The sequence below is a fragment of the Sarcophilus harrisii genome, chromosome 1 (genome assembly GCF_902635505.1).
Source record: "Sarcophilus harrisii chromosome 1, mSarHar1.11, whole genome shotgun sequence".
NCBI lineage: Eukaryota > Metazoa > Chordata > Mammalia > Dasyuromorphia > Dasyuridae > Sarcophilus > Sarcophilus harrisii.
In genome coordinates, this window is record NC_045426.1 from 357276945 (window position 1) to 357421123 (window position 144179).

Sequence of the window (144179 nt, forward strand, 5' to 3'; positions counted from 1 at the left end):
AAAAAAAAAAAAAAAAAAAAAAAACCAAATAAAACTTCACAATTTTTAAGGGTAAGACTATTCTTTATGAAAATTGCACTGTCTCATATCTGAAAACTTGTATGCACAAAAAAAACTCTTAAGATTTAGGGACATGCTTGGGGAATGGGAAAGTAAGGGAAAGAAGGAGAAAATTTTAGAAGAATGTTGAAAACTATCTTTACATGTATTTGGAAAATAAAATACTATTAAAAATTATAAAAAAATGATTTAGGTACATGAGCAAATCATTTAAGTAACTGCTCGGCAGGATCATAGATTCTCAGAAACCATAGTTTCAACCTATATTATATCTAAAAAGATATCCCCCCCCCCCAGGAGACAGCTAAGTGCACAACCAGTCTATATTTTTTTTATATTTTTTCTTCTATTTTTTTTATTATAGCTTTTTATTTGCAAGCTATATGCATAGGTAAATTTTCAGCATTGACAGTTGCAAATCTTTTTGTTCCAACTTTTTCCCTCCTTCCCCCTACCCCTTGCCCCAGATGGCAGGTAGACTAATACATGTTAAATATGTTAAAGTATAAGTTAAATACAACATAGGTATACATGTCCAAACAGTTATTTTGCTGTATAAAAAGAGTTAGACTTTGAAATAGTGTACAATTAGTCTGTGAAGGAAATAAAAAATGCAGGTGGAGAAAAACAAAGATATTGGGAATGATATGTAATGATTCACAGTCATCTCCCAGAGTACTTTTGCTGGATATAGCTGGTTCAATTCATCACTGCTCCATTGGAACTGATTTGGTTCATCTCATTGCTGAGGATGGCCAGGTCCATCAGAATTGATCATCATATAGTAAGTAGGCCTCCTATTTTATGCATATCTTGCTCATCATTAAGGCTGTGAATGAGGGAGCCGGAGCATAGGAAGAACATTGCTTTGAAGAAGATGTGTGCACAGATATGCAGGAATGCTAGGTGTGGTTGATTTAGGCCTATTGTTGTTGAAGTGTATAATGATCTCCTGGTCCTGCTCATTTCACTCAGCATCAGTTCATGTAAGTCTCTCTAGGCCTTTCTGAAATCAGCCTGCTCAACCAGTCTATATTTTTGAAGGCTATACTTCAAATATACTGCTGCTGTTCAATCATTTTGTTTGTGGACAATTTGTAACACTATTTGGGGTTTTCAAGCCAATGATACTATTGTTTGCCATTTCCTTCTCCAGTTCATTTTACAGTTAAGGAAACTAAACAGGATTAAGTGACTTGCCCAGGGTCACACAATAAGAATCTGAAGCTGAATTTGAACCCATGAGCATAAGTCATCCTGATTCCAAACCTAATGCTCTGTCAGTGAATATAACTTCTCCTAGATGCCCTTTATACTTCCACAGGAAAGAGGAAATCACTTTCTCAAGATAGTTCATTCTATTTCAAAATTATTCTAATGGTTAGGAAGGTTTTCTATACATTCTATGTAAAAGTTTTCTTTATATCCTTTAGCCTTTCCTCTTAGTTTTGCCTTCTGGTGGCAAGTAGAACAAGTTTAATCCTTTCACATGACAACATTTCAAATATTGAAGAGAGCTAAGAAAGCTCTAGATTTAACCAACCCCTATTGCCTGAAGGGTACTCTCCCCTCTGTTTTGTTATTTTTATTTTTTAAAAACTTTAATACATTTTGTCTTTATAACACTTATATTTCACAATACAGAAGGGAGGGGAATACTTTTACATATTTCTTCTTTTAGGTTAATCTCAGTCAATATAATTTCATGACATTCAGTTTTACTTGTTCTGTGCTTATTCCATTCCAATTCTTGTTTTTCTGGTTCTGATTATATTGCTTTGCATCACTTCATTACATCCAATCTTCCATTGCTTAACTATATCCATCATATTTGTTCCTTACAGTGTAGCAATATTCTATTCTATTAATTTAATCACAACTAAATTATTTATTTATTTCCAGCTATTCTCATTGGTCACTTCCTCAGCATTTCCTATCTCAAATGCACTTCAGTGGCTCAATGGACAAAGCATCAGGCCTGTATTCAGGAAGATCTCAAAAAAAAAAAAAAGAGTTCATGGGGGCAGATCCAAGATGGCGGAGAAGACACACGCGACTTTCTAAGCTCTTCTCTTACCCTCTTTATCAATATTATATCGAGCCTCAAAAATAGTCCTGACTGCTACAATTCGTAAAGATAAGAAGTAGAACAACTCACCGGCCGAAGAAAATCTGCAGTCTCGCCAAAAAAGGTTGGTTCCGGGGCCAGGGGGGAGATCGGCGCAGACGGGGAGAGAAATTAGGTTTGGAGGAGAGCCTCAAACCAAAAGTGAAAGCACAGATCTCAGCACAAGCTCGCAGCCCCAACCCGCAGTACGGGCTTTTCCTTGGAGCAGTTGTGATCCTGCATGGCAGGAGGTCACAGCCCGGGTTAGCCTCCAATCTGCGCAGTGGGGAGCTCGGCTTGGGGCCATAGAGCTTTTCCAGGGCCGATTTGCATCAGGCAGAGACGCTGGGCAGAGTTTGCGGCGGTCTGCGGTCTGCGGTCTGCGGTCTGCGGTCTGCGGTCTGCGGTCTGCGGTCTGCGGTCTGCGGTCAGCTGCTAATACAGTCCCACAAGAGGCTCCGGCCTGGGGCAGTGACACTTTCACCCCTTAGTCTCTACCCGAGGGCAATTGCTAAGCCACACAGCCCAACTGGGCACTTCAATAGCTCGGCCAGTGCTGAATCCACTTCCTGTTGGGGGAAGGGAAAACTCTCACTCAGAGCACTCCCATACCTCGGAGCCGGAAATCGGTTTATATCTCTCCCTGCTCTGCAGAGGAAGCTGGTAACCCCCTTGCCTAGGAGACATACCCTAAAGGCTTTAAAACATGAATAAAAAGATGAAAAGAATAATCGACAGCTTCTATAAAGAAAAAGAGCAGGTCAGCAAACCTGAAGAGACCTCAAACAGCAAAAATGCATCAGACTGTCCTCCTTTACATGATGCTCTCATAGAAGAGACCATTAAAAGTCTCAAAAGAGAGTTAGAAGATAAATGGGGAAAGGAAAGAGAAGCCTTACAAAGAGCAACAACTTCCTGAAATACAAATTGAAAAAGTTAAAAAATTCCCAGGAAGTCAGGAAACAAAATTGGTGAATGGGAAAAAATAAAGAATTCACTAGAAAGTAGGATTATGAATTGAAAAGACAAAGAACTGCAAGAAAGTAGGATCTGTGAATTGGAAAAAGAAAATAATTCACTAAAAAAAAATTAGTGAAATGGAAAAAAATTCTACAGACCAAAACAATACATTCAAAAACTCAACTGGACATATACAGAAAGAAGTAAAAAAAAGCTAATGAAGAAAATAATTCTTTAAAAATTAGAACTGAACAAATAGAAACTAATGATTCATTGAGACAGCAAGAATCAGTCAAGCAAAAACAAAAAATGACAAACTGAAAAACCATGAATTATCTACTTGCAAAAACGACAGACTTGGAAAATAGATCTAGGAGAGATAATCTGAGGATTATTGGACTTTCTGAAAACTATGATGAAAAAAAAGAGCCTAGATACTATTTTACAAGAAATCATCAAAGAGAACTGCCCAGATGTAATAGAATCAGAAGGTAAAATAGGCATTGAAAGAATTCATCGAACACCTTCTGAAAAAGACCCTAAAATAAAAACCCCAAGGAATATTGTGGCAAAATTTCAGAACTATCAGATTAAGGAAAAAATTTTACAAGCAGCCAAAAAATAACCATTTAAATACCGAGGTGCCACAATAAGGATCACCCAAGATCTGGCTGCCTCTACATTAAAGGAACGAAGGGCCTGGAATATGATATTCTGAAAGGCACAAGAACTTGGGATGCAGCCAAGAATAAACTACCCAGCTAAGCTGAGCATTTTCTTCCAGGGAAGAAGATGGACATTTAATGAAACAAATGAATTCCATTTGTTTCTGAAGAAAAAACCAGAACTAAACAAAAAAATTGATCTCCAAGCATAGAACTCAAGAGATGCAGAAAAGGTAAAAATAACTCTTGAGAATTGTATTTCTGTTGTGGATATACAAAAAGAATACATTTATAATTTGATTGTACTGATATAACATAAAAAAGGGAAGTAGATATGGAAAAGGGATGATGGCAGAATAAGGTGGGAAGGAGGGATAAAAAGAGGGAAACCACATCCCACAAAGAGGCAAAGGAAACTTATCATATCTGAGGGAATTTAGAGAGGGGGAGGAACATTGTGTGAATCTTACTCTCATCAGAGTTGGCTCAAAGAAAAAATAATTGACATTTGTTTTAGAGAAAATTCTCTCTCGTCTCAAAAAAGAGTTCAAATCAGAGTTCAGATACTTACTAGCTATATGACTTTGAGCAAATCATTTTACCTCTGCTACCTCAGTTTCCTCAATTGAAAAAGAAGGATACTAATAATAACAACAATACTTAACCCCTGCCCCCTGGGTTGTTAATTGGATTTGAAGAGATAATATTTTAAAAGTGTTCAGCCCAGTTTCTGGTATATAGGAGGCACTTAATAAAATGTATTCTTTATTCTCCTTCTTACAAGGAATAATAATCATAACAAACCTCATATTCATATAACAATAATGACTTACTGAGATCAAGATTTATAAATAATTTTCCTTATAATACACAAGTGTGAGTGTGTATACATAAAATATATACATATATATGTATATATTCCTACATATACTTTATAATATATTATAAATTTCATTTTGCAGATATAAACATTTTTATTTTATATAGGTACATATTTATGTTATATTGGACATACATATATATGCATATATATGTGTGTATGTATATACACATACACATATACAAATCTATCTATAATTGGAAGAGGATAGGACAGTAAGGCTAAGCTAGGAAACTTTTGATGAGGAAACCACCAAGGCAGCTTGGCATCTTCTGCAATGTTTGTGTTAAAGCATATAGCCAGTATTAGCAGCAAGGCTTGGATCCAGGTCTTCCTGATTTCTTGGCTAGCTCTTTAACATGGCAAGTTGCCTCTTGACAAAGTATTTTTATGCCCATTTTAACTAAGATGAAACTGAGGTCCAAGGAAGTGAAGTAACATGGATGTGATCATAAAACAATTAGATACTAGTCTCCACAGTTCAAAACAGTGCTCTTCCCTTTATGCTTGCTTACTTCTTAGCTTAAATTAATGAGTAGAATACGAAAAAAAATCAATGTAACTTGGCACAAAGAGCACTTAAAGAAACTGAAGGGGCCACACGTGACTATTTTCTAGGCATCAATAGGTAGCAGATTAGCATTTTCTCAGAAATGCTGGAATAAGATTAACTCTTTCAATCTTTAAGAAAACAACATACAATTGGGGTCCTTGGGCTACTTGGGGGGTTTCCAGCTCAATGCCTGTCACAGGTGGCTTTTGGTACTTTGGGATTCCTCATGGTCTGATATTATTATGAGGTTTCCCTGGGAATTGTCCGGCTGTATTCGATCTGATCAGGCATGGTAAGAAACCATAGCCTTTGTGATGATTATAGGCAGCAATTACAGTCAAGGTGTCTGAGATGACCATCTTTGTTGGGGGAAGCATTAGAATGTGCTTCAAATATTCCAAGCAAGGTTTTTATTCATCCTACAATTTGGCAGAGTGGACAATTTCTGCTAATGAACTGTCAACTTGGATTACGCTTAATTTCTATGTGCTTTCTTCTCATTATCATCAAATAGGTCTAAGTTTCAAATTTGTAGTTTAATGTGCTTGACATGTACAGTATACAGGGGGTTGGCAGGTTTTCCAGAATCTGACTAACAAAGGACTTTTTTTTTAAAACTTGGAAACTGAGCTAGTTAGAGCTTGAAGTGACTTAGTTTCATATCATCTAGTCCAAACCCCTTATTTTCTCATTTTACATAGGAGAAAAAAAAGGGCCAGAGACTTTCTCATTGTTTTGTTTTATATTGGCTATGGATTTGAATATGTGTGTGTGTGTGTGTGTGTGTGTGTGTGTATGTATATACACACAAGTAAGTAAAAGAGAGAAATAAACAGACACACACACACAGAGTACAATAAAAAACTGAAATTGAATGGTTGCTCTGTGTCCACTGGATACACTGAAAGTGCTCTTTTATTTTTATTTATTTATTTATTTGATATTGGGAACTGGAAGGCTTGGCTGTGCTTATGAGTTAGATATCTTAGGATCATACATTTAGGATTGGGAAGACACTTATAGATCTATTCAGTCCAATTGCCCTCTTTTTCAGATGAGGAAACTGAGACCCCTGAAGTTTCAAGATCAAGTGCTTTTCCCAAGGTCACATGATCAGTGTGTATCACTGGGATTTTAACCCAGGTCTAATGACTTCAGAGCCAATACGCTTTCTGTTATACTATGTGGAATCTAACAACAAAGCTTTTAATATTCCTAAGTGGCACTAGTACATACTATTGGGGGTATTAGCAAGCAGTGCACAAACTCTCATTGACACAAATACTCAAAAGTTCCCTTTTCCCTCAATACATCACAAATAATATTGAAGGTGACCCAAGACAAACTCTACCTTTCTCTTACTGAACTGAAATTTTTCTTCATACTGAAATTCACAACTTGCAATTATTTCTTAATATCCTAGTAGACTCTAGTATTTTTTACACTCAGACCAGCTAGAAATCTATCACCTTTTGCCATGATACCAGTATACTGCCTATTTTTGAATAGTCCCCAAATACTCTTGAATGAATTGTTCCTTTCCGCATAACAGGAAGAACATTGGAGAGAATTTGTTACTATATGGTAACCATCATATCATGGTACCATACTACCATGAACATGCCTGATCTCATTTAGTCTCAGAAACTAAGCAGAGTCAGGCCCAATTGATACTTGAATGAAGATTCCTGGAAATACTGGGTACTGTAGGCATTTGTTTTGAAAGGCAACAAGGCATTGAGGGGAAAAAAGAATGAGCCTGGAAGCATTCGATATGAATTTGAACCTTGGTTCTGCTTACTTATTACTTTTAGGAAAGTCCCTTCACATTTTTGGACCCCAGTTTCCTTTTCTGAAACATTAAATGGTTGAGACATATAGCATATGAAGTCTGTTCTAGCCTTCTAGCTATTATCTTATGAATTTTCCTGAAAGAAACAGTAATATCTATGTTCTCTCCCCAGGCCTGCAGTGTCGTTAGCAAAGCTGCTTTATGCTGTATTAATGGCTTATAGGATTTTCAAGCTGGAAGGGGCTTAGAAATCACTTAGTTCAAACAAATTATCTTATAGATGAAGATTAAAATAGACTCAACCAATCTTCCTTTTCCAAATCATCCTTCAGATTGAGACAATTAATATTCCTTATTCAGATATTTGATCATGCTATTCCTTTCTTTAGAGGCTTTCAGTTATTTCTTATTGCCCAGTGAATAAAATTTATTCTTCTTAACTTGGGATTCTGCAATTGGCGCTATCCAATTTTTCAGTCTTAAGTTACAATTTGCTGCTCCATGTGTGTACGTGCTCATAAAACTAGAGTAATCCCATTTCACTGAGAACCACTGACTTCATTCTGGTTTGGGGCTTTCCCCCATGCCATTTTCTTGTACCTGCAGCTCTTATTGCACACAATATCCTCAATATTTTTTGTTTATGTGGAAGGAAAAAACAAACCTTAAAAATTCAATCTCATTCTAGTTGATTTGTTTCTAATCCATTCCTTTCAACAAATATCTATTAAGCTCTTATTATGTATAGAACACTGGGCAAGTACTGGTAGAAACACAACAAAACAATATTGGTTCCTAAGCTTATGAAGTTTACAGTATAGTAGTGCAGTGGAATCCATATAGAAATAATGATAACAAAAAAAAATGCAACACATTACTTGTTGGCAGCATGGGGGGGGGGGAACACTGATTTTAGAATTGGAGAACTTGGATTTTTAACTTTAGCCTTGCCACTTACTAACCTGTATGTTCTTAAAAAGACAAGTCACTTAGCCTCTCTGGGTCTTTTTTATTTCTAAATTGTGAAACTATGTGGCAAAAAAATTTAAATTTAAAATTAAAGTAAAAAAAAAATTATGTGGCAGACCTACATAGTCTTTAAGGTTCTTTCAAATTTGCTGTCTATTGTTTTAAATATACAAGAACAGATACAAGAATATACAATATACAATTTATACAATTATACAAAAATATATTTATACAATTTATACAATATACAATAATATATTTATTTATATTGCATATCTTGTATATTTCTTGTATATTTTTTTTACATCTCTACTTTTACAATCTCTACTTCCTCTAGTTATATAGCATTTTGTTTATACCTGTTGTATGCATTCACCATATATTATTGTATGTTTTCTATTTGTGCACAATCTTATGCTCATATGAAATTGTAAGTTCCTTATATACATGGACTATGTCAATAACAATGTGGGTTCTGAAGAATTAAAATCTGAAGTAGATTAAAATATCTCAGGAAGAAGTAGATTTCTTATTACTAGAAATCTTTTAAAAAGAAACTAGATGATCATTTATTTTAGATATTTTAGAGAAGATTCCTATTTAAGTAGAGTTTCCACAAGGCAATACTAGAGGTCCTTTCTAAATCAGATACCAGCTTATTTTTCTGCTCCCCTTATGCTTAACACAGTGTCTTACAAGTGGTAGAATGTTTTGATTGATTGAATGAATTCTTTATCTCAAATAGTTTGAAGCAATATCAAGAGATGTTAATCACTATAGACATCCTTAGAAAAGTTTAAAAAATATTACTATGTTATATGTGCTTCTTTTGTTTCCTGGGTCATGTCTCTGGAGCTATCTTTGTCCTTTGGTTTTATTCTGCATGGATAAGGTCATCAATATCTCCCAGTCTTCCCTCTGTTTTTGTATGACAATGATAGCAGAGACAACCAATCAGGCGGTAAATTACATGGGAGATTGACATGGTGGCCCAGCTGTGCTGTGCTCACGTGCACTTAATCTCTTTAATGACATTCACAAAGACAGTCTCAGATCATTCCTCTCATCATCCTTGTAGGGCCATAAATCTTTTCCACTGTTTCAAACTACCAGTATGAGGGAAGGAGAAAGGAACCTGCTTCTCCTAATCAAACATTACAAAAATTTTGGACAGTTATCAATTTCGTATTTCCTACTTATGAGTTCTCAGTACTTAATTAGGACTCAGCTTTGACTTAAGAAAAGAGTGTAAGTAGTTTAAATTTTAAAAAATCACAAATTTTGGCATTAAAAGGGATCTACAATACCCTGTGGTCCACCCTGTGAATGAACAAGACTGTCTAGTAGAAGATACCTACAAGTAGGTTTTAGCTTATGTTTCTAATTAACAACACATAATTTTCAATTGCATAATCACACCTAAGAAACAAGTAGAAATTTGATGCTCTCTGTAGCCTTAGACATATAGATGTTTTCTTCTTCCAGAATTTTCACAATCTGATATACTATTTGAATTTCTTTATTTTCAAATTATTTTTCTTTTATGAGCTAGGATCCTTGAACATCCTTCTTTGACTCTTCCAAGAGCATTCTACAAGGTGTAGCATGAACACTGTGTTTTGTTTTACTTTTTAGTTATTTGTTGGTGTTAGTCTTTCCTCTCAAACCTAGAGAGGAAAGAGATGACATGTTCTGCTTCTTTTACATTCCCAATAATGCCAGCACGATGTCAGACACATTCATGGCATTCAACTCATTCATTGAATATAACCAAAAAAGAATACACTTTTTGAGGAACTTGCACTTTTTGTGTGATTCCCTAGATAAATCTGTGTGCTATTACTATAGAAACTTTAGAATCTCCTTGGATAAACATGTCTACTGGCTCTTCTCTAGCTCCCTACTGACTACCATGCTGCCTTCAGGAGGTATGGTTTAGGATATCCAGGGGCATCAATGAATATAAGGAACAAATTTCTTTTTTATTACATTTCAAGCTGCTTTAGCAGGATCTCAGAAAACTAGATTTCATGAGTCAGAGTCTCCTGGTTGAGAGAGAATTTTCTGAATTGAAAAAATTTTTCTTTTAGTTATACAGGATTTAGATTGTGGTAAAAGAATAGTTAGATAAAATATTTCTTGTCTTCCTGGCTGCCCATTTCTAACTCATAGTTTCTTGTTAAAAGAAATGTGCTAGGACTTGTGAATGGAAGAAAGGGAGGACAGAAAAAGCTGGTGAGTGCAATTTAGAGTAATTTTGTTTGTCTGGATTTTCTAGGTGTGGAGGGAGGACTGTGGCACTGCCTGGAGACTTAGTTATTAATTTTAAGATAAGAGAAAAAATGAGGCTAATTTTTTGAGGTAGACTATTTTAATTTCAGTATATTTTAGTAGGAAGCACAATGGACTAACGTTAAAGAACTTGGGACTGAATCATGCCTGAGCTATTGCTAACTCTATGATTTATGAGAATGTTGCTTGGTCTCTCTGAGCCCCGTGTCATATCTATAAAATGGAGATAATAATACTTGCATGTTCTATTGCCCAAGATTGATTATAGAGCAAATAAAGTAATGGATAGAAAGTCAGATAAAAGTTATACTGTGAGTATACTAGAAAATTTTCCTGGAGCAATTCAGGTTGGGGATAATGAGTCAAAAAGATAAACTTACTTTCTCTAAATGATCCCTAAGGAATGACCCAGGTCATATGAGTTTAGAGTCACTGATAGCTCAAATCCATAGATTGTAAATAAGATGATACATCAGACAACTTACAATGAAATGAGAATCCCCTCTGAAATATATTTAACAAGTATCAATGACTTTTGAATAGTTTTAATTGTGAGGAAGATCTAGCATATATATCTTTTTAACTTTCACTCACTGTTCCTTGTTTCTCCCTCTTTGGTCAAATAGAATGAGCCTTATCTCTTCCACCTACTGGTTCTGCAAATCACTAGATATATATCTCTTCTAAATCTTTCATCCAGATTTAATACTTGATTTTCTATAATAAATCTTCATGTGAGAAGATGTCAAGGGCCTGCCCTTTCCTCTTGTACTCTTTTGGAAACTCTAGTTTATCAGTATCCTTCTTGAAAATATGGATTCCAGAAGGGAACACAAAATGTTTAAAATGAAAATGTCAAGAACTCATCCTTGAGATACTTCATTAGAGAGCTTTTCTCCAAGTAGATTTGGAATCATTAGTGTTGACTACTCAAGTTTACCTTTTTATGTAGTTCACTTGAACATATTTTGTGACTTTTTGCTTCCTATCCACAACAGTGGGATGGAAGATTTCATTAAATGTTTTGTAAAAACATAGATACTTTAAACATTTTTTACAATAGATGTAGTTCAATATGTGAAACTTTTGTGTTCTTTGTCTATTGAAATGTTTTTGCTTGCTGATGACTTATAATTATACTATTAATTATAATAAACAATTATAAAATAGCCAAACTCTTTATAACATCTTCTGATGTATCATACTAATAACTCTGCCACAAAAAGGAAATGGGGTTAGACCAGTATGATCTGTTCTTAATGAAGCCATGCTGATGCTTTGTGATCACCTTTGCCTTTCTTCAATACTTGCTAAGCATTTTAAAATTAATATATTATATTTTCCCCTCAAAGGATAAAAGTTAGATTCACTGGGCTACAATATGAATAGTACAATCTCTTACTTTAAAGAAATTAAAATAGGAAGCAGAACAAAAATGGCAGAGTAAAGGTAGGAACTCTGCCAACATCTTCCTCAAAATGTTCCGAATTCTTTTAAGTAATGGCTTTAAACACATTTTAGCAGAAAACCTATAAGGATGGGGAGTCCAGCATGCAGTCCCAGTGCAGGCTGTACCAGTGCATTCCTGTCCCAAACTCAGCCCTGGTGCCAGGCCCTGCCACAACCCAAGTCCCAGCCTTGGCTTTACATCAGTAAAGCAGAAATAGGGCTAGGGACCTTTGAATCAGGGGTAGTATTGGTGGCTTCCAGACCTCTTAGTTCAGAGCCACCAAAGAGGACTTGAAAGGTCAGTAGAAAATATCTATGGCAAAAAGATGGGAGTCCAGCATACAATCCCACTGCAGCCCTAGCCCCAACCTCAGCTGCAGCCCCAGTAAAGCAGGACCTCTGAATCAGCAGCAGCACTGGAAATCTCCTCACCTCTCAAGCAAAAGACACCAAAGATGATTTGGCATGTCAGCAGAAAAGGTTTCTCAGTAATGTGAGAGGGCCTTGGAAAACCTGCAAACTAAAAATGGGTTTGGGCAGTGGTGAAGGTGGCACCTTCCTGAGGCCTGAACTCACAAGAAATCTTTTCATTAGCACTAATGAGAGACTCTGTTGCTTTAGCATACCAGATCTTACAGCTACAGTGGGATGGGGATACTACTAACAGTTCCAGGGCAGAAAAAAGTGATAGAATGTTGGAATCTTTACAAATTGTTAAGCCATTAGAGTTGATAGAGACAATAAATATCTAATTTAGCATGGTTCAATATGATTGATTTGATCTTAGAAGGAGATATTTTGGGCCAGAACTTGAAATAAGGTACTAAGTACAACTGATAGAAACGATGCTTGTGTTCACATCTTTAGAGAGCTCATAGAAGCAAGAAATATTTAAGTACTCATTGGAGTTCACATGTTTGGGAGATTTCAGGGTTTAGAAAGAGATATCTGAATTCACACCTCCCTTGAAGCTCTAGGGCCAGAGAGCATGCTGGGAGATATCCCACAATCCCACTCTCGGAGAAGCATCAGAAATACAGCTCCAGTGAGCCACTTGAGAGAGTTACTTGGAAACATTCCCAGGGGTTGGAGAGGAGCACTCTGGAAGAAAGCCTACAAGCCCTTTCTTCAAGGCAAGAGAGATTCATTGCATCTTCCACTTTGGTGCTGGCTGGAGTCTGAAGGGCAGACCTTTGCATTTGGAGACATTCGGAGGGAGCTCTTGGAACCAAGCAGAGAGATAGGCCTTAACTAACCGGGCTATTTTGAAGGACACAATAAAAGATCTGAACTTTTACCAGCTGGCTGCAATTTTGGAGTAATTATTTATTTCAACTGAAACTAAGGCTGCCTCCAGAAAACCTCCCCAAGAAACCTGCTTTCTCTCAGAGAGAAGTATTATTATTACTATATTTTAAAGAAAAAAAACACCAACATTTCTTGAAAACAACTGAACAAAACTATTGATGCCTGGGATAGTGCACCCTTCATGCTGGAAACTGAGACCTACTTTAACAAAGAATTAAAAGCCAAACAATAGGCTAGGAAAATGAGCAGACAACAGAAAAAGTTTCTGACCATAGAAAGTTACTATAGTGACAAAGAATATCAAAACACAATCAGAAGATAACAAAGTAAAAATGTTCACATCCAAAGTCTTTAAGAAAAATGAGAATTGGTCTCAGGCTATGGAACAGCTCAAGAGGGATTTTGAAAATCACGTAAGAGAGACAAATGGAAAAATAGGAAAAGAATTGAAAGTGGTACAAAAGGAAATACAAAAGGCTAGTGAGAAGAATGCTTAAAAAAACCACAGTTGGCTAAAAGGGAAAAAAGTACAAAAGCTTGCTAGGAAAAAAAGTACAAAAGCTTGCTGAGGAAAAAATTAGGATTGCACAAATGGGAGCTAATAATTTTATAAGAAATTAAGATACAATAAAGCAAAACCAAAACAAATGAAAAATGGGGGGGGGGAGTGAAATATTTTGCTAGAAAAACAGATGATTTGAAAAATAAGTCCAGGAGAGATAATTAAAAATTATTGGTCTACCTAGAAGTTCTGATAAAAAAGAGCCCAGACTTTATCTTTCAAGAAATTATCAAGGGAAAATGTTCTGATATTCTAGAAGCAGAAAGTAAAATTGAAATTGAAAAAAATCCATTGATCACTTCCTGAAAGAGATCTCCAAATGAAAGTTATAGCCAAATTCTATAACTCCCAAGCCAAAGAGAAAATATTGCAAGCACCCAGAAAGAAACAATTCGAATATAGTAGAACCATAGTCAAGATAACACAAGATTTAGCAGCTTCTACATTGAAGAATCAGAGGTTGTTCAATATAATGTTCTGGAGAGCAATGAAGTTAGGATTTTAACCAAGAATCCTGTACCCAGAAAAACTGAATATAATTCTTCAGGAGAAAATGAATATTCAATGAAATAGAGGATTTTCAAACATTCATAATGAAAAGATGAGAGCTGAATAAAAAATCTGATTTCAAATACAGGACTCAGGAGAAGCATAAGGAGATAATCAAGATAGTGATATCATAAGAGACTTAATAAGGTTTATCAGTTTACATTCCTACATAAAAGAATGATACCTGGAATGCATTAGATCTTTCTTATTATGGCAGTTAGAAGGAGTATATAGAGATAGAAGGCACATGTATGAGTTGAATATGAAGAGTTAATATCTTTTTATTTTTTCCATTCTATCTACTTCACTTTTTATTAAAGCTTTTTATTTTCAAAACATATGCATGGACAATTTTTCAACATTAACCCTTGAAAAACTTTGTGTTCCAATTTTCCCCCTTTCTCCCCACCCCTCCCCTAGATGGTAAGTAATCCAATATATGTTAAATGTGGTAAAAATATATGTTAAATGCAATATATGCATACATATTTATAGAATTATTTCATTGCACAAAAAAAATCAAAAGGAAAAATGAGCAAGAAAATAAAATGCAAGCAAACAAAATAAAGTGAAAACCCTATGCTGTGGTCCATTGTCCTCTCTGCTTGTAAATGTCTCTCTTCATCACAAAATCATTGGAACTGGCCTGAATCATCTCATTGCTGAAAAGAGCCACATTCTTCAGAATTGATTATTGTATAATCTTCTTGTTGCCATGTACAATGATCACCTGGTTCTGCCCATTAATATCTTTTTTTAAAAAATGATGAAATTAAGAAGTAAGAGAGAAATGTAGTGGGGGGAAAGGAAAGGGAGAAGCAAAATATTATAAATTATCTGCCATAAAAAAGGCAAGGAAAAGCTTTTACAGTGGAAGAGAAGAGGGGGAGAACAGGGTGAATGAATGAACCTTACTTTCATTAAAACTGACTCAAAGAGGAAATAACATATATAAGTACAGAAATCTATCTTACCTTTCAGGAAAGTAGGAGGGGAATGATATATGGAAATGGGCAAAGGTGACAAAAGACAAGGCACATAATGGAAGGGAGTGGTTAGTAAGAAAACATTTGAGGAGGGACAGAGTGAAAAAAGAGAGAAAATAAAAAATTAGGGTGGATACAGTTAATAGTAGTAATTGTAAAAAGTATTTTGAAACAAATTTCTTTAATAAAACCTCATTTTTCAAACAGATGGAACTGAGTCAAATTCGTAAAAAGTAAGAGCCATATCCCAATTGATAAATGATCAAAGTATATGATCTGTGCCCAGAAGGCTATAAGTTCATGCATATCATTTGACTTAAAAATACCATTACTTGGCATGAATCCCAAAAGAGATTTTTTTAAAAGGAAAAGGATCTATACATACAAAAATATTTATAGCAGCTCTCTTCTTATGGCAAAAAAGGGGGGTGGGTAATGGAGTGGATTCAATTGGGGAATGGCTGAATATTTGTGGTATGTGATTCTAATGGAATATTATTGTTCTATGGGAAATAATGAGAAGGGTGCTCTCTTCTCATTATTCTCAGAAAAAAAAAACTGGAAAGTACTTTGCAAACTCAAACAAAATGAAATGTACTCTATACAAAGTAATAGCAATGTTCTGGGTTGATCCACTATAAAGGACTTTGCTATTCTCAACAGTACTTTGAAGGACTTGTGATGAAAAATCCTATCCATACCCAGAAGAGGAACTAATTGTATTTGAATACAGACTGAAGCATACCCTTTCTCTCTCTAATTTTTTTTTACTTTACATTTCTTGAAGTTTTAATTTTTTAGGGTGGGAGATCTATGTTTTCTTTCACAATATGACTTTTATGGAAGTGTTTTGCATAATTTCACATGTGGTTTCTAAATGGTGGGGCTGAGGCGAGGATTAGTGAGAAAATTTGGAACGCAAATTTTTTTTTAAATGTGAAAAATTGTTTTAAAACTGAGAAAAATATTAAATAAATTAATTTAATTTCAAAAATTGAGGTGACAATCTATAATTCCCTTTCTGTTTTCTAGTCTTTCATAGACACTAAGAGTGGTTTAGCAAAAATATATGCCAGTTCTTTTAGCAACTGGAACATAATTCATCTTTATTTGTTGACTTGAATTCACAGATAGCTAAGTGCTTCTCTACTTCCTCTTTGCTCACCTTGAACTTACATGGTATTCAGTTTTGTCCCATTTTTTTCTAATCCAAAGAACATTGTCTTTGGCAAAGAAAGCAGAAGCAAATTACAAGCTAGACAACAATGTGTTCTCACTATCATTTGTTATAATGACCTCATCCATCCTAAACTGTAGTCCTCTTCTTTCTTTGGATTTCTGCTTTTTCTCAATATAACTTTTAAAAAATACAAAATCCTTTTGTTCTTCTATGGGCTTTTTTTTTTTTTTTTTTTTTTACTTTCTTGACTGTTTGTTTGGCTTTACCTCATTCCTTAGTAATTATTTCTGGTTTCTGACCATTTGTCTGATACTCTTCCTTTGCTCAGTCATTGATCACAAGAAGATCCAAATGATCCCTGTCTGCTTTCCTTCATCTTAAATTTTAGGCTTACAGCTTCTATCCCTGAATGTTGCTTATACCTCAGCCTTATGTTTAACCACAAAGTGAATTTTCCCTCACAAAGTTGTATAACAATGGAACAGCATTATGACATATTGTATGGTTCTTTTTTCCTTATTGAGTCCTAGTCTTCTGAGTTCCATGGTTCCCCCAAAGAAACTAACTTGTAACCAGGGATTCAGGGGACCTCTAGAAATCTCTAACTCAGTGATCATGACTGAGAATAAACAACCACTTTGTATAGAATATAAATTCTAACAGAGTTAGAATTTCTCTTGGTGAAATGGAAAACACTAAATGTATTTTAAAGTACATTTTATTGTTGTTCCTGTAGAATGGCTCCATTATTTCACGAACTCCCTATGGACTCCAAAAGATACTCCAGAGAAGTGAATTGTATATTTCTAATAGTAAGTATACCAATATTTGGCTGATCATTTTAAACCATTATTACACTATAACAATGTTATAATTCCAACATCTTTGCATTAGTTCTTCCCCTTTATATAATCTCTGGTATTTCTCCAATGTTACTACTGATGACTGCAAAGAGGAAGAGTTGTGTGATGGAAAAACCTACTGGATATAAAATCATGATTTGTAGCTTCAGCTCTGATGCTGACAAATACCAATGTGATCATAGTCAATTTGCTTACCCACTTTTGTCATCAGTTTTCTAATGTGTAGAATAGTAATAAGAATTCTATTTTTTACTTCATACAGTTGTCATAAAATGAATTTATAATCTTAAAATGCTATAAAAATGAGTTCTTGTGTTAGGGAGGGAAGAGAAAGGGGAAAATGGGCATTTATAAAACATCAGCAATATGTCAGACACTGTACTAAGCATTTTACATATATTATCTCATATTTGTAAATAATCAACAATCACTGAGCATCTATGATATGTCAGGCATTTTTCTAGTAGTTGTCACAGATTTCCTTCTATTTATCTTCTCTTTTGTTTTTAACCTATCCCTTCCCAAAAATCTGGCTTCTGACCACTGCTTTCCTTAATCTGCCCCTTTATATATCTTTCCCCCTTGTCTTATTCTCTTCCCTCTCACTTCTCTATTGACTAAGCTAGATTTCTATACTCAACCTTGTGTGTACACACACACACACACACACACACACACACACACACTATTTTGATGTTGATAATGTATTGTATATTGCCCCACCCATCTTCCTTTCCTTCCATGTCTGTTTTATGTAAGATAATCTGCCCTATTCTTCCCTTTTCTTTCTCATAATGCATCCCTCTTTCTCACCTCTTCATTTTTTTTGAGATCTTCACAACATAATCAACACCCACCACTGCACTCTGTCTGTGTAGACATCTAACTACTCTAATAATGATAAAGTTTTTAGGACTTAAAAGTATCATGTTTCCATATAGGAATGCAAACATTTTAACCTTATCAAGTCACTTATGTTTTCTCTTTCAAGTTTTGCTTTTCATGCTTCTGAATATTACCTTTGAAAGTCAGATTTTCTATTTAGCTCTGGCTGATCTTTTCATTAGGATTGCTGAAAGTCCCTTATTCATTAAGTGTTTACTTCCCCTGAAGGATTATATTCAGTTTTTCTGGGCAGGTTACTCTTGGTTGTAATTCTAGTGCCTTTATGTCTTTCTTAACATCATATTCCAAACTCTCCTCTGTTTTAACATGAAAGTGACTAAATCTCTTGTGATCCTGACTGTAGTGTGGCATCTGAACAATTTCTGGCTATTTGCAATATTTTATCCATAAATTGAGAGCTCTGGAATTTGGCTATAATTTTCCTGAGATTTTTCAATTTGGAATCTCAGAAAGTGATCTGTAAATTTTTGCAATTTCTATTTTACCCTCTAGATCTAAGATATCGGGGCAGTTTTCTTTCATAATCGATGAATTCATAATAGACATATTATGTCTATGTCCTATTTTTAATCATGCCTTTCAAAATTTCAAAATTTCTTAAATTCCCTCTCCTCAATCTATTTTCCAGGTCAGTTGTTTTTTCAATGAAATATTTTATATTTTCTTTTCTTTTTTATTCTTTTGATTTTGTTTTATTTTTTCTTCATATCTCATGAAGTCATTAATCTCCAGTTACCCAATTTTGTTATTATTATTATTTTTTTTTTTGTGAGGCAATTGGGTTTAAGTGACTTGCCCAGGGTCCTAGAGCTAGGAAGTATTAAGTGTCTGAGGCCAGATTTAAATTCAGATCCTCCTGACTTCAGGGCTGGGTGCTCTCCCAATTCTGATTTTTAAGGTATGATTTTCTTCAGTGAACTTTTGTAGCTCTTTTTCCATTCAGCCAATTCTATTTTTAAAGTATTCTTGGCCCCCACCACCTTAACACCATTTGTCCAGAGGCTACCTCATGGGTGCATGAAGCTAGAGCTTGGATGAGTGGTAAAATACCACTATGGCCTATGTGAACTCAACTTGCTACCTCCCCCCTCCTCAGCTTCATGGGGTTAGTTTGTCCTTCAGTACCTAGAAGAGCAATAATGACCTCTGATATAATTCACAGTGGGAATTTTGAACAAGAGTAACCTTTCTTTGACTTCAGATAGTGGAAGAAGATCTATTACTTATTATTTAGTTCTGATTCTTTGAGCCAGTGATTTATCTTATAGTCACCTTTAAGTGAATCTTTTCCTACTTCTTAAATGTATAACCTGAAGTTAAGACTAGTTATGTGCCCTTGGGGACTTGGAAGTCAGTCATTTGGACACTTCCTGAAAGGGAACATCCAACATGAATGTCATTGCTCACTTAAAAATCCACTGGAATCTAACCAAGTTACTTTAGGTAAGTTATATGCTTTGATGGACCGATATTGATATCATTATTGAAGGTAGAATTAGCAGTGGCAGTACCCATTAGACTTTACTATAAGAAACTACCCCCAATTCAGACAGAAGTCCCTACAGAGGAATAGTCTGATTCAGTGAGTTGACAAGAACCTGCAAAATCACTGTCAGTCCCAAGGTCTTGTCAATCATCCCTCCATCTATGAAGGCCAGAGACACCAACCCCATCAGTGCTCAAAACAATTTCTACTTATTTTGTAAATTTCTGGATAATTTTATTATAATGAGACTTTTTCTTTAAATGACCTTGTCACCTTTTGTAAGTTTCCATTCATAGACTTCATCAATTTTGTAAGAGGTCATTTATGTTTTCTTTAGTCATAGTAAGGTGGTGTGTTATTCATTTTTAATCTAAGGCAGCTATCTTCCATGAATCCATATCTGGCTGAAACACTCAGCCTTAAAAAGAGTGACTCCCTAACCTATAGAATAGAGATCTACTTTTGATGTCTAGAAAAAAAATCTTCTTAGATCTTTTTAATGGAGACAATATCAGACACAAGAAGTGTATATTTGCTTTAGTTACTCTGCAACAGATTGGATTAGTTTATTTTTTCATTTTTGAACTCAGAATATCTATCAATATTTTATAAGTGACTAAATCCAGGACATTTGAATTGAGTAATGTAAGGCAGATGTTCTGTGGAAAGGACATGCCAGAGCAAATGTATGAGCTCCTTCCCCAAGCTTTTAGAATCTTCAAGATGCCATTGTCTCATGACCTTTCAGTCCTCATTAAACAATCTCATTTTACTTGCCAGTGTTTGCAAACTTCCTGCAACTACATCCTGTGACTAACTCTGAAATAACGCTTGATCAATATCGTTGGACCTTGGTTGCATCTCCCTTCTTAAATAATTTTTTCTTTTTTCCTCATATATAGTCACTATTACCTAGGATTTCTGCCTTGAGCATTTCTACAATTTCCCTGCTCTTTTGTGGAAGAATTGCCATGAAACCTTGACTGTATAAAACAAACTAAAAATGCATATTGAAGTGAAATTGTTAGTAGGTTTTTACCTTTCTCAGCTTTAAATGCAAATTTTATTCTTTATCACATGTTAGCAATGGGCAATAATATCTTTATTATTAATCCAGAGGTACTTTCAGGGTCTTGTATGTTTGTCTGCTCTGTAGAGGAACTGGAGGTCCCACACAACCGATATAAGACTTTATTAGTTCACATAGACTTACTTTGATGTTTCAAAAATCGTTTGAGCCTTCCCTTGTCTATTCTTCTATTAAACATCCATTTTGTATAAGCCTTTCCTGTTTAATATAGAAAAGGAATTTCTTTAGTGAAATTCTTTATTTTGTTTATCATTCAGTAAATTCTGTTTTTTATTTTAATTTTTCTTTTGTGCCTTTTATTTTTATTCTCTTAAATTTTATCCTCTTTTCATAATTTTCTGTAGTGTTTTCTTCTCTAAAATATAATCATTCTCTGGGAATAGGATTCTTGGGGAGTTTCTGGGGGCAGCCTTAGTTTCAGTTCAGAATAATAATCATCTCAAATGTAGCTAGCTGTTAAAGTCCAAATCCTTTATTTTCTCTTCCCAAGTCTTGAATCTTTTCCTGGGGCTCAGTTAGCTTTAGCAGAGGCCTATCTCTCTCCTTGGTTCCAAGAGTTCTCTCCAAATGTCTCCAGCCAGCACAAACGTCGAATATGGACTCCTTCTCCCAGAGAGTGGGCTTGTGGATTTCTGACTTGTGAATTTCCCAAAAGTTTCTAGTTGAGGCTCCTAGCTTATATAAGCTCTCTAAAGGTGTGAACTCTAAAGTGTGAACTCTGATGTGTGAACTCTCTTAAAGGTGTGAACTCTGTGTAAACTCTCTTAGCAGTGTGAACCAAGTACATAAGCATTGTTTCTATCATTTTCCAGTGACTTAGCACCTTGTTTCAAGTTCTGGACCATAACAATTTTCTTTCACATTCTTATTTCTTTCCCCAATATTTTTCTCTACTCTTTGTTCAGATGTAATTCTTGCTGGGATAATGTCAAATTTGCACTTTTTTCTTTGAGGCTTGGCTTCATATTGTTGTTTTCTTCTAAGTTTGTGTCTTGATCATCCCTATCACCATAGAAAATTTTTGTCAGCTTCTTTTTTAAAAAAAATTTCCAATCATTTTCTTGACTTTGAACTTTAATTTTGGGCTCTATTACTGGTGTGTATTGTGGGGAGTTGATTGGGTACTGTCTCATGTTTCATTCTTTTTTTATCTGATATTTTCAGAGCTAGTTCTAGGGTTTTGTAAGTTTTTGGTGCTTCTAGAATCTGGGGAGATGTGTGGTCACTGTTTTCCTGGTCTATTCTCTGATCTAGACCTAAGAAGGATCCTTGGTGTCTCTACAGATACAAGTACTAGTGCTACCCTTGGATTTAGAACTGTGACCAGGGCTCATGCTTCCCTGTGGTTGCAACTGCAAGTGCTCTTCTCTGTCTTGGAACTGTAATCTATAGTTGCATATGGGCAATGCAACAGTGTCCTGTGCCCAGTACCAGTTCAGGATGCCTTATATTCTCTTTCTTATCAGATGTCTGACTTTCTTATTATCTCTACCCCCTAGATATCTCTAATATCTTATTCCCAGCCTTTTGTTGGCTCTGCCTCTCTAGAAATTGATTTGATATGTTATTTTAAAGTTGTTTGGAGGGGAATGCTGAGAGTTCAGTGAGTTGCTTTTTTGACTTGTTATCTTCCCAATCATCTTTTAAGTGCCAAATCTGATATTTTTTTCCCACAGTCCTCATCTTTCTTGCCTTCTCTGCATCCTTTGAAAGTGATGGTCATTTTCTTCTTTTTCATATCATCTCTTTAGGTTTTCATGAACTACTCTTTCTTGGTTTTCCTCCTACTCATCAGATTGTTGTTTCTCATTGTCCTTGCTAAATCTTTAGTCAGGACATGTATACTAATTTTGAGTATTTTTCCAGAGCTCTGTACTAGATCCTCTCCTTCTTTTATATTACCTTGTTTGGTGATCTTATTCGGTCCCATGTGTTTGTTATCTCCACTCAGATTTTCAAAATCTTGGAATCATCTAAATGGAGATAATAATTTGGAAGCATATCACCCAAATCACTTAATTGTGCAGACCCTTTGTAACAACACCCTTTTCTACTGTAGATATACATACCTGTCAGAAATCTTTCCTATTGTTTAATACTAGAGACAAACTAATGAAACTTCTTTTCATGCTCACTTAGTTCAAGATTCTAAAATGACCTTCTGATCTTTTTGCCTCCCCATTCTCTCTATGCGGATGACATCTACTCCTACTCTATTCTGAGTTCCACCCTCACATTAATCAGTTAATTAGTCAGTGAACACACATTAAGCATTTAATATATATACTACATTCACACATATGCATTGTGTTAATGCTAATCATACCCTCCAAAAAGACACACATGATCTCTTCACAATTAGCTTACAGCATAGAAATAAGTATGCACAATATGAATATAAATATCATACACATACATATGCATACATATGCATACAATGGTGCCTCAAAACTCAACTGCTTCAAAACTCATTGAATTGAGTATATGACACATTTTGATGAGAAAAAAAGCTCAGCTCTTGATGCTTGCTTAGCACTCATTGCATTTGATTGTCTTGGTTGAGCAGTTGGGATGTGAGGTTTGCTAGGCATACTATTCAGTTCCTGCTGCCACTGCTTTTGCCCTCAGCAGTAGGCAGTCTCAAAGGACTATCAGGTTGAAGCCCACAATTAAGGGGAGCAGGTTGCAGGGCAGTTCCTGAAGAGCCATGTGGCTGTAGTGTATAGCCTTCTGGTTCCCAAAACAATAGCACTGGAAGAGGCATCTAGTGAACAGCGTGCTCAGCAGGAGGAGGAAGAGCAGGAGCAGCAGTAGTGATGTGAAAAGCAAGGATAGAGCCGAGACAGAGGTGGAGGCACCAGGGGCAGAGGATCCAGGACTCCTGATAGCTCTTAGACTCAGATAGCAGTCCAAGCCCCGCCCAGCAGAAGAAGGTGTCCAATCATAATTTTGCCTCTACATCCAGGTCCTTCCCTCCCCCCATTCATTGTTGGACACTTTGGAGTGAAGGGATGATATAAAAGTCAAGATTTTTCCCACAAAGTGAGTTGGGTTAATAATGGAAGAGCTCAACTGGCCTGGGCTGGGCTGGGCTAACTTGTTTTTCAACAGCTGGAAGCCACATTTGTCTCTTTGGGGAATTGGATAGGGAGGGATAGTTAGGCTGCAGACAGGAATACTTCTTATGAGAAAAAATGTGTTTGGTACTCATCATTTTCTCTACTCATTTTGCCTTCTGGTACTAGTTAAAAACGAGCACCAAGGTAACACTGTCCAATTTATAGATAGTATGTTCAACTTACAAGCAACTGTATTCACTAAATATAGTATCTTGTCCAATTTATAGATAGTATGTTCAACTTGCAAGCAACTGTATTCACTAAATATAGTACTATATATACATACAATTGTGAATATACATATACATAAATACAGAGAATCCAAGAGGAGAGAATGAAGAAGAAAATTATTCCAAGTATGAAAGAAAATCCAGGAAGGTATAGTTGATAGTCATCAGAGGATTTATGATATGTGTTCCCAAAATTCTATTCAAATCTTAATATCTTTCATGCTTATCTTTTTTGTTATATTAGTGTAAGTTTCAATGGGGTCCATAAAGCATCTCCCAATATTATTTTCTTTTCCATTTATTTCTCTAGAGCAATGTTTTCCTTTAGATATTTAGATTTTGAGTCATTTTGTGAATTTATAGCTAGTGTTGATATTATTCCACTATCTATGCTGCCTTTAAATACAATATAGTTTTCCTGTTTATCTGTTTTAACCAGTGTTATTTCCTTGTCTGAGACCATGGTTGCTATGCTTTGTATTTTGGAATCACATTAAACATAATACATTTTATTTCAGTTCTACCCCTTAATTCTCTGCAAATCTTTGTTTTAAGTGTCCTGCTTTATAATGAATTCTGCTATTCTCCTCCATTTTATGGTGAATTCATCCATGTTATATTTATAGTTATGAGAGTTCATTCCATTTTCCCTTTCATCATGAAAACCTATTATAATGTTTTTTTTTTTTCTTTTCCCTGCTCCCACCTTTCTCCTTTTGCAAAGAAAAAGAAAATAGTAAAAGAAAGGTTTTTGGAATGATTATCTATAATTGCCATGAACTGGTACTAATCCTTTGCACTGTGTTTCTCTATGAAATTCAGGTTTAAATTACTGAATCTTACTCTTCTTTCCTTCCTTTCTACCTTCCCTCTTTTTCTCCTTTCTTTCTTTCTTTTTTCTTTCTTCCTTATTTGTTTATTTATTTATTTTTCTTTCTTTCTTTTTCTTTTCTTTATTCCTTCTTTTCTTTTCTTTCTCTCTCCCTCGCTCCCTTTCTCCCTTCCTTCCTTCATCCTCTTTCTCTCTCTTTTTCCTTTTTTTTCATTTTAATCTCCCTATATTTCTTAGTCAAAAATTAATTTTCTTGTGATTATTCCTTCCCAATTCTAATGTATATTTTAAGCCCTTTTTTCTTTCTTATTCTTCTCCCCACCAATTTCCCTGTTGATTTTAATATAATTCTATGCTATATGCAGTATGTGTGTGTGTGTGTGTTCAACCTTCCTTTTCTTAGTTAAGAATGAAATTCATGTGATTCTTTTTCTTCCATCTCTGTTTCCATATTTCTATATTTATTTTCTGGTACATCCTAATAATGAACAATAGCAAGTTCCTCTGTCTTCCACATTTCATCTCCCCCTACCCCACTTTAATTTACTATTGTAAATAAACAGCTAAAAACTCAAGCTATTCCCTGAATTTGCCTTTATTTGTTCCTTCTTTGGCTTTTGAAGACAATAGAGTTTTAAATGATTATATTCTCTTTTGATAATACTATAGCATCTGAGAATTTGAGAGTTGGAAGAGGCCTCAGCAACCATATAGTATAAGTTATACATAAAAAGAAGCCTTCCTACAGCACATATCACAAGTGATACTTCAGTCTCTGAATACTTCTAGGTAGGTAGAACTCATGACCTTTTGAGGCAGCTCATTCCACTTTTGAATTCTAATTATTGGGGGAAGGGCACAAAGCCTAAATTGGTTTTAGCATCTTCCACCTATTACTCCTGGTTCTGCCTTCTATGACCAAAAAGAACAAACCTCTCCTCCAATGGCAACCCTTCAGTTTTTTTTTTTTTAAAGATAATTCTTATCTTTCCTCTGAATTTTCTCTTCTCCAGGCTAAGCATACTCAGTTTCTTAGCCAAATCTCCAATGTCATGGATTCCTGACCTTTCAGTACAAATTGTCTTCCTATAGATCCTTTCTAGCTTATCAATGTAGTTTTAAAACTGTGCTACAACTAAACATAATATTCTAAATGAGTTTTAGCGATGTTTAGTGAGGGGGACAATGACCTTTCTATAGCTAGAAATGATTTCCCTCCTAATACAACCTATGATCCTATTAGATTTTTTGGTTACTGTAGCTGAATCATATCGAGCCTGTTGTCCACCAAAATCCTTACATCCTTTTCAGAACAATTATAAACTTTGCATACCTTTCTCATTTTGTGCTTGTGAAGTTGAATTTTTTTGTACTCAAGTATGAAAGCTTTACAATTATTGTAAATGCATGTCATCATATCATATTCATCCCAATACCCTATCCTGTCAAAAATCTTTTTGGATTCTGATTTTGCAGATCATTGGGTCAACTATGCTTCTCAGATTTTGGTCATCTGCAAGCTTGATGAGTAAGTCATTTGTTCGTTTATTCAAATCACTGACAAAAATTTTAAACAGCTTGAAGTCCAGCAGTAATCCTGGAGGTACTGTACTGTGCAGGACACCCTCTACCACACTGATACTGGAAAACTAATGCTTAAATAGATACCCAATCCATTATGAATCTGTATAATTAAAATATCATTTAATCCATATATCTATCACTTCACAAGAAGAATATGAGCCACCTCATTAAAATTTTTTTTCCAAAACCTAGATATATCATATCCACAGCATCCTCTTACTAGGTAAGTAATACTTACATGAAAGGTAATATTCACGAACCATCTCTTTAATGATCCATTTTAGAATTTCTCTAGGAATTCAGGTCAAGCTTCTTGCCTGGTATTTTGCAGACTCTATTGTCCTCACCCCACTTTTTTCTTCCTGAAAACCAGGGCATTTCCACACCCCCAATCCTGTGGAACCCCTCTTCTTTTTCCATGATCTTTCAAATTTCATCAACACTATATCAGCAATCATACTGTCAGTTCTTTCAGAACCTGAGGTTATAATCTATCTAAGTCATGTGAATTGAATTCATTAAGGGCAAACATGTTTTCTTATCATCTTATTTATTTTGACTATCAAGTCTTTGTTAATCATTTTTGTCATATTATTTCTACTGTGGTCAGTATATTTTAGACAGAAAACAGAATCAAAGTAAAAACTGAAAAGCTCTGTCAGTTATCATCATCCCATCCACTTTAAGCCAAGGTCTTATTCCTTTTTTGATCCTTATTTTTTCTCAATATAGCAACAAACATTATTAATTCACAATCAATTGATCATCATTTAACTCCTTCAAATTTCTCAAACTCTTCTTATGAAATCGCTTGTTAGAGGGCCATAGGCTTTGTCTTCTGGAGTGGTCCAGGATCTAGTGGTCCAACCTAGATTTTTCTGGTTTCAGCATTGTCTTTTAGGGGGAACTCTTCATTGTTAATAGATGTTACTCAGGAGAGGTAGATCTGCCTAGAAATGTTCATATGATATCTTAACTTGGTCTGTGACAGATTTTTAAAGACCTTATCCCCTCTGAATTACAAGATTAAAATCTAAATATATATTGTTCTTACTCCATACTGTCTCTGCCACTGCTACTGCTACTCCTCTTCCTCCTCTTCCTACTCCTACTCTTACTAGTTCTACTGACAGTAATAGCCTTTATGTAATACTTTAACATTTTTAAAGAACTTTACATATGTTATCATGTAGAACAAAGATATCAACTGCCATAACATAGTTGATAACAAATCTTGAAGCTTGGTAAGACTACCTATCCTTGTTGACCTCTATGAGCAATTATACCCACTTGAGAGTATTTATTTCCATGGCTAGGTTCTTATACCTGATAACATTTTACAATCTTGACTTCTTGTTTTCCAATCCATTTTACAGAAAAAAATATACCTCAATATATGAAGTCCTGAACAAATGCCCCAAGTGAATGCTAACTAATTTACTATAGTTATATAGATGGTCTGCTATAAAGTTTAAAGGCTGGTAAGGGAGAGTTTAGAGTCAAAACAATAAATTCATGTTATAAACAAACTTAATGGCATCTTAATTTTTTCATTTATTTAATGCAAATTGTTGCCCTCATCTCTAGTAGTAGGAAATTATGATTTCCCTTGCCAAGACTTTGAGGGAATGCTTTCATATCTATGTTGGGAATAATACATTTACAAGGTTAATCATGGGGTTATTTAGATTCACTGTCCCTTCAATCCTTCTTTACCTCCTCTACTTCTTCAGTTAATTATAATGCTCAAAGATCTCAATTCAAATATTTGGGAGAGCAAAGAACTCATAATACCTTGGCTCCCCACCAAACAATGCCCTAGAGGTTCTAGAATTTCAGTCAGTGAGTCAGTCAGCCAATAAGTATTTATTAAGTACTAATTATGTGCTAGGCATGGTACTACCAATTAAAGATACAAAGAAACAGTTGTCAAATCAAAGTTCTTACTCTCAAGGAGCTACTCATATTCTAATGGGAAGACAACATGAAAATAGCTGAATAATTTGATATATAGTATAAATGGAAAATAATCTCAGAGACAATCACTAAAAGTTGGGGGCAAAGATGAGAGGGTTCCTGGGCCTATTGAAAAAGTTAGATTTTCAGATGACTCTTGAGAAAGAAATCAGAGAAAGCAAGAGGAAGAAAATTCCAAGAATGGGGGACAGACAATAAAAATACACAGTCAGGAGTGTCCTTTATAAGAAACAAGAAAAATGCCAATGTCTCTAGACCATAGATAATGTGGAGGGGAAACTTAGTTGAGCATGTTTAAAACACAATTGATGGTGTGTGACTATCAGTCAGAAGAAAAGTTAAGGATAGATAAAGAGATCTGAGAATGAGCTGCATAAAGACTGAACCAGATAAGATCACTATGCAAGATAATATAGAGGAAAAAGCTAAAAGGACCCAGAACAGTTCATCAAAGGAGATCCATTTAGCAAATGAGACCTGGAAGAAGATTCAGCAAAGAGAGGTGCTCTTTAAGGAAATAGATAGAAGGAAATCCAGGAGCAGAAAGTTTCATGAAATCCTAAAGAGAAGAGAAGATGATAAGCTATAGCATGAACAGCTATAGAGAAGTAAAGAAGATGAGCATTGAAAAAACCCCCATCAAATTTGACAATTAAAATAACATTGGTAATTCTAAAGAGAGACGTTTCAATTGAGTAATGAAGTCAAAAGACATATTATATAGTGTTTAAAAAATGGTGAGATTCCAGGTCAGAGAGGAAAGCTTAAGTGAAGCTAGAGGCACCATCCCCCATTAGAGTTGTTTACACTAATACTATTTATTTAAAAAAAAAAATGAATTGGCAAAGAAGAAAAACTCCAGCACAGAAACTTACCATGGGAACATGGAGGACTGGTATTCATTAAGAGGAGAACAATGAAGTAAAAAGAGCTTCTTTTATCCCAAATAGTAACAGTAGATAGCACCCTGCCCAAAATTTATAGAACTCCAAAAGGAATTTTAAAAATCAAATGAGAGAGACATTGAGGGAAAACTAAAAAAAAAAAAAAAAAAAAAAAATTCAAGAAAAACAATGGAAAAAAAAAGTTAACCAATTAGGAAAAGGAAATAACGTGTCTCAAAGATGAAAATAACTCTTTGAAAATTAGAATTGGGAAGTCAGTGAAGCTATGAGAGACCAAGTAATAACAAAACAGATTCTTAAGAATGAGAAAATAGAACAGAATGTAAAATATCTTGTAAGAAAAATGAGATCTGGAGAACAAATTCAGAAGAGAAAATATAAGAATAATTGTAATGCTGAAAGTTGTGATAAAAAACCAGAACCTTGACAAAATAATGCAAGAAATAATCCAAGAAAATTGTCCTGGAGTGATAGATCATGAGGGTAAAATAGAAATAGAAAAAATAAATAGAAAAAAAAAATCCACCAGTCACCAACTCAATGAGATCCTTTGTGGAAGGCACATAGGAATATAACCAAATTTTGCCAAATAAGCCAAATTTTGAAACCCCCAGATTAAAGAGAAAATTTTGCAAGAAACAAGAAAAAACCATTCAAATACAGTAGAGCTAAAATTAGAATTGTATAGGACTTATCAGCAGACACAATTCTGGAATCTTATCTACTGACAACCAAAAGAACTAGACCTGCAGCCAAAAATATCTTAACTAGCAAAATTATCCATAATATTGAATAGGGAAAAAAAAGGACATTGAATGAACTCACAGATTTTCAGAATTTTCTTTTAACCAAACCCAAACTTAATAGAAAATTTGACATGTAAGAGCTAATATCAAAGATCAAAGGAACTCAAAAAGGACAAATTATTTATGGTTTTTTTTTTTAACATATTTAAGATAGATATCAACTGACTAAGAACCATTACATCGAATTCCCAATCCCTATACTTTTGCCTGCCTGCATTTTTGATTTCCTTTACAGGCTAACTGTACAATATCTTGTAGTCTGATTCTTGTTGTACAGCAAAATAATAGTTTGGACATGTATACTTATTTTGTATTTGATTTATACTCTAATATATTTAGCATGTATTGGTCATCCTGCCATCTAGGAGAAGGGGTGGGGGGAAAGATGGGAAAAATTGGAACAAAAGGTTTGACAATTGTCAATGCTGTAAAATTACCCATTCATATAACTTGTAAATAAAAAGCTAATAAAAAAAAGATTGATATAACAATAGGGTAGTTCAAAAGAAAGACTGGAGCAGAGTTAAGGTAAAAATAATAATGTTATACAAATGAAGTGTGGAGAAAGAATAGACACAGAGGTATTAGAGGAGGAGGAAGGTTCATAGTTCTGAAAACCTATTCACATCTGGATAGGTTAAATAGGCAACACTACATATATACTTTCTTTTGTTCTGTATTCCTTTTTTGTTTTTTTTTCTTTTTTCTTGTTCTGTTTTTTAAAATAAAATATTTTTTTTTTAAAAAAAGGAGAAGATGGTAAGACAAAATAATACAGATATCTTTTTTAAGGAAGTTGGCCATGAAAGAGAGGAAAGATAAAAAATACATCCATGGCTATGGCTTGATTGAACTCCTAATGACCTCTAAGTTTCCTTCTAGTGGTAAATCTTATTCAGTAGTCCTCAATTTTTAGGACAAAAACACACCTGTAAATATGTAAGTTATATCTGCTTGTTAAGTATTAACTAGTTGAGTAACCCCTTCAACCTCTTAGAAATGAAAATGAAAAAAAGATGTAATAGTTTTAAGTAAACTTTTAATGCTTTGGGAATAGAAAGGTACAGAGTTACAAGGGTCATTAGTAGTTATCAAATCTAACTTATTCCTGTCCAAGAATCACCTCTCCACAATACTGAACAAGTGATTATTTAGATTTTGCTTTAAAGACATCCCTAAGGAAGGCATTTCTTCCCTCCAGAGGCTGCTCAGCCTAATTGTGGATAGTATCAATTGTTAGGATATCTCTTCCTGCATTGAACCTAAATGTAATGGATTTAGGTATTTCAAAAAAAAAAAAAATTCCAAGGTTGCCTCCCACTTTACCCATAATAATTTATTCAACCAATTAATATTTATAAAGTACTTATAATGTACAAAGCACTATGTTCCTGCAAAGTCCACAAAAGCCACATGGATGCATGCAAGGAAAAGGAAAAGGAAAGCAATGAAAGTTGGAAAACACTCATCTTGGCAAGACTCTCTTTGCTTACATAATGGATCTTTCAAATTTGAACATCACATCCTATTCACAACTTAAAAGTCACATCTAAATAATTACCAACTTGCAAATAACTTTTTGTATTTAATTGTGCTTTTATTCATATGTTTTTAACTCACTGGAAATTCTGCATAGGTCTTAAAGCAAAGGCATGAAACATCAGGAGAAAGATGGGTGCTGATGATAGATGTGCGCCGATGATACATGATTTTAGGTGCCAGAATTCCAATGATGTATTTCTGAGTCAGAATGGAAGAGTGAAGTTGAAGGATGAGTCTGTGCAAAATGCATTTCAAAAGAGACCTGATGAAAATTATGATAGAATTATAATCTACACATAGTGATATCTACACATTAAGGGTGTATCTGTAGAAGAATACAGTAGAGTAGAAATAAATCACCCTATCCAAACCTATGTTCATTTTCTGGTACTAACTACAAACAAGTTTATAGCAAAAATCATATTAATCATATTGACAAAGATGAGGCCCCAATCCTACTCTCAAAAGCTCAATTTAATGTGTTAGTTAGCACAGAATCTGTATAGTAGTTGACTCATGTTAGAACATAGTAGGCTGAATTCCAGTGGGGCAAAAAGGAATCTTGGTGACAAGTAATTAAGCTGTGGGACTCTCCTGCATCATGATATTCATAATTAACTGGCATTTAACTTTCAATAATGATTTTATTAAATTTGAGGTGCCAGCCCTTCACTTGTGACATTTAATTTATTTTTCAATTTTCCTTCCCTACTTAGTGCTTTAAATGGTCCTTAAAAGGCAGATAGCTAAGGGAATAATATCAATATTAGAAAATGAAGGTGGGAACTCCTTTTCCCCCTTCTCCTTTCTTCTTTCCCTTCCTTCCTTCCTCTCTCTCTTGCTTCCTTCCTTCCTTTGTTCCTTCCCTTCCTTCATTCCTTCCTTTTTTCTTTCCTTCCTTCCTTCCTTTCTTCTTTCTTCCCTCCCTCCCTCCCTCTGTCCCTTCCTTCCTTCCTTCCCTTCCTTCTTTCCTTTCTCTCCCCCATCAAAATATATGTCCATGTATGCATATCAGATAAGGGTCTATGACAGTGATCACTAGATACTTTGAAATTACATGATATTTTAATGCAAAAGCATTATGCATAGCTATAAGAAGAATTATATTTTAATTGAGAAAAAAGTACTTAGAATGTGTCTGCTGGTAGTGAAATACATTCCAGTTTCTTAATGGTAATATCATAAAAATTAATCTTTTCAAATGAAAGTGAGATGTAGGTGTGTTTTTTTTTTTTTACATTTTCTCCCACTCAGGAGTCCTTCCTTCACTCTTCCAAACCCATTTTGATTCTTTTGCACACACTAAGGAGTCCAGAGAAAACACTATTTTCCAACTAATTAAGAAAAACATTAAACTGAAAATGTTAAACAAGAAATGATTTATGGAACTTTGGGAATTCCAAAATAGGAAGTTCTATTTGGGAATTCATTAAACATTAGACATGTGAAAACAACTATGTATAATTCTGGATTTTTATTCTTTGCAATGTGTTGTAATGGGCTGAGGTTTGAGTTGATGCACTGAGGTCCCAAGTACGTGAGGCTAAATGGTAATTGGGCTATACTCTATTAATATACATGATTGGATAAAGAATGGCCCCGCCCATTCTCCGTGCAAGTCCTGATGTGTTGTATAGGAAATGACGATTTTGGTGGGTGGAGGCAGAGAGAGACAGGAAGAGAAGGGAGAGATTGGGCCTGGGTTCCATACTCCTAGCTGCTGGTCGAGTGGCTGCTGGTCTAGCTAGCTTCTTGACTCAGCTGCACACATTGCTATCGTCGATTCCCTTCCACCTCTGATCTTTCTTCACTGAGAATAAAGACTGACGGTTTTCCCCTAACCTGAATTCCTGACTCTGGCTGATTTTAAAATACTCGATCTTCACAATGTGTCTACTGATAAATATTAATTAATGATCATTAGCCATTCTATGGAGCAACTAATAGCATTTTACACAAATTATACCCCTCCCTTCCCCTTTTCTATGCCTCTCTTTAAGAAAAAGGGTTTTTTTTGTTGTTCTTGTGAAAGCTTTTATCTCTTCAACTTGCACCATCTTTCTAATTTGCTGGATTGTTCAGTTCTTTTTTATTGTTACATTTACTTATGATGCAGAATTCTTTTTCAAGGTGATGAAAGGGGGGAAAGGATAATTGGGTCAGAATATACAAAATTCTTATTTCCTTCTGCTTGATATCATTGTCACTTGGAGTCAGAAGACTGCTTAGAATAAATTATTCCAAACTTTTACCTAAAATAAGAATCATAACTCTTGTTCTAACCATGTTACTTCCCTCCTCAAGGAGCTTCAATGCTTTCCTATTACTCCTGGAGTAGTATACAAATTCTTCTTTTAACTTTTAAATCCTTCATAGTTTGATGCAAGTCTATCTTTCCTGCCATGTTACAATTTCCCACTCTTCACACATTATATACTCTTGATAACAGAATATCACATTTCATATCTTATTTCTGGGCTAAAAGGGCTTTCTCATTTCAACTTCCTTTTCTTGCATATTTTATATCAACTTAAGGGCTATTACCTTCAAGAGGGCTTTATTATATTCTTCTAGCTTTTAATTCCTGCTAATTACTTTGTGTGTAAGTGTATCTTGTATTTCTGTATGCTATATTCCCCAGAAGAATGTAAGGTTCCTAAGCACAAAGATTGTTTCACTTTGTCTGTATAACCCTGGCATGTTTAACCAGTGCCTGGCATGTAGTAGGAACTTAATAAATGCTTGTCAAGTTGACAGAAAATTGTCCTAGAAATTATACCTTTATTAACTAGTGCAGTCTAAGATTGTATTGGTTAGATGTCCTCCAAACCTAGCAGAAAGTCAATGAATTTCTGTGGGAATACTTCTAATGGCAGAGAGTTGACCACTTCATGAAGTTGCCTCCTCCATTGCTGCACAGGTTTAATTGTCATAAAGCTCTTCCTTTTATCCAACTTTATCCAATACTTGAAGGATGATAAATAGGCATCTAACACGAAGGGAGATAAAGATGATGAATCTGACCTCTATACACCTATCAGATTGGCTAAGATGACAGGGAAAGATAGTGATGAATGTTGGAGGGTCTGCGGGAAAACTGGGACACTGATGCATTGTTGATGGAGTTGTGAATGGATCCAGCCATTCTGGAGAGCAATTTGGAACTATGCTCAAAAAGGTAGCAAATTGTGGATACCCTTTGATCCACCATTGCTACTACTGGGCTTATATCCCAAAGAGATACTAAAGAAGGGAAAGGGACCTGTATGTGCCAAAATGTTTGTGGCACCCCTTTTTGTAGTGGCTAGAAACTGGAAATTGAACGGATGCCCATCAATTGGAGAATGGTTGGGTAAATTGTAGTATATGAATGTTATGGAATATTATTGTTCTGTAAGAAATGACTAGCAGGATGAATACAGAGAGGTTTGAAGAGACTTATATGAACTGATGCTGAGTGAAATGAGAGAACCAGGAGATCATTATATACTTCAACAACAATACTATGTAATGATCAATTCTGATGGGCGTGGATTTCTTCAACAAAGAGAAGATTCAATTCAGTTCCAAATGATCAATGATGGACAGAATCAGCTACATCCAGAGAAGGAACACTGAGTAATGAATGTGGACTACTTGTATTTTTGTTTTTCTTCCCAGGTTATTTTTACCTTCTGAATCCATTTTTTCTTGTGCAACAAGAGAACTGTATGGATCTGCACACATATATTGTATCTAAGATATACTTTAACATGTTTAACATGTATGAGACTGCCTGGCATCTAAAGGGAGGGGACGGAGGGAAGAAAGGGAAAAGTTGGAACAGAAGTGAGTGCAACGGACAATGTTGTAAAAATTGCCCATGTATATGTTCTGTCAATAAAAAGCTATAATTAAAAAATAGTAATAAAACAAAAATATTTTTAAAAGATAATGAATCTGATGAAGGAGCTGGAAAGCAAACCAATTGAAATATGTTGGTCTAGACAAACACAATAGAAGATGAAAGTCATTGATATAACAGTTACTCTGGTATCTCTGACTGAGTCGTTTGCATTTTATGGGGCTCAAGGTTCTCCAGTACATTGAAGGGGTTGAGAGAAGATGATGCTCTCTTCTCTATTGTCAGCTTGAGCTCCTAGAGCTGAGTTCTCATTTTTGAAGGGTCTGCCCAATTCCCTGCTTATCTTTTACAAAGGGATATTTCCTCCAAATATAGGCAATGCTTGCTTTACTGAAATTTACAGTATGCAAATTTGATATTAAATAAAGAATTCTGAAAGAAATCTCCATTCCAAAGATCACTTATGCTTATTACCATACAGGTACTGTACATTTTCTCCATTCTTGCCCTTGGCTCAGTGCTCCAAAGCATCCCATCTCACCACCAAACTCTCAAACCAACCCTAAAAAAACCTTTCCAAGTGAAATCAAAAGAATGAAGACATAAGGTAACTACTACCTCTAGAGATCTTTGCCACTCCACCTACTCAGTCATGGATTCTGCCATTCTCAGTTATGGCCAGGGCTCATGTGATTGTTCCTGGTCCTACACTCTCTTCTCTGGCACATGATTTCTTCCCTTTCTTCCTCCTTCTCTCCCTTTCCTACTCCAGTGAGAAAATTCACAATATGTAAAAATTGTTTTATTTAGGGGTCAGCAGAACATGATGTAAAGAGAGAAGTGTCTGTAACCAACATATTCTATACACCTGAGAGCACAGACCTTTCTATACTATCTTAATCTCTGAGAAAGTGGAGTGAGAATATGGGTGGGATTAGGCTCTTTATTTAGCTCATTTCCCTCACAAAATTAGTTGTTTTAAGTTCAAATCTAAAGCTTACAGTTCTGGAGCCTGCAAATTCATGCTCTTCAGTTCGGGGTTGGTTGTAATATTAGCCTCAGTTCCTGGACTCATGGGTGGCTCATGATTTCAGGTCAAATTGAAGACTCCACACCATACAACTAGAATAAAAAGAATGAATGAGAAGGTCAGATGCAGATTTGTTTCTGGAGGTTACGTGGTCTAAAGTAAGAGAAGAAGACCACATATTATTAGTAGAGTTACCTTCATACTTATATCCCCTAGAAACACTGACAGTTCTGATAACAAAGCCAATGGAAAAAGGCTGCACCTAGCTATTGAGTTCACTTGCTATATGTGTTCTAGGTCTCCAGTCTCTTGAAAGCAGTCACCTAACATTTTCTATACTGGTAATAACATCTTAAGTGGTCCAGGCCTAGCCCCAAAGCCCATTACTTCAGAAAATGAAGTTAAACAGTACCTAAGGGAGGACTTAAAAAATCATGGTCTGAATACTACTGGAAAACCTTACTCAGAGTGACTCAAACTGTTGAAACAATTGTAGTGTCCCCTCCTTTTCTGGACTTCTATCCCTTTGTCTCTTAAAAACCATTGTAATGAAAAAAAAAAAAAGAAATTATTCTTATATTTCACATTCTTTCAAGTATCTGAACTTAATTGCCAAGATGTTCCCTAAGATTCTTCAACTATTCCTCATTGATATGATATGATTTCCAGTGACTTTGATACTCTGGTATTCACCTGATGAATGTGTTCTAATTTACTAAAATTCAATGAAAATGCCCAGAACTGAATAAAAACTCACTTTGATACATCACATAAAGGCTTCCTCATTAAGGAGCTTTCACATTAAACACTTTCCTCATAGAAGAGAGGTGACCCTTCCAGGATAGGGATATCAAGCAATTAGATTTAAACTCAGCTCTTTTTACTCTCTGTCAGTGCTTCTTTCTACTGTTCTTTCCTATTATAGCCAGGATAAGGAGCAATGGGACTACCAATTCCTTTACTCTGGACATCATGCTTCTATTGATGAGCTAAGGTTATTTTAATTACCATATAGTTAACCACCAGTTGATGCTTTCACTAATATTTTCTGCAATGAACATCTGTAGAGATTTTGTTTAAAAAAACAAAAACAAAACCAAAAACAAAATCCACCACTATAACCATTATGAAGAAGAACTAATTAATTTTGACAGATTTTCGCAAAATTATTTCAAATTTTTAAAATGTTTTTTAAAATATATTTTTTAAGTTGGGGTCAAGTCATTCCAAGAAGAATAAATAATATATATCTGAACCAAACACATGTGAGAATGGAGAATGCAAAGGTGTTTATTTTAAGCATGTTTTCTTCTGTGTGACATTTATCTCGATATTATGCTGTACTATTCATCGTTTCCTTAGGGAATTTGCAAGTAGGTGATTGAGAAAATGTAAAACCAGCAAGAAAATGAAATAAAGTAGGCCTACTTACTTATTTTATATTCATGTTGAAAAGCAGGTCAGTCAGGCTGAAGGCCTACACCAGGAAAGGAGGCCTTCTGCTGAGGAAGATGGATTTGTTTGGTAATTGTCAGGGCTGGGATTTGGGAGGGGAGAGAAGGAGCAGAAAGAGAGGGAAAGGGAGGAAGGAAAGAAAGAAGGAAGGAATAGGTTGATTGAATAAGGGTTAATCTGTGAGCCAGGGTCAGGGTGAGCACAAGGCACTGCTAGGAAGAAATCAAATGTTTAATAAGGTAATCTTTGCTAATATGAATAGTACTATTAATAATAAACTTCTAAATTATATATAACATTCAGATTTCAAAATACTTTAAAAACATTTTTTTCTTATTTTATTCCCTTGATAAATAATGCTGTAAGATAAGCAGATTGTTTTCTCAATTTTATGGATTAAAAAAAATAAAAAACTAGACTGACAAAAGTTAAATTATTTGCCTGATCCTTCAATATACTTACAAGTGACAGATGTAAGCCTAAAACCCAGATTTGCTAACTCTGCTGCTTTTCCTACCATGCACTAATTCTTTGGACATCAGCCCAACTTAATTCTGGGTTTCTTTCTTGGTTAGTAGAGGATCATAGCAAAGGCAGATTTAGAGAGCAAATGTAAGACACTCTGCAGACCTTAAAGTATTTCATAAATGTTGATTATTATTATAAACTTATAAGTAATATGTATATATAAAATAAAATTATAAAATATATAATAATTAAAAATAACTTATGGAATAAAATTCAAAAAGCCAGAAATTATGTTATAGGTCCCTAAATCTAATCCTCTTATTTAACAAAAGAAAACTCTTCTGGAAAAAGCTCTTTACTTCTGGAAAGCTCTAATTGTTAGGGAATTTTCTTTTACAGCAAGTTTAAATTTTTTTTTTTTTGTACCTTCTATCTAATACTCCTGATTCTACCTTCTATAGAAAAAGAGAGCAATTTGAATCTCTTTTCTTCATGATTTGTTTGATCTTGAGTAAATCAAATAAGGTCTCTGGGTCTTGATTTCCTTTTCTGTAAAATGAAGATATGGGATTAGATGACACTCAGTAGCTTTTCTTCATCCCTGATTAAGCCATCCATAGCTTCTCAAGAAGGGCCAGAGGCCCTTCCCTTTCTATCACATGATGTGTGAGATATTAGTGACTTTTGTGGTAAATCTAAGTGAATTTTTCATCCACTCTGTGTCACTCCCTGAAGTACTTTAATGATCTGGGTGCTGTCAGACCGGGAGAAACATGGACATTCAGAGACAAGAGAATGCTGCCCATGGCAAACACTCTCACCTTGAATGTCAAGGGGATGAGTGTGAGGTTGCCTTGCTATTTCTACCTGATCAATATATTATCAGAGGGATGTCTGGGTCATGCTGAGATATTGCCTCTCCAAGATGAGCTCACATGGAAGCTAAGCCAAGATTTGATTCAGTCTTTTGCAATATTAATGGCAACATGTTTCCTGTGATTTTCACCAACTTGATTCTGTGAGTACAGGATCCATTTCAAATTCCTTAGGCAGACTTTTCTGTACATCCATAATCCCACCCCAACTTACTTTTCTCCCCTTTTCTTCTACTATCCCTTCTACAAGGCTTCTCTTCACACTGTCCTACCCATTGCCTTAATACAGGCAATTCCCACCTGCACATTGCTGATCCCTGTGTTTCTCTGCTGCCTTGCACATATTTTGCATTGATTTGTGCATGTATTCTTTATTTCTAGTATAACTAAGCTCCTTCAAAGACAGGAGGTATTAATTTTTGTCTGTATTTCCAGGGCTTAGTTTAGTGCCTTGAACATAATAAAATACATGTTAAATTGTATTGACCAGATCTCTGTAGCTGGACTACCAACCCTCCCCCTTCTTCTATTTCTCCTTCTCTATAAGGATTTCTTTGTCTGCCCAGTCTTAAAGATTTCTGCCTCTTCTAAACTCTGTGTCATCTGTATCACTAATTTGGGATTTCCTACATTCTATCTTGTTTATACTTTTTGTATGTGTTATTTTTTTTATTTTTGTGGCAAGAATACCTACTATTGCCATTTAGAATCCAAATCAGAATTAAGTCATTTGTTCATTTGTGTATATATATATATATATATATATATATATAGTTGGGAGAAGTATCAGCTGACACATGGAGAAATGTATTTCTATGCGTGGGTTATCCTTGAAATTTCTTATAGCATACAGAAGACATTTACTCTTGAAATGGAGGCTTATTCTAAAATGGCTTTACTGCAGTTAAGTTACAATACCGTGCCCTCCTTGCTCTTCTGTCTCAACATTATGTATACCTGTATTTAAATATAGTTTCTATTATTACTTTAGGTAATTATTTCTCTCTTTGTCTCATTTTCCTCATCAATAAAATGAATAAGTTGGACTACATGACTTTTCCCAAATCTGTGATTTTATGATCCTCCTCACCCAGTCTCCCTTGGTTTCAGTTTTCTCATCTGTAAAAAAAGATAAGATAGATTAGATAATCTTTAAGGTACTTTCTAGTTTTAAGTCTGTGACCCTATGAGTGGTACAGAATTCCAGTGTAGTAGCCTTGAAAAGGAAGGACAAATTTGGAGGGTTTGATAATGAAGAGGAGGCCACTTTATAATGAACAAGAGATAATGTAAAGATAGAAGTGAAAGGAAACTGAAGGACTGGGAGAAAAGGGTAAAATAGAAGAGTTAAAAGTAGTACTAATGTTTTAAACCTGATTGACTGGGAAGTATATTGATATGTCAATTATAAGCTATTAGGAGGAATGGCATATTTCAGCAAGAAGAAAGGGATTTCAGTTTGGAGCCTGCCAAGTATGAGGTGCTAGTGGAACATTAAAGTGGGGGTATCCAGCAAGCATTAGGAAATATGGGTATGGAGATTATGAAAGATTTTGCCAGTCTTGTGTTCTTCCATCCATCCATCCCCATTCTCACAGGATAGGAGGCCTTGTGTGTGGTACCTTATGTGTTCAATAAATATTAGTTGTTGATTGATTAATTGAATGTCAATGCTGAGCTATAAAAGGATACATATGATCCAAATGAATAATGTCCAAATGGAAATCCCATCTTTCTACAGGAAATTACTGATGGTACTCACTAAAGATCGGAAATATGCTGCTAATGTTATGGTGTCATAAGTTAAACAAATCTTTCTTTCATCTGAAGTTTCAATTCACATTCCTCATATTAAGCAAGTGAGCTTCTTCCACACTCCCTCCTCCTTTCCTTTACTTTTCTTTCTTCTTCCTTCTACCCCAAATGGTCAAAATAGCCAGGCTTTGTAATGGGCTGAGGTTTGAGTTGATGCACTGAGATCCCAAGTACGTGAGGCTATATAGTACTTGGGCTATACTCTATTAATATACATGATTGGATAAAGAATGGTCCCTGCCCACTCTCTGTGCAAGTCCTGATGTGTTGTACAGGAAATGACGATTTTGGTGGGTGGAGGCAGAGAGAGAGACAGGAAGAGAAGCTGGGAGAGATTGGGCCTGGGTTCGAAACTCTGAGCTGCTGGTTGTGTGGCTGCTGGTCGAGCTAGCTTCTTGACTCAGCTGCACACATTGCTATCGCCGATTCTTTTCCACCTCCGATCCTTCTTCACTGAGAATAAAAACTGACGATTTCCCCCTAACTTGAATTCCTGACTCCTGCTGATTTAAAAATACACGATCTTCACAAGGCTTAGCTAAGCTATCAGTTTTATAGGAGATAATGGATTATTCATGTATGCATATGTATGTGTATATATATATATATATACACATATATGTTTGTGTATATAGCAATCCATGAAACAAAGAAAAAAAAAATGGTCCTCAGTCTTGTGTGTTCTCTCTCTGCTGCTTCTGCAGTGATAGTGATAGAATGTTAAGAAAAGAGACAGAAAATACTAAGAATCATATGATTTTTAGGTTGTCAACAAATTTGACTTTGTTGTTATTCTAAACATGAACTTGTAGTCAAATGGACAATGAGTTACCATATTACTAGAGAAACTACCTCACATCAATCATGACAATATTATTATAAATAAAATAAGAAGAAAGAAGGAAGTCACAGCTGAATGGAATGGAGAGTCACAGAGATGACTCTCAGATATTCCTTGGAGAACTTTTGAGTCACATGACCAAGATGAAGGGCTAACATTTTCTCCAATATCCACTAACTGTCAGAAACTCTCTCAAAGAGGAATTATGTGCCAGAATTAGAGCAATTACAGTTTTTTTTTTCCATAGGGCATGTCCAACAACAATTAATATGATTAAACAGTGGGGAATAGCCAACATCCCATACCAGCCTCTGTAACTCTAGCAGAGAGTACAAACCAATTTATCACACTTGTGCTTGGAGACTCACTTTGAAATTTCTCTAGTGCTGTAGTTTCTGCTGGCACATATCACCCTTGCTCTTACCTCATTATCCTGTTGAAACAGGTGACAAATCTCAATTTCTAGCCATGGGAGGGGAGGTCAGAACGGACACTGTACTTTTCTTCTGCCTGGGGTGATACTAGTTTAGGGAATCCCAAGGATGTAGAGAACTTCACTAGAAATAACAACCTCACTGCTTCTCAGTTCCCTAGACTTTCACTGAGTCTAGCCAGAGAATTAAAAAAATAGGAAGAACTGGGACAGAGAAGACAAAGTATGTGGATGATCTGAAAGAAAGAGGACAGAAACTCAGGAGGGAAAAGGTCTGAGGACACTTGGAAAATGCACTAAGGCCAGGGAGAAGTAAATCCTTCAATATTAGACTAACTTGATTCAATGCTAGAATTCCAGACCCAAAGAAAAACTCACCAGCAAAGTGTAAGGGAGACTAAAAAAGTAAGTGAAAAAGCCAAAACTGCCAAAAATATCGAGGAAGAAAATTTAACTAAAATTCTAGAGTATAAGCACATGTAACAACAGAGAAGATACTTAATTAGAAGGGAAATTGAATACTAAAAAATTTAAAATATTACAAAGCTCTCTAAACAAATATCATAGTTCAAAGGACAGAGAACATCTGATGAAAAAAATAAAACCTTGTGGATTACCAAAAGAATATGGGCCTTCAGCAAAATTTTCCAGAATGACTCAGATTGAAATCAGAATCTTTAGGGGAAAATGTAGAAAGAAAGGAATTGCATAATTTATGACCTGAAAAGTAGAGATAATTAACAGAATAGAAAAACTTAAATCCATCATGACATGTGAAAGAGAATAATTTATTGGGAATACAATTATACTGAATTGAAGGACAATCTGGAAAAGGAAAGAAAAAAAAAGTAATACTGATAAAAGAAGACATGATTTAACCCAGGAAGATGCAAGAAAAGGAGTTAATTTAATGGTTTTTGTAATGCACCCAGTAGAAACAGTACTTCTGGTTATTTCAGTATTAATGAGAGGTATTTGCAAAAAAGACCATCATTAAAATAATTATAGCTTATGCACCAACATTGGTTTTTGAGAATGAAGTAGTAGAGAAATTCTGTTAAGAACTAAATAAAAATCTTCAAATCTAATCAACATGTACTCTGATATTTGATCATTTCCTCAAAAGTAAGGGAAATTGAGAATGTAAAGAAATATATAGTCAAGTGTGGATCAGGGAAAAAAATGAAATGAGATAGGTCAAAGACTTGTAGATGTAAAAAGAAGCTTCATACCTTTGTATTATAAAAAACTTTCTTTAAAAGAAAGATCATCATTAAATGTGGTATGTACTAAAAAAAATATAATAAAAAAAGACTTTTATTTTACTAGACAGGAAAAGATTTGCCAGTGATGTCAGGGTTTGAGTCAGCTCTTCTGACCATAAACTCATCAGAGATAAAATCAGAATTTGGAGGGACGGGAAATAAAAAGAATAATAGTGAGGAAGATATGGATTGCCACATAAAATAAATTAGCAATGAATTATTTTAACAAGTAACTGAAAATAAAAAATATGAAATAGACAACAAAATTAACATCAACAATTTCATCCAGAAGTCTGACCAGTTTAAAGATAATTGCCACAAAATAGACCAAAACAGTCCAGAAAAATTCCTCACTCAGAGTTTGATTCACCTGCCAACATAAAAGATTACTATTTGTAATTTACCAGACTAAGGCTACCAAACAAAATATGAAGTTAGAATAGGAACTCACTGTAAAATCTCATGAAGAAAGATGGACTATTACTTAAAGTTTGAAAATATGGCAACACATCTAACTCAATAAAGTCCTTCTAAAGTTACTCATGTGTAAAAATATATGGAAGTACAAAACTGAAGAAAAATGGAAAATATTTTCAATAAATATTTTAGCCAATCTTTTTTTTCCCATTAAGAATAATGGAACTACCATACTTTGATCCTAAGACCTAAGATGCTTAGAGAGGAGGTAGAAAATGGAACAAACAGAACAAATTTGGGGGAAACAGTCAAATTGAGCCAAATATATATAGATGAGATTTATTATGGAGGCCATAAAAATTGGTATTACAGTACTCATATATAAAGTATATAAAAGGGGAAAAGGCATAGAAAAAAGTCTTGCATTCTGTTGCTATAATATTAAAAAATCAATACATTAATAACTACTGATCTAAAGAGATCAATGAACTGTTTGAATATCATTCAATTGTTATGAGATGTGAAAATGATGATGAACATGACCATTCAGCATTTTCAAACAGAATTCACTTCCCTTCCCCAAAAAACTTATTCCCCTTCCAAATTTCCCTATTTTTTACTTTTATTTTTAAATTTATTTTTAAAATTTTATTATTTTTTTGAACTTCTTTATTTCTGTCAAGTACAAAACCATCCTTTCAACCTCTCAGATTCACGACTTTGGTATTATCTTTGTTTCTTCAATCCTTCTCATTCCACATATCCAATCACTTGGAAAATTTTGTTTTATCTTGCTGTACACATCTTTTACATCTAATTTATTTACTACTCATGTAGCCACTTCTTTAATTTGGATTTTATCACCTCTTATTTATATTATAATAGTCTCCTAATTGGTTTCTCAGCTTCAAATAATTATCCCTGCCAACTTATTCTCCACACAGTTGCCAATTATATTCCTTAAGAACAAGTTTGATCAGGTCACTCTGCTACTTAATAAACTTCGATGGTTCCCTATTATCTCTTGGAGAAAATATAACATTTGGTATTCCAAGTTCCTTATAATCCGTATCTTTCCAATCTTTCCATATTTGTAATACATTATTACATTTTCAGGCACTTTATTATATGGCCAAACTGGTTTTCTTGCTCTTTCTCAGGTGACTCTTTGTCTTCTATTTCTGTGCTTTTTTTCATGGTCTATTCTTTATGCCCTGAAAGCACTCCCCATTTTCCTTACCTTATATGAATCCCTTGTTTCCTTCCCAATCCATTTTATTTTCTATTGTTACCTAATATAATTAATGACATTTCTATAATATTCATGGAATAAGAGAAATAATAAAATCCTTTTTAGCCTCTTACTATCTTTTTGCCCTTTCCTCCCCCCAGGATTTAATGGCCTATTTTTACATTATTTTTACTGTTTTGTATTTTTCCCCTCAACAGGACATTATTCAAGTGCTTAATTTTTTTAGCTCTTTGATCATAATTTCATCAGGAAATACTAAACTTCATTCTGAACTCACACTTCTATCTTAAGACTTGGATGCCAACAGATATTTTCTTTGGATTTGCAACAAGTCTGTAGTTAGAGGGTTGTTTTTTTTTTTTTTTTTAAACAACATATGGTATTTTGTGAAAAGCCTAGATATATGGAGTGAACCTCATCACAAATGGGTAATTGATATATTAAGTCCTAAAATGTTAATCTTGACTTTATTACTATTAACAAGAATGGATAAATAGCATAGAAAAGTTTTTGGTTTTGTTTTGTTTTGTTTTGTTTTTTAGTTCTTAGTCAGGATACTAGGACTTCTGATAAGGGAACATTTTATTTCTTCCTTGATTTGTATCCTCCTCCTCATCTTGATCCCTATGTCAAGGACTTAACCAAGTGTCCATGAGCTAGTTTTTTTGTTTTTTTTAAATTTTGATAGATGTTTCAATACTATTGGTTTCCTTTCTGATCCTATATGTTTTATTTTATGCACTTAAACATACTGTTCTGAAAGGGGATTAACAGGTTTTACCAGATGCCAAAGGTCTCATGGAAAAAAAAAAAAACAGGTGAAAACCTCTGTTCTAAGTCATTTCTAAATGTCAGTTTAGCTTTGATACATATTTGTCTATGAAGAGAACTGTATAGATCAATCTCAAAGAAATGGACTTAATATTCATTGATATATAGTTATATAAATATAATCAATATATATGTATCATTCAATCACTATATCTTTATCTATATAATTGAATTATACCACTTATGGAGTAGAGGATAGATGGTAGAGTCTTCTTCCTATACAGCTGAACTCTCCCAGCACTTCCTGCCAAACAATTTTAAAATAATCAATCAAAAAAAAAAAAAAAAGAATCAAACCAAAATTTTTTTCTAGTGGCAGAATGAATAACGAGTCAGCCCTAAGACAACTTAGAAAGTCTTCAGAAGTCTTTAACTTCAGGGTGGCAATTGCCTTGGAGTGGGGCAGTAGCACCATAGGTGGGTTTACAATATCTAAACATTGTATGTTATTATTGTTTTTGATTAATATTATGTCTAATCATCATTCATTGAATAACACCATTTTGGAAATAAGCACATGTCCGATGTTCATTCTCAGTTGATGTCCGGTTGAAATGTTATTGGTCTTGTTATGTTGTTGACAACAGCAGCAGCAGCTTCACTGTCAGCTCTGGAGTAGTAATGGGCTTGGACAACTCATAAGAAAGTACAGGGAATGCTTTGCTGATACCAATGGCAACTATATTGCCCGTATGCCATTCTAGATTGTAATTCCAAGGCAGAAAAGCACACTTGTGATTGATCACAAAGGACCAGGAGACCTAGTCACAGTTCCAAGGTCAATGGGATCACTAGTTCTTTTTTTTTCCTAATTATCTTATATTTAATTTTTTTTCTTAAAAGTTATTTTATTTCCCCTCAGTTATATGTAAAAACAATTTTAAACATTTGTTTTTAAAGCTTTGAGTTCCAGATTCTCTTCTTCTCCCCTACTAAGAATACAAGCAATTCAATATAGATTATATATGGGTCATTAGTTCTTACAACAACAGCAAAAAAAGACAGGGGATTTGGTCACAGTTCTAGAGCCAAGAAGAATGCCAGCACTTCTGGCTGTAGGGAAGCAGGAATTCTTTCTGTGTAAAGACAAGTGTTCAGACCAGGAAATTAAAGGCCACAGCTTTCCCCAGATCACAAGAACGGAAGAAGCATCAAAAAGTAGCAGACCTGAAAATAGCAATGTGAAAAAGCCTGAAACTTGGGTCAAGGTCTTCCTTTCCCCATGTTGAGAAGAGAGTTCAACTTTAACGTAAATTTCAAAATCAAGAACTGGGCTAGAAAAATGAGTAAACAACAAAACAATAACAACAACAACAACAACAACAAAAAAAAACAGACCACAAAATGTTATAGTAGCAAAGAAAACCAAGACATACTCAGAAGACAACAATATAACACAATATAAAATACAAGTAAAGCCTTAAATGAAAAAAAAAAAAAATGCACAGTTGAAACCATCTGAACAAAAATTCTTGGAAGAGTTTAAGAAAGAGATATGTTAGAGAAGGAAAAGAAATGAGAATGATGTAAGAAAATTATGAAAAGAAAATAACTTGGTAAAGGAGGCACACAGAAAAATACTAAAGAAAATAACAAAGAAAATACCCATCAAAATTATATAGAAGGGGGAGAAAGCATTGGAAAAAAGAATTCCTTACAATGCAGAATAGGTCAAATGGATAAGGAAGTCCAAAAACCCATTGAAGAAAAGAACGCCTTAAAAAAAGTAGAACTGACCAAATTGAAAAGGAGGTACAATATAGCACAAAAGAAAATAATTGCTCCATAATGCTAGGTATATCATTACCAATTAGATTTCTCAGAGTGAATTGAGGTTTGGGTAGCTGAGAGCATGAAGATGGGCCTTCAGGAAGTAAATTCTCCAGTGCACAAGATGAAGAAGTTTCCCTTTTGGAGTTAGAGGCTGGAGAGATCTTGGATGGCTGAAGGTCTCTTGAAATATCTTCAAATAGTGTATTTTCTAGGGAATTAGTGAAATGTAAATAGTTAAATTCCCTTATCACAATTAAATGGTTACTATGGAATGACAAGACGTACAAACCTAAAATTTATAAATATAAAATAAAATGTAAAGTATTAGACATAGGGTTTTGGGCATGGAAGTTCTGGGAAAATCAAATCCCTATTTGTATCTATATATAGGTGTAGACATAGATATATACACATACATGTATGTATATATGTAGATGTACACACACAGGTTCAATGCCATGGAGTAGGATGATTTTCTTAGGAATCCTTTTAGTGGAAAATGTATTACAAAGTTTAACATAGCAATTCATACAAATACAGATTAGGAGTATAAGAAGAGCCCATTTAATCAGAATGTAAAAATACCTTCTTCAGAAAATCAGGTTCCTATTTCATCACATGTCAGGACCAGTTACTTTCATATGACTTTTAATTACAACGTGTTGAGTATCAGTTATTATGGACATTTTAGGTATTGTGGCTATCTGTGACCATTTTGTGGTCACAAAGTCCTACTGTGGAAACAGTGGGATTAGTGAAATTGACTATAACATCACAAGTTCTTCCTTGATTAGCAGTGAGAAAGTTTAGTACCAATAAATGTTGAAAAACCATTTTTCTTAATGAGTTAACTTCTATTTGAAGAGAGGAAAGTTCGGGATGTTTCAGAAATGGTTTGTTATAACCTGGGCAAGTAATTAAATTTCTGTAGAAATGTCCCTGGTAGATTTTAGGATATAGCCTATCACATAATTCAGCTCTTCAAACTCTCGACTCCAACAGGAAAACTTCTTCATCCTTTTCTTTGGAGGTTTTGCCTCCTGAAGTCCCACCTTCAAGATACCAGCTATGCTTAATTTGTAAATACATTTCCTTTGGTCAGCATTATGGAGCAATTCCATGTAACAACTGCAAAATCATTTTTAGAACAATTAGGAGAAATCCCTTACTTTTATGTGTAAACAATATTATTCAATCAATGCAATTAGTAGGAAATGTTGTTTGGCATTGATCATCTTGAGAAATATTGTTGGGCTGAGATGACCTAAGTAAGAAAATTAGCATGGGAAGAATGATGAATAGTAAAAATGGAGACCAGTCTCCAAACTTAGGAGCTAAACATGACATCTCTGTTGCATCCTATGTAGGGAAAGTACAGAACTGACCAAAATACTTCATGAGGCAGAAGCAGCAGGACAAATTAAACCTTTGAACTTTTCACTAAATAATTTTCATCCTGGAGACAATGTCTCCATCAAGAACTTCCAGTGTACTACTGGAACTCAACCAGATTATGGAGGGAAGTGGAGGACCCATCCAAGTGCTTCTTGACCACTCTGAGTGTAGTCAAGATCAGAGGAAAAAACTCATGGAAACTCTAAACACACATTAAGCCTCTCTGCACTCAAAGACACATGTCTATTTTAATTTATTTTATAAAAACAGGTTTTATGCTTGTGATAAATAATGCTTGCTTTAATTTCTTTTATAATACTGTTCATATCTTGCTCATCTGTTTTTCTAAGAAGTTTGGGTTTCTTCTGATGAGGGAAGTAGAAATCATACACCCACAGGAGAATTGATCTTGTAGTATTTAGCAGTATAATATAAAAGATAGGCAGTGCATGATCAGGATGCCGACCTGTCTTTCCTAATATCTTATTAATACCCTATTATTTCCACTTACTGCCTTTTCTGATCTCATGGCCCTACCACAATTTAGCCAGGGGAACAAATAGGGGCACTATAGAAGGGCCACACATTTTGATGACTAGCTCTACACTTCAGATTAGTCATATGATTTCCATTCAAATTAAATGCCCAAAGCAAAAAGATAATGGTTACTGTACATTACAAATAGGAAATATAATCCTCATCTGCAAAATAGGGACACTTCTCCAAAATAAGTATAATAATACCACAAGAAACACACTATTTGAGTGGGGAGGTGGAGAGCAGTATCGTCTAGTGACTAAATTCTACAGATAAGTTGAGTAGATTTAAGGGGAATAAGTACACAAGTCAGTGGTAGTTTCACAGAGCTTGGGAAGACTAACCTTCATTTCACTATTGACATCTAAATTGAAACCACTCTCACACCTCTAGGTAGCAACAAGTTTAGAGACTCTTCATCTTTTGGGGATAGCCTCTGGTCAAAAGTCAGAAGCTGGATGCCCTTTATTATACTTGTCTTAATACTAACAATTTTATTTAGCAATATAACATTTTATTAAAATTCAAACCTCTCCCCAGTTATTTAGTAGTAATTTTAGCAATACTACCCATAGTTTTTTTCTCTCCTGTTCAGTCTTTTCTCAGTAATTGATTCTTGTACTAGCATTAATTTTCATGGTACAGTGGCACAAGTTTGTATGATGCTAAAAGCCATAAAACCCCATGAGTGTTGGGTATGACAGCATAACTGTAAGACTAACACTGATCCATGGAAGGTCATTTTTGTTCAGCCATATGAAATTATAACAGAAATTGGCTGAAGCTATAATCATACAAATATGCCCACCATTGAAGGACCATTTGCACATTTTGTCTTTGCTAACTGTAAGGTTAGCAATGAGGGTTCAATTAGCTGGATAGCACCAGTATCAATGATGGTTTGACTCCTTAAGAATACTCAAATCCAAGCGCTCAAAGTTTCTACTATGACATAGAAAACTGAATTAAATTGATAACAATGAGAATTATTCCCTAAGTGATAAATGGCCAAGGGATATAAACAGCCAAATTTCAGAAAAAGAAATCAAAGCTATTTATTTATATGAAAAAATACTGCAAATCAATATTGCTTTTAAAAAAGACAATTAAAACAAATCTAAAGTATCACTACACACTTGTTATGAATGACAAATGCTAGAGGGGATGCAGGAGAAGTAGGTACAATATAAACTCTTGGTTGAATTGCTCACTAGTCCAACCATTTAGGGGAGCAAGTTGAAACTATACCCAAAGAACTATAAAAATGTGTATATCCTCGGACCCAACAATGCCACTAACTAGCTCTATATTCCAAAGAGATCACAGGAAAAAAAAAACAAACAACCCTTTATGTTCAAAAAATATTTACAACAGCTCTTTTTGTGGAAGCAAAGAATTAGAAATTGAGGGGAGGGCAATCAGTTGGGGAGTGGCCAAATAAGTTATGGCTTATGGTTGTGATGGAATAATACTATTTTATAAGAAATGAGGAGAGGGCTACAGAGCAAAAAGCATGACAAGACCTATGTGAATTGATACAAAATAATGTTGGAAGAGATCACTCTCCATTTTAACAGTAATGTCAGCAATGATGATCAACTGTGAAAGACTTGTCTGTTCTGATCAACAAAATGTTGTAGGATAATTCCAAAGGACTCATAATGAAAAAATTTTATCCACCTCCAGAGAGAGAATTGAACAACTCTGAATGCAAATTGAAGTATAATTTTCTTACTTTTTTCTTTTCTTTTTTTTTTTTGTGATGTGGCAAATATAGAAAAATGTTTTACATCATTTCACAAGTGTAATTGACATAATTTTGCTTGTCTTCTCAGTGTCTGGGAGAAGACTGAAAGAATTTGAAACTCAAAATTTAAAAACAAAAGATGCTAAAAATAAATAATAAATTTTAAGAAGGAAAAGAAAATTATGCCACAATATTGGCCCATTTCATGGTTACTGCAGACATCTAAACAGATCAAGCCAACCATTTCTTCAAATAGATTCACTCCTTGGTATGTAATATTTCTCACTTTCATGGGGAGCCACCCTCCTATACCAACAAAATTACCTGAGAGACAATAGTGCATAATGATTAGAGCATTAAATTTGAAGAAAGTAAAAATATTGTACAAATCTTGCCTTTGATACTTACTAGCTACATGACCATGAACATGTCATTTCATGTCTCTGGGGTTCAATTTTCTTATCTATGTAATAGATATAATACCTACCTTGCAGTATTTTATTAAAGTTCAATATGTCAAATGCTTTGCAACATCTTTTTGGACTATTAGTGATATGGATAAGACCTGAACTTATAATTTCAATGAGAAAATGAACTGTCAGGTGAAGAAAATCTCTTTCCCAATGCAGACAAGGTGCTGAACTTTTTAAACCTGGAATTCATGAACTCTGTGTGTGTGTGTGTGTGTGTGTGTGTGTGTGTGTGTAGATAATTATAATGCAAAAGATTTCATTTAGAACTTTAGAATTGATTGTATGGCATGGGAGACAACGGCACAAGATTGCCCAGCATGGCGTGCCCTCATCAGAGAAGGTGTTGTCTTTATGAGTAAAGCAGAATTTAATTAGGTCAGAAGAAATGGGAGATAAACAAAATGAGAGAGTCCATCCCAAATATTCATGGGGGCTATTTGTGTCCAACCTGTGGCAGATCATTCTGAGCTTGTATTGGTCTGATCAGCCACAGTCAGACATGCTAACTTGATTCTAACATAGTAATGACATTTTGGTCCTCTTCAAGAATGAAAGAGAACCACCAATGAAAGAGCGCTAGCTTTGGAGTCAGGACCTGAGTTCAAATACTGTATCTGCTGCTCACTAGCCAAGTGACCTTGGGAAACTGCAATTCCTTCCTAGTTCTTTCTTTAATTATCTATAAATGAACTAGTCTGAGATTCATGTGATCTATGATCACATGAAATGATCTCTTCTTTTGACTGCCAGAGGGAAAGAAGCCTGAAAAAGATATTCTAGTATGAATTCAATTCAGACAGACACTTAACTGAAGAACCACCTCCAACGCATCTATTTCTATTGCTTAACATGAAAATATTATTGATTCCAGAGTGACCAGCATGGCAAGGCTAATTAGTGCTTTGTATTGCAAACAAGGTCTATTTGATACAATGGACTAAGTGAGAACTTTAAAAAAAGAGCAAAACTTGTTTCAGTTATTCATGATGCTGGACACATCTTGAAACCTCTGTTAATTTACTAGTTCCATATCCTGAATGTGACCAGCAGAGAACTTGGACTTTCACTATTACTGATTGTAATCACTGCCTACGAGGGCGATAATAACTTTATTTTTTCATGTATATTTGAGGGATGTGAAGTGTTGAAATGGTAAGAACATATATAACTTAATTTCAAAGGTAATTAATAAGACTACATTTTAATGAGCCTTTTTATAAAGTGTTGTGAACCCAGCTGTTTCAGCAAACTGCTATTCTGGTTCATCTTGCCAAGAAAAAAAAAAAAAGAAAAGCAAAATAAAATAGCACATCACATAGCAGGAACATGGAAAATTAATATCAAAGGGTAGCAAAAACAGCCTCAATATATCTCCATAAAATCACTCTCACATAGAGCCAGATATGCATTCATTTTTCTGCCTTGGAACTTTAAAGAGAAAAGAGACCATTTTTTGCAGTTCTAGGAGTGGGAGGACATTCAGGGCTTCAGCAGGCATTCTGGCTTTCATGGCCTTTTCAGAACTCTGCTAGGTTTTTCTTCCAAGCAGTCACAGAAAAGCAGATCTTAGTAGAATCAATGCCATCTCAAGTAAATCACAGCCAAGCATTATTGGCTAGATTTATCTTCCTCATCAAATGATCTGAGAATCTTAATGGCTTTTAATATCCCACTTTCAATCCTAATGCATGGCACTACCTGTTTCAGTGGGAGGTATGGGGGAACATGCCGCTTCTCTTTGAAATATGATCAGTGACTCTGGGAGCTCTACTTATTAATTGCTTCTGAGAGGGGATGTAGAATAATGAAGATGTGATTGACTACATTATTCTTTCTGTGGACAGCCCCTTGTGACTTTTGTTTCCTGTTTTTCTTCTTTTGTGATTCTTTAAAATTCGATGGGAATGATTTTTTTTTTTCTTTTTAAAAGGCTATAGTCATGTGAAACCAAAGCAACTGGCCCCTTCTGTCTAATAACTTGTCTTTTTACTGAAGAAATCAGTCAAACCAGAGAGTTGACATCGCATGGGAGAAAAAAAAAGAAAAGAAAGAAAAAGTCTTTGGTTAGTGAACTGAATCTTTTGCAAGATGAAAAATATAAGAAAATATGTGTAGTATATCACATATTTGGAGCTGAATGGGTGATGGGATATTTGCACTCAATCATAGAGAGCAAAGAACTATCCTACCACTGTTCAAATCAATAGGACTACAAATTTCCTGGTGTGCAGTTACTACAAGAAAGCTATACAGAGCTATTACAATAATATATTGCATCCCATATAATGTGGTCAATTAGAGATATTTGGGTTTGCTATTCTCATTCTGGGGTAAGACTTGGTTTAATAGTTATATTATAGTAGATAAGTTCTGGCATTCCACCAATAAGAGAGACCTTCAAGGATGAACCTCATATCAGATTACACATTTGCCATCTGAGGGGCAGCCCACATCCCTAAACTTGGAGATGTTTGGTTTGAAACTACTTATAGGGTGATGACTTTTTCAAGTCCCCATAAGTCATGAAAGTTATGGAGTTCCTATAAACTGCATTTGTGGAGGGATCCCAAATTGATAACTCTAAAGCTTGAAATGTGATGAAAGGGCACAGAATGTTGGTCTTGGGAAATCAGGAAGTTAAGATTCAAATCCTGCTTTCACCATTTAATAGCTATGGTCAAGTTATTTTAGCTTCTCTCAGTTTTAGTTTCTTCAGTCATAAAATGGGAAAAGTAATAGAGCCTACCTTATAAGGTTGTCATGAGTATCAAATGAGGTAATATTAAAAAAAAAAAAACTATTTCACAAAATTTAATGTGTTACATAAATACTTCTACCTAATATTATAGTTGTCATATTATTATTAATTCAGATAAAAGCTCAATGGCAGCAATAACATGGAGAGTGTTAAGGATTGGATAGAAGATATTGTTTTGTCTGTTTTTCAAATGCAGGCTGCTTTTCTTTCAAGAAAACAAAAATGGGTGCCTTCTTGTATAAATAGAAGAGGAAGTAGGGAATCTTATTTGAAGAGAACCATTTTTTGATGGTTTCTTGAAAATTTTCAACAAATTCATTAGAAATTGGTAGTGTATCAGAAGCATTTAACAAATTACTTCAGAGGAAAAAACAAAATAGCCTGCCCATGAGAAATAAGAAAAGTGCCCCCAGCGGGAGACCTCCATTGACATGGCTAGATGTCTTTGGAGAGATAGCATAGAAGTGAGTCATTATAAGAGCAGAAAAAAATCACAAATGGCATTTATGTAACACTTCATGGTTTACATATGTAATCTCATTTGATTCTTATATCAATTTTGTGAGCTTTATTTCTATTTGAACTTGCTTGTTTTCCTCTTGCTTGTGCTGGATACTATGAATCCTTCTTTGAAGCCCTAACCCATGGGTCTATATTCTTTCAGAATTATATAATCAGGACACACTACTTTGGGGGTAAAATTCAACAGGATAAAACTGAAGAGAGACACAATACATGAGGCTAAGTGACTTCTCAAAGGTCATTCATATAGTAGATGCCAAAGTCAAGCTCCAAATTCCAGTTTTTAGATTCTAGATCTAATATTCTTTCACAAAAAACAGTGTCTTCTTTAATAATGTAACTATTATGAGATTTTGGACAAAGAATTCCTTGTGTTCTGTAGCCTTGACTGGGCTTAATCTAAAAAACAATCACAAAGCTCTTGCTGAAATGACCTTAAAGAATATTTAGTCTCAGGATTTTCTACCTGGAGTCTATGGCTGTGTGTGCATGTGTGTTTAAAAATTATACGTTGTGATGAGCTGACTCATCTTTCAGATTTCAGAAAAGTCTTGATACTCAAATCTTGATGCATGATCTGATGCTAAGTGAAGTGAGCAGAACCAAGAGAACATTGTACACAATAATAACAAGATTATGAGATAATCAACTGTGACAAACTTGGCTCTTTTCATCAATGGGGTGATTCAGACCAATTCCTATAGACTTATGATGGAGAAAACAATTTGTATCTATAAAGAGGATCATGGGGACTGAATGTGGATCACAACATAGTATGTTTACCATTTTTGTTTGGTTCTTTTTTTTTTCCTTTCTTGTGTTTTTTTTTTCCCTTTTGATCTGATTTTTCTTGCACAACATCACAAATATGGAAATATGTTTAGAATGTTTAACCCATATCAGATTGCTTGCTGTCTAGGGGAAAGGGAGAGAGCAAGAGAGGGAGAAAAAATTGGAACACAAGGTTTTACAGAGATGAATTTTGAAAGCTATATTTGCATGTATTTGGAAAAATAAAATGCTATTAAAAATTATTATTTCAAAAAAGTAGCTAGGTGGCACAGTGGATGGAGTACCAACAGAATCAGGAGGACCTGAGTTCAAATTTGACTTCAGATTTACTTACTTCAGAGATTTACTAGCTGTGTGATTTTGGAAAAGTCATTTAACCCTAATTGCCTTTCCCAAAATAAAACTATTTCAGTATAATGGACTTCCTTTGTTTTACTACATATTTACAACCATTATTTGGAGTAGTCCATAGTCCTCCTGATTTTGGAATCTGCCTCAGGAAATTCACACACCCAATTTATCTGATTTGGATCACTCCTTAGCCAGATACCTCCTGGCCTCAGGAAACTCCCACAGATTAAATTCCTAAAACAATAGTGAATAAAACCAATCCAATTCATTGCTGACTGGTAATCCTGTCAGTAATAATCTGATCAACCAAGAACCAGAGACCACTCCTTCCTACTATGAGCCACAGATTTAGCATATCTATGATTGAAAGCTGTATAAGTGTATCTCCTTGTTTCAGTTTCTTTACCAGATTCACTTAGAAGTCAGTCCACATTGTAATGGTGTACCATTACTTTCAAAAAAACTTTGCCCCTTGACTAGGAAAAAAGAAAAGTCCATCGTCTTGCCAACTTGCCAACAGAATCTATGATACAAAAAAGGCTGATATCAGTTCAGCCCCACATTTCACAGAGAAGAAAACTGAGACACAAAGAGAACTGACTTGTCTAAAATTACATAGAAAACCAGAGGCAAGGTCTGAATTAAAACTAATGCTTTCCAAATCTCAGTCCAGGACTCCCTTCACTTTCACAATTTCCCTAAAAGGAATCCCTGACATTGAGTATCATAGGCTAATTTATAATTGCTTTCAAAAAGGAGTTATAGCTGGTGAAATGATATTCTAGGTGTGCCTTGTTAGTAATTCCTGCTATGACTGTATATTGATATTTTCTATGATTTCTCCTGAATCTGGGGCAAAATAAGTAAGGTTCATATTGATAGGAGAACAGGCACTATCCAAAATAACACTTGTGAACAGGTTGTCAATGGAGCTTTCCAAAAGGGTAGGATAAATCAGTGATATAGCTGCCTATCAGAGCTTTCAGAGCAGAGGGAGTCCACAGGACATTAGGGAGCTAAAATGCAAAGATGTGCCTAGAAGTTCTTATTTTGTGATATCTGATTTCCTTCCTAGTGCTTAAATCCTGTTATTTTGGTAACTTTTTTCCATCATCCCCAGTTAAATGTAACTTGTCCTACATCCTTCTAAGTCCCTCCCTATCAAACTGAGCTTATAAAGGCACAGCTTATGTTAAATATTACTTGAGATTCCTAATGTAGCTCTTGGCTACATTAGGTCATTTTCTTGGGTCATCTTCTAACTATACCAAATTCAAGACATCCTATGTAGCAGCATATACTCAAAAGCCCCCACCCACATATTTCTTTTGCTAGGTAGCCAGAGACACATTACTTCGAAACAACCAACATAGGCAAGAATTAGGCAAATAAAATGATAAGATAATTAAACCTAATAATAAAATGATTAAGCAAATAAAATGATAAGATAATTACATAGGATACATTATACAAAAGGCTAAAATACTACCAATGGGGGAAGGCATCCAGAAAGAAAATAGATGATCAGAAAATGTGTGAAATGTGATAGGAACATATAACCAGTTCACATTGTGAATCTGCATATCCAGGGTATTCCTGAAGATGGTACATACATAAAGATGTCTTCTAGCCAGAGAAATGTATATCAATGTTATAGACCTGTTGATATCTCTGGCAATGCTATTGCCCTATATTATTCTCTGTTCTCTGGTAGAAAATCTATCTTTTCTCACTTCTGGATACATTATCTTTATATTGAGTGCTATGTTATTTCTGCACTGGGTCTCTGTTCACCAAAATAGTCACTATTATAATCTGATGAGCTTCAGCTCCCCAAAGCTATCTGCTGACTCTTTCTCTGCTCCCATCCACTAAAGTGCAATTATAAGGAAGCCTCTTCTTGATAAGGGTAGACTAAACTATTTTAGTACTTAGCTTTAGAGGCTAAAAAAGCTTAGCCTGCCTTTATCATGAAGAGGTTTCCTTATAATAAATTATATAAACAAATATATAAATTATAATCTTTAAGAATATGAGTCACCATAACTAGCCAGGAGATCAACAAAAGACATTCACAATGTTTCAGGCTAACATTATCAGTTCTTTTAATTATTTATGTGTGGTGTTAATTTGAAACCCATGGACCAGATAGACATATGACACCATTAGGAAATTCATTTTAAGTCTTATGTCACTTCTAAAAACCCATTTCAGAGGAACTGTTATAGAAAAACTCTATAAGGGCTGTATAGAGATTAGAGCACAAGGATCCCAAGGTTCTCCTTAGTAGGCATGCAAATGAGGGTAAGGTTCAGAACAAAAATCAGTTGAAAAAGTTGCTGTCACATTCCATACCCCTGATAAAATTGCCACTCATATGACACTGGGGATAAAAGGACAAAAATGAAACTGCCCCCTTTCTCAAGGAATTTATATTCTCTAAAAGAGAAAGCATGTATATATACAAGTAAATATAAAATATTTAGAAAATAAGCATAAAGTAATTTTGAAAAGAAAGTATGAAGAACCAGGGAAAAGGGGTATAAAGAAAGGCCTGATGTTAAAGAGAAGCAGCAAGGTAGCATAGTGGGTGGAATTCCAAGACTAGAATCAGATAGGTCTGAATTTAAATCCTGGCCCCGACTCTGGGAAAGTCATTTAACCCTGTTTACCTGTTCTGTAAAATAACCTGGAAAATGAACTGACAAGCCACTTTAGTATATTTGCTGAGAAAATACAAAATGGGGTCACACAGAAGGGGCCATAAATGAAATAACTGAACAACAACAATAAAGAGGTTAAATAAAGAAATAACACAACTGAGTTATAAAGGAAATTATAGTTTGAGATGAAGAAGGGGTGCATTCCAAGCTTGGGGCAGGAGATAGACTATTCAAAAAATAGAAACAGGAAATGGAGCATTGCATGTACAAGGGTTTGCTGGACCCATTTTGAACCTGTTTGTGAGAGTTGATTGCTAAAATTTCAGGGTAAGCATTTACACCTTGGAAATTGGCAAACTCTACAAATCAGGGCTTGATTTATTGTTTTGTTGATCATGTAGACTTCAGAAGGTGATATAGAAAATGTTAATAAAGCAAGTTAAACTTAAAATTGTATCCTGTGCACATTTTTCTCCCTGCTAAACCTTTACCAGTACAGTATTGCATATGACACAAGAAAGCTATTTTCATTAGATTGTAAGGTGTGTGATAGATAGTCATGTATGATAATTCTGAAAAGGTAGGTTGGGATCTGGCTATGAAAGGCTTTAAAAAGTTCCAAACTTAAAGAGTCAGTACATGATATCCATAACAGAGCCATCAATTTCTGTACTATATTCTGACCAGCACAAAATCTTACTATTATCTATCATTTACTTTTTGAATCTATATCCCACTTTAATAGCATTTGCTTCACAAACAATAAAAGTGATGAAAAAATATGTATATATATATATATACATATATATACATATATATATATATATTATATATATATGGGAGCTGGCTGTAAGCTAAGGGGACTTATTGGCTGAGGAATTCCTAGTTCTCTTCTTAAAGGATGATGTGAAGTGGTTTTAATTCAGGTCTAATAGAGTTTTGCTATGACTTTGAAGAGAAGCTATACTTGTGCTTACCCAATTTAATGATAATCCATAATAATAGTACACTTTTCTGCAAGATCTTGGATTTAAATCCCCTTTATTATGCAGTAATATTAGGTAGCATTTACCTACAGTTTAAGGTTTGCAAGGTGCTTTACAAATTATCTTATTTAACATTCACAACAACCCTCATTTTAAAGGTAAGGAAACTGAGGATGACAAGAGTTAAGTGACTTATCCAGGATCATGCAGCTGGGTGATGTCTGAGGCAGCATATGAATTCAATTCTGACTCTAATTTCAACATTGTATCCACAGTGTCTTTTAGGGGAAATCACTTCTCTTTTCTTGGATTGAGTATCCTCATATGTTAAATGAAGGTTGGACTAGATAGCCTTTGAACCCTTTCCCATCTCTAAACTCTATTATACTACATCTCTAAAACTATTGTACTAAGATTTATTGACCAATTGGCCAAAAAGCATTTACCAAATAACTACTTTGATTCATACTCTGTGGTGATACAAAAGAAGTGCAATTTGCCTGCAACCATCTGGTCACATAGGTACTATAAATATGACTATTCCTATTATACGGATAAGGAAATTGAGGTTTGCATGAGATAAATTATTTGCCCAGGGACACAGAATTTTTCAACCCAGGTCTTCCCACTTCAATACTATACTGTTATCACTATAATATGCAGTCTTGGGCTCATGGTTTTTATTGTTGTTGTCCCACTTAATAAAAACATGTTAAGATAATGAATAGTAAATGTACTTGTAGTGATTTCTCTGTTTTCCTAACACAGAACTTATGTGGGTGGTCAGCATCAGTAATGATCACAACATGTGAAATACTGTACTTCTTTGTAGGAAAAACCCTAACAATCTATTCCTCTCTCATTCCTCAGGGTTTATTACAAATGTACCCAATAATTAAAAGAATAATATAAAAAGAATACATTTTTAAAGCCAAGGAAGTCTAGAGACTCACATTTTTTTTTTTTTTTTAATTTATTGGAAACCCTGGAGAAACAGAGTTTAGATGATGAAAAGTAGAGTATGAAGGCAGCATGGAGTACATAATATGCAAAAAAAAAAAAAAAAAAAAAAAAAAAAATGGACCAGAAGTGAGAAGAGGTTTGTTTTGAATTCTGTCTTTGGCTTTTCCCAACTGTGTGGTATGGTAAAGAACTCTGGCTTTTAAGCCGGGAAGAAGTTCAAATTCTTCCTTAGACATTCAATCTAAGCTGACACTTGGTGAGTTATTTAACTTCATACATACTCAATTGTCTCATCTTGTAAAAACAGAATGATGATGACATGCCTATAACTTGTTATGTATATAAAAAAATGTTTATTATAAAAGTTATATTATAAAAAAATATATATACAATGCTTTTCAAACCTTAAAGCTCTACATAAATTTATCATTAGATGATCTAAAGTCTCTGATTTTCAGATTCCAGATTTATTTATGAGGATCAATTTAGATGTGTGTAAAGTTGTTTAAAAATATGCTATTATTATTGTCATTTGAGCAGGACTGTACTTTAGAAGTCACCTCACCCAACCTCCTCCTCCCCCAAATCCCACAAAACCTGCATAATTCTATACAAAGACCAGACATTGAACAAAATCAGGGGTGAGGCAACATAATGTGTTAGAAACAATAATGTACATAGAATAAGAAGGTGCCAGTTTTAAACCTAGCTATGCCAGGTTTAAATATAAATGAGAGGGGAAATTTGAAGATAAAACTCACTGAGGAAATCTAAAAACATTCTGACACAAAAAGCCATTTCTCTTGAAACCTGGACTAGTACCCTCACTCTTATAGTACAGTGCCCTCGTATCTCAGCATGAAAAACCAAATGAACTCTTTATCAAATGGTCTTCTGTGGAACTGAGAGAGGGAGGAACTAGTAGCATGGACATCAGATTTGAGAGATATAATTGGATAGAATTGGATAGTATTGGGAACTAGGAACCAGAACATACTTGAAGTGTTGTCTTTAGTTTTGGGTATGTCCTTCGTATATACATACATACATTTTTATATTATCTTTTTTTTTTTCCTGAGGCACTTGGGGTTAAGTGACTTGCCCAGGGTCACACACCTAGGAAGTTTTAAGTATCTGAGGTCAAATTTGAACTCAGGTCCTTCTGACTCCAGGGCTGGTTCCCTATCTACTGGTGCCCTATCTACACCAGCTAGCTGCCCCATATATATTATTTTTTAAATAGAGTTATATTTTTCTAAATACATGCAAAGATAATTTTAACATTCATCTCTGCAAATAACAACAACAATAAAAACATGAAAATACTATGCTTTGATTCACATTCTGATTCCATAATTCTCTCTTTGGATTCAGATGGCTCTATGCATCAAGAGTCTATTGGAATTGGCCTGAATCACCTCATCGTTGAAAAGAACCAAGTCCATCACAATTGATCATCTCATAGTTGCTGTGTACAATGTTCTCTTGGCTCTGCTCATTTCACTTGGCATCAGTTCGTGTAAGTCTCCCCAGACTTTTCTGAAATCATCCTGCTGATTGTTTTTTACAGTACAGTAATATTCTATTACATTCATACACTATAACTTATTCAGCTATTCCCCAGCTGATGGACAATCATTCAGTTTCCAGTTCCTTGCCACTATAAAAGGGGCTGTCACAAACAGTTTTTACACATGTGAGTCCTTTTCTCTTTTTCATGATCTCTATGAGATACAGATTGGTTACCCCATATAACACATTGGTTAATGATTATTCTGAGGAAAGTAACCAGAATTGGTAGAATAAATTGAGATTGTTTAGAATATAGAAGAGATGATATAATAGTTGTCTTCAGGTATTTTAAAGTGGTCACATGGAAAATAGATTAAGATAGTTCTATTTGGGGTCAGAAATTACCCTGAAGAGCAATGAGCTGAAATTGCAAAGAAAGAAATCTAAGTTTGATGAAAGGCTTCTTCACACTCAGAGCTATTGAAAATCAGAATGAGCTGTCTTAGTGGGTAGTGACTCTCTCTATTTGGATGTTTTCCAACAGAGCCTGAATGACAGCTACATACATTACATTGGAGGTTCTCTTTAAGGTCTGGGTTAGACAAGCTGGCTACTGAGGGTCCCTTTTAAAATCCTTTGATCTTGTGGGTACTGGATTCTGTGGCATATTTTTGTATCCTTTTTTTAGTCTGATTGTAAAATAACTATTAGTGTAACTTGCTGAACATTGTAATTCTCACTAAATAAGAGACTGCTGGGTGGCAGAGTAGATAGCTAATTCTGGAATTCAGAAGTCCTGAGTTTAAATTTGGTATTGCTAGTTAAATGATCTTGGGTAAATTATTTAATCTCTGTTTGCCTCAGTTTTATCATTTGTAAAATGGGGATAATAAAACTTCTTGCCTCCTAGGGTTGTCATGAGTATAATATGAGATAACAATTGTAAAGTGCTTTGTAAACCTTAAAGTGCTTCATAAATTACAAAATTTATTGTTGTTTCAAACACTTCATTCCCAGGAACACAAGTGGAAACCTTTGATGACGTATCTTTCGCTGTCCTCAGAGAAATGAGTAATGATGTCTCGTCAACCTTCTGCAACCTGGACTAGTACCCTCATTCCTATCACACAGGGTTTTCATATCTCAGCAAGAAAGGGATCTTAAAAAATCATCTAGTCAATCCCTTTATTTGATAGATAAGAAAGCTAAGGGACAATGAATAGAAGAAACTTTTCAAAGTCAAGCAAAAAGTAGTGACCTTGCTAGGAAAAATCCTCAGGTTTCTGGACTCCCTCCCAGACAATTGATATTTTCACTATTCTGTGCTGCAGAGTTCTGGTGTTAGCTAAAGCCTTTCAGATGCACTGGGTACAGGGTAATCAGATCACTCTTGTAACAAGCCATTGGCTATGACTTGGAAATACTTTTAAATAAAGGCATAATTTAAAAAATTAGTAGGAACCAACTGCAAATTGGCAGCGTTTGCTACAGCACATGGTCCACACACAAGCAGGGAACTGGACATGGATATGACTTGTGCTGGGTGGGCTGACAGCCCAGATAAGGATAATGGAAAAATTATAAAATAAAAGAAGCACTCAGTAGATGATGGATGATTTTCACCAAAGGGATGTTGCTAGCAGTCTATTTCAATTTTCTTTTGTCATATCCCTGTAGCCCAAATCCCTGGCTTCTTAGAATGGCTTCATTAAGCCAGTGAAGTTCGAAGAGGGTTTTGAAGGAATGGAGACAGTTCTCTCATGGTAGATAGACAAAGGGGAAAGTACCTGGTGAAGAGGTCATGACTAAGATCATCAATCAATTCAGAAACCATAACTAAGCACTAGTTTTGCCAAAAATTCGCTTTAGATTCAGAAGAGGATAGACGAGGATGTGGAAGGATTTAAACTATTTCCCCCAAAAAGATGACCATCTAGTCATTAAGAGGAGATATAATAAAAAGATAATCTTGTAAATCAGCTTAGTGTACATGGGTTGGCACGGCAATTGGATTTTTTTTTTTTTTTTAATATGGGGACAGTTACTCCTTCTCTCCTAGAAACTACCTGCCGTTTGAGAAGAACTGGAAGAGCCAGCCATGAGCTTGGTTATTACCAAATGATATTTCATTTCTGTTTTCCCAGCAGAGGAAATGAGGTCCAGGATACTAGAACCAGTATATACACAATGTGGGAAATATACCATTATAATCCAAAGATAAAAAAGAACATTGTGAAACATAATTTTATGGAGAGATTGGGGACTCAAATTGGATTTTGTAAGTAGGATTTAAGTCAGAGAGATAAAGGAAAAAGGACCAAAAGGAGGTATTAAAAATTAGAGTACAATAAATAAATAAACACAACTGTGGTTCTGTCTATAAACCTGTCACTTTGTCATAGAATAAAAACAATATAGATTTAGAACTGGAAGGAATTTTCAATATTTTCTTGTCTAGTCACAGTTAGATGATTCAGTGGATGCAACATGGAGCTTGGAGTTAGGAAGTCTCATGTCTCTGAGTTCAAATATACCCATAGATATTTACTATCTGTGTGTTCCTGAGTAAGTTACTTAATCCTGTCTGCTTTAGTTTTCTCATCTGTAATATGAGTTGGAGAAAAAAAAGGCAAACAATTTAAGTATCTTTGCCAAGAAAACCTCTAAAATAGGGTTTTGAAGAGTTGAACATGACTCAAATCAACTGAACAAGTCCAGCCATATCACTTAATAGAGAAAAAATTTTTGCTTAGTCTAAAATCACAGAGGCAGTAAGAAGCAGAACCAGAATTTGAACTGAATCCTTTGGCTCTACATCTTGTGTTATTTCTACTATAGCATGGTGAAAACTTACAGCCTGTCACTGTAGAATGGGTCTAATGTATTTAAGAGAGCCTTGATTATAATTTACCAGGTATGTTGTGGAGGTGATTTCTTTCTAAGGATAGTTTAAACTAAATGGTTACTGAGGTCCTTTGTAAAGTGTTTTTTATGGCTATAAGTATTTCTTAGTATCAGAAAATCATGAATTCTCAAAGTTGAAAGTCCAATTTTCTGGGATCACTCTCTAGCTAAATAATTTGTCAAAGATCACAAAGCAAATTAATGACAGAGCTGAGGCTAGAATCCAAGTTTTCAGATGCCTAGTCCAAAGCTGCTTCCACCCTAATCAATGCCTCTTGGTCAAAAGCTGAGATGAAATTAAATTACATAAAGATATGTTGTAATCTAATCATCCTGCACATGCCTGGTATATAGTAAGTGCTTAATACATGTTTATTGATTGATTTGTTGATTGATGGTTCTTAATTGTTATATACAATGTTATATAAATTGTTATATATGGTGCAGATCTTACTGTAGCATTCAGTTTTTCAAACTCTACAACTATTCAAACCCACAGTTTGCAAGCGGCCATTTACTTCCCCCTTAAACTCTGAATGAAATTAGACATTAAGATAAAGTATATTTAGTCAAAACAGAATGCAAACTAAAAAACAATATTTGAATAAACAGAAAACACTTCTAGCACCATTATGCACAAATGATATCACCAATTATTCTAATCGGTCTGAACCTATTCTTCCTTGAACTTTCCCTCAGCATTTTCAGCTCAATGGAAGACAAGCAGTTTCACAGATCAGAGAATTAAGATAAAAGATTTTAAGGGATGAAAGGGACTTTTAGAGGCTATTGAACCCAACTCCTTAATTTTATAGGTGAGAAAATTGAGTTCCAGGAAAGTTAAATAACTTGTGCTAAATTACAAAGCTGATAAGTATCTGAGAAAGAATTAAAATTCAAATCTTCAGTCTCCAAGTCTAGCAGTCTATCTACTAGCTATCATATGAGGGAAATATATCAGCCAATTTTTAGAGATGGGAATAAAGATCTCTTGGAATGCTGGATTTCTCATATATATTGAAGATGATCATAAGTACATACACACACACACACACACACACACACTTATTTAGGTGTACTCCATTTCTATATAATTATATAGTTCTACAGATGTTTTCTAATGAACTGCTGGCTACCACTGCCATCTAGTGGTGATTGTCCTTGCCTCTTGGTCTCTGACCACTTTGCCTTTTACTTGCTGCCATCATTGTCCAGTTACATCCTATTTACCAAAAATCCACAAAACTGTGCTTCTCATAGCTTTTCTGCTTTCGAAACTATTTTTCTGAGTGGGTGTCTGCATGGATCTATTTGGAGTGAATTTTCCAAGAAGACCATGGCATAATGGCTGGCCAAAACCATGCTCTTTCTTTTATAAATTTCAATGCACTGCAAAACTTATTTTCAATCACTTTTCAGTGCCTTGGACAAATCTCTTTTAAAAAGATAATAAAAATGACTGATATATATATATATATATATGTACAAATATATAGGAATATGTGCATATATATGTATATAAATTTTAAGATTTAAGAAGGGCTATATAAGCATTATCTCATGTGATTGTCACAATAATTCCATGGAGTAGATGCTATTTCCCCTCCTTGATCTGCATATGATGAAATTAAAGCTCAAAATGGTTAAGTGACTTGCCTATTATCATATATCTAGTCAATTTCTAAAAAGATATTTGAACTGCTCAAATATTACTAATGCTAAATCCAGAAAGGTGCTTGTTACATAATATATTGTTTAGATGTTGCTATGTCCCTACTATTCTCTTTCCTACTTCTAACAGTCGAGTCAATGAAAGGAAACCAATCAACTTGCCTTAGTGGAGACTTGCCTCCTAAGTATATAACTTATGGGTACTGACATGTGTAGAGTGCTTTTATGCAGACCTATGTTCATAATGTTCCTGTAGACTAGAAAAGATGACAAGAATTTGAGTAAGGCTGGGTATGTAATTTGCCAAGACCAACTGAGAAACTATATGAATACAATTACAAAATACCTTTTCCACAAATAAAGTCAAATCTAAACAATTAGAAATATTAAATGCTCGTTGTTAGACTGTGCCAATATTTAAAAAAATGGACAATTCTATCAAAATTAATTCACTTATTCATATTAATCATATCTATCATATTAATCAATCTATCAAAATTATTTCATATAACTTGAAAAAATAATAAAATTTATCTGTAAGAATTAAAGATAAAGGAAATCCATCTCAACTATCTGAAAGAGTCAAAGTTATCAAAACAATCTAAGAACTAGAGTAGTGACTCAGTGCCCTAGATTAACTATACACAATACAACAGTGGTAAATGACCATAATAATTTAATGTTTGATAAAAGCAAAGATCCAAGATTTTGAGAAAATAATTCACTTTGACAAAATTTGCTATAGAAACTAAAAAGTAGTTTAATAAAAAGTAGATATAGATTAAGGTCTCACATTGTATGCCAAAATAAGCTCAAAATAGGTATGTGATTTAGAAATAACGGGTGATATCACAAGCAAACTAAGGAAGCATGGAATATTTTATCTATTATATCTATGAATAAGGGAAGGATTTATGATCAAAAAAGAGATAGAAAACATTATGGGATATAAAATGATTAATGCTGATTAAGTTAAAAAGGTTTTGCACAAACAAAACAAATGAAGTCAAAATTAGGAGGAAAGCAAGAAAATGGGGGGAAATTTATATCAAGTTTGATAATGGTCTCATTTCTCAATTAGATAGAGAATAGAGTCAAATTTATAAAAACACAGAATTCTCCACTTAATAAATGGTCAAAGAATATGAACAGGCATTTTTTAGAAGAAGTAATCAAAGCTATATACAGTTATATAAAAATTATCTAAATAACCATTTATTAAATAAATGAAAATTAAAACAACTCTGAGATATTATCTCACTCCTATGAGATTGACTAATATGACAGACAAGCAAAGTGAGAAATACTTGAAAGGACATATGACAGACAAGCAAAGTGAGAAATACTTGAAAGGACTGTGAAAAATTGTTGAACTAATGCACTGTTGGTGGAGTGGTGAACTGATCCAACTATTGTTTGACCTAACATATTACTAAGGGTGCATCCTAAAGAAAAAAAAAATGGAAAAGATCCTTTATTTATATTTATAGCAATTCTTTTTGTGATGAGAAAGAATTGGAAATTGAAGGGATATCCATTAATTGTGTGATGAATGCACAAGGTTTGGTTTATAAATTTGACATAATATCATTGTCCTATAAAAAGTGATGAACAGAATTCTTTCTGAAAAACCTAAAAAGACATATAAAGTGATGCAAAGAGAAATGAACAAGTCGAGGAGATCATCATACACTGTAACAGCAATATTATAAAATTATTCACTGCGAATGGTTTAGGTAATCTCAGCAATACAATGACACAAGACATCTGAAGGATTTAGGATGAAAATGTTATTCATCTGCAGAGAAAGAACTGATGTAGTCTAGATGTAGATTGAATCATACTTTTAAAATTTTATTTTTTACTCTTTTGGAGAGGTCTATGTTCTTTTTTTTCAACATATATAATATGGAAATATGTTTTACATGACTACATATGTATCATTTATATCAAAGTGCTTGCCTTCTCAAGGAGGGATAAAGGATGGGAGGAAAGGAATTTGGAACTCAAAAATTATAAAAAACGAATGTTAAAAACTGTTTTCATATAAATGAGAAAAATAAAATTAAAATGTTCTTTAAGTATTTGGTTTCTAAAAGAACCACAAATGAGCCCATATATTATTCCTGTTATGTCTGAGTGCCATTTTAAATGAGGATGGATGACTTTTTCCTCCAGTGACTGATACCTGGTGGTATCTTCCCTTGAATGACTGAAATTCAGTGGTAAAAATTTTTTTGCCTTTAAACTATCTTCTATTACCCTCAAACTTTCTTGCCTCTTGTCCTGGGTGTCTCAATTTAGATCCTAAATCCTCTGTTAAGTGAGTTAAAATGCATCATAATAAAGATTTCATTATCTAAAGCATTACGAGACATTGACTTTGTTAGTTTCTTTTGAAAGTCTTCTTTAAGTTCCTACAGTGGGAATAGATGAATACTGTAGGGGAAAAAAAGATCCAAAATGATTGGGTAGCTCGACAGCATAGTAAATAGAGTACTGGGCCTAGACTCTGAAAGACTTATTTGCCCGACTTTGAAATCAAGCCTCAAAGACTTACAGGACAAGTTATTTAACCTTGTTTATTTCAGTTTCCTCTTTTGTAAAATGAGCTGGAGAAGGAAATGGCAAACCATTCCAGTACCTTTGCCAAGAAAACCCCAAATGAGGAGTCATACATAACTGAAAAATGACTCAACAGCTAAGACTAAAACGCTGAGCTAAAAATCAAATAAGATGAAATTAAACATGGATAAATGTACAGTGTTATAATTGAGTTGAAAACATTAACTTCACAAGGACAGCATGTAGAAATGTATCTTAATAGTAATTTGAAAAAGTGGATTGTAAGCTCAATAGAAGTCAGCATTGGAATATCACAGAACTGCCTAAACCCAAATAAAAGGAAAACAAAACAAAACAAAACAAAGGGATCTTGCATTAAAAACTAGAAAGGTGAGAGTCTTGCTTTATTCTGGTCTGATCAGACTACACTTAAGAGTATTATGTCTAATTTTGGTCTCCATCTTTTAAGAAGAATATTAATGAACTAGAGAGCATGCAGAGAAAAACTACTAATATGATGAAAGGTCTTGAGATCATGTTATATGAGAACTAATTCAAAGAATGGCATTTTGTTTCAGCTTAGAGAAAATAAAGCTCAGAAGAGACATAGCTATGTGGAATAGAGTTTACCCTTATTCTCTTCATAATATTATTACATAAATTATTCTCCTGGTATTGTTCACTTTACTCTGCATCATTTTATAATTCTTCACAGGTTTCTCTGAAATCATCCCGTTCCTAATTTCTTATACCACAGTAGTACTCCATTGCATTCATATATCTTAATTTGGTTAGCCATTCCCCAATCAATGGATACTTCTTTAATTAGACTTGTTCTCTTTGACCTCACAAGATCTCAATCCATCTGTCAGTCACTTACAAAAAACTGATTGTCTACCAGACAGTGCTAAACACAGGAGAAAAAAAAAAAAAAAAAAGATATTTCCTGCCTTTAAGGAGCTTAATGTTTAGTGGAGGAAAAAAAAAAAAAAAAAAAAACACAGAAAATAAAGACTAATTTCAGACTGATAAAAGGGGAAAAGGAGTTGGAACACTTAAAATTATACCCCAAAATGGAATAAACTACCTCAGGAAATTGTAGATATTCCCTCATTTGAATTCTTCAAGAAAAGGCTACAGGACCACCTGTCAAGTACATTGTTAGGGGAATCTCATTTACTTATGTGCTTGTTTAGATGATCTCTGAGGGCAGCTGCTGTAAGAGTCCTTATTCTGTCAAGAATAAGACATGATACGTGTTCTCAAGAAGCTTATAGTCCAGCTCAGGAGGTGTGAGAAATGGGTTGGGATAATAATGAAGACAATAATTCACATTTCTATTGTGTTTTAGACTTTTGAAGGTTTTCAAAATTTTGTCCTCAAAACAACTCCTCAAAAATAGATGGCACAAATATTGCTCATTCCTAATTTACAAAGGAAGAATCTCAAGCACAGAGATATTAAATGACTTGCCCAAATTGATCTAGTTAGTAAATATTGAAAGGCCATAAAGAAGTAGACCATAGGGCAATGCCATAAATAAATGTTTTGTTTGCTTTCTATCAGCTTTTATCTCTCTCATGGCACCAAATGTTATGTGTGTTTCATGAATATTTCTTGTCTTGATTTTAATCATCCTCAGTAGTAATGGACTAAAGAAACTCACTGAAGAAAGAAGAATTTATATTAAATAAGTGGGGAAATGTGCTGAGAGCCAGTGAGACAGGAAAAAAAGAACTATCGAGGGAAATGATACACTGGCTTTTGGTTCCTGGATATTCTAAAATGGGTGGAAAATTATTCTTGAGTAATCAACCAGCAACTAAGTGTTTCCTGTGTTCTGAACACTGCATAAAATACTTCCCACAAGTCTTAGTCTACACAGAGTGAATTGGAAAACAAAAGCAATTATCCAGATCATTTAAGCAAAGATGCACTAGAATTTTGAATTCTGTGGGACTCTGTATATAGACAAAGAACCCAAATGATATTTGGAAATAAATGGAAAAGAACAGTTTTGGTTAAGAATATAATATTTCAACACATATTATTAAGTGTTTATTATTATTATTATCGTTGTTGTTGTAGTAGGCAATGTCCTAAATATTGTGCTAGGTGTTATGGATACAAAGACTCAGAATGAAATCAACAATTCTCATTCTCCAGGATTTTTCATTCTAATGGAAAATACAAAAGGATATCTATATTTGTATCTTTATACTCATAAATATATGTATATATGTATTATCTATGTATCTCTCTTCATCCATAGTAAAAATATAAAGTAAACAAATACAAATATAGACAATGTAATTAAATATAAGGTAATTTGAGGAGGGCACTAGCAGGTGTAAAGGATGAGTAAAGACTTCAATTAATCAATAGATATTTATTAAGTGATACTATGTGCCAGGCACTATGCTAAATGCAGGGGATTAAAAAAAAAAAAAAGACAAAAGATAGCCCCTGCCTTCAAATAGCTTACAATTTAGTGGATTGGGTAAGACAATATGCAAACAAATATATGCAAAACAAGTTACATGCATGATAAATGGAAATAATTTTTTAAATGGAAATAATTAATAGAGGAAAGATACTGGATTTGAGAGGGTGTAGAAGGTTTCCTGAAGAAGAGGAGATTTTAGTGGGATTTATAGCAAGTCAGGGAAAGCAGTAGTCTGAGTAGAAGAGGAAAAACATTTCAGGAATAAAGGATAGCCAGAGAAAATATGGAAGCTGAGAAATAGAGTGTCTTGTTTGTGGAACAGTTAGGACATCAAAGACTATGTTGAGGAGTAAGGTGTAAGTAAGTTGGAAAGGTAGGAGAGGAGTTGGTTATGAAAGGGTTTGAATTCCAAAGAGTATTTTTAATTTGTTCTTGGAGGCGATAGGGAGCCACTGGAATTTGTTGAGGTGGGGGTATGCGTGTAACATGATTGAACCTGAGCTTCAAAAAAGAATCCTTGGTCAGTGGTTTTGATTTATAGAGTCTGCAATGCCCCCCAAAGTTTTAAGTACAAGCCAAATAAGATGCATTATATTGTTGAATTTGTCTCCGAGTTCTTTGCCTTTTCCCACTTCCCACTTTTTACTGTCACACAGGTTGTATGGATTTTTGTTTGATTTGGTCTGAGATTCTCGAAGCTGGAAAAAATAGATCTTTTAGGAAACATGGAGGAAGGAGGTATATCAGTCTCCAAATCTCAGAACTGAAAAGAACCTAAGAAGTCACCCTGTCCAACTCATACCTAATCAGGAGTCTCCTATATAACTCCTTTAATAATTAGTCTCTCAATCTCTACTTGTATAGTAACTTCTCTCCTGAAGAAGTTATAGAATGAACTGTGGTTCAACAGCTCCAATTTTTAGAAAGATTTTCCTTGGATTGAAGTCTAAATTTACCTGTAGTTTCCACACCTTGCTCCTATTTTTGAAGCCAAACAGAGCAAGTGTTAACACCTCTTTCACTAGACAACGCTGGAAATACTTGAAGTCTTCCATCATGACTTCTGTACCTGTCTTTCCAGCCTCATTTCCCCAACTTTCTGATGTTTGATGACAGAGGCTATTTTGCTCTTTACAACCACATTTTTCCTGGGCACCTAAATGGTTGTTGCCAACTTATCTTTATTTTCTCATTGTATATGCTGCTCAGCTAAATATTATGCTTTTGCTCAAGTCATATTACCCACTGAAAAGGCCATCTGTTTTCTGAGCACAGGCCCCTGAGAACATGTGCTTAACAGGGGTACACAGTTTAGAAAATATTACCACAGGTGTTGTGAATTTCTTATCAGACTGTTAAGACAAGTGTGGGAACAAAATGCTTTTCAGTCAAAATGAGCATTTGAAGGGAAAAAAAAAAATAAACCACATATAATAGCCCCAGGCTATGTTTGATAAGGAAACAAATAACAACAATAACAAATTGCATTTGTTTAGCACCCCTAGCACCCAGACCTCCCTAGGCACTCTCACATGCTTGTTTATATTACAGAAAAGTTGACTGATCACTGAATATGGATTTATGTAAATCTTGGGAGGAACTCCTCAACAGCTGCTTCTAACAACTGGACTTTTTTTGATTCGCCTTTTGAAGTTGGCCATTTTGGAAGGCTGGTAATAGGACAGATTTCTCCCCAGAAGACTTCAAATTGATTATGAGTTGGGTACTATAAAAATAAACAGCCCCCAAAGTTTCAAGATGGAGAGCCAGGGTGAGAGACAGCAGGAGATTTATTGGCTCAGTAAGTCATGTTGTGAAGTACTAGAAGGATTTGGGATTTCAAAGATCCCTATTTCTCCACTTCAAACTTACCCCCTGTGTTTTATTCAGTAGTAAAATATGTGAGTTGTCTCCTTGAAAGATAAACAATTTCCCGTCCATCTGCACTGCAGCAACCAATCATCCCCCATGAGCCCCAAAGTGTGACACCCCTGAAGAAAAACGGTGTTTAATCAGAGAAAAGCTGTTTCCACATAAAGCGGCATGTGGTTATTTGAACAAGAATAGGGTGATAAAAATATAATTGGGGAAAGGAGATAGAAAGTCAGTATTTTTAAAATTATAGAAGTTGGGAACAAATAAAAAATGCCTGCAATGCCCCCCAAAGTTTTAAGTACAAGCCAAATAAGATGCATTATATTGTTGAATTTGTCTCCGAGTTCTTTGCCTTTTCCCACTTCCCACTTTTTACTGTCACACAGGTTGTATGGATTTTTGTTTGATTTGGTCTGAGATTCTCGAAGCTGGAAAAAATAGATCTTTTAGGAAACATGGAGGAAGGAGGTATATCAGTCTCCAAAAATATTAGGGAAAGTTCTATAAAGACAGAATTATAGGTTTGCTTATTCATATAAGGTATCAAATAAAAGAGATTTTAAAAGAGTAATGAAAACATGTTTGAGGCATATCAGTATAGATTTGAACAGATGATCCAGAGGTTCATACTTTCATAATAGCTGATCTGTTGACAAATACCCATTGCAGCAGTGCTGTTGTTCTTCTGTTAGAGCAAAGATTTGAAAAGTTCACTTGTTTTTAGAAGAATAAAAAATCTCCAAGCCAGAACTCTTCCCTCCAAAGGAGAGACTGGTAACACAACAGCCCACTGAGATTTTATGTGGCAAGGTATGGAGAATTGCTCCATTTGTCTAACTCCAAATGGGTTATTTTGAGGTCCATCAGGGAGCAGCTCTTAATGGGTAGAACCATAATTATCAGAACTTTTCATATGATACTCGTGTAGTAGCTGGTTCCTTTCTCTTAAAGGAAGTATAAAAATAGAAAATGTGTAGACAATATAATAACAACTAAAATAATAATGATGATGATGATGATGATGATGATGATAAGAATGAAATATCAATTAAAATGAGATAAGATAGGGATTTGATATAGGATATTTCTGAGTTAGAAAGCTCTCTCTACTAATGTACTACAAGTTCTACAAGTTAAGTTTTCAAGAATTGTCCAGAACACTAAGAATGGCTTGCCTGGAGTCACATAGTACCAAAGAGTTTCAGAGAAACAATTTGAAATCAGTTTTTTTTGGTTCCTGGACTGGCTTACATTTATTATACTAGGGTTTCTTAATTTTCTTCATATTTTGGACCCCTATGGCAGTCTGCTGAAGTCTATGTGTAGGAGAGTAATAAATTAAACAAAGAATATTATATGAAGATATCATAATAGAGATTCAGTTCATGACATGCAACAACCATGACAAGACATCCATCACAGATGACAAAGTTATGTCATTTATTATGTGAATTAACAAGGAGAAGATGAGTTTTCTAATTGAACTTATAATTAACCAGGAGGAAGAAGACATTAGGAGAGAGAAGCTATGAGATGAAGAATACCTTATCGTGGCCTTAGTTCTAGAAAGAATTCAGCAAAAATAGTCATCATATATAACTTTGGGGCTTCCTCAGGGAAAGAGCAGAAAAAAAGATGGGAACAAGGATGTATACTGAGATGCTGAGACTGCCTTGAAAATACTTAAAGATACAGATTAAGGCAGTGTGGGCTTAACTATGGTAAAAAGATAATCTGGGAAACTAAGTCCCCAGAATGAATGTTTTAGCATTTCCTGACAAGGGGAGACAAAAAATTCAAGTCTTATGAACTGACTTCTCAGAATATTTGTAAATACATAGCATAGAATATTTTTAGAAACTTATTTATAGTCATCTACCAAATAATTTTATTTATTAAAGTTTGGAAAATTGAGAAAAATACAAAGAATAACCCATTATTGTAATGATTTATGATAAGGATAGATATTGAATCTATTTTAGTGGTATACAGGAAAAAACCTCTATGAAGGTCCACATCTCAAAAATGTATAGCCTTGGGAATTTCCTAGAGGCAATTAAGCAGAGCAATGGAGAGAGCACAAGCAAGTTCATTCACTAATTTACTAGCTGACCTCAGGCTATTCATTTAACCTCTACTTTAATTTCCTCAACTGTAAAATGGTGAAAATAATCACATCCATGTCCCTAGGTTATTGGATCAAATGAGAAAATATTTGTAAATTATATAATAGCTGACATAAAATAGGCACTTTATAAATTCCTCCCAATACAGACTAAAAGAAGTTAAATGACAGCCAATCTATGTGAGAGTCAGAGTCCTCCTACTTTTAAGTCTAGCTCTTTATTCATTATACCAAAATTGTCTCTCAGAGTGATTTTAGTGCTTCTTAACACTATCCCAATGGGTTTTCCAAACTTTCTTTTCTTTCCATAAGATGCCCATATTATACCTGCCCCACTATCACTCTCAACAAACTTCTTAACTATCTTAACTTCACTGGCACCATATTTTCCTAACAAAATAGTTCTTCACAAGTTGTGTCTGTTTTCTCTTCTACACTATCTTAAAATATCTTGGCATTATTTTCTATTCCCTTCTTCTTTATTCCAATCTTTTAACTCTACAATCATCCTTCTCTCTAATCTCCAATTTTTCCTCTATCTATTGATTTCTTGCTTGCTGCCTACAAATACCCCTAAACATCCTTCATGCTTAAAACATCCTCATCTGAAGCTCACATCCTTTCAAAGTTTTTGTCCTATGTGTCTCTTTTAGAGCTAAACTCCTAAAAATTCCTAAAACTCCTCAAAAAAAGAAAGGAAAAGAAAGTTGCCTAAACACTCATTTCTATTGCCTCAAATCTGACACACTTTTTACCCTTTCTAGTCTAGTTTCTGGCATCATCACTCAAGCAAAATTTCTCCAAAGTTACCAGTGTTCTTTTAATTGCCACATTCAATAATCTTAGTTGGCACATGCTTTATATATTATTTCCGAAATGGTAGGTATATTCTAATGCTCTATTCTGGGCCCTCTTTTCTCTTTCTGCTTTCTTTATTGATAATTTTATTAGCTCCTATAGATTCAATGATCATGGTTCTGCAAAAGATTCCCTTACATATGCTTTAAGCCTAGTATCTCTCCTGTATTACAATTCTACAAAACATTAATTATGTTTTAGAAATTTTGAGTTCAAGATGCCCCTGGGCTATCTAATTGAAGATATCTAATAGTCAATGATCTTTCCCTCTCCTCTCATACAACCCTCTTCCTAACTTCCCCATTTCTTTTGGGGGCATTAAAAGAAACCATGCCAAATATGGTATATGTGATTTTTAATCTCAGCCCTGGCATTTGCAACCTATTTTGTAGAATGAGACACATTCTCTTGAGTCTTCTGTTCTTATTTATTAATTGTAGGAATTCAACTAGATGATCTCTGATGTCTCTTTCAATTCTAAATCTATGATTTTATTATATTTTTTCCTGGCTACTCAGGTTCACAACTTTGGAATCATCAATGACTCCTCATTCTCCCTTATACTACATTTCCAATCAGTTGTCAAATCTTACTGATCCATAAACTTTACAAAATTTCTTGTGGCCACTCCTTTTCTTCATTCATATGGTCAACATCTCTTTAGTTTAAGTCTTCATCATCTCTTTCCTGGCTTACTATAATAACTCTCAGATTGGTTTTCTTGCCAAAAAGTTCACTACTTTGATCTACTCTATATAACATTGTGTAGTATCAAGGAATCCTGAGTGAGAGAGAAGTATTTGTATATATCTATTATCACAAAGACCAATTCTCCTCATATCCCATTAAAAAAAATGCACATGACTCTTGTCCCAAGAATAACATAAATAAAAGCTTCTAACATAGGATCCCTATCCCCATTATTTAGAGGAGTAACTACTGTGGGTATACAACCTGGTAACTACATTCTTTAAAGGTGATTTGTCAGCTGCCATCATTACTTAAAACCTGGAAAATAAGTTTTAGCTTTTAAAGTCTTCGTTATTATGAGATGATTCAAGAGCAGAAACAGATATGGTTTTATGAAGAAAAATGACATTTAAAAAGATACATTAAAGGGGAAGTAGGCAGAGCCAAGATGATGGAATGTAGAAAGCATTAGCCAAGCTTTCCCAGCATCCCCCTCCAAACAACTATAAAATGATGCCTCAAAGTAATTTCTAGAATGACATTGTGAATAAAAGGTTAGGATTTGACATTCTTCTACCTGAAGACAACTAACAAGGTTAGAAGATATATGATATGGGAGAGGAGGCCGGCCATATACATATATATACATGTATATATATACAATAACAGTGATGGGACTTGGTGATGGCATCAGAAGTAGCAGCAATTTTGTGAGTTCTCAACCTAGATCTGTCAACTGTTCATAGGAACTGTTTAGAAAAACACTTCTGCTAATACTGGATATAAGACTGGATGAGGTTTAGCAACTCCATTACTTGAATCTACATCTGGGTCACAGTTCAAGAACAGAGAGAAGCATTTTTGGTAGAGGAAACAGGGACATAGACATAGTATCAGTTGTAATCCTAAAGGATCTGAGATCTTTTCTGACTTAAGTGCAAACCAAGAAAGTAGTAACGGTATCTCTCCCTAGATCATACCATTTTGTAAGTTTTTTAAAACTTCCAAACCCCTTGAACTATCTCTGAAAACAGAAGTGCAAAAATGACTGAAGCTGGGCACAGTGTCTCTCTCCCTTTCCCCCATCAACTCATCTATCCACTCAAACATTCCATGCTGGGAACAGAAGATAATTTTAATATAAATTTCAAAATCAAAAAATAGGCTGGAAAAACGAGCCAACAAACAAACAAAAATCTAGCCATAAAAAGTGACTATTTTTTAGTCACAGGGTGACAGGGAAGGTCAAAATACAAACTCAGAAAAAGACAATAAAATCAAAACAGTTACAAGTAAAGCATCTAAGAAATGAATATGAATTGGACACAAGGTCAACAAGATTTCTTAGAAGTGCTAACACGGTTTTCAAAATCAAACAAGAGTTGTATAGGAAAAATTAGGCAAGGAAATGAAAGTAAGGAAGAAAATATAAGGAAGAAAAAAATCAACACCTTGAAAACCAGAGTTGGTCAAATAAAGAAGTACAAAATTCAGTAATAAAAAAACTCTTTAAAAAAGTAGAATTGACCAAATGGAATAAAAAAAGAATAGGTACAAAAGCTCACTGAAGAAAATAATTCCTTTAAAATAGAATTAAAAGTTGAAGTTAATGACTCCACAAAACACCAAGAAGCAATACAACAAAATAGTCAAAAGAATGAAAAAAAATAAAAGATAATGTGAAATATATCATTAAGAAACTATTTGTAAGGGTTAAAAAGCCTCTAGAAGCAAGGAATGTGGTTCATGCCCTTATTCCTATTTCTTTGATACAGCCTTTACATGACATCTTGAAAGGATGTAAGAGAAACCCAGAGCCCATTAATATCATATCGGACAGCTTATATGCTGTCCGAGTACTGAGTGTTGAGGATACTGTCCCACAACCTTAGAATTCTTCAGTTGCTAACCATCTCGCTGACTTGCAGCTGATTTTACAGACTAGGAAACATCCCATTTACATTCTGCATGTATACTCTCACCAATGCTGTGCAGGAGGCATATTTGCTGGCAATGAGGTGGCAGGTTGTGCTTTACAATGCTCCCTTCTCACGGTCGCCACACCCCCTGAACATACCCATGAATTTCTCCACTTACCCAGCAATTCTCTACTTTGCCTTTATGGCCTCACCTGGGAACAAACCCAACAGATAGGGAAGCAGTGTGTTCAGTTTCTCCTTCTTCCACCTAATAAAGGAGTTAATCCCAAGGTTTATTTCCCCAATGATTTGTGGCAAATAGATGTGACACATGTGGGCCATGTGGCCATTCACGTTTGTATTGACACCTTTTCTAGATTCCTTTAGACCACAGTGGTCACCCATGAGAACATTCCTTCAGTCATTAAACATTTGTATAGTTGCTTCTCCTCTCACAGAGTTCCTAATACCATAAAGACCAATAATGGGCCAGCTTATACCTCTAAGCAAATGGCCATCTTCCTCATCATGTTCACTATTAAACATGTTACAGGGATTCCCTGTAATCCACAGGATCAAGCTTTAGTGGAATAGTCCCATTGCACTCTGAAGGCCACTTTTCCAAAACAGAAAGGGGGAGGAAGTAGACAGAATCCCCAATGGCCCACACAGATGGATGTGGATAAGATCTTATATGCTTATAATTTTTTATGCCTGGATAGTGATATCAGCATCTCTCCAGGAATGATACAGTTGGCACAATCTTATAGACAGGACAGAAAATGAGGTCCCATGAAAACAGTGCTTTAAGTGCTGTAGAACATTCAAAAAGTCCTTTGAAAGGATGTGGAAGGACATCGGCAAGGTCCATTCTTAGTACTTTGAAGAGGGCTTGGATATTTATGTCTTGCAGGCACTGATGAGGAAGGCTGCTGGATTACAGAAAGAACAAGGAAAGTTGTCTCTATTAAAATAGGGGCTGAAAAAGAAGAGGAGATGACCTAGGAGACACCTGAAAAAGCGCCATAGTGGAAAGATGACTACCCTTGTCAGACTGGCTTAGTGATTGGATCCAATATACTTCCCTTCCCAACCCCTTCTATTGTATCCCAAGGGCTCTATATAGCCATTTTGTATTGTTGCTTCTTTTGCTTTTGCCTATTTTCTAGGATGCTTTATACATATTCTTTAAAAAATTATATAGAGGTACTTATGGAAGAGCTTCTCATTTGTCAACATGAGAACATTCAGTCTTATTAATAAAAGAGTGGGAAATGTAAGGATTAAAAAGTCTCTAGAAGGAAGGAATGTCCCTCAAGGCATGCGGGAGGACCTGAGGGATGAGAGGTACTGAGCCATAGGCAAGTCCTATGTGGAGGTGGGGCATAGCCCCAAGAGGCAGTGTCTGACCTCAGGTACCATGGCTCCCTCCTTTGTGCTCTCAAAGCCTAGCACACCTCCCTCCTTCTTGGGCCATCCCATTATCACCTGCCCATCCTGGTTCCTAGAGGACCTCTCCTTCCCCTGGATCCTCAGCGGGGTATAAATATATGCTGTCTAAGAATAAAGTTCTCTTTCACTTCACCCCTACTTCCTAGTAGTCTGTGTCTATGTTATCCGTGTTGGTGCCCAAAGACAGGTAAGTGTGGCCTAGCCATGCCATCGACAGATGGGCATTAAGAGTAGCTCAAAGGGGAGCTACAAAGTTGGGTAGTGTTAAGATACACTACACTATTGCCATGGAAAATAGATTGAGGAGAGATAATTTAAGAATTCCTGAAAACTATGACCAAAGAAAGAGACTAAAAATATTTTAGGAAATTATCCAGGAAAATATCCTTGATATCCTAGAACTAGGAAGAAAATGAAAACTTAAAGAATCCATTAATCACCTCCTGAAAGAAATCCCAAAATAAAATCTTTCTCTAACATTATCACCAAATTCCAGAGTTTCCAGGTCAAACAGAAAATACTTTAAGCAGCCAGAAAGGAAACATTATATCATGGAATCATAGTTCAGAATCACACACCATTAATCAGCTTCTGAGCAGAGGGCTTGAAACATGATATTCCAGAAGGCAAGATTTGGGATTACAAACAAGAATAGCCTACCCATCAAAATTGAGTATAAACCCTCAAGAGAAAAACATCAATTTTTAATGAAATATACTACTCTCAGGCATTCCTGACAAAAAGTTGAGAGATGAATAGAAAATTTGACTTTCAAATATAAGACTCAAGAGAAATCTAAAAAGGTAAATATAAAAGAAAAAGCATAAGTGAATTAATAATGCTAAAATGTTTACATTCCTATAAAGGAAGATGAAAATTATAATTCCTAAGAATTTTGTCTTTTATTCTTAGGGCAGTTAGAAAGAGTATGCATGGACAGAGGGCATAGATATGAATTGACTATGATGGAATATTGGGAAAAAATGGATGGACAAGGAAGAGGAGTACCTTTGAGAGAAGGAGGAAGGGAAGGAAAAATGGAGAATATTTTCTCACTAAAGGAGTTATGGAAGAAAGAGCTTTTACAATGGAAGGGGTAATGATTTAAGTGGGAGTGGATAGGCAACATTCAAACTTCACTTTCATCTTGATTGGTTCAAAAAGAAAAAAAAAATATTCACTCATTTGGATATAGAAATCTCTCTTTTATCCATCAGGAAAGTAGGAAGAAAAGGGAATAAATGAAAAGAGGATAAAAGAGAGGATAAAGGAAGGCAGTGGTCAGAAACAAAACAGACTTTTGGCAAAGAACAGAGAGAGGAAGAGAGAGAGAGACACAAAGAGAGAGAGAGAGAGAGAGAGAGACAGAGAGATACAGAGAGACACACAAAGAGAATAAAATACACATTTAATAATCACAACTTTGAATGTCAATGGATCGAACTCATCCATAAAATGAAAGCAGATAGCAAAATTAATTAGAAACCAGAATGCAATACATTGTTGAAAACACACACACACACACACACACACACACACACACACACACTTGAAACAGAGAGATACATACAGAGTGAAAATAAAGGAGTAGAGCAGAATCTATTATGCTTCAATTAACATTTTAAAAAAAATTAGGGATAGGGATCATCATGTCAGACAAAGCAAAAGCAAAAATATACCTAATTTTAAAAGATAAGATGGGTAACTACATCTTGCTAAAAAACATCATTGGCAATGAAGTTATAGCAATACTAATTATGAAATAATATGCACTATATGGCATAGCATTCAAATTTTTAAAGGAAAAGTTAAGTAATTTACAAGAGGAAAGGAGAAAATAAATAGTAATTGGGTAATAGTGGAACAAATTGTGGTATGTGACTGTGAAGAAACACCATTGTGCTATAGGAAATGATGAGCAGGATGGTTTCAGGAAAACCTGGGATGACATACGTGAAATGATGCAAAGTAAAGGGAGTAAAACCAGGAGAATATTGTATACAATAATAGCAATGACATAAGGATAATCAGCTATGAAAGAATGAGCCATTAAGAGCAAGACAAAGATCCAAGACAATTCCAAAGAACCCATGATAAAAAAAAAAAAAAAAAAAAAAAAAGCTCCATCTACCTATCTAATTATGTACCTCCAGAGAGAACTGAACCCTTGAGTGCAGGTGGAAAAATACTTTTAGAATGCTTATATTTCTCTTGCTTTTGGGAGAGTAGGTTGGGAAATTATATATATATATATATATATATATATATATATATATATATATATAATATGTGATATGGAAATTCAATTTATTTGATTTCACATGTATAATTAATATAAAATAATTGGTTGCCTTTCCAAGAGGTGGGAGAAGGATTTGAGGGAAAGATTATTTGAAATTCAAAATTTTATAACATGAATGTCAAAAATTGTTTACATGTTATTGAGAAGTATTTAATTAATTAAATAAATTGCTTAAATAAAAGTATTTAATGAAATAAATATTTGAAAACATATATCATGATCTGCTTTGCTCCTACAACCTTAGGAATACCTGAGCCTTTCCATCTGTTTGTCTGCTAAATCCTTTGAATGTATTATTTCTCCATATTATAATGTGAATTTCTAGATAACAGGGACTTGACTCTTTTTGGTTTTCTATTTGTGCCCTAATCTCTTAATAATGCTTTACACTAATTAAGTGATTAATAAATGCTTTTTCATTCATTGCTTCTGAAATGTGACCACATCTCTGATCTCAAAAACCTCCAGTAGATCCCTAATGTCTCTAGTTGAGTTTAAAATACAATGTCTTCTGTTTGGATTTTAAAGTTCTTCAGAATAAGGCTCTACAATTTGGAACTATACCCAAAGGGCTACCACACTGAGTATATCCTTTAATCCAGCAGTGTTTTTACTGGGCTTGTATCCTAAAGAGATCATAAAGGAGGGAAAGGGACCCACATGTGCAAAAATGTTTGTGGCAGCCTTTTTTGTAGTGGCAAGAAACTGGAAACTGAAAGGATGCCCTTCAGTTAGAGAATGGCTGAATAAGTTATGGTATATGAAGGTAATATTATATTATTATTGTTCTATAAGAAATGATCAGCAGGATGATTTCAGAGAGGCCTGGAGAGACTTACATGAATAGATACTAAGTGGAATGAGAAGAACTAGTAGATCATTATATATGGTAACAGCAAGACTATACGATTATCAATTCTGATGGACATGACTCTTGTCAACAATGAGATGATTTAGACCAGTTCCAATGATCTTGTGATGAAGAAAACCATCTGCACCCAGAGAGAGGACAGTGGGAACTAGATGTGGACCACAACATAGTATTTTCACTTTTTTGTTGTTGTTTTCCTGCATTTTGTTTTCTTTCTCATTTTTCCCCCCTTTGTGCAGCACAATATTTGTGGAAATATGTATAGAGGAATTGTACATGTTTAACATATATTGGATTACTTGTGGACTGAAGGAAGCAGTGGAGAGAAAGGAGGGAAAAAATTAGAGCACATGGATTTGTAGGGGTGAATGTTGAAAATTATCCATGTATATATTTTGAAGATAAAAATCTTTAATTAAAAATAATGACCCCACCCTCTCTCAAAAAAAAGAATAAGGCTCCAGCCTAGCTTTCTAGACAAATTACTGAAATGGAGCAACATCACATATGGTTTCATTCATTCATTTCTTCAGCAAATATTTGCTGAGAACATATGTAAGCTGACCTGAAGCCCTAGAGCCAGATACACTCCCCAGAAATGCTTTTTATTAAAAGTATAATAATTCAGAATGAGTTGAAAGAAATGTTCTACTCAAGCCTGGGGGAAAAGCTAGTGTTGATGAAACCATGATTGGTAACAGTTAAATATTTCAAAGGAGGCTGATTTTATATAGCTGATTGTGTTTTTATAAATTTTACTCTGGATTATTCATCATCTTCTGAAAAATTCTGTTTAGCTTTGTCTTGGAAAATGAAAGCTATTTAACTCCACTTATTTTCTTTTTTGTCCTTAGTTGGGAGGAAACTGACCTAAATTTACTTCACAAACATCATGGGTTTATTCAAGTTGAAGTATCTAATAGTATAGATTAATTTTAGTACTTCTAGATAAACTCTGTTCTTTTAAAAAATTGTTCTTTAATATTCTATTTTATGCTCATCCCATTTCAACCTATAAGTCCTTTGAGAAATCAGCAAATTCAATATCTTAGAGAATAAATAACACAGAGGTTTCTGACCTAGCTCTGGTTCCACTTTTGCTATTCACTTTTCCCTGTCTCTTCAAGCTTTGAATTCAATTTGCTTAGGCTATACATTAATGTTCAGACTTAGTAGTTTCTGCAAAATTTTCTTTTATTAAGAAAAGAATAAGTACTCAAGTGAGTTTAAGATAATAGGTGTGAGATTTCTAAATAATTCACAAGACTTTCATCCTTGTCATTTCTTGATTTTCACCTCTTATTTTCAACTTCATTTTTTTTTCTATTGTCCCCTATGCTCACCTTCACTTCTAAGCATTGAGTATCAACTACACTTGGGTTGTAGAATTTTGTCAATTTAATTTTTTAATTAAAGCTTTTTATTTTGAAAACATATGTGTGGATAATGTTCAACATTAACCCTTGCAAAACCTTGTGTTCCAAATTTTTTTCCCTCCCTTCCTCTAACCCCTTCCCTTAGATGGCAAGTAATTCAATATATGTTAAACATATGCAATTCTTCTCTATATATATTTCCACAATTATCATCCTGCACAAGAAAAATCAGATCAAAAAGGAAAAAATGAGAAAGAAAACAAAATGCAAGCAAACAACAAAAAGACTGAAAATACTCTGTTTTTATCCACAATCAATTCCCACATTCCTCTCCCTGAATTCAGATGGATGTCTTCATCACAAGTCTATTGGAATTGGGCTCAATCATCTCATTGTTGGAAAGAGCCACATCCATCAGAATCGATATAATCTTGCTGTTGCCATGTCCAATGATCAGATTCTGTTCACTTTGCTTAACATCAGTTCATGGAAGTTTCTCCCAGCATCTCTGAAATTTGAGTCAATTCTCTATATATTTTAGAAATGAAGACTTTATAGTTTCACAGGACAAGACTTTTGTAGGCTAAGAAATAGAGTAATTGATCAGTGGAATAGGTTAGAGTCACAGGACAAAATAGTCAATGACTATATAGTGTTTGACAAACTCTAAAACCCCAGCTTTTGGGATAAAAACTCAATATTTGACTCACAGATAACACCATATACCAGGATAAGTTTGAAATGGGTTCATGATTTAGACATAAAAAGTGATATTATAAACAAATTAGAAGAATAAATATAGTTTACCTCTCAGATCTGTAAAGAAATTAATTTGTGGCCAGAGAAGAAAGGTAGCTAATTTTCATTATATTATGTTTAAAAGTTTTTGTACAAACAAAACTAATGCAGACTAGATTAGAAGGGAAACAATAAATTGGGAAAAAATTTTTACATTCAAAGATTTTGACAAATGCCTCATTTCTAAAATATATAGAGAACTGACTCAAATTTATAATAATTCAAGCCTTTCTCCAGTTAATAAATGGACAAAGGATATGAATAAATAATTTTCAGATGAAGTCATATGAAAAGGTACTCTAAATCACTATTGATCAGAGAAATGCAAATTAAGACAACTCTGAGGTACCACTACATACCTCTCAGATTGGTTAAAATGACAGGAAAAGATAATGACAGATGTTGGAGAAGATGTGGGAAAAGTGGTATACTAATACATTGTTAGTGAACTGATAGACCCGCTTTGGAGAAAAATTTGCAACTATGCCCAAAGAGCTATCAAACTGTATATACCCTTTAATACAATATTTTTTCTAATGGGATTGCATCCCAAAGAGATCATTAAGAGGAAAAGAGACCCACTTGTGCAAAAAAAAAAAAAAAAAAAAAAAAGGGCTTGGCAGCCCTTTTGGTAGTGTCAAGAAACTGGAAATTGAGTGGCTGCCCACCAGTTGAAGAATGGCTGAATAAGTTATAGTATATGAATGTTATGGAATATTATTGTTCTATAAGTATCAGCAGTATGATTTCAGAGAGGCCTGGAGAGACTTACATGAACTGACACTAAGCAAAGTTAGCAGAACCAGGAGATCATTGTACATGACAACAGCAAGATTATATGAGTTCTGATAGATATGACTCTTTTCAACAATGACATGATTCAGGTCAATTCTAATAGACTTGTGATGAAGAGATCCATCTGCACCCAGTGAGAGGACTGTGGGAACTGAAGGTAGATCATAACATAGAATTCTCACTCTTTATTGTTGTTTGCTTGCATTTTATTTTCTTTCTCATTTTTTCCCTTTCTGATTTCATTTTTGTTGTGCACCAAGATAATTGTATAAATATGTATGTATATATTGGTCTTAACATATATTTTTACCATGTTTAACATATATTAGATTACTTGCTATCTAGGGGTAGTGGTGGGGATGGGGGGGGAAAATTGAAGCACAGAATTTTGCAACGGTTGATGTTGAAAATTATACATGTATATCTTTTAAAAATTAAAAAGCTTGAATAAAAAAATTAAAAAGGAATGAAGATTTTATCACAACTGCTTGAATGTAAAAATTTCCCCCATTTTATTGCTTTCTTTCTAATCTTGTATGCATTGGTTTTGTTTGTACAAAAACTACTTAACTTAATATAATCAAAATTATTTATTTTGTATTCAAAATGTACCCAGTTCTTCTTTGGTCACAAATTTCTCCCTTCTGCACAGATCTGAGAAGTAAACTATCCTTTCTTCTTCTAAGTTGCTTTTAATATTCCTCTTTATATCTAATTCATGAACCCATTTTGACCTTATTTTGGTATATGGTGTTAGGTGTGCATCAATGCCTGGTTTCTGCCATAGTAGTTTCCAATTTTCCTAGCAGTTTTTGTCAAATTGTGAGTTCTTATCCCAAAAGCTGGGGTCTTGGGAATTGTTAAACACTAGATTATTATAGTCACTAACTATTTTGTCCTGTGAACCTTATCTACTTCACTGATTACTCTATTTCTTAGCCAAATCAAATGGTTTTGATGACTGCTGCTTTATAATATAGTTTTAGGTCTGGTACAGCTAGATCACCTTAATTTTCATTTTTTTCATTAATTTTCTCTTAAAATTCTTGAGCTTTTGTTCTTCCAGGTGATCTTTGTTATTATTTTTTTGTAGCTCTATAAAATAATTTTTGGGGAGTTTGGTTGAGATGGCACTGAATAAATAGATTAATTTAGGTAGTGTCATTTTTATTATATTAGTTTGGCCTTCCCATGAGTCCTTAATATTCTTTCAATTGATTAGATCTGACTTAATTTGTGTGGAGAGTATTTTGTAATTGTGTTCATATAGTTCTTGATTTTGCCTTTCCAGGTAAACTCCCAAATAGTTTATATTATCTACAATTAATTTAAATGGAGCCTGTTTCTTTGAATGTTCATCTTTTCCACTGAAAGATAATGCTTGATTTTTCTGTAAAATTGATTCTTGGCTGCAATGTAAATTCCTTTGCTTTTTGAAATATCAGATTCTAAGCTCTTCATTCTTTTAAAATGTAAACTGCTAAATCCTGGGTAATCCTGATTGTGGCTCCTTGATATTTGAATTGCTTCTTTCTGGTTGTTTCCAATATTTTCTCCTTGATCTGATAATTCTGAAATTTAGCTATGATGTTCCTTGGAGGTTTTATTTGGGGATCTCTTTTGGGGTGTGATTAGTGAATTCTTTCAAAGGTTATTTTACCCTCTGGTTATAAAACATCAGGATAGTTTTCGTTGATGATTTTTCCTGAAAGATGATGTGTAGGATCCTTTTTTCATCATGGTTTCCAGGTAGTCCAATCATCCTTAGATTGTCTCTCCTGGATTTATTTTGCAGGCTAATAGTTTTTCCAATGAGGTATTTTGCATTTTTTTTCATTTTTTTTTTGGAGGGGGGGAGTTGTTTCACTTATTCTTGTAAGGAGTTACATGATTTTTCTTATCACTAAATCTATATTTTAAGAAATTTTCTTCAGATCATTTCTTTTTCCTTCTCCAAAATCTCTTGCAAAATTCTCATTTCCTTTCCTCATTTTTCCTCTAACTCTCCCTTAAGATCTTTTCCGTATTCTTATAAGACAGTTTTGTGATATGGGGACCAATTTATGTCTTCCTTTGGGGCTTCATTTGGACATGACTTGCCTTTATTATCCTCAGGGTTTGAGATCTCCTTTCTGTCTCCATAAAAGCTATCTAAGGTCAGAGTTCTTTTTGCTTTTTTGCTCATTTTTTAAAAGGTTGAGGTCTGTTCTTAGGACAAAGGAGAGATTGTCCAAAGCTTCCTGTACAGACATCAGTGGCTTCACACTGCAGGGGGCCATAAAATAATAAGTCAGGACAAAGTTGGAAAAAGGTAAAATTCATAAATGGCCTGATTTGGACCTAGATTAAAGTAGAAATGAAAGAGTATTTCATAGAATTTTTGGAAAGTAGGCCAATAGAAATCAGAAACTGACTAAATCCATGAGAGAGAAAAGTCATAGAATCCACTGACATTTTGAGTCTAAATGATGAGAAAATGGAAGGTCTGATATCAGTGGGGAGATGGACTTGTTATTGCAGAAAGCACTCAATTCAGTTCATAAAGCATTTATTCAATGTCTACTATGTGGTAGGAAGTGGAATGGAATTTTCAACATATTTAGGTTCCAGTCCTGATAATGAGAATGATGCTGCCATGGACAAAATCATTTAACCTCTAAAATAAAGAGATATGCTTAATTGTTCTCGATGTACCATTTACTTGTAAAATTTAATGCTCTATCACCTTCTTTTCCCTTTACTTCCTCCTTCCATTTCTCTTTAGGAGATCTAGAATTTTGATGCCAGAAAAAGCAAGAATACAGGAACCAACTTCTAAAAATTCCAGAGAGAATCTTTGCATACAATCTAGAAGACTGAGGACAGAGGGGAGAGGGATGTCAGAAAGGTAAGGAAGAATGAAAACCACTCATGGAAGGGACAGTAGAGTTCCAAATATATCAAAGCAAGAATACAGGAACCAACTTCTAAAAATTCCAGAGAGAATCTTTGCATACAATCTAGAAGACTGAGGACAGGGGGGAGAGGGAGGACAGAAAGGTAAGGAAGAATGAAAACCACTGATGGAAGGGACAGTAGAGTTCCAAATATTTGTGTGTATGTGTGTTTACATGCACACACACATACATAAATGCACATATATGTATGTGTTCATATATACATACATATGGATAGCCATGCTGATCTTTTTACTTCTAGTATATTTTTTTCTTTGGGAATTAGAAATATAAAGAATATATAAAGAACTATATTTTTAAGTTCATAGACAAACTGTCTGCTCCTATCCTTTGACCACTTACCAAATGGGGAATGGAAATCATTTTATAAAGGTGGATTCAGTTCTTTGTATATTTAGATCTTGTGAGTTTTATCAGAAATAAAATTTTTAAAGTGTTCAAATCCCTCATCAGAGGAATATATTCATATAACTGTACTTTTCTTTAGTGTCATAAAGAAGAGAAAGATAACAAAAAGATAAGCTGCTATTAGGAATTTACTTAGAAAAATAAGTTCTGAGAGTATGTTTAGGACTAATGCATACTCACCCTAATAGTCCTGATCATGTACATTTACATCATATGAGAATGGTTAGTCATAATGATGTTTCTAAGTCAGCAAGGTTAAATTGTGTTTAATAAAGAAGAGAGATGAATAGTATATTTCATAAGGTTATTTTAAAATGCATTAAAAAGATGTTTGGCTTTTAAAGAATTAAGGACTATAATATTTATAATACTTCATTCTCCACCATGTTAAATAACAAAGATACCATTATACAAGTTATGCTCAAGATGACAGTCATTGTGCAGGATCAAATGAAAAAGGATATGTAAGGACAATTTAGGAGGTACATGTTGTAATGGTACACATTCCATAGCTTCTTAGTGAACTACATTCTCTGGGATAACATATAAGAGCATAGATGAGGAAATTTCAATTACATTAATTCTGAATTCTGAATAGAGGTCAGTGGGTCTGAGTATAGTGAAAGTCATAAGCTCATTGGACTTGGTGATCATAAGGTTATATAGATTTGTTAGCAGATCACTATAGGATTTTAGGACTGTTCAATTACTAAACAAGCTAACAATGTTACAATACTAATGGGAGATAAAGTTAGTTGTATAAATAGATTGCTTTAATATATATATATATATATATATATATATATATATATATATATATATATAAGAAATATCATATGTAATCCTGATATGTGATGCTATAATTTCTGTATAATTGTTTGTAGTCCATATATTTGGTCGATAGCATGACATTTTATTATATATGCCATTTTATGTGATTCATCTTCTATTCACTACAAATATTGATTGTGGTAGGCCTGCAAAATGGCATGGTGATAGTATTTGCTGATTGATTTACTTGTTTCTTATTTATCTTTTAGTCTGTTTTAGAATTGTCTTTAAAAAATAATATAGCGTGTTTCACTCTATATTCGTTGTTAATATTCGATGGAAATAGGGGCTTCTAAGCTGTGAACCGAGATTGGTGATTGGCCCTTTCCCTATGGATTTAGAAATGTAACAAGAGGTCATGTTAGAGATTTCACAGATGTTTTAGAAATAAACCATTTCTATCTCTAATTCTATGTTTCCAGTGATTCCTAATATAAATCAACAATTTTCTTCATGTATTGATAGATTGATTGAATGTCACTGGGAAATAGCCTATCTTAAGGAAGGAGAGGAAGGTGATTCCTGAACCTCTTGTTCTTATGAAAGCCAATAAGTTTCATTTTATGGGGGTTGGTGTGAAGATTTTCATTAAGGATTAACCTTTGAGACTGAATACCCAGAATTAGGGATCCCATGTATAATGAGTTGGAGTACTGTAACTAAACTTTTGCTACATGCTGCTTGATTATCAGTTGGAGGTGAGGGAGTATAATCTTTTCCAAGTCTTATAAGCCTTTGCCTTTCTCATGTTTTTAAAAAAACTCAAAACAAACCACATAGGCCCACTGTTGAAAAGCCAGGTGAGTATCTTATTTCATTTATTTTCATAATAAGTAAGTCCTACCACTTTACACACTGGAACAAATTACCCACTTATTGAATCAGTATAGAGCAATATTATTTACAAATGTTTCTCCACTGGCATCTGCAGCAGACTAGAAAGATTGTTCTGGTACAAAGTAATGGCATGCCAAATATGAAATCATTAGTTCAAGCAACCATACAGTAGGGACAAATTCCTGGATTTTTCCCTAAACAATGATAATATCCTGTTCCTGGGGCTGATTAGTTTGTTAAAATATTGCCCAGCACAGTGGTTCTTGGTGAGAAATGCAAATTAAGTAATAATTTGGGGAAATAATTTCTTTCTGATATACAGACTCACACTCAGAGTAAGAATTTTAGAGCTAGAAGGGACCTTAATGATCCCTGTTTGGGAAAGTGACCACATCTGGAGCAGTTTAAATTTTTATTCCAAAATGAAGATGAGTGAGGAGAAAATGGTGAGTATTTGATTTTAGGTAATAAAGTGAGAGTCCAAGAGTGATTCTTAATGACCCTGCCCAAACTGTGCTCATATTGTTGCTAGTGCCATAGGAAGAGTAAATGAATGCAAACATCTGGGCACACCCCATGTACTTGCATGCTACATGTTCATGCTATAAAGATCGCCATAAAACAAAGCAGCTTGACTATTACTCAGGCTTATTTTATATCTCTGCCTGGGCTTGAAAACTGATCAAATTTGTTATTATGTGCTCATAAATTTGGACCAATTAGGCAGAGAAACATTTCAAGCATAATGCCACATGTTCTTGCTTTCTATCACCTCCTCTAGGTGCTCTTTAGTGGGAAAAGGAATTCCCAGAAGAACTCAATGAACAGATTGCTTCTCCCCCACCCCTACTGGAAGAGAACATGTCTGAAACATTTGGGATGTTTTAAATTATCCCTGCAGCTTCCTAAGCTAGTCCTTCTTCACAAGGTTGGGTAACTATGATAACTTGGATAGAGATACAGAAAAGAGGAGATCTGGTAAAGGAAAAAGTTATCAAGTCATAGCAAAGGCTATATATTTTTTCAGTCTAGAAGGATGAAGACTGGTAGGGAAAATCATACAAGTATGTAAAAATCACAAATAATATGGTTAGTAGCAGTAACCTAGAAATATATAATCTTAGATCTCTTCAATAACATGAAGTGATATAAGAGATCCCACAATGTCCTTAGAGTTAATAATATAAGCTGAGATATTGAAAATTCCAGGAATCCAGATCTATAGAATTCTCTTAAAGTTTGAAGGGGTTTTAAATGGGGAAAAAAAAAGGTATCCTTTTCACAAAAGGTAGTAAGTTTTAATTTGTCATATGTTTATTAAGTATTCTGTTTCTAACCACTGGTCACAACCTATTTGGAGATTCACTACTAAATATAAAACCAAACAAAATAAAAGGCTATAATAAAATGCTAAAATGTGTAGATAAACAGTGCTATGGAAGGAACATCAGACTGAGAAACATGAAAACTTATTAGCCTATAAAATATAGGATAATAACATCAACAGCTAAAATAGTTTAGATTAGATACATGAATCTTATAACTATCATTGATAATTGTCAAAACCAGGTTATTTAGTGTTGATCCTTAACCTTTGAAGTTGACAACAAGGAGATTTATCCTGTCTTCTATCTACATTTACTTAGTGTCATCATCAAGACTATACTATACATAGGACAGGGAGTAAGCCAGTGCTGAACAGCTCGTATAATATTAAAATGCAATAGATAATTGAATGGTATAATGAGATTATATCAAAAGTCATATTCTGATGGTGTGGAGGTGACCCTATAGTCTTAGCATTTATGTAAGTAGAACACAAAAACTAACAATTTTCCCATCCAGGAAAAAAATGGCCCTCTGTTCCATGCTTTCACTTTTGCAGTGATGGAGGCAAAGTGGTTGGACAAGGGACATCACTGGGAGTCACAGAGTCTGCAGAATATTTTTAAAAAATAATTTTATTTGATTACTGAAACTCTAAATGCGAAATCCTTATCCAATGACCACAACTAGACATATTCTTGGAAGAGCCAAGTCATTTTGATCTTGACATTCTTTTTAGAAATAAAGTCAGAAGAAAGAAGGAAGTTGGGAAGATGGGGTAGAAGAAAATATCTATGAAAACTTGATCAGGCCCATCACATCAAATCAACAGACATTATGATATTTGGTGACTTCAATGCAAAGACTGGAAAAAGTGAAAATGGAGTAAGTATAGTTCAGGAGAAATAAATAAGAGAGGCCAAAGACTTATAGATTATACAGAAGTCTCATGCTTCTATACCATAAGCAATTTATTTTGAAAAAAGAATTGGTAGATGCCAAATAGGCAGCAAAAATCAAATCAAATCAAAACAAAACAAAACAAACAAAACAAAACCTTCTATAACAACTATTTAAAAATTTGACTAAATTTTGGCAGATTAGAAAAAATATAACTATGGGAGTTCACCCAGATGACTGGGTGAACCATCTATGAACAATTAGATTATCAATCATGCCATACATTCATCAGAACTAAAATCAGAATTTATAACAAATTAGAAGATTAATAATAAGAAAAATATGTGGCACAAAATTAAAAAGATTTAGCCTTGAATTATTTAAATAATCTATTATAAGTTTTTAAATGGGCAACTGATACTGGAAATAACATCAATAACAACTATAATAATTTCATCTGGAAATTAAATTCATGTAAATTAATTGTCACAAGAAAAAAGCCTCAAAAATTCAGAAAGAATTGCATTCATCAAAGAGTAGACTTGCTTGCCCAATGATGAAAGGTAATTGCTAAAAGAACATCAGATCAGAATATGAACAGATTGTAAAATCTTATAAAAATAATGAATAATTATGAGCAATAAAAATAAGTGGGGGACTAGAGGTAATTAAAGAAATCTGGACAAGATATCCAATTAAGCCAAGCCATATCAATGGCATTCAAGGTTAAGTATTATAAAAAGAAGAAGAATAGAAGAGATTTGCAAAAAACTTATTACAACAGTTTTCTCCATCTAGGATAATGGAACCACCACAGTCAAAACCTATCATGATACTTACAAAGACGACACTAAAAAGAGGAAAGCTAGGAAAATCAGTCAAATTAAATCAAGTATGTCAGAGTTGGCCAGTGCTAGAAGTTCAATTGCATGACTTATAAGGTGTCTAAAAGAGATGAACTACACAGAGGTCTGGAGGGGAAAAAAACCCTCAGATCTCTTTAAAAAAAAAAAAAAAGTCAATGTAGAAAATATCAAAAACTACTGACCTAAGAGCGCACTCACCTATCTTTACAAAACTTTTATGAGAGCAATCTTTATTTGAATTGAGACCATTTTCTTTCTTTCTTTATTCATCTGGCTCTTTGTATATTTATTTACCTTTGGATATTTAATTTCATAATTTTTAATATTTTTTAAAACAATTGCATTTCAAAAATTTTCCCCTCCCAATAGCCCTTCTTCCACTTATTGGGAAGGCATGCAATGTGATATAAACTATATATATGAAATAATAAAAAAAATTTACATATTATCAGTGTAGCAAGCAAAAAAGTATGCATTTACCATGAGTCATTTAGAAGTTTCTTGGATCATTGTATTAACTAAGGGTCTGAGTCTTTTAGAGTCGATCATCATTACAATATTGCTGTTGCTATGTGGTGTTCTCCTGGTTCTGCTCACTTCACTTTTCATCAATTTCTATAGGTCTTCCCAAGTTTTCTGGCAACAGCATAATAGTATCCCATCACAATCATATGCCACTTGTTCAATTGTTCCCCAAATGATGGATTTTCAAATGAAGGAAATCTCTCCCCCCACCCCATTTAATAGTGTTTTATTTTTTCAAATTACATGTTGATAGTTTTTAACATTGATGTTTGAAAGATTTTGAATCCCCAATTTTTTTCTCTCTCCCTCCCTTGCTGATCTTCCTTCTCCCGAAGAAGGAAGCAATTTGATATAGGTTATGAATATATAATAATTTCAAACATATTTCCATATTAAACATATTGTGCAAGAAAAATCAGAACAAAAAGAAAAACTACAAGAAAGAAAAAACACACAAAAAAGTGAAAATAGTTTGCTTCGATCCACATTTCATCTCCATAATTCTTTTTCTGCATGTGTATGGTATTTTCCATCCCAAGTCTATTACAATTATCTTGGATCATTTTATTGCTGAGAAGAGTTGTGTTTATAATAATTGATCATCACAAAATCTTGCTCCTGGGACCAATGTTCTCCTACTTCTGCTCACTTCACTGAGGATCAGTTCATGTAAGTTTTTCCAGGCTTCTCTGAAATCAGCCTGTTTATCATTTCTTATAGAACAATAATATTCTAATGCAATTTATATCACAAATTATTCCCCAATTGATGGGTATCCATTTAATTTTTTATTCCTTGCCACCAGAAAAAGAGTTGCTATGAACATTTTTCTACATGTGGAGCCTTTTCCCTCTTTTGTGATCTCTTCAGTATATAGGCCCAATAATGGCTCTGCTGGATGCCCTTTGGGGATAGTTCCAAATTGCTCTTTAGAATGATTGGATCAGTTCACAACTCTTGTTGATTATGAACAATGGTTGTGTTCTGATTTTTCCATATCTCCTTCAACATTTACCATTTTTTCCTGTCATTTTAGCCAATCTGATATCTGTGAAGTGGTACCACAGAATTGTTTTAATTTGCATTTTTTCTAACCAATTGTGATTTAAAATACTATATGACAATAAATAGATTGCTTTAATTTCTTCTGAAAATTGTCTGTTCATATCCTTTGACCATTTATCAATTGGGGGATGACTTGTATTCTTATAAATTTGATTCACTTATCATACTTCAAAAATGAGGCCATTATGAGAAACACTGGCTGTAAGAATTATTTTCCAATTTTCTGCTTTCCTTCTAATCTTAACTGCATTAGTTTTGTTTGTGCAAAAACTTTTTAGTTTAATATAATCAAGATTATTTTGCATTGCATAATGTTCTTTATTTCTTGTGTGATCATAAATTCCTTTCTTCTTCAAAGATCTGACAGGTAAGCTGTCCTTTACTCTCCTAATTTACTTACAGTATCACCCCTTATGTCTAATCATGACCTCATTTAACCTTATCTTAGTATATGGTGTGAGATCCTGGTCTATGCCTAGTCTCTCCCATACTATTTTTCCAGTTTTTTTTCCAGCAGTTTTTGTCAAATTGTAATTTCTAATCCTAGAAGCTTGAATCTTTGAGTTTATCAAACAATAAATTACTATAATCACTGACTATTGTGTCTTTGGTATATATCTTTTGTACCTAACTTATTCTACTGATCCACCATTCTATTTCTTAATATCAAATGTTTAGTTAACTGCCACAGATTTAAGTCTCTTATGACTAGGAACCCAGTTGAAGGTAATCTTGATGAAAATGTTTCTAGGGAACAAACAAGCTGTCATAAACAATAGGGATAGCATCTGCAAAACTACACAACTGATGAAAAGATGTATAGAACATAAAATCTCAAAATGCTTATTGTTTGTTGCTTACAAAAACAATTGATTAGGTAAAACAAAATACTGTCAATTTCTTTTATAAAAAGATGTATTTCGAGTTCATTCATGATATTTTGGAACATATGAAACCATATAAACATATAAAAACATAAACATAAATGTGGGCCCACTGATAATAAACATTAAATGAAGCATAAAACTCCTAGAAAATGTACACTTGGCAAAATTATTTACTACTGTTTTAGAGGAGGTCCATCAAAGAAGATAGATTAAGGAATGATTTCCTGTGGATAGTGAGGTGATTGTGGGCCTTGGCTCCATCTTCATGTTATCTGCTTCTCCACTCCCCCAAACCTACTATCCTTTCCTGATCTGCTTCCTGCTCGAAATTATAAGCAGCCCTAAAACAAAGTGTCAACATGTACTGTTTTGTACCCTGGTTCCAAGAATCAGCTTAATAATTAAATCCTGGGTCAAATGGACAAGTTAATGTAATTAAATTTCTGCTTTAAATCCCTAGGAACAGTGTTATTTCTATTCGGCACTATATATTCCATTCCTACTTTCTATTTCCCACCACCACCCTATTTAAAGGCTTCTTATCTCTACAGTATGACTCTATTGGTGTGTGTGTGTGTGTGTGAGAGAGAGAGAAAGAGAGAGAGAGAGAGAGAGAGAGCCACCCTTGCTGGTAAACTCAATAAACCTTGCATTGCTTTAAAATTTCTGATAAGATTAGTTGGTTATTCTTATCTTTCCATATCCTCCATATAGTCCTATTTATAGATGACATTGTATTGATTATATTTAGCCATAAGACATTGTGAAATCTCTAGGAAAAGCTCTGAAAGACCAAAGGAAATTTGGTCTCTCCATCTACATAGAAAAGAAAAAAATGATTTAGAATATTATCCAGATTTTTAATATGTACTCAAATGGGCACCTAAACTAGTTTTTCAACAGTTTGTATATCTGGGAAAGATAGTATAGATGGACAATGAGAGGCCCCAAATTGAAAAAGATTGAGATCACACTGCATTTGTTTGGAGAAATTACAAAGCTTTCTTACTAACTCAAAGCAAACAATAAAAGTAATATTTCTTTTTTAACCAGTTTTTTTCTTTTTAGATTACATGTAAAAGCAATTTTTAACATTTAGTATTTAAAATTTCCTCTTCCAAATTTTCTCTTTCCCTCTTCTTTATATGAGAAGGCAAGCAATTTGATATAAATTATACATGTGCAGTCATGCAAAACATATTTCCATATTAGAAAGACCAATGTTGCTGTGCAACAGTGAGGACTGGAATATCACTATCTTTTAATAATTAAAAATAAGCACTACACAGGGCAATGGCAAAGTGCATGTTGAGGGTGAGTAGGATGTCTCATGTAACCAGTGAAACATTTTAAAGAAGATCTGATAGAAAGAGGTGAGCTGCTTGTGTGATAGAATGACAGGAGATGACCATAGTACTCTGGGAGAAAGTGAGATAAGCCTCTAGCATGTTATGAAACTCTATGTTGAATGTTTAGGACATAGATAAGTATAGATATGGATGTATAGTGAACCATACAAGTCCAAATTCTCCATTATCAAAATATTAAAAACGCTAATCTCAGTCTCGCCTCATTTTCTCCAACATTACATTATAAACTGGCCTCTCTCTACCTACTCACACTTATTTCTTATTACACTCCAATATGCAGCTTTCTAGCTAAGCTAGTTTCCTCACTTCTCAGGAGCAGATGATTCCCATACTTATTCAGGTAATTAGACCATGCAGTGAATAGATTCTCCTTGCCTTTGCAAACTGGAAGACCTAAGTTCAAATAAAATCTCAGACATTCATTAATTATGTGACACTGGGGGAAAACTCACTTAAGCACTCAGTTCTCATATGTATAAAATGGAGATAATAATGGAGGGATGTGATGAGATGATAACTAATGATAAAGTGCTTAGCTTTGCCTGGCAAAGAGCAAGTGCTACATGGATGTTAGCTGTTATTGCTGTTATATGCTTCTGAAATAATTTTCATTCTCTTATCAAAATCATGTCATTCTTTGAGTCTCACATTGTTTAATTTCTTCATGAAACCTTACCACTTTTCCGTATCTATAAGCTAGAGGAGAAAATGATAAACCACTCCACTATCTTTGCTAGGAAAACCTCCAATGGGTCAAGAAAAAACAATTGAATAACCACCACAAAAAAACTCTTTATACACTAGATTACCTCTAATATATTTGTTAGCTCTGACCTTCTGTGGAATTCCTCATTAATGAATTAGAGTTTCTAGGAAGCAATTTTGAAATCCATGTCTTTTTTTCCTGATTTGTGACACACTAATCAGCAAGGTTTATGACAGTAGAGCCCATACATTATTCCTTCTCTGAATTCTTCTCAATGTGTAGAATGATACTTGACACACAGTAAGAATGCAATCATATAATTGTAATATTCCAAGCCTTAGAAATTTTCTATTTAAGAAGTGCCAGACTTACATAGCTAAAACTGCCAAATAATGGAGTACCAGATTAAAATGTAATTGGGAAACATTAAATAAAAATAAATAAAATACAATTCAGCATAGACAATTTTAATTTTCAGTTTTTTAAGTCAACAGGGATTCATTTCTCTGTCCATCATTGTGATTTTGGGGATGAGAAAAATGATGTCCAGAGACCTTACCCAAGATCACACAGTTAGTTTTGCTAGAACTGGGGCTGAAATCCAAATGTAAATTGTGAAATTACTGATGACTGGGGTCCCTGAGGTTTGCTTTAGTTATTGTCTTAAATATCCTTAATATTTGATTTCTCCCTTTATTGACATAACTTTCTTCCCTAGATTTCTGATTTTAAGAAAGCTAAGTTGTAGATTAAAAAGAACAATTCATTGAATCATCAAATTCCAGAATTAGAAAAGATTTTAGAATGAAGTTGTATCACTCTCTCAGGAGAGGTAGCATGGTGTAGTGAAGAGAGAACTATTCTTAATATCAGTAATACTTGCCTTCAAGGCTTTCCAGGATACCAATCATGAGAAATCATTGAACTTTTCAGTGGTTGAGGCACTGGAAAATATTTTTTTTCCTAAACAACAAACTATGGTTTCCTGTAAAAATTTCCTAGGCCCTTATAGTTCTTTAAGTTTATCTGAATCAACAAACTGTTGTGAAAAGGGGTGGTGTGGTATCTGTTTTTTCTACTTAAATCAGGAATAGGATCCATCCCAACTGAGGAACTAAAGAGGTTTAGCCTTTTCACCCATTTTGTGTCTTGCTTCCATTTTCTCTTCCTGTATAAGCTTCCCCATCTTCCCCCTGAGAAAGTGAAAAAAAAATCAGCATCATAAAGCAAATATTCAATAGACAATCCTTTTTTTTCTCTAAAAACTAAAGAAAAAAAAAACTTTATCAGTATATTACCAGGTCTAGCATTTATGGAAACACTTTCATATCTTAGTGATTCATCATTTAGTGGTTGTTTTCTCTAATTTTTACTAAATTTAAGAACATTCTGGTTTTCTCTTTCTTTCCTCAAATTGTCAAATAATTTCATCAATTTTGGAATTATTTATGAAGATTCAGATCAAAACTTACCCATTCATACTCATTCTGTGTAATTCTTATCCATGTTTTCTTGAAAATTCAACACTGACAAACCACTAAACATTCTAGAAGCCTATCTCACTTTCTCCTAACATCTTGAGGACACCAACCTTCATTGATAGACTTTCTTTACTGGGAAGCTTCTGATACCATCCCTAGAGCTAAACCATTCCTTCTATAGAAAGGGCCCTGAGGTTCAGTAAGATGAAGTCATTTGAACCAATATTAGAGAAAACACCCTGTCTTTTTTCATTGTGCTATATGCTTCTGAAAATGAGAGAAGATGAAGTTTTCCAAGACAATGAACTTCTAATGAAGGTAATAAGTGGGGGGGAAGGAAGGAATGTAAATAAAGGATAACACACTCAGTGATTTGATTATTTCAAGTTCTATTTATAAGAAAAATCAAATTTAAAATTCTGGAAACAAATGTGGTATAAGTCCACTTAATATTTGTTTAAAAAAATATACCAATAAGATACTTAGCTAATTAAACATTGCTATCTTTTGCATTTGACATTTACAACAACTTGAAACTTTGCAGGCTAAATTACTTAGTTTGAAATGAAGTTTTCCATGATTAAGCATTTAAAAAATGAATACTAATGCACTTCAAACAGGGATCCAGCCATCAGGGACATGGCAGAGCTTGGTTATAAAGTGGACAATTAACTGCTGAGAGCTGCAATTGCAACTTGTTTATTTGGCCTTAAATGACATCAGATTTCAAAAGTGGCTGAGTTGTCAGACTGAAAAACCATATGATTTTTCTATGAGACTTGAGAAACCTCATTTCTCCAGTATCCTGCTTTTGTCATTTTGATTTCTCTTTTTCTTCATCTAGTTCTATAAAGTTGGGATGAAAGTTATCCATATATTCTTGACATTTGACCAACCAGCTAAAATAGGACACTTGAAAATCAGGCAGAGGGCTAGACATGTAATGCTGAAGAAACTGAGGCAAAATAGAGATTAGAGAGTTTTTAATATTTTATTTGAATTTCTGAGAGGGAGAGATTGTCTGGGGGCAGGGCAGAATACATTTTATCCCCAGGGCTGAACTGGACATTCATCTCAAAGAATTTAGCATCAAATATGAGATTCCAATGATTTTTATAGAGCTCTAGCTCTCAGGGGAGACAAAGGCAAGTGGTGGAATCCAAACACTGGTGAGCAGGAATTTCAGGAAGGGACCATCAATCTGATTCTAACAGATTGGGGGTAGGACCATAAATTCTGATAAATTGGGAGTGAAGGAGGTACTTAGAGACAGGAAGTCTGGAGAGATAGAGGTAGAGGATGCCAATTATAGTGTCAGAAAAGGGGAAAAGGGGAGATAAAAAGAGGGAAACTACATCCCACGTGAGGCAAAGGAAACATCATATCTGAGGGAACTTAGACAGGGGGAGGAACACTGAGAATGCCAAATAGGTATCTGAGATAAGACATCTGGAGTTTTATGACTCTTTTAGAATTCCAGATTTCCATAGCCCTAATTATCTCAGTCCTAATGAACAGGAAAGGGAGTTGCAACTAGGGGGATTGAAGCAGAACAATTAAAGAAAATTGAGGCATAACAATTTAGGGAAACTGAAGCAGGATAATTTAGGGAAACTGAGGCAGAACTATAAAAGGAAACTGTGGCACAACATTCCACACTTTCTCTTCTGAATATTCAAATCATTGAATTATCTTGGAAGGTCTGAGCACCATGATTTTGACTAACCCTATCCAGTAACAGATAGATGACCAGGCTAAATACTCATTTGTCTAAGTATTTAGAATATAATGATTACATATAAACAGATTGGAATACAATAAGGTATTACATAATTGAATTGTGTTAATAGTTTCTATTGATTATTGGCTCTGATCATACAAATCAGTCACAGGAGGGAAAAAAATAACGACATAAGTATAACATAATATAATCAGTCAAAACTGATTCTTCACTATATACAGGACACAGGATAAAATAGCCTTAACTCAGTTTTACTCCAGGTAATTGTTCCAATAACTTTCAGAAGGTGGGGCTTCAAAACTCCCAAATAATATTGACTACAAATCCAAGAAATTTTACCTCCGATAACAAATCCCATTAACCAAAGCTTCAGATGAATCCTAAAGAGGCATTTTTTACCATAACTTTATATTGATAACATTAAGAAATTTGTCCCAGAAAGTTCACACAGTTATCTTTCATATATAACTAGATGTTTTATAAATGAACATTGCACAAATCATTTTGCTCTAAAATGTCCAATGCATAGAAAAATCCCAAATTGCATATTGTCCATAACAGAAACATTTTCAAAAGGACAAAGAAAAAAAAAAACAAACTATTATTCTCAGAGGCCCTTTAAATAATGGGCATAACCTCAAGATGACTCAATTCAATCAATTAAAACTCATAAAAAATATCTTAATTCCACAAAAACAATATGAAAGATTCTTTAAAACTATCAATTAAACTTTTAGAAATAACTCTACCAAAGTATAGATCATATGTATGATCATATTCCTTAAACAAGGAGATCATTATGTATCTAAAGAAACAAACAGCCAAGGAAGTGCAGTTTATTTAAAAAAAAAAAAAAAAAGCAGCTGCAACACACAATGGGGGAAGGTGAATTAAATTATCATCTGCTGCCCTTCTCCCCATTCCACATGGCATTTCTCCCAACTCCACCATGCTTCCCGACCCCCACTCAACTTTTCTCCATAATTAACTTTTAAGGTGTCAAATCCCTCTCAGGATTTAGCGAGTCAATTAATTTTCTTTCTCCAAACAAATGTTCCTTCCATTAAAAAACTTTCCTCTTTCCATCTTTTGACCTGCTTTTTTTTTCTTCTTGTCTCTCTCTCCTTCCTGAAATCATTCAAACCTTCAATTGCTCCTACAAATCAATCTTTCTTATTCCATTTCTTCACAATTATTTTCTGTTCTCCTTTTCTTTCCTTTTCCTTCAAAAACTTTTACGATCCACAATATGGTGAATAGTTAAATAACTCCATAAAACCCACACATGTCCAGCAGAGATGACAAAATTTAAAGCATAACTTATAATGTTTGCAAATTACTCAAAATATATTTCAGAAGGTAACATATTTTACCTAATTAGGAGCATGTGACCTCTTCAGGCAAGTTATCTCAACTTTATTTTAATAAGCTATTGTTAAACTGAATCAAATCAAATACAGTTAATTTTTTTTTCCTCTTTGGTAGCAAAGGGTTCAAAATTCAAACAAATTCCTAAGATTTTATACTCAGAATAATCTAGCATGCCCAAGGCAACAGTAAAATTATTTCCCACAATTTCAGAATCATAGTACCACTTAAAAATGCCCAAAAGAATATAGGTGTTTTTTTTCCTCACTTAAGTTTCTTAAAATTCCTAATCAAATGTTACAGACAAATTGAATTGCCAGTTGGTTATATATACATACATACTATATATATACATACATATATATATATGTATGTATACACACACACATTTATTGTAAACTGGCTCCCAGAGGCTTTTCTTCTTTTCTCCTGCCTGAGACTTTTCAAAGCAATTAGCATCAACTTCTTTGTTCTCCAGAGCTCTTATCTTCCTAGACAGAGCTTGAATTTGAATCAGGTAAGGTTTTTATTGCTCTCTTCTTTTACTCTAACTAACAGTCTGCTTTACAGGGAAAAACTTTTCTGCCCGAGTTTTAAAAGTAGCCAAGCTATTACTTACTGTTCCCTTTACTTTCAAATTTCTGCAAATAGGTTAAGAAGTTAAAAAACACAAGCAATTTTTTTTATGCTAAACACATTTCAACATTGAAATGACCAATTGCCAAATTTCTTAACCAATGTTCTTAAATGTTAAAGAACATTCTTTAACAGAGCTCTTAAATCAACAAAACAGACAGACAAGTCACACAGAACAAAGAACACTAATCACACAAACATTCAACATATACAAGCTAAGAGTAAGCTCCTGGAATTTCAGGAATGCCTGTGAGGGAAGTTTTTAACTTGACACTCTTCCCTCTCAGAAATTCAAACAACCTTTTTAAATAGGCTTCCAAGCTCCAGTTTTGTGTGTTCAGTAACTTCATAGAGAATGGCCAGATATAAAAAATATTCAGAACCCAGAATTGTGCCTGGAGGCACCCAGAACCAGACCCAGAACCCAGAATTGTGTTCTAGAACACCCAGCGTTGTGCCATCTGGCACCCAGAACCAGATAGTGCTTAAAAACACCCAGATTTATTATCCAGAGACATATCCAGATGAGACAAATGTCTTGAAAGATACTCAGAACAGATAAAACTCCAATGGCATCCCAAAAGTGCCTCCCAGATTATTTATGATTTGTCAATCTAATGTCTAGGGACCTGAAATGCTAATGACAGAAAAGAACAGAAAAGCACTTACCCCACACAGATTTTAGAACAGACTCTCTTTTGGCCAGGTGGAGGTGTTCTCAATGAATGTTGTCACAGGTGAAAACTGCTCTCTTCCTGGAAACTCTGGAGCCATCCAGAAGGTCAGCCTTTCCAAACAAAGAACCCAGACCTCAGCTACCCCAAGGTCCAAGGCAGAGACCGGAAAGTCTCTAGTCTCTAATCCTGTTCTCATATCTAATGCGGGCCTCCAAAATGTAATGCCAGAGAAACTGAGGCAAGATAGAGGTTAGATAATTTTTATTTGAATTTCTGAGAGGGAGAGATTGTGTGGGGGCAGAGAAGAATCCATTTTATCCCCAGGGCTGAACTGGACTTTCATCTCAAAGAATTCAGCATCAATTATGAGATTCCAATAATTTTTATAAGGCTCTAGCTATCAGGGGAGAGAAAGGCAAGTGGTGGAGTCCAAACACTGGTGAGTGGGAATTTCCTTGAAGGGATCATCATTCTGGTTCTAACAGGTTGGGGGTAGGACCATAATAAATTGAGAGTGAAGGAGGTAGTCAACTAGAGACAGGAAGTCTGGAGAGATAGAAATGAAGACCAATTAGATATCTGAGATAGGACATCTGGACTTTTATGACTCTTTTGGAATGCCAGTGACCAGATCTCCATAGTCCTAATTATCTCCATCCTAATGAATAGAAAAGGGAGGTTGCAACCAGGGAGATTGAGACAGAACAATTAAGGGAAACTGAGGTAAAATAATTTAGGGAAACTAAGGCAAGATAATTTAGGGAAATTGAGGCAGGACAATAAAAGGAAACTGACACAACAGAGCCTTAAAATCTAATAAACTAATGTTTGTTTCTTTCTCCACCTATTGCTCCATTTCTTTTCTTTATCACATTTCTCTATCTCCCCCTTCTTTCTGTGTTCCCAGAACCTCTCTCTTCCTTTAGAAACAAAATATACATTATAAGACATGAATTCCAGGGAAGTCACTGATCTGCATCAGTGGAAGGGATTTCAGTATACTGATAAAAACATAATTCTGGGAAGAGAAAAGCATGAGTATTTTTACTCCTGTTATATAGGTTAGGAAACAGGCAGAAAAGTGAAATGACTTTTTCAAGGACACATCTTTAAGAATTAGCATAACTGATACTTTAAAATGGTGCTTGTGAGTTTAAATTCTGTTCTTTTTCTTTCCTATTTCAATACTTTATCAATAATTTCATTGGAGATTTTTTGATGGGTATGAGCAGACATAGGATATATATATTTTTGCAGATGATTTTTAAAAATTAAAATTAAGAACTAAGATAGCTTGGAATGATTTACTTTTTACTTATAGAAGATCTATTGTTTGAATAAAGATTTGCAAATCATTTATTTATCTATAGAGTCAGGGATATGATGATAAATGTTTAACAACTTGCTCTTCAAATTTAGAACACAATGTTAAAATTCAATCTATGTTATTAACACTATCTTTATCAATCTCTTAGGTCTAGATAACTAACAAAACAACCAATCAAGTTCTTATTTGGAATATTTGACAATTCCTGAAGTATAAATGCTCATAATAGAAAATTAATAATCAGCATTTACAAGTTCATTTGAGCTGGCTCTAGCATATAGCATACCCATGGTCCAGTGCAAATGTATCCATCAAAAGTAACAAACTCAGAAGTTTTTTTTCTTATGGGCTCTAAAGATCTTATTGATTATGAAGTTCTAAGAACTTCAATGATGTGTCTAAGATCTTACATGTAGTAAATGGTAGAAGTAAATATTAGGCTCTTCGGATGTTTTGTGCACTGATCTTTACCAGCTGCATTTTGTAATGGCTGAATTGACTTTCTTAATTCCCTTCTGACCCAATCTCCACACAGTTGCCAAATGGATATTCTTAAAGCAGAGGTTTGGCCATGTCACTCTCAGATTCAATAAGTTCCAGTGACTCCTTATTGTTTCTAAGATAACTTACAACTTAGAAAATACACTACAAACTTAGAAATACACTACAAAGATAAAAAGTACTCAAAAGTATATGAATTGTATTCTCTTGCAAGAGTATAAATATACTTTGCAAGTAACAGGAAATTTACCTAGGGACATCAGAATCAGCCTTTTATTTCCTAATCCTCCTTGCCTCATTGGCTAGGGATGAGGAAATTAACAGACATCCTGGACTAGCCATTGCATGGTCCTCCTTGATCTAATCCCCTCCCTAATCATACAACCTATGCTCAAAAATAGGTTCAAAAATAGGCAGAAAACTCCTCCTTTAGGGAGGGGAAGTTAATATTAATTAACTCAATATGCATAAACATTCAGTGCTTGCAGTTAACTTTCACCCACTTTTTGGTTTTGGATAGGTTTTATCAGTTTATCAGTTCAGTTGCTCAACATTTTGTTTTATACAACTAATGTGGTCAGCTGTTATGATCTTTCTCTAAGCCTTTGCCCCTATATGGAAATACTATTCTACAGGTTGCTCACACAAACTTGCTGCTTTGGATTTAAAGGCCTATTTTCCCAAGTATATCACTCAATTTTATGAATGCAGTAACTGGACCATAGTTTTCCTGCTAGTTCTTACCATACTTACCACAAGAACTGATAGTTCTTGTTTTTTACATCTTTGTATATGCTGCTCTCCAGGCTTGGAATCTTGGAATTTCTCCGCTCTGCTACAAAATCCTGACTTTACTACAAAACTTAGCACAATTGCCATCTTTCACACATGACCTTTCTTGATCATTTCATCTAGTAATGTTTTCTTTCTCTCCCTCAATTACTTTGTATCATTTCATGCATATTTTGTATCTATAGGTTTGTGTATATTTTGTTTCTAAATTTATATGTATCTACATTTTTATGTTGTGGGAGAAGCTATGATTTCCTATACTCTGAGGCATGTCAGTGGTTTCAGGACTTGACTGGCTGAACTACAATAAAAGCAGGTCAAGAAAGTGACTTGCTGCTAGAAAATAGTTTCTTAAGTTGTGCTGATCATTATGGAAGAACTTCAAAGGATGGCTCCTGAATGTGCACTGAATCACTGAAGCAAGGAGACCACTGACTGATATCTCGGTATTGCTATGCTGGATGTAATTTTATTATACTTTAACTATCCCTGAAAGATTATTGTATGCATCTTTTTTTATCCTAAATGTCTCTATCAACTTCCTTTATTGTCTCTTCCTACTTCTTTAAGTACCTTCCTTTACTTTTAAATTATTCATTGTCCTAAAATTTCACTTAAACTAAATGTTAAAAGCTTTAACTTGATCCCATTTTTCAAGAAAATCCTTCTCAAATCCTGACTAGAGAATGCCTGATTGGTTAACTTTTGATAGCTTTTATTTGTCCCTTTCCAGTGCCTTTGGTCATGATTTCTCTGGAGAGAAGAAACTCTTATCTCTTAAATTTTCCTCCTTTAGAGATTGCCTTCTCTGAGCCTGTATTTTATTTATTTTATTTTTTTTGCCTGGAGCACTTGTTTATTTTTTAATGTCTTTTTTTTTCATTCAGTTGTTGTACCTGAAACTGTGAATAATCTGCTGATGATACAGACTATGAAGGTAATACTGGGAATATCTTGAGGTGTTCCATTTACTTGACTATGGAATTCACCTTGTAGGGGCTGCTGAAGGGAGGTAACATAAAGCACTGACCTATATATATCCTTTGTGCCATCCCTGGATACACACTTAGAAAGCTCTGACTGAACCACCTTTCCCCATTAAACACCTGTGCTTTTCAGTCTTTTTGGTGACATCGCTTTTTTTTTTTTTTCTCTCCCATATTAGCTGACTTTTACAATCTTGCTTTGAGTCCTTTCCTGCAATTTGTCAGGGTGTTATACTATTATGTCATTTTTAAATGCAGTGTTTTACAAATTTCCCCAGTCTTGAAGGATCTGTACATTTTAATCTGTACAAACTTTAAATGAAAACCTAGAATTTTTTGATTGTTATTTTTTATGCTTAAATGAAAGAACAGAAAGGGTTTTTTTGAATAAAGTTCTTTTTAATTCATAATTCTTCACAGACTTTGAATTAAAGGGAGACTCAGAGGCCATATAAATGTCTTCCCAGATCAAGAAACCTATTATATCCCCAGTAAATGATCATTTACCCTTTTCTCAGACCTCAAATGACAGACAACTCACTATAGCCTATTCCATTTTCATTAGGCCTCACTGTTATGAAGTTTATCCCTTATGTTGAACCAATATCTTCCTGTTAGTATAGGTTCTATCCTTAGAGCCAAGCAGAACAAACCTGCTCTCTTCTTCTGTGGGACAATTCTTCAACCATTTAAAGAGTAGCTTACTTTTGTTCCTCATCAAACTTTCTTCTCTGTAAGATAAATATTTTTCATTCTTCCCCTCTTTTAAACTTATTCTTATAAGGTATATTCTTTAGTTCCCTCACCATGCCAACAGAACATATCTAAAGATGGTCTGGCCAAATGATCTTTTTACTTTGGATACTATTAAGTTTTTTCTTGACATTATTTTGGATATACAAAATATTTTTGGACATCAACTCCGTCACTTGATATATTAGCTTCCCATTCCAACTACATGTCATCTGCAAATTTGATGTCTATGAATTATTCCCTCATCCAAGTCAATGACAAAAATAATGAGGAGAACAGAGTTAAAGACAGAGTTCTGTGACACTTCATTAGAAACAATAGGAAGCCACTAAACAGTCTTGCACTATGGGATTTATAAATTAATAAAGCAGAAAGCCATGGGTCAAGAACAAGGTACCCCCAATCAGTTCTGGAAAAGAACTGAAGCCCCAGAAAGCGGTTTAGTTTTCTGGAGGAGGCTTAGAGCATAGAAGAGAGAATATATCTATTTAGGTCAAATAGAAATGCCATGATTCTTCATATTGAAGTCTCATAAGAAAGAAATGAATGGAATTTGCTTTTATAAACACACATACATGTGTATATACACATGCACACAAATATGTGCACATATATATGTATATGTATATATATATATATATATATTTATCAGAAATTTTGCATGTACTTTTATAGTGACATATATTAATGGAGTATGGTGGGGTGGGTGAATAAGGTTGGTAATTTCTAAGCTACAAGCAAATATCTTTATCCTGAATGAAAAGATTTCTTCCATTGCTACATTCTCTGGAGTCTTCTCATCAAATCATTTTGTATTTCCTTATATGTAGAAGTGTTAAAGGCCCTAGGGGAATGGAAAGTACTTGTGGATAGGAACTGTTGCATGTCCGTCATTATAAAGCATTGAGAGACAGCCTGAGATAGTGTTTAGAAACTCCCTCGAAGCCAGCAAGAACTAGACTCAAGGTCTAAGACTGACATAATGGCTATATGTTCTTGGACAAATAGCAGGGCTCTCAGCAGCTTTCTAAGACTGTTGAATTATCTAGAAGGAACTGATTCACATTGGAAGAGGGAATTTCCCCACCTGTGAGTTCCAGTGAAATCATAGGTTCAATGTCTATTCTTAACACAGTGGCTTGAACAAAATAGGTGCTTACTAAATGATAGGTGCTTACTAAAAAAAACTTCTGTTGTTATCTTTTTAACTAAAGATTCTTCTTGGTACCTAAGCCTATTTGATTCTATGAGTTCCAAGATATGTTGCACTTGTTTTCTAATAACTTTTGCCCTTCTGATGCAGCTCCCACTGGGACTATCTTGTCTCAGCAACTTATTCCCAATCATTGCTGTCATTTAATGCATTAGCTTCCTATCCTACTCCATATCATTTGTGAATGTAGTGTCTATGAATCATTTCTTCATCTAAGTCAATGATAAAAATAGTGAAGAAAGTAGGGCTAATGACAGAGCTCTGTGATTTTAAATATGGATATTTATTAGGAGAGAAAGAGACAAGGGATTTATAATTAGAAAATATATATACACATGTATCAAAAATTCTACATATCACAGAATAAATGATACTTAAATTTAAAAGCTCTCTGATTAAATATACTATGGTTGACCTAATGTTCTAAAGACCCAATTCTTGGCCCCATGGCATCCAAGTCTCTTTGGAACCCATAAATAGAATAACATTTTAGTATTTGTTATTTCTGCTTTTTAGTTGTATGCTTCATGAGAATAGGGGTAATTCCATTCTTTGATTCTCTAATCTCTGGCTTTAGCATAGTGCTCGTAATATTATAGGTGCTAAATTTTTGTTATCTATCTTCTATCTCAGAAGATAGATACTGAAATTTGCTTGACACTGACATTTGCTCATGAAGGACTCAGTTCCCTGCTTCTCCTATTGTTTCAGGATCATTCTTGATCAGGCAAATTTTCTGGCAGGCTCTCACATTCTTATAGAATCATCTAGCTCAGAGATGTCACACATGGCCAAAACATGAAATTCATAATACTCTGAATGGCTTCTTGAACTGGATTAAAATGTAATTGGGAAATAGCTAACAAAAAAAATAGAATTATAATAAAATGTAGATAATGTGATTTTCTAAGTTAATATGTCCCCACAGTTATCCTTATATACTTAGTATTCCTTTTATTATCCAAATTTGATTCCATTAATCTAACTAAATATATATCATAAAGGGGGGAGGAGACACAGAAGGGAAAAGGGACTAAGTATCTATTAAGTGTGGATTTATATACCAACCACTGTGCCATACACAGTTAATTCTTCAACAGCCCTGTGAGATAGGAGTTATTATGATTCTCATTTTTATAGTTGAGGAAATTGAGGAAAATTGAGGTTAATTTGCTAAGTGCCACAGAATTAATAAGTGTTTGATACTGGATTTGATCAGATTTTCCTAATTCTGGATTAGCTATTCTATTCATTATACTAACCACTTTCATCATAAAATGAGTTAAGGAGAGGTTAGTCACTAATCCAAACTCTTTTTTTTTTACATATGAGTAAACTGAGACTCAGAGTTGGAAATGGTTTTCATGATCACACAGGAATCAAGAGTCAGGATTTTAAGGTAGTGGTTTTTACTCCAAATTCAGTGTATATATCACTAAAAGCTTTTCAATCACCAAGAGACAAAAATAAATTCATTTATCACCTCTAAAGATGATAGATTACAATATATTAATTTATAGCTCTAGATCAGTATCAAGGCTAAGTAAGAGAATTGATAATTCCTAATTGTTGAGATATCCTAAATAGACAACTGGAATGGCTTCCCCAATTTGATCAAAAGTTATCCTAATGTAATGTGATTAAAAAAAAAAAAGAACTAGAATAGGCCTCCCAAAAGTGGGGTATATTAGCCAATGAATGTTGGTATGACCTTGGACAATTCACTTTCCCACTTAGAGATTCATTTCTTTATTTATAAAATAAGCAGCTTGGACTCAGTGGTCTCTTTCAGTCTTGGGATTCTAAGACTTAAATGGTGACACATACATTGACAAGTGCAGCTGATGATACGGAGCAATTCTTCACCACCTTCTATTAAGGAAAACACTATTATTATTCATGCTACAAAGGACAGTGGGAAAGAATGTTATATGCTTGTAGTCTTTATTTAAATATTTGAATGTCTACTCTAATGTTGATGTATTTGATAATATATACCTGCTCTAAAGGAGAAAAAAGGATGTCAGTTTATTACTGAAAGAGGTTTTCAAACTTTCAAATTTTCTCCCTACTTCTTTGTGCCAGTGAAAAATATACATTCCATTCCTAATGAGTAAACCATATACCATGAACAAAAAACCTGGAGCAAAAATCTTCTGTCAGTCCTTGATTTTGTCTGAAAATGGCTGACTGCCCAATGATTCTTAATAGCATTATCTTCTATTTTTCATTTGAATATCCAGATGCACAGTTTCTCTGCTCAAATCAAAAAGTGAATGGACAGTAAACTGGACAGTAACTTACCTTTCTTAATTCTTTCCTTCAGACTAAACTCATTAAAAAAGGTACTTTTTTTTCAAGTTGAGACATGTTTAAATGGTTCCTTTCACCTTCATTTTCACCTATATCATTGTATTTTCATGCTAAAATGACCAATAGTTGATGTATTACTAAAATGCATAGAAGCATTTAGATAATTGTCTGTTTTCTTTCATGTCAAATATTTGGACATTTGGAAACATGTGGATTTTTGGCACCATATGGACCAAACGTCTGGGTTGTTGAGTATTTTTCTCATGTATCTTTCTCTGTATTAGACTCATTCTTTATCATTGTATCTGTTAGGTTTTCTTTGGTGAGAATATCCAAAAATTAAGTTTTCTTTGGGGAGAATATTTGAAAATATTGGCACAATTAGTCTTCAGTTTTCTGGACCAAATTGGCAAAATCAGCCTCTCAAGCTATTTGAGGAAATTATGATGGCAGCCAAAACTTGTGATTCTTAAAATTTTTAATAAGGATTATAGGATTTAAGACTAAAAAAAAAAAATATCCTGGGTTACCCACTCTGCTCTGTTCCCACACTCTTATATTAAAACAACAACAAAAACAAAAACAAAAAATAATACTCAGTATTTGTACAAAATTATAAGATTTGCAAAGTACACATTTTACACATATCTCATTTTATCCTCAAAACAACCTGGGGAGTGGTGGTGGTGGCAGGAAGTGTTATAATCATTCCCATTTTTATAGATGAGTAACCTGATACTAGGAGAGGTAAAACCAATGTCACACAGGTTAGGAAGATCTAGTACTCCATTTCCTGAAACACCTATTTGCCTTAAATAGAAGAAACTGAAGCTTAAATAAGCGAAATATTTCCTTCATTACTGTGGAATAGTGGAGTAGTGGATTGAGTTTTTGATTTGCATTGAGGAAAACTGGTACAAATCTGCTTCCAGTGATCATTATCTATGAGAAGAGTAACAAGTTACTCTGAATGTTTTCTCACTTTAAAATGAAGATAACATTACCTGAGTTACCTAACTCATATGATTTTTTTTCAATTCCAAAAAGTTATTCTATTTTGTTTTTATATTACTTCCACTTCCAAATTTGAATTACTTTCATTGTCCCTTGTAACAAAATAAAAATAAAATAAAGGGGAAAATTTTTATTAAAACTAACACATGAATTAAGTCTGACAATACACACTGTACCTGCATTGTCTTCCTCCTCCCCTGCTATTGCAAAGTAGTCTGAGAGTTGAATTTCCTCTTCTAGTTTTCAGGGTCAAGCTTTGTTATTATAATTACATGATTTCCAATTTTAATTTTTTGTTCTTTCATACATATAATCATTTACATTATTTTCTTCATTTTATGTCTTTCACTGTTTCATTTTATATGATTTCCCATGTTTCTTTAGATTCTCCAAATTCCTTGCTTCTTATACAAATCCTATTTTATTAAATTCACGTGCCATCATATATTTAGCCATAACCCAATTGATGGAAATCTTTAAAAAAATTAATAATATTTAATTTTTCTAAAACTATGCAAAGATAATTTTCTCTGGCTCCAAGCCCAAGGCTCCAACCACTGTACCATGTTGATCTTGATGCAAAGATGATTTTCAATATTTATCTTTGCAAAGCCTTGTATTCCAAATTTTTCTCTCTCATTTCTCTCTTTTCCTTTCCCCAAGATAGCAAGCAATCTGATGCAGGTTAAACATGTGCAATTCTTCTAAACATAGTTACATTTTCATCATTCTGTGCAAGAAAAATCACATCAAAAGAAAAAAAAAAACAAGCAGACAAACAACAAAAAAAAGTGAAAATACTATGTTTTGACCTACATTCAATCTCCATAGTTCTCTCTCTGGATGCGGATGGCTCTTTTTATCACAAGTCTATTGGAATTTCCTTGAATCATCTCTATTGAAAAAAGCCAAGTCTATCACAGATGATCATCAAATAATTTTGTTGTACAATGTTCTCCTAGTTCTGCTCACATCACTTAGCATCAGTTCATGTAAGTCTTTCAAGGCTTTTTCTGAAATCAGCCTGATCATCATTTCTTATAGAAGAACAATATTTCATCATATTCATATACCGTAACTTATTCAGCCATTCCCCAACTAATGGGTATTCATTCAATTTCCAGTTCCTTGCAACTACAAAAAAGAGCTGCTACAAATATATATAAATATTTTTGTACATGGGTCCCTTCTTTTTGTTTTCAATTATTTGCTACCACAAAAAATATTGTTATGAGTATTTTGTCATACATGCTTTCTGTCTTTGACTTCCTGGGTATTTCTGCTTAGCACCAGAATTGCTGGTTTAAATGACATGGGTATTTTATTCATTTTCTTAGTGTAATTGTCAATGGCTTTCCAATATCACTGAACTAACTCTCTGTTCTTTCAACAATGTATTAATGTACCTGTCTTTCCATAGCTCCTCCAACTTTGCTGATTTTCTTTTATCATCTTTTCTAACCTATTCATGGGGTTTTTACAATAATAAAATGAGATAACACATGCAAAATACTTTTCAAATCTTTATGTCATACAAATATAATTTATTCTTTTTTGCATTCCAGTTTCTTCATTCTTATCACCTATTTGTGGGAATTCTGGTATAAAGGTATCACCACAGGGGGATTTTCCACCTGCAGCATTCTTTGCTATCTGTACTCTTTCCCATTTTTGGGATTCTGCTTAAGTTTGTTTTAATTTAGAAGATGTAGGTAAGAGCTGCATTCATCTGGAAAGTAGAAATCACTGAATATAAAATCTAGTTAGCAAGAGTAATTTTTTTTCTAGAGTAATGAGAGTCCCCATGAATCCTTGTCCTACTTCTTCCATGCTCTCCTTTTTCTTAAGTTATATCCCCTCTAAAAGCAGCATATACCAATGGCAACTTTGGGTGCGCCAGCATTTTTGGATACTCTTGTCTCTCTGACATGCAGCAATGTGCACAGTATTTTCAACATTGTAACTTTGTGTCTCAAGGCATAAGGCCTTTTTCTACTACCTGACCCTTACAATAGCCTTTTCCTTTGCTATGGGTTCATTTGGTGATATTTGTCCTGAGCTCAAATATTGCTAGTGATAGCTATGAGTTTGTCTCATATTGAAAACCATCTTTCCCTTTTCTTTAACTGTTGTTTCTATACTTTGCTCAATTCTATATCCTTACTATTTCTTGAATCCAAATTTCTTTCTACTCCCCAAACCACTACCTTCATCATGTTATAATGAATAGAGAGCTGCCCTTAAAGCCAGTAAAATCTTTGGTTGAGTTTCATGACTGCATGAATTTTAACAGGTCATTTAACCACTCTGTATCTTCAGGTAATTCTTCAAAAGTAAAAACTGTGAATAATTATCCATATGCATGGTAGAAGGAATGCTCTTATCAAGAATTTCCTGTGAATTCCAAGGCCCATATGAAACTAAACCTAAGTCACTTATTACTTGCTAATTCCTGAATTGCTGAATTACAGTAAAATGTATGATCCTTGCCAGAGACTACTTTAATTGTCTTTGTATTTCTGGTGGCTAACAAAATGCTTTATGCTGAGTAGTTGATATTGCTGTTCAGTAGTTTCAATTGTGTCCAATTTTCATGTCTTTATTTGAAGTTTTCTTGTCAGAGATACTGGAATATTTTGCTATTTCCTTCTCCAGATCATTTTACAGATGAAGAAACTGAGGCAAATAGGGTTAAATGACTTGCTTAGAGTCACATAGCTAGTTAAGCATCTGACATCAAATTTAAACTCAGGAAGATGAGTTGTCTTGACTCTAGGCCTGGAATTCTGCATCCTGCCACCTAGCTACCCTAGTTACTTAATAAGTGTTTATTGAATTAAGTTTGATTTTGTATGTTATATGTATATATACATGTATGTATATACATATATTTACAAACAGAAAAACATATTATATTGTGGCATGTTATGTTGTATCATATTTTTGCATTATATACACATAAAATCAAAGGTGGCAGCCCTAATTGAAAATTCTCATAGGACAAGATTATTTCTAAAATCCTGTTACTGAAGACATGTCAAATACCAAGCAAAATAAGAAAGATGTAACTGCTCTCACTAGAGAAATTAGTTGGAAATAAGTCTTCTAGGAGGAAAATATATATTAAAAACACAGATTATTTTTGTGAGAACAAATTTCAAATATTTGCAGTAGTAACAGCAAGGGAAAGTTGTTTTGTAATTTAATTTCCACCTATGAAGGTGCAATTTAAAATCTGACAACTATCCATAAACCTCATAAAAGGACTTTTGGACAGCAAAGGGTAGTAAAGGAGAGAAAGAGGGAGAAAAATCACAGAGCTTTTCGCCTCAGTAGTGAATTAATCTCCTGAATTACTTTCTTGCAGTGGAAGGCTATAACTCTCCTCTCCAGTGGAGTTTGTGATTTGTTGTTAATCTCCCCTCCCCTCTTAAAAGTGTTGGTTTGAAAGTATTTAATTTGAAGTATTGAGGATGTCTGCCATCTTCTCATTATTAGATTGAGTTGTCTTTCTGTACAATCATTTTGTTGACAGCACAATTTACATGCCAGGGAACAGAAAGAAGACATTGATATTTCTACTTGTGGTCTTTTGCTCAAGGGATTTCCTTGTAAATGTTTTAATAATAGCTTGATTTGTCCAAGAGGCAAAGATGAGGGGTAGCCAGGTCACAAAGGTTATTTTTTTTCTCTTTAGCCAAATTTCCTTTGATGTGTTTTCTGATTAAAATTTGAGGGAAGAAATGTCACTCAGATGAGAGATTTAGAGTGATGAGGTACAGAATTTGAATAATTATTCAAACAATTTGTTTGATTATCTTTGATCATCTTTCCTCTAGTTCATCAAAATGGATAGTTTAATCATTTTGTTCCTTTTCCAACAAGACATAGTTTTGTTGAAAAACAATCATCACAAAATCAAACATCACAGAATTCACCCATAGCAAAGACAATTTTGAGAGGAGGACTATGGAGAGAAAACTTGGATATTGGAACACAGACATATAAGACAATCTTCCTGGTCAAGACAAAGTATCCTACATGTTGATAAGTAGGAGTGAGATTAGTCTGTCAATTGTTGTCTTTTATGTTCAAAGAGAACCAAAATGACTTTGTATGCCTGATTGTGCCTGATCAGAACAATATGAACTCAGAAGACTTTACCACATATTGGACACAAATAGTACATATAAACATTTGGAGTCAAGATGTTTCTACATTTATGCATCTGACATTTTTTTTTTTTTTTGAGCTACTACAACTCTGCCTTGCTCTTAGAAAATAGTGCCTTCCTGGCTATAAGTACACTATATTGGGCATTCTGGTACCTCATCTCAATATTTCATCTCAGAAATATTGTACTGATTTTCAACAATGAGGTCACCCTGATGACTCTGTAGATCTGTATGGTAGGTAGTACGATGCCTCTTCTCTCTCATACTTTTCTTTGGACCTTCCCAAACATTGAGCTAATTCTGGCATTGCATGTATGAACCTCATCTTCTATGTGGACATTGTTGGAAATTATATTGCCAATGTGACTGAACTTATTCACAGTATTCAGTATTTGTCCATTTGCTATAACTGAGTGAAAATAAGGTACCAAGACTGACAATGTAGATTTTGGAAAGCAAAATTTAAAAGAATATTATAAAAGTAGTATAATAGAAAATTGTCTTATGAAATAGAGTAACATAACATCACAGTATCCATCACAGGTTACAAAGATTTGCTATTTTATTATGTGAATAGCATATAGGCTCAAACAAATACTACTAGCTAAAACAGTCATACCAAATGAACAATTTGATTTTGGGAGGATATGATTTTTAAGGTCTTGGGGAGGAAAAGAAAATAAAGGTAGTAGTAAAGATATGTATTAGGACACTGAGACTGTCTTAAAGATAGTCTAAGAAAACTGAATTCCTATCAAGGCTGACCCAAATGTAAAGACAGTCTGGGAAAACTTGGGTTCCCCTCATGGTTGACAATAGGAAGAGGTATGCTATTTTAGCAATTATTGAGCATAAGCTGATCCAGCCTAAAAACTAGTCCAGAGTCCCCATAATAACCAATAGTTCCATGTATGATAATGGGGGGGGGGGGTGCTGGTTAGTAAAGAATTTGTGTTTTCTTGGTGTTAATTGTCAGGCCAAAATTTACACAAGCAGCAGAGAATTGATGCATATTTTGTTGCATCTCAGTCTCAGAGAATACGTTGAGTTCACAATCATCAGTGAACAAAAAAATTGTATACCGACTCTTCTTTCACTTTAATTTTGGCTTATAGCCTTTTCAAGTTAAATAAATTAATGTTAATTGCAGTAACTGACCTTGATGCCCTTTTCATCCTTGTTGAGGACATCTGACAATATTAATCTAAAGCTTGGAGAAAGAACGGATGTTCAATTTTAGGGTATCTTCTCTAATGGGCTTTCAATGGTCTTCTGCAATATTCCAAATAACATCACATTTGAGGATCACATGACTGAGCCCCTTTGGCATGTTGCCATTAACTCCTCTGTCTTCCTTGTACTTCCAAACTTTCCAAAATTTCTCTTGTTCCCTGCACACATTCAAATATGGGACCTAACACTTCATACATTATTAATATATTTGTAAAGCTTACTGCATGAATGATTGAATAAGTTAATGAAAAGAATACAGTAAGTACTTTTTCTGTGCCAGCTGCTGTACTAAATGTTGGTGTGTGGAATTAACTGAGTGAAGACACTCTCATGGGGATATAACCTTAAAGTATACCTTACTAAGACTTGAGAGTTTATAATAACAAGTATAGCTATAGCTATAATAACAACTATAGTTCATCCCTTTCTATTTCCCATCACCTTTTAATTAGCATTTAAGTACCTATTTTAAAGGCAATTTATTCTTTTGTTGCTGGGTTAGATTTCCACCTTTAGATTGTAAACCCAGACTCCTCCAAACAATGAGAGAAAATGCCAGGCAAGGGGGTGGGGACTTCTGCTTTCAGGCTATTTAATCTTGTGTTTTGCAGGTTTGACTTTGAACTCCTTTTACTGACAAACACTTTGTCAGAAGGGAGATGCCCTTTCTCATGAGATCATAATAAACCCTTTTGTTTTTTCTTACTCTGATAGTCTCTGATTGTTTTTGTGGGATTAGGGATAAAAATTCTGAATCAAGGCAGTTCCCTGACCTTAAGGAAATTGCCTTTTAATATGGGAAGATAGTATGTAGAAGAAATGATGGCCATGGAGAGATATTTTGATCTGGGAATTCACAGGGATGGTGAATAGTGCCAAAGGCTATTTCTGGTCATGTCCTTTAATTATAGATCTAACATAACAGAAATGTTTCAGAGCATGTTGTCAAATAATTAGTCTTTGACCTTAAGACAGAATTATCATTGGCCAGTCCTTTGATGGGAGCTATGTATTTTTTTAAGCTTTTCTCTGTACCTGAGCCCTTGTTGTGCCAGAGTTCCCTTTTGATGTCCTGATCTAGTGTCCCCATTGTCCTATTTAGTTATTCTGCCTCAGGTTATAACCTTTCCCTCTTAATGTTTGATGAGATAAAGGTCTACCTCAGTTGCTCTGCCCCAAAACCCCAGGCTATAATCATTTCCTCTTAAAGGGTTGATGAGATGAAGGTTTTATATCTTTGGGTTATTGACATTCCTTCTTAATGTTTGACAGGATTTTAGATGTCATTAGAATATCAGTAACCTCCCCCCACTGTGTCATCCTAGGGGCTTCCCCCCCCCATTAGATTATCCCCATCCAGGTATCTCCCCCATTATGTCATTGTTCTAGTTATCCTATAAAAAACTTGCCCTCTGATCCTTAAGGGCTGAATGAGACTACTCTTTGAGATGATAGTCTAGTCCAGCCCTGGGACCAAACATGGATCCATTGGTCCAAGTATATCTCTCCATTTAATAAACTATTGAATTGGTCTCTAATCTCTGTCTTGCTCAATTTCTCCGGCATTACACCCTCAGACAATTTGAACCTTTACAAGATTCTATCAGGCATATAGGGAAAATCACTGAGGTAACTAGAGCCCAGAACTTAACTGCTCTTCTAGGATGACAGATTACCTTTGTTACCTTTACCATCAAGAAAATTAGTTCTGTAGTCACAGGATAAGAATCCTCTCCAGAGATTCTGGCTCTTCAGTTATTTGTTGTTTCTCTTTCTCTGGAGGAAGACCATGACTTCAGGAAGGTGATACAATTGTTGTGCCAAATTTCCCTTTTAATGTTGTGACCCAGTTTCTCCAATTGTCCTATTAGTTACTCTGCCTCAGGTTATAACCTTTCCCTCTTAATGTTTGATGAGATAGAGAGGTCTACCTCAGTTGCTCTGCCCCAAAACCCCAGGCTATAATCATTCCCTCTTAAATGGTTGATGAGATGAAGGTTTTATATCTTTGGGTTATAAACACTCCTTCTTAATGTTTGACAGGATAAGGTTTATCCATTTTAGATGTCATTAGAATATCAGTAACCTCCCTCCATTGTGTCATTCTAGGGGCCACCCCCACCATTAGGTTATCCAAACCTAGGTACCTCCCCCATTATCTTACTGTTCTTGTTATCCAATAAAAAATCTTGCTGTCCCAATACTCAGGGCTGGACTCTTTGAGATGATAGTTTTGTCCAGGGCTGGACTCTTTGAGATGATAGTTTTGTCCAGCCCTGGGACCTAGATCCACTTGGTCACAGTATCTCTCTCCATTTAATAAACTATTGAATTGGTCTCTAACCTCTGTCTTGCTCAGTTTCTTTGGCTTTACATGATAATATATGCAAGTGAGTTAGATTTAAGTAAGAGATGTGCAAAATCACCACCCTCACTTTCTTCTCCAAAGCTATCTGGGTGCAATAGCAAGGTATAGAGCTGCATGATTAGAAACACTGGATGCAGTAAGAGATCTTGTTTTGTTTTGGGTTTTTTTTTTGTTTGTTTGTTTGTTTTTTTTAACTAAGGTTTTTAACAAATCTCACTCTGACTGAAGGTAGCCTCAATTAGTAAGTAAGGCTAGGTAAGAAATGAAGCAGAGAATGGCTTCTTTTACCTTGTTAAAAAAAATAATAATCTGGGAGAGAAATACCCTAAGGGTTTCTGTCCAGAAACAATTGCTGTTTAAATTCATTCTGAACCAACACAACCACAAACTATGACCAAGTAGGGTTGGTCTAGCATTTATTGTTGGTCAATGAGAGCTAGAGTGATTTGGTTTTAAGTCTTTATTTTTCAAGATTTCAGTGATCAAAATTTACATTGCTTTGGGCAGAATACCTTCAGGTAAGAGTGGAAAGAGGGAAGGGAAGAAAAGGGGAAAGGAGGGGAGAAGAGAAAAGGAGATGAGAAGAAAGGGGAAGGGAAAGGAGGGGAGGAAATCACACAGCTCAATTGTTTTGCTTCCCTTCCTCCTTCTAAATTTCTCCTGTCCTCTTACTCTGCCTAGTAAAGAAGGGAGAGGTAGATGTTGATGTTCAGAAATGAACCCCAAAAGATTGGGATTACAAACTGATAGTGTGAGGTATCACAAAAGAATTTGCAAGTTTGAACCTATCTCTAAGTCAAGGGGTAAAGTTTATTGTAGTTGTAATGCCTATTGAAGTAGGCTAAGTTCCAAAAGGAGTTGGCAAAGAACCAGGAGCAAGAAGATAAATTTACAGGAAAAGAAGAGAGACCAGAGTTTTATATTACTTATTTACTAATTTTATGATTTACAAGTAGGTTTGAGGTGTGATCTATTCACTATTGTTTTAGGAACTGAGGACAGATTATCTGTCTGACAATTGTTATGTTTGTAGGACTATCCTAAGGCAGAAGACTTTAAATCATTGACAGATAGATTGTTAGAACAACAGTACTCTAAGGTCATGTTGTGCCACAGTTCCCTTTTAATGTTCTGACCCAATTTCCCTAATTGTCCTACCTCAGTTACTCTGCCTCAGTCTATAACCCATCCCTCTTAATCATTAAAATGTTTGATAGGATAAAGGTCTTATATCTTAGACATCATTAGAATATTAGGAGCCTCTCCCTATCTCCAGGTACCTCCCTCCATTATGTCATCCCCATCCCAGATGCCTCCCCTCATTAGGTCATCATTCTTGTTACCCTATAAAATAATCTTTGTATCTGACATTCGTGGCTGGATTCTTGGAGACAATAGTCTCATTCAGCCCTGGAAACCATGGATCCATTTGATCCCAATAAATCTTTCCCTTTCAAATAAAAATATTAAAAACTCTCTAATCTCTATCTTCTCAGTTTCTCCAGCATTATAGTCAGAGGACCTCAGGATCATTGCTATATTTCCCAGTGCCTATTGTATCCCTTCTTTTTGTCTGAAACTTATTCCTCTAAATAAATCTACCTTTTGCCAAAGAGAATGACTATTGTGAATTCTTCAGGACTGAGTCCCAACGTTTGGTGTCTGCCATCATTTAGTGACAAATCCCAAATCATAGATCACATCAAAAAGGTCTTTTTCCAGCTGCCAATAGAAGGGGCAAATGCAAGTCTTATTATGAGTCCAATGGAACATTCCTTACAAATGTTTTAAGCTTTTAGTAAAGTAGTAAAGGAGGTAAACTTTCCTTCCCCCTACTCCCATGCTTATGCATTCTCCTATTAAAATTTTCTTCTTTCTTTTGCTAAGATTAATTGTCTCATATTGCTCTTATCTCTATATTCTCCATACCATGTACTTGATGTGGGAAAGATTCCTTTCTAGATTCCCACCCCCTCCTACTTAATGTAATTATCCTTTAACTCACAAATCCTGGTCCCTTTGAATTCCAATAGAAGATCCAGGCCTGTCCCAGCCCCACCCGGATCTGAGCCAACTTTAGGGCTACACCCAAAAGCCCCTGGAGCTAAATCTCCCATTATAAAAAGGACACGCTGGGTCTCCCTCTTTGCAGAGGTCCCAAACATGCTAGCTATGTGAGGACCTTCTGTCCACTGGACCCTCTGTCCGGTGCCCTCCTTATTTCTACCTTCACCTATCTCCTTACCTCCAAACCCAATAATAAACCTCTTTTATCAATCTAGCTCTTGGGCCAATAAATGCCTTTATTGGGGACTTGCACTGCTACTAGACCTCATTTACTGCCGTATCCTTACACCAAATCCAAGGGGGTTGCAGGGGAGCTCTGTTTGACTCCCTGTGCCCCAAACCTGCCACTAGACCTCAACTAAACCTAATTTCATTTAGGTACCCCAAATCTAGACCTCATCATTCTAAGTCTTTCCTAATTCTCTTTTTCTCATCATTTATAATTCCCTATTTCCTATTCTCTTTCTATAGGGTATTTGATAAACATGTTGAGGAGAAAGACACCCCAACAATATTAGGGTCCCCTTTGGTCAGTGATATGGGAATGTGAAATTAACTGAGTGAATACACTCTTATAAGAATATGGCCTTAAACTATATCTTAATGGTCCTTTGAGACTTTCTAATAACAAATAGAGCTATAGCTAAAAATGTGCTGGTATTTGTCCCTTCCTGTTTCCCACCACTTCTTAATTATCATTTAAGTACTTTTTTTAAAGGTGATAATGGCTTTGAATTCTCCTATCTGGGGATATCTGCTTGCATAGCAATTCTTTAGGGAAATTTAAATTAAAAGTTTATTATTATTGACTTGTATTCTTTTGTTTCTGGGATAGATTATCTAGTTTAGGATGTAACACTTGATTTCCCCAAACAATGGGAGAAAAGATCAAGGTGGGGGGTGGGGGGCAGGGCTTCTGTTATATTAATCTGGTGATTTTCATTTTATGCTTCACACTTCCTTTTCTGACAAACTCCTTGTCAGAAGAAAGATGCCCTTTCTTGCAAGATTGTAATGAACCCCTTTTTGCTTTTTCTTGCTCTGAAAGTCTCTGATTATTTTTGTGATCCATATTGTCCCACACATGGGTTTGGTGAAAAAATTTGCACACTCAATCTTCAAGTTACAGGGCAAAAAATTATTATGCTGCTTGACAGTGGACTAAAGTTCCAAAAGAGTTTTTAGCAAAATGGCAGAAGCCACTTGAAAGTGGGCTAAAGTTCCAAAGGAGTTTAGCAAAGGGTCAGAATTAAGGAAAGAGAAACAAAGATTAACTTGATCTGCTAACATTATGGCTTAGAGGTACAATGGAGGAGTGATAGAGATGGGGTAGTTTCCATCATTGAGTTTAAATGGAATGGAGAGGACATGAGGCCTTCTCAGAAAACTGACCCTGCCATAGTTTGGGACTACAGTTCCAGAAAAACCCCTTCTTGCTTTGCTTACTTTTGCACAAACCACTTTGGAATCTCTAGTTCCCCTGTTCTTGTACTCTGAGGGTGTGGTGGATTCTCATGACTGACTATGAGCCTTGATAAGTTAGGGAAAACTGGAGCCCAAGATGGGGCAAAAAAATTGGTTTTGGGTGTAAAAACATGCTCTTCTGCCTGTCCTTGCCTCATGCCATTAGCCTATGCTAATAGAGGTGATGTCCTTTTCTGCAGAAAATGAATAAACTGCTTTCTGCTCTGGTTCTGAGAAACTATTTGAATTATTTTGAGTTAGTGGTCTCTATCCCACACAAGTTCTATAGCTTATTGACAACAGAATCAGTATTAAATTACGGCTTTTCACCAGCATTGTTTCTGCCATTCCCAAGGCCAGTTAACTTTTAGGGTTTCTCAGGTCTTGCCACTTTCTTACACTTCTTCAAACTGATCTAAGAAATTACTTTGCCTAAAATATTAATGTTTGATATTGACTTAATTTATTTTTTTCTTCCAGAAAACACTTGTATCCCCCACGACAGTCTTCAGCATATTTAGTCTATAGGAGGGATTGATATAGAAACATGTACAAAAACAGCTAGAATGATCAATTCTGATGGATATGGATCTTTTCAACAGCAAGATTAATTAAGCTAGTTCCAATAGTTTTGTGATGCTCTCGAGAGAGCCATCTGCACTCAGAGAGAGTTCTGTGGTGACTGAGTGTGGATCACAACATAGTGTTTCTATGTTCATCTTTTTTATTGTTGTTTGCTTGCATTGTTTTCTTTCTCATTTTTTTCCTTTTTGATATGATTTTTCTTGGGTACCATAATGTTGAAATATAAATAGAATAGTTGCACATGTTTAACATATTAGATTACTTGGCATCTAGGTGAGGGGGTAGGGAGAAGGGAAGGGAAAAAACATTTTTGGGCACAAGATTTTTGCAAAGGTGAATGTTAAAAATTATCTTTGTATGTATTTTGAAATTAACAGCTTTAATTAAAAAAAAAAAAAAAAAAGAAATATGTGCAAAGTTAGCAGGAGATGGCTTTGAGGTGGATAGGTGGGGTTAATGAGCTTTTTGGAGCCCTTCAAACCACATTGTGTAAGGAAGCTGCCTTTTCAGTCTATCAGGTCCTTCCCCTGCATGACACATGCAATGAATCTTAGCCTGGTATAAGGTCAGTAGTCTGAATGAACAATTTTGATCATGACCTTTAAAGAGAGGACCCCGTGACCTTTATTAATGAAGAGAACCTAAAATATTCCAAAGTGCCTAGGGCATGAAACACATCCCTTCTCCAGGCTAGAGAAACCACTTGGATGATGACATTTAAAAACTATCTCCATGAGCTTTGTCAAGACAAAATATTGTTGTTAATTTATTAGATGCCATTATGAGTGTGGCTTATTTTCTTGTCACATTTAGAGATGGAGTAGCTGAATGTGTGTTGAATATGAATTGATTTGAATTAGTGGTTTATTAGACAATGTTGTTCAGAAGGTACCTGGACATGGGGGTTGGGAAAGGCAGAATGAAAGTGATGGAGAAGGAGGACATAGAGCATACATTGGTTTCAAAGTCAGAAAAACTGAGTTAAAACCCGCTTCTATCATCTCAGACCTTCGTGACCTCAAGCAAGTCACTTAAACTCTCTAGATCTCATTTATAAAATTGGATCAATAATCCTTAGCACTACATGCCTGAGAAGGTTGTGTTGTAACACAAATGAAATGATATATGTAAAGCCTCCCAGCATGCCAGCTATCATTCCCGTCATTTTCTGTAATACCTAAACCTCTTGGGGTTAAACAGGGAAGTAGCAAGGAGCTGGATTGAGTCATCCTTCACATCTTTGCTATGACAAAATCACCAAACAATGCTAGAATCTGTTATTCTGAAAATCAAAGTAACAACAATCCATTGGGCAAGCATCTTAGAAGCTTTCTAGGGCTAAGGGACACAAAGAAAATGACATTTGAAATTGTGAACAGCCATTAAATTAATTTCCCTTGCGATGAAATCGAATGAAAAGTCATCAAGAGTGACAAATCTTTTGGGGAGTTGAAAAGAAAAATAACTATAGTTTCTTTGGGATGTTTCCTTTGAGATTCATTTTTACACAGTTCTTCAAAAGGATGTAGGTTAGAGATATTTCAAATTATTTTATTTTCCTGGATATCACCTTTAATAGTCAGCCTGCTGAGTGACTGAAGGGTAAAAGCAGGTTCACCCGATTTCTATCAACCTAAATTCTAGACTCAGACACAGGACATACAGTTAGAGCCTTCACCTTGAGCAGGGAAATATAGTACTAGAAGTGTCTGTAATGGAATCTGGTTTCCACTTAGCTCTAGAACAAAATGCAAACTTTTCTATTTGGCAGACTAAATCCTTCAGATTTGGGTGACAGCTTTCCTTTACAGATTTTTAACAAGTCACTCTCCTTAACACATTTTAGACAAACTGACCTTACTTCTACAACATTCCCTCTTCCATCTCTGAATTTTTACAATGACTATCCACTAAGGTCTGGATTATACAATCTACTTGCCTTTTAGAACCCTGGCTTCCTTCAAAGATAAGGTTAAATTTCACCCTTTATGCAAGGTTTCTTTTTATTGTTCCTTAGTGTCTTCTTACTCCTTACCATACCAAAATTACTTTATATTAAGACTACTCTAGTCTCCCAATACCTGGAAGCCAAGAGTGTTACATTTTACACCCCACCCCCTCCCCCGCCCCTCCCCCCGCCCCCAAGGTTCTTCGTTACTTTTAAGGGAGGTATCTAGGCCTTCTATTATTCTTTCATGCATCTACTGATTATATGTCAGCAATTTAATGGGTCTTTTGTACTCCATCTCCATTTAACCTCTTAATGATCATATTTAATTTATAAAAGAATGTTTACTTCAAAGGTGAAGCAAAGACAAAACATACAAACACATGGGAGGAGGATACATAATCTAGACCACCTGAATCTCTGAGATGGGGGGAAAATTATGTTCATAATTTAACTCAGTTCTTCCTCTATAGCATAGAGCACCAAGTTCAAAGTTTCATGGAATTGTGTTCTGGCACCCTGGCTTCTCAAGGCTCTCCTAGCTCCTCTTGGCAGAAGAGTGGAAGAAATCTTCTCTTAGAGGCAAGTCCTTTCTGTGTCCCACATAGGTGCCTCCATTTTAGGTGATTTGGACATGTGCAAAGTTCATTTACTTTTATATGTAGTTATTTAGCATATATTTCATATTTCCTTATGTTTTATAAATTTCACCCCAATAGAATATAGCTATTTTAAGGAAAGGTATTATTTTTGTATCTCCAGAGGTTGGCACATAGTAGGGGTTTGATGAATGCTTGTGTATTTATTGTTTGTTGATTGCCCTGAGAGAATCTGGTCAAGGATGGAAAGCTTAAAGGATGATACCTTATTGAAGACATCTCCTTAAAGATCTTCCAAAATATGTCATTGGTGCCATATTTGTGATTTGATGGTGTCTTCTTGACAGGACATGAAGAATACTCTTTTTTTTCTTTTTTTTTTTATTTAATAGCCTTTTATTTACATGATATATACATGGGTAATTTTACAGCATTAACAATTGCCAAACCTCTTGTTCCAATTTTTCACCTCTTATCCCCCCCACCCCCTCCCCTAGATGGCAGGATGACCAGTAGATGTTAAATATATTAAAATATAAATTAGATACACATTAAGTATACCTGACCAAAATGTTATTTTGCTGTAGAAAAAGAATCAGACTCTGAAATATTGTACAATTAGCTTGTGAAGGAAATCAAAAATGCAGGTGTGCATAAATATAGGGATTGGGAATTCAATGTAATGGTTTTTAGTCATCTCCCAGAGTTCTTTTTCTGGGCATAGCTAGTTCAGTTCATTACTGCTCCATTAGAAATGATTTGGTTGATCTCGTTGCTGAGGATGGCCTGATCCATCAGAACTGGTCATCATATAGTATTGTTGTTGAAATATATAATGATCTCCTGGTCCTGCTCATTTCACTCAGCATCAGTTCATGTAAGTCTCTCCAGGCCTTTCTGAAATTATCCTGTTGGTCATTTCTTACAGAACAGTAATATTCCATAATATTCATATACCACAATTTATTCAGCCATTCTCCAACTGATGGACATCCATTCAGTTTCCAGTTTTTAGCCACTACAAAAAGGGCTGCCACAAACATTCGTGAACATACAGGTCCCTTTCCCTTCTTTATAATATCTTTGGGATATAATCCCAGTAGTAACACTGCTGGATCAAAGGGTATGCACAGTTTGATAACTTTTTGAGCATAGTTCCAAACTGCTCTCCAAAATGGTTGGATTCGTTCACAACTTCACCAACAATGCATCAATGTCCCAGTTTTCCCGCATCCCCTCCAACAATCATCATTATTTTTTCCTGTCATCTTAGCCAATCTGACAGGTGTGTAGTGGTATCTTAGAGTTGTCTTAATTTGCATTTCTCTGATTAATAATGACTTGGAGCATCTTTTCATATGACTAGAAATAGTTTCAATTTCTTCATCTGAGAATTGTCTGTTCATATCTTTGACCATTTTTCAACTGGAGAATGGCTTGATTTTTTATAAATTAGAGTTAATTCTCTATATATTTTGGAAATGAGGCCTTTATCAGAACCTTTGACTGTAAAAATATTTTCCCAGTTTATTGCTTCCCTTCTAATCTTGTCTGCATTAGTTTTGTTTGTACAAAAACTTTTCAGTTTATATAATCGAAATTTTCTATTTTGTGATCAGTAATGATCTCTAGTTCTGCTTTGGTCATAAAGACCTTCCCCTTCCACAGGTCTGAGAGGTAAACTACCCTATGTTCCTCTAATTTATTAATAATGTCATTCTTTATGCCTAGGTCATGAACCCATTTTGACCTTATCTTGGTGTACGGCGTTAAGTATGGATCAATGCCTAGTTTCTGCCATATTAGTTTCCAATTTTTCCAGCAATTTTATCAAACAGTAAGTTCTTATCCCAAAAGCTGGGATCTTTGGGTTTGTCAAAGACTAGGTTGCTATATTTGTTGACTGTTTTATCCCTTGAACCTAATCTATTCCACTGATCAACGAATCTATTCCTTAGCCAATACCATATAGTTTTGGTAACTGCTGCTCTATAATATAATTTTAGATCTGGTACAGCTAAGCCACCATCATTTGATTTTTTTTTCATTATTTCCCTTGAAATTCTTGACCTTTTGTTTTTCCATATGAACTTTGTTGTTATTTTTCTAGGTCATTAAAATAGTTTTTGGGAGTCTGATTGGTATAGTGATAAATAAATAGATTAGTTTAGGTAATTTGTCATCTTTATTATATTTGCTCGCCCTATCCAAGAGCATTTAATATTTTCAATTGGTTAGATCAGGACTTAATTTGTGTGAAAAGTGGTCTGTAATTTTGCTCATAAAGTTTCTGATTTTCCCTTGGCAGATAGATTCCTAAATATTTTATATTATCAGTAGTTACTTTAAATGGAATTTCTCTTTGTAACTCTGACTGTTGGATTTTGTTAGTGATATATAAGAATGCTGATGACTTATGTGGGTTTATTTTATAACCAGCAACTTTGCTAAAGTTGTGGATTATTTCTAATAACTTTTTAGCAGAATCTCTGGGGTTCTCTAAGTATACCATCATGTCATCGGCAAAGAGTGATAATTTGGCTTCCTCATTGCCTATTCTTATTCCTTTAATCTCTTTCTCAGCTCTTATTGCTATAGCTAGCGTTTCTAATACAATATTAAATAGTAAGGGTGATAGTGGGCAACCTTGTTTCACTCCATATCTTATTGGGAATGGTTGCAGTTTGTCTCCATTACATATGATGCTTACTGATGGTTTTAAATAGATGCTGCTGATTATTTTAAGGAAAAGTCCATTTATTCCTATACTCTCAAGTGTTTTTAATAGGAATGGATGTTGGATTTTATCAAATGCTTCTTCTGCATCTATTGAGATGATCATATGGTTTTTGTTAATTTGATTATTAACATGGCCAATTATATTGATAGTTTTCCTAATATTGAACCAGCCCTGCATTCCTGGTATAAATCCTACTTGATCATAGTGTATTATCCTGGAGATGATTTTCTGTAGTCTTTTTGCTAATATTCTGCTAATGCTAATGCTAATATTAGCATCAATATTCATTAGGGAGATTGGTCTATAATTTTCTTTCTCTGTTTTCAACCTACTTGGTTTAGGTATCCATGGTCTGTGTCATAGAAGGAATTTGGTAGGACTCCTTCATTCCCTATTTTATCAAATAATTTATATAGCATTGGAGCCAATTGTTCTTTAAATGTTTGGTAAAATTCACATGTAAATCCATCTGGTCCTGGGGATTTTTTCTTAGGGAGTTGTTTAATTGCCTGTTCTATTTCTTTTTCTGAAATGGGACTATTCAAGCAATTTACTTCCTCCTCTGTAAGTCTGGGAAGTCTATATTTTTGGAGGTAGTCATCCATTTCACTTAGGTTATCAAATTTATTGGCATAAAGTTGAGAAAAATAACTCCTTATTATTTCTCTAATTTCCTCTTCATTGGTGGAAAGTTCTCCCTTTTCATTTTTAAGACTACTAATTTCATTTTCCTCCCTCCTATTTCTAATCAGATTTACCAAAGGCTTATCTATTTTATTGGCTTTTTCATAGAACCAACTCTTAGTTTTGTTAATTAGTTCAATAGTTTTTTTACTTTCAATATTTTTAATTTCTCCTTTTAATTTTAGAATTTCCAATTAGTATTTGATTGGGGGTTTTTAATTTGGTCTTTTTTTAGTTTTTTTTAGTTGCAAGCCCAATTCATTAATCTTTTCTTTCTCTGTTTTATTCAAGTAAGCCTCTAAGGATATAAAATTCCCTCTTATTACCACTTTGGCTGCATCCCACAAATTTTGGTATGATGTCTCATCATTGTCATTATCTTGAGTGAAATTATTAATTGTATCTATAATTTGCTGCTTCACCCAATCATTCTTTAAGATGAGATTGTTTAGTTTCCAATTACTTTTTGGTCTATTTCCCCTAACTTTTTGTTGAATGTAGTTTTATTGCATCATGATCTGAAAAGAAAGCATTTACTATTTCTGCTTTCTTGCATTTTAATTTTGAGGTCTTTATGTCCTAATATATGGTCAATTTTGAATAGGTTCCATGAACTGCTGAGAAGAAAGTATATTCCTTCTATCTCCATTCAATTTTCTCCAAGATCCAACATACCTAATTTTTCTAATATTCATTACTTCTTTAATTTCTTTCTTATTTGTTTTGTGGTTTGATTTGTCTAATTCTGAGGTGCAAGGTTGAGATCTCCTACTATTACAGTTTTGTTGTCTATTTCTTCTTGCAACTCTCTTAACTTCTCCTTTAGGAAGTTGGATGCCATACCACTTGGTGCATATATGTTTAATATTGATATTGCTTCGTTGTTTATGCTACCCTTTTGCAGGATGTAGTTTCCTTCCTTATCTCTTTTAATTAGATCAATTTTTGCTTTTGCTTGATCTGAGATAAGGATGGCTACCCCTGCTTTTTTACCTGAAGCATAATAGATTTTGCTTCAGCCTTTTTACCTTTACTCTATATGTATCCCCTGCTTGTTTAAAATGTGGTTTCTTTATAGATCAACTTTTTGTAGGGGTTCTTGACTTTAGTAGTTTTGCTAGTTGCCTCCATCTTTAGTTGGTTAGTTTTCTCCCATTCACATTTTAACTGTTGAACTTATAGTAATACTGTTTTCCTGCCATCCTAATAATTCCCTCAGTTGTTTGCTTTACTGCTTCTTTTTTCTTCCTTCCCAACCCTTTTATGCGAACATTTCCTAAACAAATGTACATTCTCTTTTCTTGTACATCATGGAGTAATTACATTTCCTCTTTATAATTCCCTCAGAACGTTCTACCCTTTGGAGTCTTTTCCCCTTCCTTACTCTCATTTCTCATTTCCTTTTCCTGTCACTCCCTTTTTAATGTAGTCGGAGAAATTTTCTTATTGAAACAAATGAATCATTCATTTTTTCTTTTTGATCCTAAGTCTTGCTGTATAATTGTTAGTAAGTTTCACACAATGATTGTTCTCTCTCTCTAAATTCCCTTTCTGAGATAAGTTTCTTAGCCTCTTTTGTTGGTGATGTAGTTCTTTGCTTGTATCCTCCTTCCAGTCTCTTTATTGGCTGCCATCATCTGTTTCATGTTGCGTCTTCCTTTTATTTTTTTTTAATTTTTCTTATATCAGATAGTTCAGATTTGACAATATTCTTTGTTTGTATTTAGTCTTTCAGAAGGTCTAGATAATCATTTCAAGCTATTTTTACCTTTTCTGTTCTATTCCATCTGAGTTCTTCTTGTGATCAAATTTTTTTAATAGTTCTGGTTTTTTTCATTTTCAGAAAGTCAAATGAATCTCATTATTTCGATTAATTTTCCAGTCTGTCGTTTCTGAAGTAGAAATGTCAGTTTTTTTTCAGTGTGTATTTTGTTTTGGTTGATCTGAGTTCTTGCTGTCTTCAATGGATATCATTAGTTTCAGGTCTTGTTTCCTTTAATTTAAGAGGATTTTGCTCATTGATTCTGTTGATTCTTCTTATATGTGGCAACTAGTTTTAAATGTTTGTTTTGGTCTGCTTGTAATTTTTTCCATTTAATCTATTGTTCTATGAATTTTTTTTCATTCACAGATCCTATTTCCTTGGGTTTTTTTTGGGTCTTTTTCAGAAGGTTGCCGGAATCTCTTTCTAGAGTTGCCTATTTGTCCTTCTCAATTCACAATCTACTTTCTAGGCAGTTCTCTTTGATGATTTCATTGCAAATCTATTTCTTGAGACTCTTTTTTTTTTCCATCACTAGTTTTCAAGGTCCATACATCCTAGAATTTTAATCTTTCCTAATTCTATTTTCCAAGTTGTGTTCTTTGAAGAGCTATTCATGGTTCCTTTCCCAGTTTGTCATTTCTTTTTGGCTTTTTAATAGATCTTCTTAGCTCATGTCTCAGGAGAACAATTGAGCATTTTGCTGTTTGTTCGTTCTAGTTTTTAAACTGTTTTTTCTTCATAGAAGCTTTATTTCTTCTTATCTGTTATGTCCAATTGTTTTTAATGCTATGGTTGGTCTGTGGAATTGTTTCCATTCTCACTAGATTTTTTTAGGAAAGATGTAAACCTTTTCTTTCAATTCACGATCTACTTGTGTGTCTTGGTGAGTTTTTCCCAATCACGGAAGTCTGACTTTCTTGAGTCTTGCTGTTTCCAGTTCAAAATCTACTTTAGTAGATGCTTTATGGTTACGAATCCCTAAGTTCTTAGACTTAGAGTGGTTATTTTTCAATTCACCAATTGGCGCCTCATTTGGGATTTTACTTTTCAGATGTATTTGGAAGTTTGCCTGTAACTTCCTTCTTTACCATTTACTAACCTTGAGACTTTTAATGAGTCCCTTCTGAGAACATCATATGAGGCAACTCTTTCTTAGGTCTCTCCAGTTGCATGGGCTCTTTTTCTGATAGAAGCTTCGTGTCTTTTACTTTTTCATGTTTTAAGCCTTAGGGTGGGTCCTAGGCAGGGTTACCAGCTTGGAGGCGAAATGTAACCATTTCGGCTCAGTGGGTCTCTGGTGAGGATTTTCCTCCCCAACGATGGTTCCACTGGCGAAGCTACAAACTGCTTAGTGGGCTGATGGGTTGCGAATCCTGCTGAGAGGTAGTGTCCTGCCAGGGACCCTTTGGACTTGAGTTAACTCGACCACGGACCTGACACGCGACTCTCCCAGTTCCTGCCAGTGCAATGGGCCTGGAAACTCATGGCCCCAACTGCAACCTTGACTGGCTGAGATTTTTTGGGCTAACTTGAATTCTACTCTACTCTCTGATGTCAGGACATCAAGCTTCCAGAGAAAGCCGATATGCGTTGTAAAGGGTAGAAAATGCTAGAAGATCTGTGCTCTTCACCCTTTTTGAGACTCCCTCGGAACTAATTTCTCTCCCTAGTAACGTCCCCTGAACACTTATTGAACCAACCTTTGTTTGAGATGGATTTTCTTGAACGGTGAGTTGTTCTTCTTATCTTTAAGGAGCAAGATCAAGGACTATTTTGAAGGACTCGTATAATATTGATAAAGAGGGTAAGTATTTCTAGAAGAGATGTGATCTTTCTCGCCATCTTGGCTCCTATAGAAGAATACTCTTGTCCTAAGTAAACTGTTGCCTCTTGAAACAATCTTAATGATGAATAACTAACTTATGGATTTTGGAATGTTTAGTTGTAAACTTGAGTTTTGCTTTTATGGGGACCTTTAAAAGGAGAAAAGAAATGGGTATCTAAGTTAAAAGGGACACAAACGCTGATATGATATACATATAGGGTCTATTTTCCTAGAAGAAAGACTGTGATCTCAGTTTCCTCATGTTAAATAAAGGAGATAAACTAAATTATTTTTAAGGCCCTTTCTGAATTTTGGACCAATGGTAATCATTCTGATGACAGACAGCCTAAGAGGGCTAGCAAAAAGGGATAGAAATGTTTTATCTGTAATGTGAAAAAGATCATGATGTTTAGCTAATATCAGGTGTAGATACATGACTTTAAAGGTTCCAAATCACTTAATCTCTGTCTCAATTTCTTAACTATATAAGGATCAAAATTAAAGAGGATAACAAAAATCATCTACCTTCCAGCTTTGTTATGAGGAAAAAGTACTTAAAATAGTGCCTGGCATACAGTAGGTACTATATAAATACTAGCTATTATTAATATTATTATTTTACAAAGGTGTGTCTGAGAGATTTGGGACCCAATGCAAGGTAAAATAATTCTGAGGTACTACCTCATAGTCATCAGGCTGGCTAACAAAGCAGAAAAGGAAAATGACAAACCCTTAAAGTAGATGTGAAAAAATAGCTATTCTAATGCACTTTTTTGTAGGCCTCTGAAGTGTTCAGGAGAACAATTTGGAACTGTGCCCAAAGGGTTCCAAAATTGTTCACATCCTGTGATCTAGCAATACTGCATTAGATATGTATTCCAAAGGGATCAAAATTTTAAAAAGAGGTATATAAACAAAAGATTTCTATAGCCTCTCTTTTTGTATTGGCAAAAAAAATAGGAAATTAGAGGGATGCCCATCAACTGGGGGATAGCTGAACAAGTTGTGATATATGATTGTGATGGAATGAAAAAAAAATATTGTGCTATAAGAAAGAATCAAAAGGATGTTTTCAAAAAACCTGGGGAGACTTATATAAGCTGATACAAAATAAAGTGAGTGAAAATAGGATAACTCTATATGTGGTGAAAGCAATATTGTAATGATAATCAATTGTGAAAGATAACTACCAGAAATTGCTACCACTGATTCATTTGCCTCCATGCCTGGTACAGGCTTATGCTGGTCAAGGTCTACTTCTGGCTGCCTTGCACAACGGCACAGGGCCTTGATGCTGACTCATCTGATATAGCATATGCTGAACTGTCCTCCTCTCTATGCCAGTAAAACATACTTTTCCTGCTGACTTTCTTTTTTTTCTTCTTTTCTTTTTTAATTATTATGAATTTGTAAAACATCAACAATCAAGCATTTTTTAAAAGAACAAAATAAAAATTATATGTGATACCTTGAGATTATTATATACATTTTTCCTTCAACTCCTTTTTTCATATTTTTATTTCCCCCAGATACATGTAAAACAATTTTTTTTTTTTACATTTGGCCTTTTTTTGGTAATAAATTTATTTATTTTTAATACACATTACTTTATGAATCATGTAGGGAGGGAAAAATCAGAGCTAAAGAGAAAAACTATAGGAGAGAAAAAAAAAAACACAAAAAAGAAGTGAACATAGCCTATGTTGTTTTACATTCAGTCTCCTTAGATCTTTTTCTGGAAGTGAATAGTATTTTCTGTCCAAACTCTACTGAAATTTCTTTGAATCACTGAATAACTGATAAGAACCAAGACTTTTGTAGTTGATCATCATATATTCTTGTTCTTATTCTGTACAATGTATGCCTGTTTTTCTTGTTTCACTTAGCATCAGTTCATTCATATAAATCTTTCCCGGACTTTCTCTAATCAGCTTATTCATCATTTTTTATAGAACAATCATATTCCATTACCTTCATATACCACAGCTTTTTTAGCCATTTCCCAGTGGATGGGCATCCACTACTTTTCCAATTCTTTGCTATGACAAAAAGAGGAGTTACATTTTTTTTGCACATGTTGGTCCTTTCCCTTCCTTTATGATTTCCTTACATTTGCTTTTAAAATTTTGAGTTCCAGATTCGCTTCCCGTTTACCCACAGCCCCCACTGAGAAGGCACATGTGAAGTTTTATAAAACATTACCATAAACATCACATTGCAAAAGAAAATATAGATCCGTCCTCCAACAAAAACCCTCAAGAAAAAGAAAAATTTCAAAAAATTATGCTTCAGTCTGTTTTCAGACACAATTAGTTTTTTTTTTTTTCCTCTGGGTATGAATAGCATTTTTCCTTATAAGTTCTTCATACTACTTTTGGATCATTGTATTGCTGACAACAGCACTCATAATCTTCTTATAACTTTGCTATTACTATGTACATACTAAATTTCACTTTGCTTGAGCTCATGGAGGACATTTCAGATTTTTTTTTGAGAACATCCTTGCTCATCACTTCTTACAGAAAAGTATTTCATCATAATCTATCACAATTTATTCAGCCATTTCCCAATTGATAGATAACCCTCAATTTCCAATTCTTTGCCCTGAAAAAAAGAGCTACTATAACTATTTTTGTTTATATAGGTCTTTTTCCTTTTGAAAAAATCTCTTTGGGGATTCATGTCTAATATGGTATTGTTAGGTCAAAAGATATGCATGATTTTATAGCTCTTTTGGCATAGTTCTTACTTTTTGATGATTTATTGATTGGAGAATGGCTCGTTGTTGTTTTTCATAACTATGTTTTAGTTCCTTATAAATCTGAGAAATGAGCTCTTCAGAAAAATTTGTTTCAAAATTATTTTCATAATTACTATTGCTAACAGTATTTAGCCCATGTTTATTCTATTCTCTTTCTTTTCATCCTCCTCAAAAATGTTTTGCCTTTGACCTTCCCTCCCCCAATATGACCTCCTTCTATCAGCTTTTTCCCTTTCCATAGCCTCTTTTCCTCTTACTTTCCTGGGAAATTAGTCAAGTTTGTAAAAATAAGAGCCATTCCCCAGTTGATAAATGGTCAAAGGATATGAACAGGTAATTTTCAGAAAAAATTAAAACTATCTATAGTTATGTGAAAAAATACTCTAAATTGATATTGATTAGAGAAATGAAAATTAAAACAACCTTGAGATACTATCTTACAACAATTAGATTGGCTAAGATGACAGAAAAAGAAAATGATAAATGCTGGAGTGGTTGTAGAAAAAAAAAAGATACACTAATGCACTGTTGGTAGAGCTATGAAGTGATCCAACTATTTGGGAGAATAATTTGGAAATATATCCAAATGGCTGTAAAACTGTGCATACCTTTTGACACAGTAACCCCACCATTAGATTTATACCCCAAAGAAATCAAAGAAAAGAGAAAAGGACACACACAAAACACACATACACATGCATACATACACATAAACACAAACATACACACAAGCACATACACATACACACACACACATGATATATTTATAGAAGCTCTATTTTTGTGGTGGCAAAAAAATTTGGAAATTCGGGAAATGCACATCAATTGCCGAATGGCTGAACAACTTGTAGTAGATGATTATAATGGAATTTTCATTATAAGAAATGATGGGCAGGATAGTTTCAAAAAAACCTAAGAAGACTTATATGAACTCAAAATGAAGTGAGTATAATCAGGAGAAAATTGTATGTAGTAATAGCAATATTGTAATAATAATAAACTATAAAAGACTTAGCTTTTGATTAAGACAATGATCCAAGATAATTCCAAAGAACTCATGATAAAAAATTGCTTCTCACCTCCAGATAAAGAACTAGTGGAACTTTAGTGCATATTGAAACATACCTTTTTACTTTATGTTTTCTTCCTTCTTAATTTTTTAAAAACATGAATAACATTGAAATGTGTTTTTCATGATTTCACATGTATAATTGATATAATATTGTTTGCTTTCTTAGTGGATGAAGGGCAGGAGAAAGGGAAATAATTGAGAACTCAAAATTTTTTTTAAAATGGATGTTAAAAATTAAAATTAAAATAAGTAGATGCTGATATTATATTCCCATTTTGATAAAGAATAGAGGTAGAGATACATGACCTGCCAAGGGTCACACAGCTAGTGTTTGAGGATATTTTTGAACTTATATCTTCCAATCTTCCTGACTCCATGTCTATCTCTCTACTCACTAAACCATCAACTGTTTCTAGCTGTGATATTTTACATCTCACAAATTAACAAACCCTACAAATCAGGGTTTAATTATTTTGTTGTTTGTTTACACTTTAAAAAGTGATGGAGAAACTATTTAAAAAGCAGGTTATACTTAAAAGTATATTGTATATACATTTTTCTAAGAGCCAATTTTTATCTAGTATTTTATTTTCCTCATTTACATGTAAAAACAATTTAAACATTTATTCTTAAAACTTTGAATTCCAGATTCTCTTTCTTTTTCTCAATTCTCCACCCCCATTTAGGAAGCAAGCAATTTCATATATTTGTAGTCATGCAAAACACTTCTGTAATAGTCAAATTATGAGAGAAAACATTTTTTAAACTTTCAAGAAAAATAAAGATATAAAAAAGTATGTTCCAATCTGCATTCAGATACTATCAGTTCTTTCTCTAGAGATGGATAACATTTTTGTTATAAGTCCTTCAGAGGTATTTTGGATCATTGTATTGCTGAAAATATTGAAATCATTTATAATTGATCATCAAACAATATTGCTAGTACTTTGTACACAGTGTATTTCACTTTGCATCAGCTCATGAGAGTCTTTTCTGAGGTTTTTCTGAGAACATTCTGCTCATCATTCTAGAGTCAATTGTAAACAGTTACCAGCACATCTCTGGAATATAAAACAAGATCTGGAGGGGGTGAAAGTTCTGGAATTTCAGAATGAAAAATCTTCCCTTTTCAAAACCTTTGCTATTTTCCCCAGGCTCTACTCAAATATAAACATAAGGTAGATTAGATTTTTTGAGTTTCTTAAAATTTATATCCACAAAAGACTTCATTGTACTGCACTATAATGAAATATTTACTAAGAATGCAGGGAGGATGGAAATTCTAGGATATGTTCTCATTTCTAAATTGAAGAGGTAGATTAGGTAAGCACTATAGTCACTTCCAGTTTTAAATCTATGATCCTTTTGTAAAGATTATTGTATTAGCTGTGTGGGGATGAATTAAAGAAAAATTAGGCTAGATGGGTTAGAAAACACTTAGAAGACTTTTGTGATTTCCCCTTCTAAGTGGTCATGATTCCTTCCTCTATCATCTCCCACTTTATTTCTAATTCTCTTATTAATTCTATTCTCAAACTAGAGTTATTTGCATATTTATCACATTGAGTAGATGATAAATTCTTTGTGTCCAGGGTCTATATTTTCTCAGTAGTGCCCTGTGGAACATACAGGAATTATCTAAGGAAAAAAAAAACACATTTCTAGAATTGAGTTAAAATAGTTAAAATGACATGTTAATGTAGTCACAATAAAGTTTCCTAAAATACCAGGAACATAAAAGTCAATTGAATTGAAAATTAAAAGGGCAAATTAAGAAAGTAATTAAAAAGTTAAGCAAAATGCTATTTTAAGGAATGATGCAGTCTAGCCAAAGTGGTCAATCATTTATGTCTGAAAAACCAGGGGTATGGCTGTTCAGCAGAATATGCTTAAAGAAGCTGATATAGTGGGAAAAGATGATTTGTTAGTGGTTATGTCTAATGATGCTTTCTTCAGAATTCCAGATTAGGGTTTAGGAACAAGCTATGGATTTTTTTTTTTCTCATTGACAATCACTTTCCCAAGGATCAGATAAAAGGATGGGCCTGGTTTCCACTAGCTTCTTAATATATCAGAACTTTCCATATCACCTTATTAGGGCATGGTAAGCTATCATTTTGCACTATGCAGGGAGCGGTAGAAATTAAACAATTCTATGTGACCATCTATATATTTCTCACAATCAAGCACTACCTACTTGTTGAAATTCATACTCTCTTCCCTAACATAAATCTTGTGTTCCTACCAGATCATATCACCCCATATCTATCACTCTATCATATCCCCATTCCAAACTCCATGATGTAGTCCATGTTATGCTCCATGATTATTCTATCCCGGGGCAGCTGGATGGCACAGTGGATGAAGCATCAAACCTAAGATTGGGAGGACCCGAGTTTGGATCTGCCCTCAGACACTTGGCATTTCCAAGCTGTGTGACCCTTGGCGGGTCACTTAACCCCATTTGCCTCAGAAAAAAAAAAAAAGAAAAAAAATGATTTTACTACTCCCTTCAATATTTTCCCCTTATAGAATTCCTACCAGTTCTTCAAGGTTCACATAAATTCTCCTTTCCTTTAAGAAGTCTTCCTTTAAAAACCCAAACTACACCAATCTCTTCAGATTCTACTAGGAAAAAAATAATGATTGAATAATTTCAGATGTTCACTTATTTTTTCTCTTCAACTACATTGGAAAATGTTTAAGGACAATGATCACAACACGTTTTTGTACCCAATAGGTAGTCAATAAAGTTTTGCTTATTGATCAATGGTAGAATCATGGACTTTTCAGAGATGTAATGGGACCCAAGCGACTTAGTGCAATTTTCTCATTTTACAGAGAAAGAAACTGCAAGTTCTTAGAGTCATCTAGCTACTTAAAGTTATAGGGAGGACTAGAATCCATGTCCCTTGAATTTTACTGACTGATGAGTGATATATTCGGTAGGGTGCTGCCCTCCCCTCTATGCACACTGGAAATAAACAGGGCAATTTGAATTGCTTTTGTTTGGAGGAAGGCTCAAACATGTATGGCAGCTCAATATAGGTCAATTGGATAGACAAAAAAAAAACCCCAAATGCAAGTATAGACTATGTTTTAAAAAAAAATGAATAACGTAACAATTTAGCTGTTTTCTGTTATCCCTCATCAAATTAGAGCAAGATTATTGAGTTCAGTGCTTGCAGCACCCAGAAAAGACAAACCAAAAGAACAAAAGGCCTCAGGTGAGAACTGATTGGAGGAAAACTAAGGGCATGGGGCATTATAGTTTCTTTAAATATTTCAAAGGTTACCAAATGGATAAAACACATTTTGTTTGACTTCAGAGGGCAGAAGTAAAAATGATGGATTGGCATGTTAAAAAAAATAACAAAAAATATACATTTCTGTCAGAAAAATTTTTCTAATGCTTTCCTAACACCTCAAAATGGGATGGAATCCTTAAAAAGAATTTGTATCCGTTCTCATTAGAAATCTTCAAGCAAAGTCTGTATACACTTGTCAGGTATGATTTGGACTGGATGGTCATTGAATTTCCTTCCAGCTTAGAAAGTCTATATATTTTTTTTAATATTAAAGAGCAAGGGGAGAAATGCTAGAACTAGGGGTGAGAAGAACCTGTTCAGCTTGAAATGGAAGGACATAACTTGGTCATTATTGCATATGATTCATATAGAGAAACAGGTCAATTTGCCAATTGTTTTCCCTCACTGAAAACTGGAAGATAGGGTCCCCAGAAGTACAAAGAAAAGCTGATTGAGAACTTAACATATGATAACATTGATGGAGAAGAATGAAATCCACTTTTATTGAGGTAACAAACAAATGAGTTCAAAGTTAAGTGATTTTTTTTTAAATTGCTGATTGAATGGTAAAGACTAGGAAAATTAAAAAATTTTTAATTAAAGCTATTTATTTTCAAAATATATATATGGAAAAATTTTGACATTCACTTGTAATGATCATGCTAGCACCCAGGACAGCCTCGAATCAGCCAGAGTCAGGATAAACAAAAGTCCTTAATCTTTATTCTTAGTCCCCAGATGCAGGATGGAACAGGATGGAAGCAGATTCTCTGCAACCGCCCTCTCTCTTGTCTACCACCAAGAGTGT

The 144179-nt window shown here is 34.4% G+C and overlaps 1 long non-coding RNA gene across 1 annotated transcript; it reads left to right on the plus strand.

Annotated features, from left to right (window-relative positions):
* Positions 1-16872: 16872 nt before the first annotated feature.
* Positions 16873-94574, plus strand: LOC116420511. Its single transcript, XR_004230853.1, has 3 exons — positions 16873-17124; positions 90062-90184; positions 94396-94574. It is a non-coding gene; the product is annotated as an uncharacterized LOC116420511 (long non-coding RNA).
* The last annotated feature ends 49605 nt before the right edge of the window (positions 94575-144179 follow it).